General features: G+C 42.0%; 1 protein-coding gene and 2 long non-coding RNA genes across 8 annotated transcripts; 2 read left to right on the top strand and 1 right to left on the bottom strand.

Annotated features, from left to right (window-relative positions):
• The first annotated feature begins 956 nt into the window (after positions 1-956).
• Positions 957-86,929, top strand: TLE1 (TLE family member 1, transcriptional corepressor). Of its 6 annotated transcripts, none has more exons than XM_038527009.1 (20): positions 957-1,208; positions 2,013-2,113; positions 3,571-3,634; positions 3,749-3,793; positions 27,609-27,671; positions 29,249-29,353; positions 42,175-42,379; positions 43,118-43,134; positions 56,114-56,230; positions 59,771-59,824; positions 60,358-60,510; positions 61,616-61,760; positions 62,767-62,957; positions 64,599-64,675; positions 77,981-78,230; positions 80,142-80,389; positions 83,488-83,635; positions 85,055-85,205; positions 86,137-86,213; positions 86,355-86,929. In XM_038527009.1, the coding sequence occupies exons 1-20, from the start codon at positions 1,185-1,187 to the stop codon at positions 86,460-86,462; spliced, it is 2,343 nt and encodes a 780-aa protein (XP_038382937.1). In that variant the 5' UTR covers positions 957-1,184; the 3' UTR covers positions 86,463-86,929. The 6 variants fall into 6 exon arrangements, with proteins under 6 accessions (XP_038382937.1, XP_038382938.1, XP_038382939.1 ...); XM_038527010.1 differs by having other exon boundaries at positions 42,178-42,379; XM_038527011.1 differs by having other exon boundaries at positions 29,249-29,323.
• A 6,996-nt stretch (positions 86,930-93,925) lies between these two features.
• LOC111096585 lies at positions 93,926-100,976 on the top strand. The gene is made up of 2 exons (XR_005354078.1): positions 93,926-97,318; positions 100,273-100,976. It is a non-coding gene; the product is annotated as an uncharacterized LOC111096585 (long non-coding RNA).
• A 22,735-nt stretch (positions 100,977-123,711) lies between these two features.
• LOC111096586 lies at positions 123,712-127,936 on the bottom strand. The gene is made up of 3 exons (XR_005353163.1): positions 127,885-127,936; positions 127,326-127,439; positions 123,712-123,959 (listed from the first exon to the last, which is right to left on the bottom strand). It is a non-coding gene; the product is annotated as an uncharacterized LOC111096586 (long non-coding RNA).
• Between the last annotated feature and the right edge of the window lie 16,243 nt (positions 127,937-144,179).

Below are 144,179 nucleotides of genomic sequence, written 5' to 3' on the forward strand. Positions count from 1 at the left end.
CAGCGGCAGCGGCGAGCACCCTGCGCCCCGCGTCCCCGGGGCGACCGCCGGCGCCACCCCCACCCGCTCACGGCCGGCCCGCGGCGACCAAACCCCCGCCGCGACTACTCCGGACCCGCCCGCGGAGTTTGCCCGCCGGGGAGGGAGGCCGCGCGGCGGAACGCGCTCCTGCTCTTTTCTCCACCGCCTCGCGGATGTCGCCCCCCGGGTCGTGAGAGAACTTTGCGGCGGGCTGGAGCGCCCTGTGCCAAGAGGCGGACGAAGGGAAGGAAAGAAAGAGGGCCCAGGCCGGGGCTCGGAGCGAGAGTCCGGAGCGCCCGGGCCGGCCGGGTGGGGCGAGCGCGCGCGGGGCGCGGCGCCCGGATGCGCCCGGGGCTCGAGGAGCAGCGGGCGGCTGCCGCTCTGCCCGCCGCGGAGTAGCCCCGCCGGGCCCGGAGGGTTCGTGCGACCGCGGAGTCCGCCGAGTGCCGCTGGCTCGGGGCGTGCCGAGCCGCCTCCCGGCGCGCCCTCCGCACTTTCCCCGCCTCGGCGTCCTCCCGCGCTCCTGCTCCTCCGCCGGGGCTGAGGCCGCGGGGCGCCAGGCGCGGACCCTCCGCCGCCCGCCGCCCGCCGCCCGCCGCGGCCCGGGCCGTGCGCCTCGCCGCCTCCCGCAGCCCACGAGCGCCCGGTGACCCGAACGTCGCCAGGTTTGTGGGTGTGGGGTTAGCCGGGGGCGCCGGGCCACCTGCGCCTCGCCCGCGGCCGTGGCCGCGGGGAAAACCCGGAGAGGAGGCGGAGCGGGAGAAGAGCGAAGGAAGGCAGCCCGCCTGGATCTGTTTGCCCGGGACGGGTGCCGCGCACCGGGATCGCCGAGGGGAGCGCGGCCGGAGTCGCCGCCCCCCGCGTCCCCGCCGAGGCAGCGGAGGCCCACGGGCCGGATCGCAGCCCCCGCGCCCTCTTCTCGGGCGCCGGCGTCACCGGCCCGGGTGCCCCGCGATGTGGCCCTGAGCGAGGGAGCCCGCAGCGGCGGGAGCAGGAGCGGCCGGGGCGCCCCGCCGAGCGCGCCTGCGTGCGTGGCCCGCGCGCTCCCCGCGCCCCGGGTTTCGCCCGGCTTCTCGGCTTAATTTTCCTCGGCGGGATTAAAGTTGGAAATTGAGCGGAGAATTGAGTTGCCCGGAAACAGAGCTGCGGCCGCCGCCAGAGCGATGTTCCCGCAGAGCCGGCACCCGGTGAGGCGCGGCGGGGTACGGGGGGGGGGGGGGGGGGGGGCGCGGGGGGGGGGCGGGGCGGGGAGGGGATAGACGCTCGCCCCGCGCGGCAGGGGACGGGTCTCTGTTAAATTCGGGAGGACCACCCTCCCCCCCGCCCCGCGCAAGCCTCTGGGGGTGCAAGGCTGGGGGGGTCTCGGAGCCTCCCTCCTGCGCTGGGGAGGGAGCTGAAACTCCATTTTCTCCTCTGCTCTTGCCCCCCCCCCCCCCGAGTTGATGTCTAGACGGGGCGGGCGGGGGCTCCCGGGGGCGCTGGGGTTCTTTCCCGGAGCGATTTCTCCGTCCACCCCACCCCCTTGCCGAGACGGGTAGGACGCCCCCCCCTTTGTTTCTCGTCTCGCCTATTTACATGTCAATGCGGCCCCCGCTCCGGCGCGCCCGGAGGTGGCCCCGCGTCTCTGGGAACGCGGAGCGTTAGGCTGTTGTTTTTCTTCTCTGGTCCCCGGGGTCATTATCGCCCCCGTGGGGAGGGGGCGGGGGCAACGACGACGATTTGGCCTGGTTTTCCCCGGCCGCCGGGAGCCCCGTCCCTACAGCCTGTGACCCGGGCGCACGCACCGAGCACCGAGGAGGCTCCAGGCCGGGCGAGGGTCCGCTTTCTCCTTCCATCAAGCGCAGAGCAAACTCGAGTTCAGGGCTCGGTTTTCCGCCACTTCTAACTTTATTTTTTGTTTACGTCCCGCCCACTTGTGCTTCCTCTGCCTTCATTGTTTGTCTGTCTCCCCGCATCCCTGTGCCTCGATTCCCCTCGGCGGCCGCCCCCAGACGCCGCACCAGGCTGCAGGCCAGCCCTTCAAGTTCACTATCCCGGAGTCCCTGGACCGGATTAAAGAGGAATTCCAGTTCCTGCAGGCGCAGTACCACAGGTGCGTGTCCGGCCAGGACAGGCGGGCGGGCGAGCGGTAGCCCCGGGGGCAGCCCCGGCACCTCCTCGCCCAGCCGGGGGCGGCGGCGGCTGTACTTAGTCCTCGCGTCCAGGCGGTGGCGTGTGGAGTCGCAGTTAAGACCTGTCATTCATGTTACCCTGTTTCCAGGTTATTCCTGGGCCGTCTCTCCTCTAATCTCCTCCTACTACCATTGTTTCCCTTTTGCCGGTTTGCTGCTGTTACAGGGAGCCTTTTTTTTTTTTTTTTTTTGAGTATTTAGGAGTTGCATGAGAACCGTCAATATTTGCACTTCGTTTATTTATTTTGCAACAGGCTGAGCTGAAACCTTGGTTCAATCGATGCTCCAACCCTGGAGTGCAGGTTTAGGGAGGCAGAGCCAGTGTTGAAATCGCTCTTTGCCATACCAGGGGATTGTGTTGTCTGAGACAAAGTCCATCATGGGAGACCAGGTGCTGTTAGCTGTGCCCATCACTGGTGATGGGGGGGGGAGGGGGGGCGTTAGGTGCAGGAGGAAGCTCCCCTGCCTGGCGTCGTCATTTTGGAGTGGTTTGGGAAGGACAGGGGACCGCAGTCTCATTTATATAAATCCTGGCTTAGTCTCTTCACCTAACTGAGACCTACTTCAAAAGGTTTATAAGTGAAAAGTGATTGTAAAGCGCCCTGTCCATAGTGGATTTTCCAGAACTGTTAGTTTCTTTCCCATGTTCCAGTGAAGTCTTAGCTGATTAGAGCTAAGAAATAACTCTGTAATGACAGCCCTTATTTTGGTCATGCTTGAGAAAAAGTGCACAGATGCTTGGGTGTGAATTTTCTTATTTTGTCAGAGGCTTTTCTGATTGTTGACCTTTTGTCTGCTTGAAGATAATAATCTCTGGAACTTGAGGCATACCTGCTCACACTGTGTTTACCAAGCCGGGAGTAGCTACTTAACATATTTTGGCAGGGATTTAAAAACAAGATTTCAAAAGGGACCAACAATTGTAGAAGTAACTCTAGAGTATAGTTTTTAAATTTGGAGACTGTTTGAGTTGGCATAGATGGGACAGCCTGTGTCTGATGCTGAAAATTGTGCAAAGGCCAGATTTTGGTGGAATCCAGAGGAGCAAACTGGTCCAGGGAAGTAGGAGTGAACAGATGAACAGGAGGAGGATTTGGTCTTCTGAGTAGATCAGGGCTTTTGACAGATTTTTCATTCTTGGCATCTGACCAGGTATGCATCAAGAAGAAAAATAATAGTAGCTGAGTGGAGACGCTGTACTGTTCACCTTATTCCCTTTCCCTATTAAATGCAAGGACAAAGCTTTTGCATGTTTACCTAGATAGTTTATGGCTTTTCCAAATTGGTCTGTGTTTTTACTTGAAGTGCAAATATGTGAGGCAGATGTTAAAACAAGTGACATAATGTTTACATTAAGTTGCCTGTTTTGTTTTTGTAGCCTTAAATTGGAATGTGAGAAACTGGCAAGTGAAAAGACAGAAATGCAGAGGCACTATGTGATGGTAGGTATCAGAGATTAGACTTCTTTCTTTTGCATGTAAGATTAGCAAATACGTGTTCCTAGCATTGCAAAACATGAATTAATGAAATGCTTGATTTTTTTTTTCTTTTTGCAGTATTATGAAATGTCATATGGATTAAACATAGAAATGCATAAACAGGTAAGCTCTATTGAAATCTCGAGTTGAAATGAGAAATCAGTCATTATGATTCTATAAAACTGGCTGTGTCCTCAGTGGTCGGAGGGGGGGGGGGGGGGGGGAATTTGTATGCCCTTAGTTTCTTTCCCTTCCTGTGAATTGGTGGTAGTGTTTTGCAGCAAGAGTTGCTTCTTGACAATTACAGAATCTGTAAGTGACTAGGTGAGAGGTGCTTTGGAAATGTGACCCAACCTGTCTATAGGCTGATAGAAATTGAGTCTCTGAGTTGGCTTTTCTACCTGGATAGATTTATTCTCTGCTTGAAAGATCTGGATATCCCATAGAGTTCTGAAATTCAGAGTAACTTAACGTTTTTTTGCCGGTTGGAACAGCAGTGTGGTCCTGCGGGTGGAGGGGAAAGAAGGATATTCAGGAGTTTCTTAAGCAGGTTAAACATTGTATATGACTAACTGTGGGGTTCTCGTCTTGCTTCGGGGTTGCATAAAGTGACATTCAAGATTAGTGGCTTATTAGCAAACATCTTTTTGAAAACTTTCTCAATTGATGCAGATTTGGAGGTGAAAAAGCATTCTTTTATGGCCACAGCATATGTTGGGAGTCGCTTCAGTCCTAGTGGTTTTAAAAGCATGAAAAGATTAGTGACTGGAAAGCTCTAGCTATGACTATGAGTTTGCAAGTTCCCATAAAATTCACACTTATGGCTACTATAATGGTGTATAAAAAGAGTATTGAGCTGGAACAAGGCACTAAGGACCTCATAAGAGAAGAAAAGCTAAATGATTGCTCAGCCCAAAGGACCCTCGATTGAGTAGTCATTGTCTGCCAAAGAAAGCATTAATGGCAGGGTGTAAGTATTCTGGAGATATGCTGACATTCACTTTTTCATCAAGACGCTGGTACAATAAGTCTTTTAGAAATCGATTGCCTCTTAAAAAATTATCATCAGATGAAGTTGCACAGTTGGACACATTTCAAAGTGCAACAATACAATTCTTACTTGATGTATATGTGCTATTTCATCTCAAACCCTTGTTTCATTAAATTAAAGAGCATGGCTGACCGGCTGGGGCACAGTGGAGAAATTGATTAGTTCAGCCTTCAGATCTTCCTTATATTCAAAGACTTTCATTAAGCAAGTGTGTTTCAGAGTTGAATTCTGCTTTTGTAACTCCACACTCTTTGATTTTTAATTCATCATAGATTTCATAATGTTAAGTCGTGTACATTAGATCTATTCTCAGATATGTGTTTGGAAAGGGATAGTTAGGTTCAGGGCCTTTCTTTAATAATATAATTGGGCCTTTAAAAATGCTGATTTTATTCTGATTTGCAAAATTGGTAGCCTAGATTATGTTGGGCTTGTGCCTTTGTTTTTTGTGTGTTTGAATGGCAAGTGCCTGATTGAGGCGGTTGTAACTTGTTGATAGTAATTGGGCAAGAAGATCTATGGTCATTTAAATGAATTATGCAAATAAGCTGGGTGAAGGAGTTGTAACCTGCCACTTTTTTTTTTTTTTTTTTAAGTTACCCCAAAGGCATACTTTTTCTAATCACAATTCTAGAAAGGGTAAACAGGAGACCAAGCTTTTTCTTAAACTCATAAACTCAAAGGATTTAATAACTTCACCAACTCTTTTACAAGGAAACACTACCTCTGGATGATGCTGTATGCTGATGCAGGATTTATTGGGGAGGTAGAGGAAGTGTGTAATTCTGCCGGTTCCTGAAGGTTACATGGTTACATGACCTCTTTTTTATCGAGTAGGAAAAAGGAAGAAGGGGCGAAGAGGGTCAGGAGCCCCATGGTGTGAAAATAGGTTTCTAATGAGTTTCTATACACTATTGGGCATCTGTGGGTAATATTGTCCATCCGTGAGCCACTATGCATTAATAATATGCTGCGTATAATTGGCTCAGTAATTTGAAAAATGTGAAAAGCTGAGAGATGCCATGTTCTTCATAGTAGGGTATTAAGCCTCTTGAAATTTAGTTTATATTGTAAATGCTGACAGACCCGTAACTAGAGTGGTGTGCAAAGCAGTGCTGTAATTCAGTTTAAAGTGGCCTTACATTTGAAAAACATCCTTCTGAATGTCACACATTAATAATAAGTTCTGAGGAGGCATTTGGTGCAGCTAGTAATCATAATTCTTATTAAAACTGGTGACGTCTGGCCCCCAGGGTGTAGCCAGGCTCAAATTGATGCTTTTTGCCGCCTGATCACCAGCATGGCCTAAGTGCTCATTATATTGTAGAGAGGGCCTTTGGAGCTCTCATTAGATTTGACAGGAATTCTCTCTGGGGGGAAACTGGGCATTAGTGAGACTCCTGACAGGCTGAAATTAGTCCTGCTTTATGGCTTATAACCAAATGCTAGCAAGGCATCATCAGGGGACACAAAAAATTGTCATTTCTGACAACATCTTTGTTACTGAAAAAAATGCAGCGATGGGGAAACTTTCCACGGAGAGAGCTTTAATGTTGTTAAGATTTGTCTGCAGTGTGACGACCGCTCTCTCCACCTTTCAGCGGGTTTGTCTAAGAAGTGAGTTTTAGAGATTTCAGTGTCAAATCTCACCACCAACTTTCCCGTCTGGAAGTTTTAAAGTGGAAGCGTGTCCAAATGGAGAATGGTATAATTGTGGTTTCCTTACTTGGGTTGGTGCCCACAGTCCATGTTTATGTTGTGTCAACACTTCCTGATAAGCCTTTCCCTCACTTTCTCTGCTCCCGTATGTGGCTGGTTACTGAAAAGTCAGTGCACGAGGGATGGTAATGGGCACTTAATTTTTTTGCTGTGGCATTTAGACAGTTGTTTTTTGTTGTCGTTATTTTGAGGAGTGCCTGGGTAGCTCAGTCTGTTAGGAGTCCGACTCTTTGATTTTGGCTCGTGCGGTGATCTCAGGATCCTGGGATCTTAGCTCCTGTCTGGCTCCTTGCTCAGTGGGGAGTCGACTTGAGATCCTCTCTCCCTCTCTGTGTACACACACTCTGTCTCTCTCTCTCTCAAAATAAATAACATCTTAAAAAGAAAAAAAAATACAGGTTTTGTTTTTTGAGTCTTTTATAGATCTCTGCCTACCCATCTCTCTCCAGGTAGATTGTAAACTCTGGGTATTTATCCAGAAGAGGTGGAGACATCTCATAAAACGTTAAGGCAGTTCTATGCCCCCAAAGCATTAGGGTACATTACAAAACAGCGGGTGAACGTGAGTCTAGTTGTTTTGAGGGCTGTGCCTGGTGTGTTTGGCAGTGCGATCTTTCAGGTTTTGTTTTCTGTCCTGTGGTGTGGTATGACCTCATTTGGTGTTTTTGGAACAAGATGCACTGTAAATACATACATAAGCCTTATTTATTCCACTTGTGGATCTTTTTACAGGATGCTGATGAGGCCATGCCATAAGTTGTCTTAGTGGCGTGAATTTGTACAGCACTTAACAGTTTTCAGAAGTGATTTGCCTCATCCTGTGTGGTTGATTGGGTAGGTGTTTTGCCCTGCCTGCAGCTGTGGGCATGTGTTCGGAGTCTGGTATTTGTCAGGGTCAAGTTTCTGTTGAAGCTGGTCACCTGGTTCCCTAGAATTCAGTCCTGCTTTCCTTGATCGACCCCTTCCCCCCGTTGCATTGGAGGATGAGGCCACACCTGTGGCCTGCGTGTGGTGACCCAGTGCCCCTGGCTGCATGTCTCTCCTGTTCTTGCTCTTTGTGCTGAAAACTTCATGTCATGATACACAGTCACATCAGGACCTGGTGCATTCTAAGAGTTCCTGAAAATCAGCAGTAGTGACTGGTCTGCAGAGGTCACAGCCATGGGTAAGGTAGAAAGTTGTAGCCAACCGAGCACTACTGTCTGCAGGTTAAAATATGTCTAAGAACAAAAGAAAATTCGAAACTGTTGTCAGGACTCCTGGTTGAGGCCCAGTGCACAGTGAGTGTGATCACTTTGTCTCTCTGTGCCTCTATTCTTCTGAAGAGCAGGCAGAGTGAGCACTCGGGGCTCTCCAGGGCGGCCAAGAATTTAAAAATAAATGAAAGGACTGGCTCTGGAAGGAAAGAGGGATTCTGCAGTGTGGTTGTGGGGCGGGGAAGGAGAGGAGAAAGAGAAACAGATGAGAGCTTAACATAACCAAGCACCATGTGATGTTTCTGCCAGCGCCGTGTCTCAGACCACGTAAATTTCGGAGTGAAACCGCTTTCACGCTTTTGATGTGTGCTTTAAAGTTTCTCTTAAAAAATAAATTGTCCTCTGGTAGTGTTTTAAAAGTGCTTAGGTGGAACTGTTAGGAGTTCACCTGCAGGTTAATCCCTTAGATGTGACTCTTGCTATTTGTCTGCAAGTGTTACCTTTCTTCCTGCTTTATAACCATGTGTGTTTTCTGTCTACCATTTCTCACTTTGAGATTTTTTTTTTCCTGAGTCTACGTCTCAGAATGGGAAAAGACTCGCTGTAGTACTTGCAGTTACAGCTAAGCTCTACCAGGTGTTAATTACCTTGTAATACAAAGGGAGTCACTGTAATCAAGAGTGGAGTGGTCCCCAACTTCATGTCCTTAGTGAGGCCTGCCCTTCACAAGCTTCAGTGAAGAGAGAGAAAGCTCCCTGTGTATTTGGAACACAGATTCTGAGGCACAAGATTAGCCTTTGGTTTTTATCAGCCAGCAGGGCGAATCCTCCCAACTTTGTGTCACTCTGCCTGACCCCTTCAACAGTTGGCTAGTTCATGGTTTCTATCCAGAGCCTAGACTAGGATGAGGTAAGGGATGCACTTGCCCTGGGGCACAGAATTTAAGGAAGGGGTCAAAAAACATAGTCATTAAGATTTTTAAAAATATTTTTAAATTCAAAATTCATGCCAAAAAACTCTGAGGAATGAAATATGTGATCTTAAGGATGGGCCTTGGTATAAAATACAGTTCCATCGGGATGGGTCCCGATTTAGGGGACTTTGGGGACTGGATGAGTCATTGACTAGTTGTCTGGGCCTCAGTTTCCTTCTCTGCAAAATAAGTGATTAGACTAGGCAAGTTCTCAGAATGACTCCTCTTAGGAGAGGAGAGTTGTCCCTCCAGACCGCACCCCTGCCAGAGTTGAAAACCTGGTGCCCTGTGTCAGTTGAGGAGAGTCTTTGGCCAGAGAGCTTAAGATACTCCTTCAAATAGTGTTTATTAAGAAATGCAGAAAGAATCTGTTCCTTTAGCAAATATTTAAGTAAATCATCTTGTGTGGTAGTTAAACTAACGATATATTCAGTTACTGGCTCATGGAACCATTTTAGGTTTCCATAGATGTGAGTGTTTGCTCTTCTATTATTAAATATTTGTGGTCTTCAGGAGTGGATTACATTGGAGGAAACTAAGAAACTGGGCTTCTCAAAGGCTTTGATTGGCTCAATTGTCAGCTCCCTGCCCCCCCATCCCTGTTGACTTACTGTTAGTTCAGAATTTGAAAAACAGATTTTCAGAACTAGTACTTTCAATGTCGAATATTTGGTCTGATAGTTTTAAATTAAATTTTAGGCAGCTGTTTTCATAAGTAGGCTTATTTGACAAGAGTAGGCATTTATAGATTGAGAACAGTCCTCACCAATGGGATTGGTGAGTTTTGTATTATGAAATGTGCCATAGAAATGTGTCTTTGACTGTGATTTGGTGTTTTAAATTAGAGCACGTGTGTGTGTGTGTGTGTGTGTGTGTATGTATGTATGAGAGAGAGAGAGAGAAGGCATGGGCACTAAGGTGTGGCAGATAGAGGGCAAGGTGAAGGTCATTTTGGGTATAAGATGAAAACTAAGAGGAAAAACCAAACTCCGAGAATTCCATCCATTGAACTTATTTTTCTATCTGCCAGATGGAGAAAAGCTGTAGGGTGTGGTGTGTTTATAGCCCTATGTACGTTGAAGAGGTATAGTCACATATATTATTTCCAGTGTATTGGTAGATACGTACTGGATTTTCACTTGACTAAGTAGAACCAGTTTTTGAGAATGAATCTGTATTTGAACTTGCACGTCCAAATCATGCTGTTTGTGGAACTGCTCAGTTAACTGCAGTACTGTACTGGGTTTGATACTGCGGGTGCCATTCCTGGTCTAACTAGATTGTTAGTTAGCCCCTGGTATTTTGTGCATCCTGTCCTTGAAAAACTTGAAAATATACCACCAGACGCGTTCGCTTACAAATTTATGAGTTATAAAAGCGTATAAAAGTATTAACACATTGTATATGTTTGTCATAAATGGAAATCATAAGCAGAGGGATCAAAATAAAAATTGGTGTGTCCTCTGCGGTCACTTGGGTCCATGTGCTCTACTGTAGAGACCAGCAGCCTCCATCCAGACGCTCCAAACTCCAGCCCCAGAATGGGAGCATCTTTAAAGTGGTGAATGCAAACTTTCAGGGCTGGGTCTTCAGGTATGTTGGTGTGTCTGTTCTTTCTAATTTTGACTTCCCGCTTTTGTCAGGGCGTCTGTGTCCATCACTCACAGCCTCGTGTGTCTGCCCCCAATTACTGTCCCTACTAGTCTTGGTCACTTCTGTCCTCCTTCCACCAGGCCCTTTAATCCAGCCAGTGGGTCTCCTCTTCCTGCCTAAAATATGTTATGTATTTTTCTGTTTTGTTTAGAAAAAGTCCAGGTCGTCTTGTCAAGCTTCACAGGCCTTCCTCAGTATACTTCAAGGTCAAGTTCAAATAACAACACTCCCTGTTTACCTTAGGTCTTCTGTGTCCTCTGCTCCAGGAGCCTGTCACGTCACTGAGTTTTGTTCCGATTTCTGTAATCATGTTTTTTCGCATGTGTCTTGTTACTCTCACTAGGCTATGGTCTGCTCAAAGCTTGCATTTGAGACTTACTCCAACTGCTTCCCAATGAGTTAGCCAAAGTGGGCACTTGTTAGATAGCATTTCATGTGCTGCTTAAGAGAGTGGTGGTTGGGGATGCCTGGGTGGCTCAGCGGTTGAGTGTCTGCCTTTGGCTCAGGGCGTGATTCTGGGGTCCGGGATCGAGTCCCTCATGGGGCACCCTGTGGGGAGCCTGCTTCTCCCTCTCCTCATGTCTCTGCTTCCCTCCGTGTGTCTCTCATGAATAAATAAATAAAATCTTAAAAAAAAATAAAAGAGAGAGAGGGTGGTATTTGTTAATCATTTTGGATCCTGGACCCATCTGAAAATCAGGTGGAAGTTGCTTGGCAAATAAATTCCACACGTCTTTACACGCAAGATAGCCTTACCCAACAGTTTTGGCCATTTATCATAAGATCCTTCAGTAAATCCATGGAATCCAGATTAAAAACTTGAGCTCAGAGTACCAGGCTGGATTCTGAGGCTGACGTGAAGAATGAAATGTTTGATTTTGCTAGATGTTTTACAGGACTTCAGGTCTCATATAACCACTTCTGCTTGGTTTTTCTTTGGGACCAGTGATTTATAGACAATATCCATGGAGGCTTCTTCATGGGGAGTTTAATTACAGTGGTATATTTGGGTTTGTACTGAAGAGAGAGCGAAAACAGAAGTGGTGTGTTGCCAAGGCCTGGATTTCTGTGCAAGCAGCGTGTGTGCATGCATCATTGGCCCTAGGGTCCCTGTTGGTCTCCTTAGGACCACTGCAGCCCCTAAACAGAATTATGGATAAGTAGCTCATAATGTGTTAAGTATAAAGACATTTAACTTGACTTAGTTGCCAGATTTCTTAATGACTAATATCATCCCTCTTGATTATTTACTTTTGGTCTTTACATACCTCTTTGCCCCACCAAACATTTTATCGTGAAGAATTTCAAATACACGGAAAAGGAGAAGGAAATAAACAGTGAACGCCCACACTGTTCTCACCTGTGTGATCCCAGGATTTGCCTGTCACATACCTTACAAAGAGCTTTTGCTGACCTCCCCCCAGTAAATAAGTGAAAGAGTAATTCTGGAAAACTTGGGTTTGTTGGAGGGCCGGACCTTTTCTTAGCTACCAACCCCATTTTAGACTGAGAGGTGAAGGAGGGCTTTTCTCCAAGTACATTTTAAGAATTCCATCTCAACAGGTGTTTACAACATTTTAGCGCACTTTCCTCTTAGACTTGCCCTTTGTGTTGCGACATGGTTGTATTATGTGGTGTTAGGGCGCTTTCTTTTTCAGCTGTCACCTGGAAGCAGAGATTTGTACTTAAACAAAAAAGCCAGACTATCCTCCCCTCACCCCCCAGCCTTTCCTATTTTTTGGTCCTTCAGAAAGGACCTTTAAGATGCCATCAGCATATTCTCTGGGGAGGGAATAGTTTCCATGTTGTTAGGTAGGAAACTGGGAAGAAATGGTGCTAAAGGACTCCGATTTTGAACTTTGGATGGATGGAAACTGTCCTTTTAGGGAGTTTGCATTGGCCTCAGAGCCCATGGATGGTGCAAGGATGTGAAGTGCCAGAAAACAAAACCTCTTTGAGGACCCCAGTGTGAGGAGGAGGCTCTCGAGGCCAGGCCCTCCAGAAGCAACAGCCTTTGTCTCTCCTGGGCGCCCTCTTGATGCCTTGAGCAAACAGCCGGTCAGAGCCTCTTACAAGTAAGGTGACCAGCCAGTGTATTGACACACAGAGACACAATAGAAAACTGCATTAGGAGGTGAGCCGTTGGGATTTGCAGTAAATATATTACAGAACACAAGTGACTTGCCGATACTGCTTGTTTAGCAGTTTGCAAGGGCAATGGCAGTATGGATTTTTGAATTAGAAGGGAAGGGCTGTTCTTTCTCTGTGCGGGAACATCTAGTTGATGGCTGGGGAGAAAATTGATTTAGAGAACAAAATGCAGCCGCCTTTATTTGTGCCATTTGAAAGGCTTCTATGGATTAGTGAGTGAAAATAAAAAGGTCGCATTCGGTTTAGGAAAGGAGGTCTTAACATTGATCTGCATCTTGGTCTGGAATGGAGAGAATAAAGGATGGACCACTGGGATGGAGGAAGGGTACCCTGTCTCCGAGCAGCCTGCAGCTACAAGTCTCCACTGGTTCCCCAGTGTCCCTGTTGTCTTTTTCAAAAGTCAGCTTCTTGGGCTGATTATTGTAGCGTAAGCTGATATGGGGCATCTGAGTGAGCAGTCATGGCTCCCATCCATTGAGTGCCCCTGTGCCCTATAGAACCTGTCTATAAATCCTTCCAGCCTCCTTTTGTGTAGATACTAATTATTTCTCCTTGCTAAAGCGAAAACAGCCTGGTAGGTTAGGATGGCAATAGAGGGTAGTTATCTAGAGTAAGTGAGTTTCTTACGCAGGAGTGTTTACATTGGTGCCTGGCACTTGGGCACCCTGAGGGAAGGATACTTTGTTCTTGAAATTGATTACCTAGATATATTATCGGTCCCTTTAAAACTGTCCCCTGCTCTTGGAATTCTAGGCCATGCTGCCATCTTGTTTTTCCAAGCCCAGCAGCTTCCTTCCTCCTTGCATTATTCACTTCTCGTTATTTCCCTTCAATTACAAAGGTTTGTATTTGTTTCCTTCTAAGCTCTGAAGCATTTGTCTTTAGGCTTCAGAGGAAACTTTTTTTTTTTTTTAAATCACCTATTGGCAGCCTCTGTTGTCCAAGGAATCTAGAAGAATTAAAAATGCTTTATTTAGGCCAAACAGCACAATGTGCCCTTGGAAGGCAACAGCCTTAAGTAGTTAATACGACTACCAGTGGGAACAGAGTTCCGTTGAGTTCTTTCATTTAAGGGGATGGAGAAGCAACAAAGAGGATTTGATTCGTTTTGTGGAAGTGAGTTTGGGAGAATAAAGGATGATAGGTGCGTGCTTGCTTATTTATTTATTTATGCAATGTAGAAAATCCAACTCTTAGTTGGAAGACAGGCTTTGTCATCCTGAAAAAAAGGAGGTGAGAATTATCAAGTGAAGTTGTTGTTTGGTTAGAGAAGGAAAAAGTCCCCAGCCTTGGTAAGGTAGACGTACAGACCGTTTTCTTTTAGCTGTGGAAACTTGTAAGATGTTAGGCAGAAGTTTGAGTAGATACTTGTGTTACGTTCTCCACGGGCTTGAGATCATTGTAGACTGGCACAGTCCACAGCTGCCACTTATGTGCTAGTACATGGGGAAGCAGGAAAAAAAAATGCAAGGGGAGAAAGGCAGGGGCATTGGGATTAGATACAGTGGAAGTCTAGGTTTTCGGCTCTTACTGCCATGCACGATGGCATAGATGCCGTAGAAACTTCTTGGATGTCATTGTAAGTGTTTGGGGTAGAAGAGAGCACAGTTCAGATTGTGCCAGTACCTGCCCTCACACTTGCTTTAAAGGCTCGGCAGCCTGCTGACATCTGTGTGCTGAGAAGCCCTACGTTGCTATCTCTCTGTGTTGAGCTTGAGAAGGGGTCCTGAAGTCCTGAGTATCTATCTGCAGGGGAAGCACGAGGTTCTCGACAACCCACTTAGCCTGCCAGTTGGCCCAGGTTCTGGAGCCTTTTACATTTGTGAGCCGCTGGCTCTTCTACAGTGCCTGGGCTGTGAGCTCCCACTTGCAAAGCCAGTCTCCTTGCACAGCTACCAAGACAACTGGAATTGGACCACTGAAATGTATCCAACTTCTGTACTTTTTAGCTGACCAAAGGCCAGAAGCATACCACTAACTCTAGAGGGAAATTGCTGACTTTTGGATCTCATGAGAAATCTGTATTCCATAACTGACTTACCCTAGATGTGCTATTCGTGCATTAAATAAAGTACAAAGAGGTGTCACACATTTTGGCTATGTGGCTTTCTCTAAGGGTACAGAGATTTTTAAACTAGTTGTTGAATCTGCATCCATTCTTATTTCTTGACTAATGCGTCAGGTATGGCTTCCCCACCTAAAGAGCCCAGACAGATCAATGTCAGTGCTCTAGTATCATCTTGTGTAGCCACTGCTTTGGTCGTTATTTTATCATATGTTTGAATACCCTCAAAAGCTGTGATTTTTAATTTTCTTTTCCTGATTAGTTTGTAGCATCACTCTTGTTGATTTTCCTCAAAGTATTTAAATTGCTCAGGGTTTGTATGGAATGATTACCAATTGTTCCTTCTCAAATTAAAACAGTATAAAAGGGAAGGAGCTTTTGAGTAGACTTTGCACTGTGAGAATATTGGTATTGACACCATTTATAATTTGGAGTACAGTTTGAAGACCAGATTCTACTGTTTGTCGCATACTGGTTAATATGGCTGTAAAGAGGAGATGAATGTGGCTACTTTTCCAAGTCTATTACTCAGGAGGACTGTAAATTTGATTGGCTGTTACAATTCTAGCAGAATCATTCGATTTGAGAGCAATAGAAAGATAAGATATCCAATTACCCAAATGATTTGCAGGGTTAGCCAACGTTGTCATGGAGACACGAGTTGGAACAAATTAAATTTTAAGCAATAAAATAATCTTAAAGCCCGTCTGGGAACAAGAAAATTTGGCAGTGGCACTTACCTGAATTGAATCTTAGCTTGACACGATGTTGTTTGACATTGATATACTGTGGGGGCCTAAACTTATATATGGTGCAGCATTACCTTAAAAAGGTAGCTCGGCCAAACCAGTGAAGGGGAGTATTAGTATAAAGTCAGGATATTAACATTTATTCCATGGCTTAATTGATAATTAGGCTCTGGGTTCCCAGGAATATTTTGTATCTAAGGATTGAAATGCCTTAATAATGATTAAGCAGCATTAATTGGACACTTGGAAAAAAAATTATTTCGTAGCAGCATGCAGTTTCTGGAACCGCCGCTGTTCCCCTGTGTGTGTGTGTGTGTGTGTGTGTGTGTGTGCACGCGCGCTAGCAGATGTAATAGAAATCGTGTGGCTGTCTTTTGGTGGGGGGTGGAGGTGTAAGTATGCATATATTTGCATGTACAAACACGGAGATTTTGGCACATGCCCCTGCACTGCAGATAATTCTCTGTATTCGTTAAAATTTCTGCTTTGCAGTACTGCTTGCAGACTGGAAAATTGCGTTCCAAACTTGAGCCCATGGCCTAAAACCCGAGTAAGTGTCGGTCTGGGGCTTAGAAGGTTATTTCCCCTTATTAATGTATTGTTTAACTGGTTCCTGGCTTGTGCCGCGGATTTGGAAACAGCCGAGTGGCCCAGAAGGAGGGAGGGGAGGGCCTTTTATCCACATGCCTATTAGACAGATGGAGATGAAAATTGGTCTGAGGTCAGGCCATTTGCAGCGTTCTCGAAGCCTTCGATTTTCCTCTCATCCTCACCACAGATCATCTCAAATGATTCAGTAATGACCAAAAGTGCAACATTGACCTTTATTCCCTGGTGGATTACTGTGTTTCACAGTCCAAATGGCAGGAAGTCTATTCTCTTCTTCCAGAAGGAGCTCAGCATTATCGAGCCAGCCCAGCCCTGTGGGAACCAGTATAACAGAATATGGGGTTCAGTTTGGTTTCTGCTGCTCTGGGAAATGAGAATTGACATGTCCCAAACCCACATAATTAATGAAAGGGTATCTGGGATGCTTTCTGAAAACACACAGGAGCACATGAATTGATTTGCCCACTTGTAAAAGAACTGGCGAGTTACAGGAGCAGTAACTTCTGGGGACCCATGGCTTATGACTTGCCCTCACATTCATGGCCCTATTTGTTCCCCCTTTATATAATGTTTCCCCCAGTGTAGCTTAGCACAGTGACCTTGTAACATTGGATCACTTTCAAGTTCTAAGTTGGCATGTCTGGGTAGAAGGAGACTTCGGGCTTTTCTTTGACATGCTTTTAATTATATATATCTTAGGTCAATCCATGGAACCCTGAATAAATGATCTCTTATGCAAGACACTTTTTTTTTTCTTTATCCCCTGAAAGGAGCTTAGTTGTTATCTTGAAAATAGGTAATTATTTTTCTGTCACTTCAATTTCTCTGTGGATTGTATTGTGATGCAATGATCAGGGATTTTTTTTTTTTTTGAGTTTTTTAGTAATTTAATTTGTATTTAAAATGATATTCCTGTTTGCCTCCACCTGCATAGCTGAGTAAATAGTCTGTGAATCTTTAATACACCAGTGAAGTCTGTCATCTAGAATCCTTGTACTTACCGTCTTCTAAATATTTAAAAGCTTTTGCAAAAGGAGGATGCGTTGAAAATTTTCGCCAGCATCCCACATTTCATTTTAATCATGATCTAAGATGCTTTCAAGAAAATAATTTTTTTTCTTGACTGTTGATTTCAGTGTGCACAAGCTCTTTTTCTACCTCAGTGGCTCCCAACCTGTGATGCCCCATGCTTGCTGCATTCTAGAGTTTTGCAGGCTTGTTGGCACACAATGTGAATTGAAAAGAGAATACCTGGGAACGTCTAGGTGGCTCAGCGGTTGGGCAACTGCCGTCGGTTCAGGGCATGATCCTGGAGTCCCGGGATCAAGTCCCACATCAGGCTCCCTGCATGGAGCCTGCTTCTCCCTCTGCCTATGTCTCTGCCTCTCTCTCTGGGTCTCTCATGAATAAATAAATAAAATCTTTAAAAAAGAAAGAAAGAAAAGAGAATCCCAGGTTCCAATGGGGAAGGCCAGAAACTTTGTCTTCCTTTCCAAAGGATCATCTCTCCAGTAGCTCAGCCTGGGAGCAGTAAAGCCCAGAAGTGAGACTTCCCAGTTGAGACTGAGTTTAGGGCTCTGAAGGCTTTGCCTTGGGCCCTCACCATCACAACCACATATCTAACTTGTGGCCACCATGCCATGTGGCACTAATGGCATAGGCCTCCTGATAGAGCAGCTGCTTTGCCTAAGAAGTTGCTTTAGAAGAAGAGTAGCAGATGTCATGTATGTGTGTGGGTGATTACACTGCAGAATGCTTTCAAAATTAGGGAATCCTTGGGGTGCCTGGTGGCTCGGTTGGTTAAGTGTCCCAACTCTTGATTTCAGCTCAGGTCATAATCTCGGGGAGATCAAGCCCCCATGACAGGCTTCATACCTGTCAGCATGGAACCTGCTTAAGATTCTCTCTCCCCCAACCCCCATGTCTGTGTGTGTCTGTGTGTGTGTGCATGTGCGCACATGTGCTTGCTCTCTCTCAAAAATAAAGTAAAATTAAATTAAATTTAAAAATTAGGGAACTGCTGGCTCATAGTCGCTCCAGGCAGGAATTTCCTCTCCCACTGTATGGATTGGCTAAAGGCTCCAATCTTTTAGGGAAATACACCCCACTGTCCAGTGATCTCCAAACAAAATGTGGGGAGCTATGCAATGATTAATGTTAAAGCTAATGAGAACTAGTGCTTTATAGATAGTATGCACTGCTTATTTGCTTTGTCATGATGGAAGATGTGGAGATACTGATTGTAGATGGTTGGAAGTCAGTGCCAACCAAAGACAGGTTATACAGGCCCAAAAGGTAGCTGCATTGAAAAAGAAATGTTATAAATTTTATTGAGAGGAAAATAACATTACAAATTCTGAAAAGCGGGCAGCCCTGGTGTCGCAGTAGTTTAGCGCCGCCTGCAGCCCGGGGTGTGATCCTGGAGTCCCGCCATCGAGTCCCATGTTGGGCTCCCTGTGTGGAGCCCGCTTCTCCCTCTGCCTGTGTCTCTGCCTCTCTCTCTCTCTCTCTCTCTCTCTCTCTCTCTCTGTGCCTCTATGAATAAATAAATAAAATCTTAAAAAAAAAAAAACAAATTCTGAAAAGCAAGAGTCTCACAAAACCTGGTTTTCAGAGGTAACTGGAGTTTTGCATATCCCCATGCAGTCTTTGTCTTTACATAGGCATATTTTATTTTCGTGATTGTAATTTTAGCCTTCGTGCCAGGATGATGTAGTCTGCTTTTCCTCCCACTAATCCTGCTATTGTATGATATTATCTAATTTCTCATGAGCTCCCTAATGACTAAGACCTGTGAAGAGGGTGAAAGGTGTAGGCTTGCTCTGGGTGTGTTCCAGGAGACTTGTTCTCTTTCCATTCTGAGAACAATAGGTGGTGACTTCATGGTTCTGTTCTGTGATTCACCCCACAGAGTGTGTCTTGAAAACCTTCTGTGGCGTCGCAGTGCATTTTCCTTTAAGGCTACCAAAAGCTGTCTTTTTCCATCATGGGACAAGTTGGTACGATTTCATGTGAACAGCACTTGCTGAACTCCATAACAAGGGTTTCTGAATAATGGAAATGTGCTGTTTGGGCCCTGAAACAGCTGCGATGCTTTTGTCAAGGATGCATCTTTACCAAAATGACAAATTAAAGCCCAAATGCTCTGCTTGGCAACAGTTGGGTCAAAACATTTAAGTCATTAATTAGAAGGAACTGAAGGGGGAAAATTTTACACAAATAACACAGCGTTGCAGACTCAACTTCATCTTGGAAAATGCAACTGAATTCTTAAAAAAAAAAAAAAAAATGAGGGCTCCCCTCAAGTGGGGCCTGCCAAGCTTGTCATTTGCAAATAAATCAAAAGACCATCATTGCAGGACAGAGAACCAATGAATAGAGTTGCTTTGTCATTCTTTGATGGGCCCCACACTCAAGCCTGCTATTAAAAATGAATGCATTCAAGAGGCTCTGCATTAAGAACATAAACAATTAAGGGCACTTGAGTTGCTCTGCTGAGAGCTGCCGCGAAGATAGGAGAGCTTTCTCCGGAGATGCAGGCCCCTGCAATCTGCCTCGTGAGGAGCCAGAGAATGGGAGCAATTAGTGTTGCTATCTCCGCCCCGGCAGCCTTTAGCAGGGCTGTTTTTTTTTTTCCTCCCCTACTTCTTCCTTTTAACCCCTCCCTGTTTTCGGAGAAGCTGCGAGTGTGAAAGATGAGCAGGGAAAGGATGGAGTATGCGCCCAGTTGGAAAGGGCTCAGGTTTAGAACACGGTAGGAGCTGCCAAATGAGGGGGAGTTAGGACATAAAAGTTATTATCTGCCAGTAATTGGTGACTTCTGTTCTGATTAATTGAGCCACTAAAGGGTTTCTGTCATCTGGTACTCTTTGTTTTGTTTTAATCATAGGGTTTAAGAAGGGGCGAGACTATGTTGCCAGGGATGGTATCATTTAAATGAATATTGTTTGAGGTTTCCCACAGTAGGCAAATGTGCTCCTTCACCCCTGGGTTGTGTTCCTGCCATGGGCTTGGTTTATAAAAAATGGGCAGAGAAGGGCACCATTGCTCATGGCTAGGCCTTGGAGGAGAGGCGGGTCGGATCTCCTTGCCTGCTTGTTTCTGACCCCAGGCAGGATTTGCTCACCTTTCAGCCCTTTCTCACTGGGCACTTGTGCTGATTGACGGGGTGTAAGAGGACCTGGTATGTGTACTAAGTAGTAGATGCCATCACTGTCTTGGCGGACCGTTGTCTGTGGTTCTCAAAGTGGGGTTCCCAGTTCAAGAACTGCAGATCACCTGGGAACTTGTTAGAAATGCAGATGCTTGTGCTGCAGACCTCCTGACTCAAACTCTGGGAGTGGGGCCCAGCCATCTGTGTTTTAACAAGCCTTTCATGTGATCTCACTGCCCCCTTAAGTCTGAAAACCACTGACAACCTCGTTAAACCATTAAAACCACAGAGAGAGGCCAAGCCCTTTTCATTTGGATTTCCCCAAAATGTGGTTAGTCCTTTATGAACATAATTCTATTTTAAACAGAAGGCTACACTGATGCATTAGAATCTAAGATAAAATTACCTTTGCATGCATGTGCTGGTGAAGCAAGGTGCCATTATGGGAGACAGGCTGGTGAAATGCCAACCTTCTGAAGACAGTCTGTAGGCAGGGAACCTTTCTCCTCCTGTGAAGGGCAGCTGGGAGACTATCGGGAGATTATTTACAGTGTTCCTCATATATCATTTTAGGTATGCAATTTTTGTTCAAACATCTTAAATTTTTCTTAGGTATATCCTGATGTCATCTTTAGGATCTAGAGATGTATTTTTGGATGGGTTTTTGTGGATTTTGCTTTACTGGGGTGCTAGATTGCCTGATGTTAGGGCTGACGCACTAATGAAAGGATGAAAGTGAGGTTATTTGGCTGGCTGCTCTTTGTTTGCCATTTATAACCCAGGTCCCTTATAAGATTCCTCCCCTGCCTTGCTGAGCATTTCTGCCATGCCACCACCGGCAGACGGGGGCTGCTTCTTGTGGTGCTGTTGTTGGCTGAGGGATGACATGCTCTTGACTTTGCGCTGCTGTGGTCCTACTTGGGCGTCTTGCTTTGCAGACAAGGCTGAGTTCATCAGCTTTGTTTCTGGTTTTGAGTGTGTCCCAGTTTCCCACTTCCACTTCCTAGAGAAAGGAGTAGGCAGAGGAAGTGACTTCTAATATTGCTTTATGATCCCAGGCAAATCATTTACTGTAGGCATTGGTTTCTGCACTGTGATAAGAGGATTGTAAGAGAGCTGGGCACCCAAAGGGTTTTAGGGTTTGCCAGCATTGTTGTGAGTCAGCGCCACCGTCAATCACAGGAGTAGTGGGCCTGACTGCCCTTCTCTCCCTTCCCTGGGTAATCACACGTTAAAACAGTCAATCATGGGTGGTGTTTTCAAGGTCACTGGAGGGGGGAAAAGTTACAGATAACCCTGCCACCCCAGCATAATCACTGTTTTTATTTTGGGTATCAAGTTATAGCACTTGGCCACATGCATAAGTTAAAAAAAAAATAGACACATTAACACCACATCTTTGTTCTCTTCCTGCTTCATCTAGTGAACGTGTTGGCCATTTAAGCATCATTATCCATCAAAATCACTTTAATGGTTACTGGCCATGCCTTTGGGTTGATGTAGTGTAGTTAACCATTCTCCTAGTATTAGACAACTGACTTATCAGGAGGGCAAATGTTAACTTTTTCAAAAACTCTGCAGATGGTTGTGATGTGTGGAACTGCTGTTCTATCTTTACCTGGCTTTTTCTCTTTTGCTTTGAAACGAGTGCTGCAGTGAACAGCTTCATGCATGGAATGCTTTTCATCTGAACTATTTCCTTAGGATACATTCTTAGCTGTGGGAAGCCTTACCAAAGGGTTTGAATAATTTCATGCTCTTGAAACACATTGCCCACCTCTTTCCAAGATGACTGTACCAATTTACTCTGTCATCAGTAATATACGATTGTTCCAGCTTCCCAGAGGACTCATCATTGTGGGATTTTTTTAATTTTTTTAAATAAAATAACTTAACTGGTGTGGAATGACCCTCCTTACACACAACAAAATCTGCATTTTATTTGGTTACTGGTGAGGTTGGACTCCCCCCACCCCCACCCCCACCCCCCTGTGTTTCAGGCTGTCATTTCACAGACTCAGAAATCCAGTCAGAAGGGATTTAGAGATTATTTATTTCCTTTTTTTGTATGCTTTGTTTTCATGTTCTTGCCCATTTATCTGTTGCCAGACACTTCTTACCAACACTCCACTGTGTTTTTCTCTTGGCTTCCCGCTTGGTTCAAGGAAACCAGAAGATCGGTTTGCCAGCCCTCAGCACAAGCAGCATTTTTTATGATCCATCAATTTGCAATTTAATGGTGGTGGAGTTTCCCCTCCCTAAGCTGACTTTGGGCAAGGTGCCATTGGATTGCTTTGAGACCCACGGGCAATTACTCTTGAGCAGTCTTCGCCCTGTTTTGAGCTTCAGACAACACTCAATATATATTACTCTCTGCATAGCAGAGAAGGGGACAGACGTTGGGTAGTGGGGTCTTCAGTCTAGTAGACAAGGTGTAAGGAATATGAAAAGGTGGAGAGCTGAGCTCTCAGGAATCATAAAATCCTAAAACTTTAAGTTTAGGAAGAACATTCCATGTTCCATTAAGAGCCTTGCAGAATACACTAGGTTTTGGTTCATTGCAGGCCCTGGAGGGGTTTGTCCATATTGAAGTTAAAATACGCATGTACACCAATCTCATACTTCAAGACAGGATTTTGTCCTGTAAACAAAGCCTTATTCAAACACCATTTATAAACAGTTTATCTGGTTGCATCTTGGCCATTGAGTTGAAGGTGTGCGGGGATTCTATGAAGCATTCTTTTTGTGGGGCAGGTCTGGCAAGGAGCTGTGTCAGGGTTCACTAGGAGTCTTGCTCTCATGCTTCCCGTCTTGCATGGAGAAGACTTTAATGCCAGAAGCTGTTATGAAACTCTATGGAACCTTTAGGTAAACAAGATTTTAAACATAGAAGCTTACTAAGGAGGGCACTTGATGAGACGAGCACTGAGTGTTATATGTTGGCAAATTAAATTTAAATAAAATGTTTTAAAACTAATAAACACAGAGGCCTAGGTTGCTAAATGACAGTAAATGCTGTGGAGGATTATGCATGGCCTGGACAAGTACTTATTGGTGTTACGGGGCAGCTTCGAAGTGGATTTAAGGAAGGCCTCCAAGGGTCAGGGTAGTAGTAGTAGAGCACTTGGCACTAGTGTAGCTATAGCTGACATAGTTGGTCACTTGATTCTGACGAAACACTGGGGTCATTTGGCAGAGATCTGGGGCCCAGCAGTGGGAGTGACTTCCCTGAGGACACCGAGTACTCACTCATTTGCTGAGATGGAAACCCAAGTTTTTGGATTATCAGGGCCCACGCTATTACCATAAGCAAATCAGTGAGGGAAGTTGGCACTGACAAGGAGAATAACAGATAGTTCTGGACAGGTAATTTGGATTCCTGCTTCCTGCTACCTCAGTATGTGGCAGCTATCCATGAAGGAAGGCTTGGTGCTGGGGCCTTTGACCTGCTCGTTAAGTTTCTGGGCATGAAGTTTCCTTGCAGATCTGGTTTGGGGAAAGCTCTTGACAGCCTAAATGTTGTTGCCTTACGTGGTGTCATAAATACAGGAACAGGAAAATTTATATATAAGCATTATGACTTACCGAATATATCTTCAGCTTTGGGCAGAAGAATGATTTCTAGAGGGAAAATACGGTTCTCCTTTGCATTTTTTCCCCCTGGAGCTGTCCAGCCTTCAGAGCACATAGAAGGCAGTCTTAAAAGAGTCATAGAACTTTCTTAATACCTGCTGAAGCCGGGTGAAATGTCCAGTTTAACCTGCTTACAAACTCTGTAGTCAGGAGTAGAAGCACAGGTGGCAAACTGGTACTTGTTATATTGTGCTAAATTAAAGGTCTTATCAGAATATCCTTGCATTGAAGCAAGAGATAATACTAAGGAATTACTGTCTGCTTTTATGCTGCTGTCCACGCTCTTTTAAGAGTTGGGGAAAACGTTTGTGAAACCATCCTCGGGTGGCAGTGATATTTCGGAGCTCACAAAGCCCTGTCTGGGAAACAGGTTGCATCCTCACTCTGCCAGAAGGGTAGGTACTCTTGTTAGGGAGAACCAGGGCAGCTTGAAGAATTTCAGGGTAAACCAGAGGTGAGATCTGAATTTAGCTTTGTAGGCCCAAATCAAGCTCATTTGTCAGAGGCTCCGTTAAGATGAGGGTTTAGAGACCTGGCAGAGGGGGGAAGACAGCTGGGCTAATAGCCTCCTCTGTTGCTCTGATTTCCATTCTTTCTCCGGACCATTGATTGAGAATTCCCAGGACAGATGGCATGGCTTTTGACGTCTCTTCATCGGTTTGAGTTTTGATCTTTCACCTTCTTCTTCTGTTTCAATCTTATGTACTCTTACCTAATTTATATTGTTTATGCCTTAACCTGTACTTCTTGTGTTTTTAGTGACTTTGATAATTATTGAAGGTTTATGAGTTCATTCCATTTAGGGTCTAAACTGTCCCCTGACAGTTAAGTTCAGTTCTACCTTGAAGCCATTCTATGTAATAACACATATAATTATCATTACTAATTAAAGAGATCCATCTTTTCTTAAACCAAAATAAATTCCATTAGCAGTGCTAGAAGAAAATTAAGAATGGCCTCTATGATTTTTGGGTGTTCTAACCCTGACCCTAAAGTCAAGAACACAGGAAAAATATCCCTTAGTAAGTGATCACATAAAAATTTAAAGTTACTCATGGCCAAAAAAATCCGTGGTAAGCAAGGTTGAAAGACTAGTGGCAAGCTGGAAAAACTATGGAAAAAGGGTCAATATTTATTATATGGCAAGAACTATTACAAAAAGACAGTGATGAGTAGTAAATACCCAAGGAAAAATAATGGAAAGAAAATAGAAAGTGGACCAAAAAATATGTGAGAAGATGTTTAGGTACAGGAAGAATCTAAGTAATGCAAATAAAAACGAAGTCATTGTTTTAATCTATTAGATGGATAGAGATTTTAAAAAGGTCAACAAAACCCAATATTGACATTGGGTAGGAGAGCAAGCCCCCTCATAGACTAGTGATACTGTAAATTGGTAACCTTTTCTGCAGGGCAGTTTATCAGCATGCATTACAATGTAAAATATGTATACACTTTGACCTAGCAGTTTCACTTCTTCCTTTTAGAGATCTATGTAGAGGGTTATTCGACACAGAGTTTGTAATTTTGGAAAATTAGATGAAATATAAATACCCACTGATACCGGGAGTGCACCAGTATGCTTGTATGGTGGAATGATGTCTTTATTCATGTTTGTATTTATTGAGTGGGAGGGCACCCATTTATACATTTTTGGGTGGAAATAATGTATTATTGAAAAGCAGTGAATAATATAATGGGACCCCGTGGTATAGGAAGTGTATCTTTCCACCCTGGGCTTGTGCACATGTATGTAATGAGAGCCTGGAATGATCCTTTCCAGAATCACCAAAATGTTGTTAGTCATGGATATTCCGGGATGATAGACTTAAGGTTATTTTAACTTTATTTTATATTTCTGTATATATATCTCAATGTGTGCCTGTGTATGCTCAAAATGAGCCTATGTCCTCTTTAAAAGTGGACCTTAAGTGTGCATTTTGGAGAACGGGAAAGTACGGACTGCTGTTGGACTGTACGGTAGGTATGGAATAGGGAATAAGGACCTACAAGTCCGCAAAGGGCAGCTCTACTCCTACATGGGTACCCTAATATATGGTGCAGAACCCTGTTGTAAAGGAAGGGAAGTCTACCCATACTTTCAAGGAGAGCCATGACCTTGAGTTAGAGTCCGTGGCTCTGATCAAATGAGCTGGGTGGGGCTGACCCAGTTCTGTTTTTGCACCTGGTACAGCTGCATCTTTTTTGCATAGATCTGTTTGCCCCGCTGGTTAAAGCAAGGTCATGGGTTTGCTCTCTACCCTGAGCATTTATTTCCCCCTCTCTTCCAAGGAGAGGTCTGTAACCCTATCTCATTGGTGGTCAGGGAGAATTGAGTTGGTTTGGCCTAAGTCCCATCCCATAAAACCAAAGTCCTTGTTGCTTAGTTAACTGGAATTATCCTGGAGGAGAAAGGCAGCTCTTTTTAATATGCTTGATTATACAGCTTCTGGGCTTTCTACTTTATCTTGCTTACTCCATTCTCTGGGCATAGTCTATATGCTTCATAATTTTCTTCTCATGCTCCTTTTCATCACCTAATTCGGTAATAGAGGTGGCATTAGTAAGCATTGACAGAAAATGATGAAATAAATAAGGTCAAGGCTGGGCCTTTGTAGATGACCTTTTTTTGTTTTGTTTTGTTTGTTTTGTTTTTAAGGCAGAACTGGTTCTTCAGAATTAGAGGAAAGCAGAGCTGCTTTGCATTGCTGGAGGATGTTAGAGGCTGGGTGGGCAGAGTACTATTTATTGCCTCCCTTGGCCAGTTTATCCCTTGCAGCAGAGGGACTGCTGTGGATTTGGAACTGAGCGGGGACTTCTCTTACTTTCTTTATAAAAGCCTGTGCCACAGACCCTCAGGACACATTTTGTGACATCCAGCTGACCCATGGGGCTCTCCCAGCAAGGTGTACATTTGATACCTCACTGTGGTGATACTTGACAGATAAATACCCAGAGCACCTCGACCTGACCCTCATACTGGCCTTGGGTGCTGTTTCAGCTATGTTTCTTTGGCCTGTTTGCAATAGACTCATTGAGGGCTACTAATGTTGAAGTCCTGTTTGAGTTGTATAAAAGTTAGGTTGTATAAGAGTTGGGACAAGCAGGAAGGTCTGTGGGCTCCTCTTGCTCTCACTCTTGACCTTATCTTGAAGGCTAGACCCAGTTTGATGGTGCCCCTGCCCCACTGGCTTACTACACCAGTTGGAATGAACTTGCTATAATGACATAAAAACATGTAGTATGGAGCACCTGGGTGGCTCAGTAGTTGAGCATCTGCCTTTGGCTCAGGGCGTGATCCTGGGGTCCTGGGATAGAGTCCCGCATCAGGCTCCCCATAGGGAGCCTGATTCTCCCTCTGCCTATGTCTCTGCCTCTCTCTGTGTACATCTCATGAATGAATGGATGAAATCTTTATTTTTTGTTTTAAAGATTTTATTTATTTATTCATGAGAGACAGAGAGAGAGAGAGAGAGGCAGAGACACAGGCAGAGGGAGAAGCAGGCTCCATGCAAGGAGCCCGACGTGGTACTTGATCCCGGGTCTCCAGGATCACACCCGGGGCTGCAGGCAGCGCTAAACCGCTGCGCCACTGGGGCTGCCCACGGATGAAATCTTCAAAAAAACAACAACAAAAAAAAAAACAGTTCAATAGTACACCATAATTGAATAAGCATATGAGGGGGTTTGCACTCACCAGGTTAAAGGACCGTATAGCCTTAAACCACGTAGATTTTCCGACTCAATTAAGCTGCCCATTATCTTTTCTTTAAGTGACCAATAAAGTGTGCGATTATGTCTTACTTTGCAAGTGGGATTAATATCTACTGTTTATCTCAAGATAAATATTAGCAACATAGCTTGGGAAAGCAATTTTATGCCCTCCAGAGTGAGGTAGTGGAAGGCTAAAGTGTTGGGTATGAAGTTTTATCTTTCTGAACTGATTATCAAGTATACTAAACATTTATATGGCTTTGTCTTTATAGACTGAAATCGCCAAGAGATTGAATACAATTTGTGCACAAGTCATCCCATTTCTGTCTCAGGAAGTAAGTAAAACTGTTCAGCTGTTAAAGTGCAATTATGTTGCTTCTCTGTTTGCAAATTAGCTAGTTTTAAGATGTTAATTTTATCACAAGGAACAAGTGTGAAGAACATCTGTTACAGCTGAAGTGTGTAAACCCCCTGCTATTCCATCTAACAGATCTGAGGGCACACTGTAAAAGTGGTGACGATAGCTCAACCTCAAATTAATTTTTTTTTTCTGTGAAAGGCTGCAAAATGACAATCAAATGTAAAGCTTTCCTTTGCTTTGAGGAGTAGACTAAGCTTGGTAAGCCCCTGGTGATTCAAGTGTCCTTCTAGAGAGCTTTTCCTTTCCTGCATTTTGAAAATGGTTCCATCACAATTGACTTGACCATGGAAGCAGGTATTCCATTTGTACTTGTACATCAAGTCAGGTTGATGTAATGATGTCCACGGAGGACGAGAATGCTAATACTCCTAAGGATAAAATAAGAGTTTGCGTTACCGTGATGTACAGAGTCACTTACATATGTAAGCCATTTTATGAAGTTACAAAGTCACAGAGGTTGAACTTTTGTACTTTGAGAGGGAAAAGCTCTTCATATGAGTAATCTATGAAACTGATTCAAAACCAATATATTATAGTTTTGCCTGCAAGTTTACTTTACTTTACTTTCAGATACAAGCTAATAAATGATAACTGTGTTTTCAGCCTGGACAGGATGCATGTATCTTGAGACAGTGAAAAGCTTCCTGAACTCACAGCTAGAATACTGTGTCTGTTCTTGTTGGCATCTGCTGCTCCATAGTGGATAGCATAGGCTTCATCTCTGCCTTTCCTGGTGTAACATCTATTTGATGATAAAATTCAGATTTGTTGGCCTTTGGGATGGTGTCCTTAGACTTTAGTAATCCCAGATTCTGCCACAGCCTCATGCCTCTCTAAGCAAAGATGTGGCTTTGTTCTTATTTGTGAGTGGAGTTGGGAGGTATGCAGGGTGTTTCCAACCTGTGAACTAAGAGGGGGGGAGGGTATCCTTTTTTTTCCCCCTCAGGAGGATGAAAAATCTAAAGGCTAAATAAAGGAGAAGAATCCCCAGAGTTTCCACAAACTACTGGCGGGTTGAGATTTGTTGACTTGAGAAATAATGGAAGATTTAATGTTTAAATTTTAAGTATAGAAATGGGGGTTTTAAACCGGCTGTAAACTTTACCCACTCAAACTTACGGTGAACACCTTTCACAAACCTGGGTAATCCTCCAAATCCTCATACCATCGATTTTCTAAGGCTTCAGGTTATCAGTTTTGATGTCTTCGTTGACTTTTTTTTTTATCATTTCAACCCCAAAATTCCCATCAGAAGTTAAGTGGAGACTAGTGTTGGTTAGAAATAAGGAAAGCACCCGTTCTCTGTTTTCCTTTTCCTGCTGTACATGTGTTCTGTGAAATAATCAGTACTTGAGAAACTTCGCATTTAAATCCATATTCTACTTGGATCTGCATTGCATATGCTTTTATATTTTTGTTGTTGTTGTTGGAAGGTACAGTGAAGTTCTTTGGCTGCCTTGCTAACACTTTTTCTTCTTCTTGTTTTCAAAGCATCAGCAACAGGTGGCCCAGGCTGTCGAGCGTGCCAAACAGGTGACCATGGCAGAGTTGAATGCCATCATCGGGGTACGTGGCCTACCAGGTCTACCTCCTACAGTGTGTATAACCAGCTTTCATTTCTTATTAATTTGATGGCTTAATCTGTCTGTATATATCTACGTGTATATAATGTCGTGTAGGCTTATCGTTGGCCTGTCGGTCAGGGTGGGGGAGGAGGGCTCAGGTATGCCAAGGTGTGTTGAGGAAGACAGGTGAGCATAAGGTGATAGAAGCATTGTTAGGAGGGGAAGAAATGGGGAAATAGATGCAGTTTATACCCTGACACTTAAACCATCCTTGTAAAAGCTTCTAGTTAGAGTTTTAAATACTTTCCTGACTTCTGGCATCTAACTTTGGATCACAGTGAGGTCAGGACAGGTCTCAGGATGATCCTTTTATTTAGCCATTTTTGCTTTTTTGCCTTTTGCTTTCTGGGGTGTTAGACCCTGGTATAACTGTTTGCTCTTTCTCTTTCTTGTGCCTCTTGCATGAATTTTTAAGTGGCACCCCAATGAAAAAAGCTCTCTCTTGCCGTTGAAGAAGTGATAATTGTCTGCCCCAGTGCTCTCTAGCCTTTCACCAGGTTTCTGCTCTCCTGTGTTGAGTTCAGTTAGCGCTCCACGCTGGCAACTGGTTGTCAATCACAGGTCATTTGCTCTGCATTAATGAGCCCAGTGAACCGTGGGGTCCATCCCTCCCTTCCCCGCCCCCCCTGAGCTCGTCCTCACCACTGCAGGCCCTGAGACCCAGAGACGGTTTTCATGTTTTCTGCCCTTCCAGACTAAGCCAAAGAAGTAGCTGAAACAAGGGACCATCCTTTCTGATTTTATTCATATGTTAGTGCCTTGAGCGGATTCAAATCACTCATTTATCAATTTATGTTAATTGCTTGTGAGAAGATGCCCTGCTGGTCTTTATAGTTCCCTCAGACACTTTGTAATGATAATTAGACATGCTGCTGTACGGATTAAGAGTGCCATAGTCCAATGACGGCCACAGACAATGGAACCAGTTAATCCATCAGGGTTTAAAATTACATCCCAACTGGAGATGGAGAAAAAACATAAGAGCCAAGGAGGATTAAAGAATGAGCCTCAGCTTGAAAACTCTCCTTTCATCAGTTTCTCAATTGCCGATCTGCAGTCGGGTTGCCTGTGGTAAGCTATTGGCAGTCAATTAGGTGAAATAAAGTGGGAGGGTGACCTTCATTTCCTTTTAATAGCTTTTTCCTCCCTGAAATGGGGAGCTTCAGTGGATTTTCAGCTTAAATTTTATTCAAGCTGCTTTATTACACTTGACAGCTTAGCTCTGCATAAACAATTCTCCCCTCCTCCTCTTTCCCCCCCAGACCCAGGCTCTGCCTTTCTCCCCCCGCTCTTTAGATCACATTTTTGACTGTTACTTAGTGGGCTCTCTAATCACATTCAACAAAAAACACAATTACATCTGCATTTGTCGGCTGCCTTCTGTACCCTTTTCTTGTGTAATGAATTGCTTTATTTCAGAGATCAAATCAAATATTCACTGGTACTTTTGCATGTACCGTGTTTGATTAGCAAAGACTAATAGCAAATTGTACTTGTAGCTTGAGCACAGAAATTTTTTAACCCAAATGAATGAGGATGGAAAAGCCTGTTTTGATTAAAGAGAAACATATGCAAAGCAATGCTCAAGTACCCAGTTACACTTTGTGGAACATGTTTGTTTTCTGAGAGTCTCTAAATTTTTACATACCATTTCTTGATGGCGGCGAACCTCCTACCTGTAAATTCTCAAAGGCCCTGCCCAGTCCCACACATTAGGAAGGAGGAAATTGTATTAACCAGATGTTTATAGGTAATACTCCTTTTGAATTGAATCAGAAACTGAAAATGGCAGGTCGCTTTAGAAGGGCAGATGAATCGCTAATTTTATGAATGGCTTTCATCCAGGAAACATGTTGTTGAGATTATAAAGGCAGATTAGCTCTGATAGCTAGCAACAATAACCCAAATCAGTGAATTGGGCCTCGCACAAGACTTAACGCCAAGTGCATGTCTTCAGCGACTAGCATGTGCGGTTTTTCTAATTGTAATTTTTGGCTCAGTCTATTAATTTATGTCAGAAGGCTCTTTTAAAGTTTGTAGTGATCAATAATTATCCTGCACCGTAAGTTTCATGCTCTGGCATATGCTTGATTTTTGCTTGAAAGGAATTGTGCGCGTCCTGGAAAATTGAAGTAGCATAAAATTGGGTTGACAATTCAGTGGACCTTTGCACCCCTTCATTGAACATGCAGTATGTCAACCTGTCTCCCCAGAGGGGAGGAGGCTCCGGGAGGCTGTCTGCTCCTACAAGCAGCAGCTGCGCACAGAGTAAATGCAGCCCGGTTTGATAGCAGCTGTCAGTATTGTTCAGGGACCGGCTCAGGATGAAGAACAATGGGAGAGGCCACGCTCTTCGTCTGCATCGACTTTCAGGCTAAGAAAAGAAATAGTAATTTAACGGTTTAGACATCTATTACAAGTGTGAAAGATCATGAAAGAGTAGCCTTTAAAATGCAAATGAGCCGAAACATTCTCATTCCCTTTAAGGTACAATCAAGGAGTTTACTGCTTGCTTGGCAGGGCTAAAGACATTTCTCTTTAGCAAACCTGGAAAAAGTGAAATCTTCTCAAGGACACCAGAGCTTCTAAGGTAGGCTCAGCTTGTGTCCTGGGACTGCAGATGGTCTTGGAGGAGGAAGAGATTGGTTCTATTTTTTCCGTTCACGTTGAGTGAATTAGCGATGCCCATTTCTCACCAGCATGGAGAACTTAGTTCTCCTACCTGACAGAAAATACTGGATTTTAAAGCCTTTTCACTACAGATGACACCTGCTTTAATCTCATAGATTACTGGTATTTAAGAAAGATAAGCTTCTTAGATACTTGATATTTGGAGAAACTATTAAAATAGTTACTTTTAATGTGATACTTTTTTAAACAGTTGTGACGGGTAGCAAATTTGATAATTGGCAGAATAATCACTGCAACCCTACTTTTTGAATTTTGCTTTTTATTAGCTCTTTTACTATTAAACGTGTTATGTTCTTATAGCAATAGAAAGAGTATTTAATAATGCAGCGATCTTAAAAGATGTGGGGTTGGTTTGGTTTGACACATGGCTCACTTGTGCTTTAGAAAACAGGTGTGTTGTAGGAAGGGAACTTACTATAGACCTTGATCTTTTTTTTTTTTTTAATTCTTTATGTCAGGACAGTCTCCGTGAAATCCTCAAAGATTTCTTTTCCAATTTGGAATTCTATTAAAAATGGTCAAAACAAAATAACTCTTTAGATGACAAACTTTGTGGAATAGTTAATGCCTTCCTAAAGGCAGGGAAAAGGATTGAAGGACTCTTCAAGGCCACTTTCCCTGGTATTATTTGTGGGGAGTTTGGAACTAAAAACTTTCTTCTACTTGCTATGATAATGATTTTAGTTGAGGTTGGGATTCCAGATAAGTAGTGTTATCTTTTAGTGGGTATATATCACATGTAATTAATATAGATTGTATGGGAGCACCTGGGTGGCTCAGTGGTTGAATGTCTGCCTTTGGCTCAGGTCATGATCCCGGGGTCCTGGGATCGAGTCCCACATTGGGCTTCCCACAGGAAGCCTGCTTCTCCCTCTGCCTATGTCTCTGCCTCTCTCTCTGTGTCTCTCATGAATAAATAAATAAAATATTTTTAAATTTAACAGATCTTATGGTTATACATATGTATAAATTTGTATACACAGGCTTTTTTTTTAATTGAGGTGTAATTGTGAATCACACCAATCTTAAATATACAGTATGATCACTTGGGCATGTGTGCACACCCTGTAACTCATACTACTTTTGGGGTGCAGATTCTCTCCACCCCAGGAAGTTCCGTTGTACATTTTCGCAGCCAGTATTTCTCCATCCTCAAAGGAAGATGATTGCTTTTTGGTTAAAGAGGACAAAATGATTAGCTGAGTGTAATTTGAAAAAAAATTGTGTCATTGTATGTCCACTGGCATCCAAGGACCAGCTGTCCAACCTGATGGTGTTTTGTCCTCATCTTTCTAAGAGCATTTGCCCTGTGTTACCTTGGACAAAGCATGGGTCCCGGATCAGATGAACTTGAGTGGGATGCTTGGTGCTGCCACATTTTTAGCTTTGTGACCTCGTCCAATCAGTTAACCTCCTTGAGTATCCTCATCTGTAATGGATAATACCATCTACCCTGCCTAGCTTTTGTAGGGATAAGACCATGGTTGGCAGCCTTTACCCAGCACGATCCTGACTCCTCTAACTGCAGTTCTGTCTACGTTGTTTCTGTATCTGTAGCCTATCTGTGGGTCCACTTGACCAAGTCTCTGTGAGGGGTGGTGGCTCCTAGTGGCTGGTTACTTCCCCTTTAATCTTTTCCCCTGGTTCTATGGATGTCTGTGTTTGAGTTTAGACCCATCCAGATGCTCTGTTCCTGCCATTCAGGTGCCGTACGTGAATGGTTTTTAGTAAGGTTGCAGCAGGGAAGAAGCATTGACTATTTAATTTTTGATGAACAAACTTAGGATTCAAAACAGAAGGGAGAAGGAGCACCTGGGTGGCTCTGTGGTTGAGTGTCCGCGCCTTTGGCTCAGGTTGTGATCCCGGGGTCCTGGGATTGAGTCCCACATAGGGCTCCCTGCAAGGAGCGTGCTTCTCCCTCTGCCTGTGTCTCTGCCTCTCTGTCTCATGAATAAATAAAAATAAAATCTTAAAAAAACAAAACAGATGGGGAAAAGTTAAATTTTGGGAGCTCCTGGAGAGAAAATCAAGAAGCAGAAATAAGGATAAGACATCATTGGCTTCCTTACCTAAGAGAAAGGGAAACAAGGTTTGTGCTGGCCCTGAGGGGTTGCACAGGTCATTGTGATAGAATTGAAAGGAGAGAGTGAGGAGATGGCCAGATGATGAGTAGGAGTTGTTCTTCCTATACTACAAAATGCCTGATTTTTGACAGCTGCCCCACTGATGGATGTTAAGACAATTTGAGCAGTTTCTCATAGCAGTGTGTGTGAACTTCAGGAGCTCAAAACATTTGGCTTAGTGTAGGCCATCTTGTTTGTCCTTTCTCATTTATTTGGACCTATTCTGACTTAATTTTCCATGAACAGAACTTCTGTCAAGGCCTTTGGGGCTCCAGTTATTGGTCACATGTATATATTCCTGCTTCATAGGCGAACTTAGAATTCTCTACACTTTAAAACAACTTAGTATGAAACAAAAGAAGTCTAGGGGCTTTGTGATGTCTATGTTTGTGTTAGGGGATGGCTATGAATACAAACTCCTGTTGTGTCCTCTAAGGAGGCTTCCTGTCCTTAAGAGATTGAGTTGTAGACCTAAAGGCTCCCCATTGTTGCATGAGATGATTGGTTTAAGGATTAGCAAAATGTTGGATTATTTTTCTCCTCCGGCTGTAGCTGTCAGCTATCTATAGGATTGCAGTGTGTGGAGTTTAAGAGGATGAGGTTAGCCTCTTATTCTTATGAGTATGCAGTTAATCCCTGGAAAGCCCAACAATAACCCAGCTGTAAGTTTCTTTATAAAACAAATTCGCCCTAGGAGAATAATGCCTAGCTGCTACCAAGAGCAGAAAATGACAGGGCTACAACTAGCCTAGATATTCTGGCTCTACTAACATATTTAGTGATCTGCCCTCTACCTAAATTCCGGTAGTCCAGCCCTTTTGTTAATTTTCCAAGGAGAAGGAGCAGTATTGCAAAGTCCGTTATGTATCCTACTTCTTGGGTTCAAGTTAAGTTTTTTACTGAGAGTACAAATGCAAGGCTTGTCTTCAGTGTCTGGGTTCTTCTGAATAGTCAGTGTGATTTTAGTTACTAGAAAACTTGTTGAGGCGTTGTTCATTTTTTAATTCTCCTGCGTATATTCATATGATTTGTACTTGATTCCTTGGAAGAAGGCATTATCACATTTTCTCTTTTCCAGAGTAGAAAGTAGAGCACCCCATTTTAAGAGTTAGACCTATGCATTTTTAAAAAATTGATATAACATTTACATACCATAAAATGTTCAAGGCATACGAATCAGTGGGTTTTAGTATATTCACAAACGTGTACAAACGTGTACAATCATCACCACTAATTCTAGAATATTTTTATCACTCTAGAAAGAAGCCTTGTATCCATTAGTAGTTACCCCCTCCACTCCCCATCCCCCAGTCCCTGCAACCACTGATCTTTCTGTCTCTGTGGTTTGCCTATTCCAAACGTTTTGTATAAAAGGAATCTGATAACGTGGCCTTTTGTGTCTGGGTTCTTTCACTTTGCATATAATTCTCAAGGTTTATTCATGTCGTGTGTACTTCAGCCTTATTGATGAATAATATATCAGTATACCACCTTTATTAATCCAGTCACTGGCTGATGGACATTTAGGTTGTTTCCACCTTTTGGCTGTTTATGAATAACGTTGCAATGAACATTGTGTACATGTCATGTGGATCTCCTTTCTTTTCTCTGGACTGAACCTATGAGTGTTATCACTGGGTCATGTGATAACTGTTTAACTCTTTGAGCAGCTGCCAGACCATTTTCCAAAGTAATGGATGAGAGTTCAGTTTCTCAGCATCTTCTCCAACATTTGTTTTTGCCCATCTTTCTGATTCTAGCCATTCCAGTGGGTGTGATGTTGGAATCTCATCCGTGGTTTAGATTTTCATATTTCCTTGATGGCTAATGATGTTGAGCATCTTTTCATCAAATCCTTACGTGGTTTTAGAAGTGGATCTACCTAAATAAACATGGCTTTTAAAAACTTAATCTAATTTAAGCCATTCACTCCACTGCTCTGATCATTGTCACAAGTGTTACCATCATCCAGGGCAGGTGGAAGGGGCAGGTAAGTCGGCGATGTTGCAGGATGAGTTGGCCTTTGTGGATTTGCTAAAAAGCAGAAAGAATAAAGATGAGTTCAGATCCTTTTCAGAATTGTAGGCCTCCATCCTGGTGCCTGCCTACATACACACCATCAGTTTTGCCTGTGTGTGTCATTTTCTGTGGGCTCCTACGTGGACATGGCGTCTCGGGGTGGTGGTTGTTGGTTTTGTTTTGTTTTTTAAAACTGTTTTCAAGTGGCTTGAGAATTCTTGACCCCCAGGAGGCAGTTTCTGCCGGTTTATCACTCCTGCCCCTCTTCATAAGATAGGCCATTCACATAATGGAAGGTTTTCAGATAACTCCTAGAGTAGTATCCATGATGTTTCTTTTCCTACACGCTCTTTCCCCCTTTCCTGCTTGTTTCCTGCGGCATGCCAATTTTCTTCTTCTGCAGTCTCCCAAGATAACTGCGTGTTTTTAAAGAACAGGGAAATAGCAGAAATCGAGGAAGAGTGATTTGGAGAAAACTGTCAACAAATGCTGCTTTTTCACATTTTTTTTTCTTTTCAAAGTGTTTAAATACCAAATGCTATAAATGCCACTTACTGTCATGCTTTTAGCATTAGAGATGCTATTTTGGGGCATGGTTTTAGCTCTGGTTGGGTTCAGTTTGTGATCTCTGTGGCATGGTTTTCCCTCAGGTTTATAAAGCAGGGTAAATTTCAAAAATTCAAGTTGATTCTGTGGTTGGTGATAAATAGCTTAGCGTCTAGTGAGGTGAAGGTGGGTGTCGGCCTTCGTTTTCATTCCAGTGTCCTTTCCAGTTGTATAGGCAGTTCTATGGTGATAAAGCACGTGCTACAGCTGTTTTAGAAACACAACTGGAGAAACCACTACACCATTACATTAAAGCTTCAAATGTAAACAGCAAAGTCAATTTCATTATAGTAACATAATTGACCCTGGACGCAGTAGGTAAAATGCAAATTAAAATTCTGAATGTGCGGCTGTTGTTTGACATGGATGAGGTGACTTTATTCGTTGTGGGTTTTCATTATCATTAACTCAGGGTTTGGTGTTTGTTTTCCTTGTCTGACTCCCAGCCTGTCCACATTGTTTGGGTAAGAGCAAGTGCATGTCTCTCCTTCTGTCAACAGTGAGAAACCTTTATGCAGCCACCTTTGAGGCACAAAACCCCCAATACATGGAAGTTTCCAGTGTATTTTAAAGCTGTTTGATGAAATATGAACTTTTTTATTGTTTGTTTTATTTTAAAATTGTCAGTGGAGTCGGCTCTGGGAAGCAGATGCTTACTTTTTGAGTTGTGACAAGGTATTTGATGGTGATGAAAGGACAGTGAACAATTGTTGACAAGCATTTTTATTTTTTTAAGTCAGCAATTTGTCAGGTCACTTGCTGTATAAGAACAGGAATTCTAATGTAATGGGACAGAATTCCAGCTTAGATCTAGACTAAAAATGTTCAGCCTTAGCACTGTTGACATTTCGAGCTTGTTAAGTCTCTGTGAATGGGGGTGGGGGTGCTGTCCTAGGCATTGTAGGATGTTTAAGAGCACTTCATCCCTATCCCATCCCCCCTCACCCCCCCCCCCCCCAGGGTGTGATAACCATAAATGTCTCTAGACATTGCCAGATATCCCCAGGGTGGGGAAAGGAGGGTGATAACCACTGGTCATCTGAGAAACCACCTGCATTGCTTAAAGCCACCATTGCTCATCCAGAATGCCTTTTCTGATAGCTTTACAGTTTGCTTGCATGTCCTTTGCTATATAAGTCTGCAAGCATTAACTTAAAAAAAATTTACTAATGAGTGTAAGGTAATGAGATAGAAGGTTGGATTTTCTCACACCTGCTGTCCTGTTGAAAAACATTTCCATTTCCTCATTGGTCTGTGCAAGTTTGGGTCTATGGGGGACCAATGCGTGTAGATTCCCCAGTTAGTAGAGCCTTTGGGTTTGTTTGAGGTCTCACTGGCTGTGTAGTGATGTCAGTATCTCGCTTGTTCTAAAATACATTTTTAAGATAGCATTCATGTTTTTTTCCCCCTTTGGGGAAGGTGCCAGGCACTGGATTGTCTCAGGTAAGCCTTGCCGACAGAAAAATATCCTTCCAAACACATATGGGACAGGTGGGCTGTCTTTTTAGAGTAGTTTACTCTCCTGGATGTGGGCCCTCTATCTGTTCCTGTGTATGTTGTCTGAGACACGACACTTTTTATTTAATCATCTTCTGAGAGAAGCCATGGCTGTAACTGTTTTGGCTTGGTGGTTCTTCACAAGCTTCCTTGGAGCTAAAGAGATCCTTTTTTGGATGTAGGGGCATGGGGTATTGGGAAGTGGGGACTGCAGAAGTAGGACTCATGAGGCACAGATCTAGGAACAAATTTTCATCTGTCACTGCTGTTAAGGCTGCATGGGAAGGTGGATTCATTTCTGGTGAGGGTGGATTGTCTCAAGATGTGTGGCATTATATGCCCTCAAGAGCCTCTCCTTACCTGGGAAGGGAAAGACTTGAGGTCTTCATTGGAGAAGGAGATTGCCCTCTCCCTTCCCCATTCTTGGGACCACTCCGTCTAATTCCTTGTGAATGTGACTGGGCTGCTGTGGGATCTCAGGAGAAATCCTGAAAAGTTTGCAATCCTCATTCTGGCTGTGAGCCCCATGGCAAGCCACTGTCTCCTCTGTGAAATAGGATCTACGATACCCACCCTTCCTGCCTTGGGTATGTTCTGAGCTGTGGGCAGGGGGAGATCTAGGAGCCCAGCATGGCAGCAGAAGTAGAACGTGAGGCTGCAATGTCCATGTTCCTAGACCTACAGTATTTTCAGTAGTTGTGATCCATCCTGTCTCTACTTAGTACTCTTTCCAATTTGGTAGGTGTTTTGCTTTTTTTTTTTTTTTTAAAAAAAAAGAGCAGCACCGTGGGGCACCTGGGTGGCTCAGTTAATTAAGCATCTGACCCTTGATTTTGGCTCAGGTCATGATCTCAGGGTTGTGAGATTGAGCCCCGTGTAGGGATCCCTGCTGGGCATGGATCCTGCTTACGATTCTCCCTCTCCCACCCTATGCTCTCTCTCTAAAAAACTAAATAAAATAAAATATAAAAATAAAAAGAGGAAGAAGCTTTCGAAATGGCCAATAAAGGGAAGGAGGAACTTGGTTGCCTCTAATAAGGAACAGTGAGCCTTCTTCAAGGATCCTGGAGAACTAGAGCTGGGTAGAGTTGGGAATTCCCTGGGGCAGTTAAGGCTGTTGGACATCCCTGTTGATAGTTATTAGCCTAAATGTGGGGTTTAATCACGTGGGTCTACTTCACAGCTGTGGTGAAGTCCCGTTATTACGCGAGCTGGTTTTTCTTTTTAATCATATATCATAGAACGCTTTCTAGTTTATCTTTCTAAAAACCAACTTGGGTTTGGCAGCAAAGCTCTACTTCCTTCTTGTGCATCCATACATTTGCCTGAGTATGCGTTTGTGGTGACATAAAATCATCACACCTCTGCAAAAGATTTTTGGTGGCTCTGTTCTGGATTCTCGGGGGAACAGGGTGTGCAGGGAGGGATGAGAGGATGGTGCCCCCCACCCGGTAGTTAAATCTCTTCCCCTCTTCTTGGCTTCTCTCATCTTGTAATCCATGCCATGCTTAATTACCCCGTTGCACTTGCTTGTGTATGCATCATTGCACTCCCCTCCAGAAGCCGGACATAGCTCTTATTTCTCTAAGTAATGATAGCAATTGCTGGGAGGGCAGACCTGTTCCTCATCCTTCTCCGAGCACATTTCTTATGGCAGGTGTCTAGTTCCTAATTAAGTGCTAATGAGCATGCCTAGTGGACCATGGCGCTGCTGCCAGCTTCTCCAGTTTTATGTCTTGCTATTGCCAAGCTCTTAAAAGGTGACAGAGCAAGAATTAGTGTCTTTGGGATGACAGGAAGGTGATTTTATGTGTAGAGAAATTGTTATTATGATCTCAAATGGTGAATGAGGAGTTTATAAATACTTTCCAAGAATACTATTAATGCTGGCTGCTCTGACCTTTTTCTCTCCCCCTTTCCACCTGTCCCCTGATGAGCACTGTGCTTCCCTCTGGGAAGTAGAGGAGTTTCAAGACCAGGTGGACTCCTAAAGATTTTTTTTAGAAGATGCTAGGAGTGGTTGCAAACTGTAAACTGACTATAGACACCGATCTCTGGCTTTCAGGTGCAGTTTTCTCTTACTCTCAGGGCGGGAAGCATGTTTAGGATTCAATTAAAGATCAGTGGTCTGGGTAGAAATTACTGAAGATCTGGCATGAAGATTTAATATATGCAGTACACGCGAGGGGGTAATAAATAAACGAGTAATTGAGTCCCAGGGAAGTGAGCACAAATCAGAATCTTAAGAATTTTCTAACATTACACCTTAGAAATTGAGCTTTAATCGTTTTTACTGTCTCATCAAAAACGAGTTTTATGTTGGACAGCTGAAATGTGGCCAGATTTATGGCTCAGGGGCCATTTCTTGGATACTTTTTCATTTACTACAACATGCTCTTAAATATAATATATGAGAACAACGGTACTTTTTAGTGTGAACAGATTTCTGACTTCTGGCATATAAGAGAGAGGGGACAAGGCATTTGGGAGTGGGGACTTGGGTCACTGTGGGGAGAGACCCATACAGCGGGGTTCCCAGTCAAGGCCTCCTGGGTCTCAGTATTTTCCTCTGACACTGAAAGGGTAGATTTGGGGGGCGGGGTGCACAAGAGAAAGGAAGCCATAAACAATCTTAGGCTGTAGTTTCTTCCAGCTGTGGTTTCTTCTAGCTGCCACAGCGTGGCCACCAGAGTTCACCCCCGGGGTGACCAGAGTGCAGCCATGAGAGTCATCATATTGGGATCCCACACCCCTCCCTCCTGGCAGGAGAACCTCGGCAGTTTCGTTAACATCCTGTGCCATGGTTCCTTCTGTGAAAGGTGGATGTCAGGGCCTCCTCCTGGTTCTGTGAGGGCTCAGTGAAGTAAGGACACAGGGGTCCTTGAGGGGGTGGAGCAGGGGTGCCTAAGAGATGCTGGGTCTTTTTTCAGACTTCTGTTAATTTAAGGTAGTATTTTGGTTGCGCCTCATTGTACCATGCTGGTACGTTAGCACAAGAATATTGGGGAGACAGAGTCACCTCATAACTGGTGACCAGCAGAGAGTAGAGTTACTGGTTTATAGGTTACATGTCTACGCCCTCCCCCCTACTTTAACCTTCCTGACATCAGGAGGAGTCTCACATTCGGGGACAGACTGGATTACATCCCTGGAGGTGCTTAGAGGTGGATCTAACATGGGAGGTTCACAGACTGGCCTGGCTCCCTGCCCCCAGCCGCCACAGTGTGGGCAGCCATGCCAGGAGGAGGCAGTGGCCCTAGGTCTCGGGCTAGACTGTGGAAAGATGGGGAGAGACAGCTGTGCAGATGGAAGCTTTTGATGAACTGAAAATGCTAATCACATTTTCCCCCCTTTCCTCCCTTTGTCTCTGTGTCCCCTTCGTGTGCTTGTGGAACTTCTTATTGTGTTTCCTCTGTCCTCTTGGGCACCTTGGGGATACTTCCCCCTGGATGCTACTGCTACTTCCACTTTCCTCTGCTCCTTCCTCTTTTCCCTCCTCGTCTTCCTCTCATCCTCTCATCTGTTCCTCCTCCCCCTTCCTCTTTCATCTCCTCCTCTTCCCTTTCCTCCTCCACCCCTTCCTCTCATCTCTTCCTCCCCCTTATCCCTCCTTTTTCCTCCTCCTCTTCCTCTCTCATCTCTTCCTTCTCCCTCACCTCTTCCTCTTCCTCTTCCTCTCACTCTCATCCCTCCTCCTCCCTTACCTCTTCCTCTCCCCCTTTCTCTCATGTCTTCCCTCACTCTCACTTTCTCTCTCACTTTATTCTCTCCCTCTCTCCCTCTTACCAACATCCTCTCTTCACTTCCTCCTCTTCCTGCCCTCCTCTTCCCCTTCCCCTCCCACCACCATCAACAGCAGCAGCAGTTGCAAGCTCAGCATCTTTCTCATGGCCATGGCCCCCCAGTGCCCCTAACACCTCACCCTTCGGGACTTCAGCCTCCTGGAATCCCACCCCTTGGGGGCAGCGCTGGCCTCCTGGCGCTGTCCAGTGCTCTGAGTGGGCAGTCTCACTTGGCAATAAAAGATGACAAGAAGCACCACGATGCAGAGCACCACAGAGGTGAGAGGCCGGGCAAGCCAGATTAGGACTTGGTCCTAATACTCATACAGTGCTGCAAAGTTGTGTGCACCGCTAAAGCAAGCCCCACCCCATACAGAGAGCAAACAATGAGCTAAGAGGAACTGTCGCAAAGCTTGGCCACTGAAACACAGTTCTCCCTGGAAGTTTCCAGGGTTTAACGTGGGCATCTGTAGATTTCTCGATCTCTTTAGATTGCAGGCATCTTGACATCTTGGCAACTGCCTAGTTAATGCCAGTGGCCTGTACCATATTATGGAAAACTGTTAACTGCTTAATTGGGTAATTTTCAAAGAAAGTAATGTTGTTAAATGGGGCGAAATAAGAAGTTAAATTTGAAAGTGAATGTGTTCAAATGAAAGGTTTGATAATTGCATCTGTTACTACTTAGTTTCATAGGCTTTAATTCTAGTATGCATTAAATATTGGGCAAAATTGCACTTGACTAATTTTTTGAAGAAAAGTAATTTATTCTGTCAAGAAATAAAAAAAAAATAGGCTTTGTGTATGGTTAAACTGTAAATCTTATGTTTACAAAAAATACTGTAATTTTCAGGAAATCACTGTATTAGGAATGTGCAATGACTTATATAAATAAAAGCCATTTTTAAACCTGTTTGGGGCTTGTGTTCTAATTATTCCCCCCTTTTTTTTATTTCTGTTCTTGCCTCTGTGTCTGAACGGGCATGTCTGTGCGTTTCTTGGTAACCTCGGGAGCAGAGAGAGAACCGGGCACAGTAAGTACTCAAACGCCTGCTGCACATAAAACACATTCCCCTTCCTGCAACGTACCCCAAGCTGCCTTTCTTTAAACACAGCCACAGACATGCATATGCTGTCTCTCTCAGTGACCTGGTTTCTTTCTTTCTTTTCTTTTTTTTTTTTTTTAATATGACTATCCACTCCCCCTCCCCCGGCCTTTTTTTTTTTTTTTTTTTTTTATAAAACTTTTGTTAGATAAGAGGGACATGATTTGGAGGCCACGCTGTCTGCTATGATTACTCACTTGGAAATACACTTTGATCTGTACATGCCCCAGGCCTACTTTAAAAATATGTTTATCGTTGCATTCCAACTATAGGTTGCTTGTAGTTTAAAAGAATATTCATGTTTATCTTAAATCAGTTTTACAGGCAAGAGGTCACAATCCATATGTGAAATTGGTTAGTAATGTGTTATTTCTACTAAACCATTCATTATCCTCTACAAATGCATCTTAGTTGCTAGGTTTCCATATCTACTTTTCTTTTCATAATTGCCCTTGGAGGGTGAACTTGAACTTCAGATTTATTTTTGACCAAAGAACTGAGCGTCTGAGTAAGCTCTTAAAAACAGGGAAATTCAGTGAACAGAGGCTCTAGGTTTATGGGGTTCATTTTTCTTACCAGCCTAAATCTCACCCATTTTACATACTGCACGTTCAGTCTGTACATGTATCTGTCAGTAAGCTGTGGGGAGATTGGATCTAAAATGCATCTCTGAAATGTTGTGGAGCAAACAAATGGAGTAAGAAAATGGCCCATTGTCAGCGAGGATAACCTTCAATTTTTGCCTCCTTTCCTCCTTTCCTTTCTTTCTGAACATGGCAGGTTAAATATGAATATGGTAACAAAACTGAGATACTGAACTCTTAAATCATTCTGATTTTTTTTTTTTTTTTTTTTTGAGTTTGGGGGAAGATAGTTAAATCATTTGAGTGTGGAAAGTTCTTTTTCCCTCTTCTGTGTAGAACAGTGGCTGCTTTTAAAATTCTCTTTGAGCCTGAACTTGGTATACTTTATTTTGTTTTGCGTTTTCTTTGTTTTGTTTCTTTTGAGGGAGTGAGATGGTGGTGGGGCCAGAGGGCCAAAGGGAGAGGGAGGGAGAGAATCTATAGCAGGCTCAACACTCAATACAGAGGCTGACATGGGCTCGATCTCACAACCCTGAGATCGTGACCCGAGCCAAAATCAAAAGTCGGTTGGTGTACTTTATATTTCAGGATGCCTTGGGGGCAGTGGATAAGGGTGAAAGGATGGGCTAGCTGTTCTGCAATTCTCATACTGTAAGTTTTCTCTGGACAATGTTGGGAGCAGAAGAAAGAAGGGAGAAAAAGAATGCCAGCTATGGAATAAAATATCCTACTCCCAAAGTACAAACCTAAATAAACTGACTGATGGAGGTGACCTTTATGTTTTTTGCTGACTCAGTGTCACTGTAGATTGTCTTCTTTTATGCCATGTTCATTCAATAGAGTGTTAATTATAAAACCCTAATCCCGAAGAACAGAGATGGTGGGAGATATTGAGAAAGCTCCTGTCCCTCAGACCTATAGTCGGCTGCAAGTTTTAATTTATTGAACTTATTCTAGGTTTGGAACTGTATTTCTAACTTTAGCTTCCTGTTCTCGGTACTGTTTCATCCAAAATCACTGTATTTATTGAGTGCTTACTGTGTGTAAAGCAACACAGGAAATGTAGCTCTGGTCAGGGATAGGTAGGTACACCTATTACAAGCCCTTTCTCAAAGCACTGAGGGAAGGTGACAGAAATATTAGATCTAAGATTATAGAAAGTTCCAGCAAGAGTTCTAGATAGTTGTGGGAGGGGTTCTGTAGTATGGATTTCGCTGAGGCTCTGTGGCAGGAGTGATGAACCAGAACCCAGTAGAGGCGTTCTCCACACCTCTGTGTGTGTCTCAGTGTATCAAATACTAATTTGTATTTTTGGCTGACAAATTTAGCAAGAACTTAATTCACTGGGGAAGTGAGGAGGTAGAGTGGAGGAAGGTGAGGAGTTGTACCCTCCAAGTGCAAAACCATCCTTCACTTTCCATTGTTCTTAGGTCCTCATGTTTTCACAATCTGAACTTTCAAGTCAAAATATGGCAGCTACATTGCAGAAACCCAATCGGTACAAAAACAAAATAAATGGTTACTTAATGCGTTATTTGCATGTCTCTTTTGCATCAAATTTTCCACAAGTTTTAATGATAATTTTAATGGGTATTTTCAGAATAAGTATATATACTGTGTTTCCTGCCTAACTTTTATAGACCTCTCTTGGTGGTGTTGGTATAAAATGGGAAAACTATACTGATTTGTAACCTAAACATTTAATTCGGTCTGTAGAGAGAAACAAAGCTGTTCACTGTCCACATAAGTGGGATTTCGCTACAGTTATATAAAATGAAATAGCTCTTCAAACTTTGTGTAAAATTGAATATGAGATGCAGTGGGTAATGAAATGATGTATGTTCGTAGTACATAAAATATTGTAATACTTCTGTATTTCATAAAGTGGTTTGAATTATGAAGTCGAATTTTACTTGGCAGAGAAAGTTGATTATACTCTTCGTGTTTGGGTTTGTTTTGTTTGTTTTTTCAAACTAATGAGTTGCTACAGGGCAGTGGTTTCCAAACCTTGGTCTCAGGATCTCTACATCTTAAAATTATTGATGACCCCAGACAGTTTTTCTCTATGTGGATTATATATTTTGAAATTTCTCTGGATTAAGAAATTTTTAAAAAAAGTGGCAATAACTAGAACAGGTAAAGAGCTTCTTAATTTGTGCTACCATCAATAACATTATTAATGAAAATGAACTATTTTCCGAAACAAAAAATGGTGGAATGAGTGGCTTTGTGTGGCATGTTTCCAGATCTCTTCAGTGCATGACTGAGTAGAGGATAGACGTAGTCTCATCAGCTTCTGCGTCCTGTCTGTTGCAATATGTTGTTTTGATTGAGATATAGGAAGAAGATGTGTCCCCAAAGAGATTTTTAATGGTCTCTGGGAACCTCACGGGTCCTTGGACCAAATGGAGAACCTCTGTCATAAATAAGACCAAGGAGTTTTGAAGCATTCTACGTTGGTACATAGTGTTATTTTTTTTCCTGTTCTCTTTGTATTGAACAAACATGATGATTAAATATATCAAGCTCAGCAGTCAGGGACTTTTGTCAACCCAGGGGGAATGTGAGTGTGTATGGATTTTCATCTATGAGTCTAAAACTGGTTTGTAGATAGTTTGTGTTTGTTTATTTTTAGTGACAAAATTACATTTGCTAGTTTAAGGTAGAAAGACAAATGAGCCTTACTGTAGCCTATTTTACTATAAAACCCAAGGAAAAAATGAAGGTACTAATGGACACTATTTTTTAACTTTCTTCATTTTGAGAAAGATGAATGATAAAAGTAATAACTTTTAGGAGGGTTTATTTTGCTATTTGGCTGTTGGTTTTAAATTAAGATTTGACTACTGTTTTTTACTAATTTGCAAAACGTGTTTGCTTTTCTTTTTTTAACATAAAGCTACTTATGTGAGTGCTATAGTTGAGTGAAGAATTATGACATGACCTAGCAAAAAGGACTTTATTTCTTACGTAGTAATAAAAAGTTTGGCTATCTCAATTAATTTAGAGATGAATTGTATTCAATTTTGGCTGAAGTCAGTCTTTAATAAGTCTGCTTGAAAGACCTTGAATCAGAGAATTGACAAGGCATTGTATGGCTTTTAAAGAATATGCTAGAACGTGTGTTTTGATACTCATTCATTTAACACATATTTCATGAGCACTCACTATGTGCCAAGCACTGTAAGGCACTACATGTAGAGATGACCCTTGAACAACACAACATGGGTTTAAACTGTGCCGGTGCACTTATGTATGGATTTTTGTGATAAACAAAGTACAGTATTATATTTTCTCTTCCTTATGATCTTAACATTCTCTTTTCTCTAGCTTACCTTTGAAAATATAGCATATAATATATGTACCAAATACATGTTATATGTTATCAACTGTGTTATTGGTAAGGCTTCTGGTCAATAGTAGGCTATTAGTACTTAAGTTTTGAGGAGTCAAAAATTAGCCATAGACTTTTGAATGAGACGGGGGTGCACCCCTAACCCCCGAGCTGTTCAAGGGTCAGTTGTACTTGCCACCATTTTACAATAATTATCTTTTAATATCACAGCCACATATTTGTTAAATGAAAACCACTGGAATGCCTAACACATGTCAGCACTATCCATGTCAGGACATTTGGAAGAGGGAGATAATGGGGATAGGTGTCAGGGAGAGATTCCAGAGCAGAGGGTCTGTGGACTTAGGCAGGATACATGGGTGGGCATCAGAAGGTCCTTGAACCCCCTCTAAAATTGTGTGCATAGTGTTCTGGGTTGGTGCTCTTTTCTATAATTGTGAGGAGAGATTATAACTTTCATCAAATTCTCAAAAGGGGTTCCTGGCCCAGAAAAGTGTAAGCACTGTTAATGTATTCAGAGGTCATAATGATGCAAAACCATCATCTTAACCAATAAGACACCGTGCTCAAGGAAGCTAGATACCTCTAATCCTACAATTAATTAATGGAGGTAGAGATTTAGATTATGTCTTTCTGAGGGACCATGTTATCACTTCTGTAACTGACTTTGTAGACTTCTCAACTTCATCTTTAGAGCTTATTTTAAAATAGTGATGACAGCCATCACTTTATTTAATGTGAGGTGGTGTCTTTGTGTTTCTTCTGTGGCTGTTCTGCTTAACTAGTTAATTGGTAGGACCAGATCCTAGTAAGGACCACCCATGATTTTTTTCTCAAATCTCACTCAGCACCATAGAATGCAAGGAAAATGTGAGACGTGAGTTTTTCTTCAGAAAATACTTTACTGAAATTTTGGCCTTTTTCTGAAAAAAATTTTTTTTAAAATATCACATCAGCTCCCAGTAGTAGCTCGTTAGGACCATGGCACCATGGAGCCATGGGTGATAAAAAGAACACTGGTTTTGGACAGAGACTTCTGTGGCATTTGGGCACAGACGAAATGTGTGTGACCAGGTGTGTCAGCCTTTTGAACTTTCCCCTAGCGTCATCTATAAATTGGTGATGGAGGCTGCCTTACCGGGTGAGGGGTTTTAGGGACCACAAGCAGAAAGTTCTCAGACATAGCACATCAAGCCTTTAGGGATTGTCCTCCCCATTCTCTCAACCTACAAAGTAGCAAGACAGCAATAAATGCATTATTAGTCATGCTCAATGTAGTTACTGATGGTTTCTTTGCCTGTTTTTAAATGTGTGAGGCAGTTATGGAGATGTGGGCAATTACTGATGTTTCTCAGTGTGGAGGGGGCATGATACTGACCCTAGCCCATTACGAACTTGATTAGGCTCATGATACTCAAGTTCATGAAGGGACGAAATATTTCTGCCTAAATGTTTGTGAATTGATCTCCTGACATTTCAAGGAATTGCGTGGAAGTGAAGGATAAAACTGAGATGAGTCACCTAAAATTTCAATATTTAGGTACAGTGGAAAACACTAAGTTTTCTTAAGCAGTTGTCGCAGCAGATTTCATTTTTGGCAAAATTTAAAACTCTGTGCTTAAAAAAAAAGAGATCTCTGGGAGAACTGCTCACTGCATCCCTGCTGTGAGAAGGGAAGACAGGAAAGTGACAGTGGTTTCTAGATGGTTGGGCGTGGTCTGTCCTTGTACCAGCGGGGGTGTGGTTTACTGTGGATGCCCTAACTCACCCGGTGGCTATCGGGACCTGCGTGGACCTGCGTGTAACTGGAGAAAGGCTCCAGGTTGTATCTCCTGCTCACTCCGAAGAAGAGACATTGGGCATCTTTACTCTAAAAAACCAGAAAGTCAGATAGACAATATTTCCTCCTTCCTAAACATTTTTCAGATTTGTTTGTGCTCCGTAACTAGAAACAACGTCCACCATTTAGAGCAGGGTTGTTTTTTTGTTTTGTTTTTGTTTTGTTTTTTTAAGATTTTATTTATTCTACAGAGAGTAAGAGAGAGAGCAGGGGGAGGAGCCAAGGGAGAGGGAGAAGCATATTCCTCAGTGAATGTGGAGCTCAATGTGGGGCTTGATCTCAGGGCCCTGAGATCATGATCTGAGCTAAAACCAAGAGTCGGACATTTTATCAACTGAGCCACCCCAGCGTCCCGAAAGCAGGTTTTTAAAAATTTTATTTTCCTTTTGGCCCCATGATCATTTTTATCATTCCCTCTGAAACGCAGTAAACAAGAAATGAGGTCTGTCTTTCAGATGAGGAGAGGTAGATGTGAGTACCATGAGACATCCAGGTTACCTTGCAGGCAAGTCCTGACCTGGAGCTTTCCGGTTTCTTGTATTAGAAAGTATCTCATCAGGGATTGGAGAACGAAGAGGGACCATGACAGCTAAATAGCTCTATGAAAATGGCTCTTGAAAACTGTGAAATACAGATTTGATTTTTGCTGTCACCAAGGTCCTGATTAGGGGAATGAAGTTGTCATGAGGGCATTTAAAAGTTATATTGAAATAATATTTATTGTCAGCTCTAAAGTGTGTGTGTGTGTGTGTGTGTGTGTGTGTGTGTGTGTGTGTGTGCTATTTTCCTTAACCTAGAGTAGGTGGAATGTCCTAGGAACATTTTTGTTTGTCAACTGGGAGCTTAACAGGTGACACCAGGGTTATCTATCTCGTGCTCGAGTGCCTCTTCCAGCCCATGTATTTACTGGGTCTGTACCTTCTGCATGGCCACCTTCCTTCCTGAGCGGTGTCTGGACTAAACCACTCAGCTGCAATCTGACAGTGCTGAGTTCCTAGATTGAGGTACGAGAACTCACGGGTTCTTTCCCATATTTTGCATTCAAACTGTATGAAAAATCATTGTGTACCCTTCAGACCTGCTTCACAGCCAGGGCTCCTGAGATGTGATGCAGTTGCCAAGTGGACGCATTTCCACCCATCTTTACTTTCGTACACTTCTCACAGTCGATGCATGGGGATCCCTTTGGTTTTAGGGGTTAAAAATGCATTTGTTGAAATGTCAGGCAGAATCTGTGAATGACCCATCGGACTGCAGCAAAGAGTACAGCGCAGGGTGATGGCTTAATTGGTACCAGGTGTAGATGGAGAAGGCACACAGATGTTATGGGGGTGCGTCACTACCTAATTGTTTTAATGTTCACCGAGAAGTTAATTGTCAGTGTAGAGTGTGCTAGCAAATTAGGTTCCCACTGCCTTAGTGTAACTGAGGATAAATGAGGTGTCATGAGTTTCCAATCTGTACCTCTGACACAAACACTTTTCCTGCGGGAGGAGAAAGTTCCCAAGGGGAATCAGCATGGCAGCTAAAGAAATCCATTTGAATAATGTGCATTATTTTCACATTAGGGAAACCTGTCTAGCTTTTGCTGTCTCCATGAGTGGGGTTTCCTTTCAGATTTGCTGCTGGTGGCTTCAGGGTTTAGACACAGTTGGCAGAAGAGTTGCTTTGAGGTCTCAGAATCAATGAAAGCTACATGAAGGCTCTGTAATGAGTGTTGTGGTAACACTGACAGTGTAACATTCCATTAAACTTGCTCTCTTTCATATTTTCTGGAGTTTACCTTCCAGAATACCTCCGTTTACATGAACAGCCATTACTGTTAAATTGCTAAAAAAAAGTGAAAGTCTTGGAGCAAGGGCATTAAGACGGGGTTTTATCCATATTGAAGTATCTGAGTCTCACTGCCTCAGTCTTGAGTGGGTGTTCAGAGCATGAACTAGAAACATCATTATCCAGATGGTGAGAATAAAGGTAATATGAAGTCCAGATCGTCATGATTTCATTTGATTCAACGAATCTTCTCTGAAGTTCAACAGGCTCTTAACGCTTACGATCGGACATTCTTATATGAAGGTATGGTTTAATTATTGCGTTTGGATGTTTATTTTGGCATTAAGAGAATGACCGTGCGTCTCTACCCACGAGGTTCAAACCCTCTGCCAGGTCTCTAGTTACCTTGTACCCAGAAAACTGCAGCAGAGGATAGTGCTGGTATGTGTTTTTATAAAACATGGTTCACCCATTTAGAATACTGTGATCTGGATTTGGCAGCTCGAGGTAGTGGACACCAGTCGTAATAGGAGAAGATCTGCTACTCTCTTTTCTTTGAATAACTCTTTCAGTCTTGGAACTTGCCTTAACCATCACGCCACTGTGAGTGGGAGAAAATATGACCCTCAGGAAGTATATGTTAATCGTAGCCAACAGTTTGCTTCTTGTCAGTGAGGGTGCACACTGAGATTTTATGTTCTCCAGATTTGGGGCACCTGGGTGGCTCAGTCTGTTAAGCATTTGCCTTTGGCTCGGATCATGATCCTGGGGTCCTGAGATCAAGCCCCACATTGGGCTCCCTACTCTGTGGGGAGTCTGCTTCTCCCTCTTCCTCTGTTCTTTTTCTCTCTCATATAAATAAAATCTTTTTTAAAAGTAAGTTCTCCAGGTTTTTTTGAAGAGAGAGTGTTCCCTTGGGGTACATGTTTTCTGTCCTTGTGCCTCATCTATTCATTTCATGTGTAGTTAACCTACAAATGGAGAGACAGTCATACCAGTGAGGCTAACAGGTCTTATGGACCCTCTTTCTGACTCTGGTATTCAGCGTTCCACAGGGATCCTTTTTCTCCAGAGACTTGTCAGATATACCTCTCCCTTTATCATTTTACTTGGCTCTGTTCCCCTAAGTGTGCAACACATAAGGTATGGAAAACCATTATGGTTGTAGAATTTTCGTTTGTTTTGAAGTCAATGTGTTTTCAGACCTTGATTTGCTCAGAGTTGTAATCTCCCCTGAGGGCGGTATAAATGTCCAATTTTGAGCTCTTGTGGAAGACACAAAGTAAATAAAATGATTTTGTTTAGTTAAAACAATTTTAAAACAAAGGGAGACTTACATACACAGTCTCAAAAATCCCAGACCTCGGGACATTTGTAATAGAAATCTGCCCAGTAATTATCGTTTTTGAAAAATTCTGGCAGACACTAAAATTTCACCAGCTGCAAGGTGAATAAAACATTGAGTTTCTTGGCTAGAATTAGAGTGTATCAGTCAGTGTGGTAACATGAGATCTCATGCTGATCAAAAAAAAACCCCTCTGATTCACAATTAAATATTTATTTGGCAGATTAAATGTTTGAAAATGAACTTTATTTGATGAATGCTGTTTGGTAGATTAAAATCTTTCAAAATACGGACTCTGGGAGAAGTCTGGTGGCAGCTATGTCTGCAGAACAGCCATCGGCCATGACTGCCATCACGTGGACTGGTGCCGTGGGTCTCTGGATGACTTGTTCCTCACTACTGAGGCCTGTTCTGCTGTGCATCTTGGATTATAAATGGCAGGCTTCAGGAATGGAAAGGCAGGCATTTGGGACTTTTCAGGTCATTTTAATGTAGAATGTAATTTCTTTGTTCTAGGTTTATGGTCTTTGTTTGGTGTCATAAAACCAAGGGTATGTGTGTCTTCGTTTGGTGTCATAAAACCAAGTGTGTGTGTGTGTGTGTGTGTGTGTGTGTGTGTGTGTGAGAGAGAGAGAGAGAGAGAGAGAGAGAGAGACTGTGGTTTTTGGGGAGCTTGGAAGGCAGTCAGAGAAAAAGCCTGCAGCATGCATTAGGCATTATTATGTCCAATGAGAATGTTAAATGGTTAAAGAGCCAGTGTGACTTTTAAGTGATAAATATGTGGGGGGCCAGTATTTTATGTTTATAAATTGAGTTTAAGAATCGCTCCTCTGGGAGTAGAGATGCCTTGACTTAATGTGAAGAGCTTGGTGACTTTAGGTAAATCGCCTCCCCTCTCTGGGCAGCCTCCAGATAAAAGGAGGGGAGTGAAGAGGATGAACAGGGAAGTCTTTTAGGGCTGCTTTGGCCTCTTCAGACGTGTGACCCTAATTACCTTCTGTGTTTCTGATGTACAAGTTAAAAAAAAAAAAAATACTTGAAGCAACCCCAGTTTCATTCTTGTGCAAATGGCTTCCTCCATTTAGGAAGATGTTGATTAAATGCTAACATTCAATGTGAAGCTATCTTATTCTAGTCCAGATCTAACAAATCAAGATAGAATCCAGATAAATTCTGAAAGATCCAAATGATAATCAGTACCCAGGTATAATCTCTTTATTCTTAAAATGCATATAAAATGGCTCATAATGGCCATCAGTATGACTGATGGGTCATGGGGAACACAAACTGGTGTGTGAGGGAAAACACAGAACATGAGGGAAAAACAAACTTCTGGTATCATGAGATATCCAGTAATAATACCTGTGAAGTCACTTTTGGGTTTCTGGGGAGTGCATGAGAGAATCATAAAGATTAGGGTCACCTAGGCAGTAGTTAACCAAAGCAGCTGTTATTGCCAACAGTGAAGTTCATTAGGCTGGAACTATTTGCTTAAATCAGGAACAACAATGAAAGCAGCGTCAGGGCTGGAAGATGTTGGGGACATTCCACGAAGACTGGGTTCATGGGAACAAGGGTAAAAGGAAGTGGTCCACTTTTGGCAGTGCTATCCCATGCACCAGCTACCCCTGGCTCCTGACTGTCGCTCCTCTGTGCCTTCCCTGCCTGCAGTCTTTGCTGCCTTGTTTTGAATCCATTTTACTGCATCAAAGGTATGATGAGACTTGTGTTTTGTAACTTGTCTGAGTCTGCCATTTTGAATGAAGCCAATTTTCACATAAGTAGCAGTGCTAATTACTAGCCCTATCCGAATTTATAGGAACTTCCAGAGCTTTTCAAAACCTATTCAGATGATAGGCCTCATTTAAGCCGTTCAAGCGAGAATTACAGCCGTAACTTCTAACATGCAGAAGCAGAGGCCTCAAAGCTTGTCAGACTTACAGGTCCAACTATAGAAATGTTACTGTTTCTAACAGAAATTGCATTGTTGCTAACAGAAGCTTAGTTTACCTTTATGTTTACAGTACCACTTGACATAATAAATAAATAAATAAATAAATAAATAAATAAATAAATAAATAAATAAATAAATAAAATCGTTAAAAAGCTGTCTTTGAATAACTGAGTGGTTTGGATGCCGGGTGCTGGTTACAGCAGGAAGGCTCTGAAGGTGACCCTGCAGAGAGATCCTTAACTTTAGAGTTGCCAATGGACACCAAGGCTGTGCCACATTCTTCTGGGCACTGGTTTAAATGTAAAGTTGAGTGTTCTCTGGTGCTGCCCTCAGCGCATCTGATCAGTCTGGACAAGGAGATTTTGAATGCTGATAAAATCTAGGACCCAGGCAGGTGTATTTGGACACTGTTTACAGACGAGCACAAGCTGCTATTCCACTCTGTGACTGACCTTTTTGGAGTGCACATTAGCACTTTGAGGAGTTTTGTGAAGTCTCCTGTGTCCTATCAGCCAGTGGGTCTGGGTCGGAGGGGTTAGTTTTTAGCAGACATTTACCACGGTAATTAGTAGAGGGATCCAGCCAGCTCACCTTTCAGCCCCACACACTGTGCTAAAGACATTACTCTAAGCCACCCCGTATTGAATTGCATGAGTCCCTCCCTCTGCTTTTATGTAAACCTCCTGCATTTGTGTAGCTTGAATGGTCATGAATCAAAGCTCAGCTCACTTCAGTGTCAGCCCCTGCAGTGGGCAAAGAGGCTGATTCAGATTGCCTCCTGGCTCCCAGTTTTGGTTTCTTCCTGTGTGTAGTTGAGCTGGGAATGCTCCCATGGTGGGGTCCACAGTTTCCATGAGGGAGCTCTGACACCTAGCCACCTGGCTGATTACCTTGGGCTGGTTAAGAGCAAAGATACTCCTTCCCCCTACCCTTTTCCCCCACTGGCTTTTAAATTTTTGCTTCCTGTATATGCCATTGCATTAGAGGTGGTCTAACTTAAAAGTTTCCCCCAGCCCCTTCTCTTTTAAATTGTGGCAGAGAAAGGTAACAATTGTCTGTTGACCCTGGACATCACCCTGGTAGTTTTCCAACATCTTCGAGAAATTGAAGTTATCTGCTTTGTATGGGAGATTTTTGCATGGCTCCTTCAGCATCCTTCAAGGCACTAACACATCACTGAACAAATTGCCCCCTTGCATATGCTAATCTTGTACTTAAAAGGACTCATTGTAACATGTTCTGATGCCTTAGCCTGAGGGGAGATGGGAATTGAAGGGATGTCAGATCATGTGACCCCCCCCCCCCCAAATATCTAAAAATGCCTGTTTTCTTTGGGTCAACAGTTCTTACTTAGCACATGGGAATGAAAGTATCATGTGTGGCTGGTAGAAAAGATTAGTGCTTGTTTCTGCTTTTGTGCAGCGGAGCTGGCCTTGCTGTTGAAGATTCACTGGCTGAAATACTCGCTTTGGGTCTTAAATTTCAGTGCTGTTGGTGAGGAACACCAAATCTTATTTTCAACAGTAAATTAAAAGAATTCAAAGGAGTTCCTTCATTGTTGCTGTGGAAAATGTGATTTGCCTTTTAGGAAGCCCTGCTGTTAATCCCACCTGCTCTCTGTGTGTCTTTTTCGAGGGGCACACATTGACTGTTAGTCACAGAGTGCATCTGATAGAATAATCTCAGGTTCTGCTCACGGGCCATGTATATTCCTGACCAGGAAATCACAATAGGAGAGAATAAAAACACATCCACATGTAAACAGCAAGCTCCCGATTCTCTAACAGAAAAAAGGATGCAAGAGCATTTAAAGTGAGTAGGGCCTGAAGGATCCACCAGGCTCTGGATGGTTTAATTGCATAGACAGGGTCTCCCTTTTAAGTGCTTGAACCTCTATAAATGTTTGCCATCAAAGTCCTCAGCCGAGATGAATTACATGGAATGAAAGGCTGTGTAGGTATCACCTTTCTAAAACCGCGGTCACATCCAGTTTGGGTTTTTATGTGTACAAAGAGACCTGGCAAGGAATCTTTGATTAATTTTTTTTTTCTTGCAGAGTAATTCTCTCTTGGTCCCAGACAGTCTAAGGGGCACAGATAAACGCAGAAATGGGCCTGAATTTCCCAATGACATCAAAAAAAGAAAGGTGGATGATAAGGACTCCAGCCACTATGTAAGTAAATAAAGAACTTGAAACAGTATTTGTTTGCTTACTCACCTTCTAAGGGAGCCTACAAGCTCTAAGATCTTAGTGATAATCCCACACCCTTTAAAGTAAGACTGTAAAGAGGATAGATTCTTAAAAGGGTACTGTTTTCCTCTAGAGCTATAAACTATGTTCCGCCAGACTCACTGGTACATTTTAGGCTTTCTGTCTAAGTTCCTCACAAGAGGGGATACTAGTGTTCGGGGCCTGTTTCGTGGACATACAGCCAATGCATTTGCACAGGGTCTGCTCTTAAAGAGTCTTTGCCCTTGGTTTAATGCTCTGCTTTCACCATCTTCAAATCCTGCATTTTCATCTGTCCTGGGCCCTGCAATTTTGGTAGCCTGTCCTGCTAAAATAATCAGGGTAAAAACAATTAGTGTCACAAAAATACTTCTTTGGATGCTATTCTGTTGACTTCTTCAGACTCATATTCAATCTTGAAGTAGAGTTCGTCCTCTTGAACAGCTAGCACTTTGGTCATGTTAAGTCCATGATAACAATGGAAAAAACCTTGGAGAGTCAGACCCGGCAGATTGAGAACGCGTGACTGTGGAGGAAGGGCTCTTGACTCATATCTAGCTGGAAGGAACCACATTTCTTGAGGAGAGCAAACCAAGCCAAATGGCAATTGGCTCAAGTCTGAGGGTCATAAACATTGCAGCTGGTAGATGACTTGGGGGTTTTCTTGTGTATCTCTGAGTGTGTCTATTCCAAGATGGACACATTCTCAGGAATGCTATGAGAGTAGAATGCTGGACTAGTCCACTTCCCATTGCTTATAGAAGATGTGTCCATCTCTGGTGGAGATGGGGCTAGATGGGGGTTTACATATTGGGCCTCTCTGCCTCCTGCTGGCTGGTTCAGGCCAATAGCTAACAGTGGGAAGTAGTTTCTGAGCAACAGCTTGTTAATGTTGGGTACTCTGTGGTTTTTACATGGATTGTTTCATCTGACTCTTAAAATGACTCAGGGAGTTCAGTACCATCACCTCTATTTTAGATAAAGGAATTGAAGCACAGAACTTAGAAGTGATTTGCCCAAGGTCAGAGTTAGTGGTGGAGCCTTGGGGGCAGTCTAACTCAGAATCCATGCTCTTCATCACTGTGGCTAGGATCCCCATACTGAGGGCCTAGGAGTGGATATTTTGCCAGAGGCCCTTATATTGGTCCATCCTTTGCACTATGATAACATTACAAGAACTTTGAGTGTAGGTTATCCCCATCCCAGTCCCAACTTTTTTTGTGGCACACGTTTGCCCCTCACCTTTGCCTACAGCCAGTGTCCTAGCAGGTACTTTTATATATGGCATCAACTGTTAATAAGCTATTCAGAAGGTCCATGACATGTAGAAATTTGGAAGTTGCCAGTAATATAATTTTGAGTTGTTGTGCATGAGGCCCAGGTAGATATTTAGTAGTAAGTGATCTAGAATCCATAGCTCTACATTATTGTTTTATAACCTGCTCATATAAAGTATGTCCAAATGTATAGGTAGTTGAGGGTGATGTATTGACCAGTGTACACTGTATTGTGAAGGTTCACATTTGCAGGATTTGAAACACAGCTAAGATTGAAATTATAGGCTACTTAAGGACTCAATTTCATAGTCCCATTATAATAAATGAGTTCTTTGCTACTTTTTGCCAATTTGTACAGTATGTGAAATATTTTTGTAAGTTTTTTTCTAAAAGGGAAAACATTTTGTTTATTTTTTTTTACCACCATCTTTGGGTTCTTTTTTTTTTTTTTTAAGATTTTATTTATTTTTGAGAGAGAGACAGAGATAGCAAGACAACACAAGTGGGGAGAAGAGGGAGAAGCAGGCTCTGCACTGGGCAGGGAGCCCAACACAGAGCTGGATCCCAGGACCCTGGGATCATGACCTGAGCAGAAGGCAGATGCTTAACCAGCTGAGCCACCGAGGCATCCCCATTTTTGTGTTCTTAACACCTGAAAATATTTGTACTTTTCTGTGGTCTTTACTAACAGAAAAAGCAAATTTTCTTTAGTTTTATTTTTTTTCTTAGATGAAAATAGTTCTTTCAAGAAACTGAGTTACTCAGTCTTCCTCATCGGTTATAATTTTATGTGTTCTAGTGAATTGCATGGTTCCTTAACAACAATGATCAAAATAAATCTAGTAACATACTGTTGAAGAAAGTAAATTGGGTCTTCCACATGTAAAACCCTAGATACAGTTAGAAAAAAAAAACATGTAAAAGATATGAATTTAAAGTTGAGTGTAACTTTCTCACTAGAGTTGAAGGCCCCACCAAAAGCCAACATGGCTAGTTGCACTTGTACTTATTATTACAAATTTTCAAACATTCATGTATTTGTAATTGATAGTGACATCAGTAAAAGGATTGTTTGGGTTAAAAATTAATGACCTACTCCTTTTTGAGAGTTATGTCCCATTATGAGATCCTACTTCTTTCATAAACTCATTGTATTATTCTGTACTAAAGGACAGGAGGTCTTTTGGCTAAGAAAGACTTTTTCAGTCTTGCCCTTAGGTTGATTGATTTAGTGATCACATAATTAAATTGAATAGCTTTGGGGCACCTGGGTGGCTCAGTGGGTTAAGCGTCTGCCTTTAGCTCAAGTGATGATCCCAAGGTCCTGGGATTAAGTCCCATGTTAGGCTCCTTGCTCAACGGGAGAGCCTGCTTCTCCCACCCCCCTGCTTGTGCTCTCTATCTCTCTCTCAAATAAATAAATAAAATCTTTAAAAAATAATCAATTTAATAGCTTTTCTGAAGCTTTCTCAAACTTAGTACAACCTTGGAGTTTCCTTGATTAGCAAATTTTACAGTTTTATGGAGAATCAAAGCCCTACTGCAAGGTATTAGTGCCCTCCAGACTTTGCCATCCTCTCTTCCTTCCATCTCTCCAAAAATATTCCATGCTGATTGCTAAAGAGGTTTATTCTTAACATGAGGTTAGATCTTGGTATGTTATCCCAGCCAAGTAGATAGCTTCATTGTTTATAGGTTTTTTGCTTTTTTTTCTTAAGTAGTTAGCAACCTCATGGGAACATGGTTGAAGTTTGTCCTTATAATTACAAATTGTCTGTGAACACAAGATTTGTTGGCTATCTTCAGGATAATATACCTAAAGCAATGACATGAAATTATGTTCTTAATTTGACATCCCATGGGAAAAGAGCCCTGATGGAAGGACATGCATGGATTTCAGATTATAAGAGAGATTCAGCTGTTGCAAACATTTATTGAGCTCTTACTATGCACCCCATGTTTGCAACTTGCCCTCACCAGTATGATCTATAGCAGGCATGCCACTGCAATAATTTCTGCTTGGGGCTTTGGGTAGACCACATCAGATGACAGGGGAAGGAAATATTAGTGACTCTGCCTCGCAGTCTGGAAGGGAACCTATAGGCATGTCCTGGGCCATTTTTCAGTCTGTCTGCTACCAAGAACTATAGAAATTTAACTGGGCCTCTAACCCTTTAATAAATGGCATTACAATTTCTTTTTCCAGGACAGCGATGGTGACAAAAGCGATGACAACTTAGTTGTGGATGTGTCTAATGAGGTAGCCACTCATTTTCTCAAACTTTATTTTCAGAGTGACTTATGAGAAACAGAAAGTAGAGCCATGGTATTTTAGTTTCTCACAACTTTACACCTTAGAAACTTCATGGTGGTTCACAGATGGAGCAATAGTGATCTGACACGAACTTTTGTTAAAAAAATCTGTTTTCCCAGTCATTTAGGATTCGTAAGTTGGGTGCTTAGTGCCCCTTTCATTCCTGTGCCCTGGGAAAAAGGCTTGGTACCTTTTTCATTCCTGAGAAAAGTATCTGAACATGAGGAAGGGTAGAATTGTTCTTGGATGTTTTCTCCCTCTGTGCTGTCTTCATGGATGTGTTTGCAAATGCCATCCTGTTAATTCCGTTAATTATAACAACATTGCTAGTCAGGGTGCACACTCCCAAGTGCTCCAGATCTAAAGGACTTAAAGGGTCCTCCTTTAATATAGAGAATTAGTGTGGAAATAGAATCTGTGAAGCGCAAGGTCCATCCATTATAAGTGAAATCACACAAGCTTTGCTTATGCTTGTTGAGGACCCTTCTTCTCCACGAGCAAGCCCTGCCCATTCACCCAGGGAAAACGGGATCGACAAAAACCGCCTGCTGAAGAAAGATGCTTCCAGCAGCCCGGCGTCCACAGCCTCTTCAGGAAGCTCCACTTCTTTGAAATCCAAAGAAATGAGCTTGGTAGGTCCCATGAGCTGTCCTCTGCCTGTTTAGCAGTTTATTTTCCTTTGTGGTTCAGAGGACCCTTAGTACCTTATTTTCAACTGACCCATTGTGTTGGGGCATGTTGGCATTGGGTTGGGGGTCAGAATGGGAATGTACTCAAGTGGTCACGCCCCAAGAGGCCTGAAACTGATTCAGGGAGGGCAGAGCCTCCTTGTCTGTTCCTACTTTCAACCATTCAACAAATAACGTGGAGCATGTCATCTCTTAACCCACAAAAGCTGAGACATAACAGCTCTACGTGTGATGCTTATACAGTCTTCCTGGGCATTATCCCTGTCACCTATGGGGAAGAAAGTCTGAGGAGCCTGCCAAGTTTATACAGCCCATCAGATCCAAGGCCAGAGGGAGCTAGGGTCTCTCTCCCTATCCCATGCATGCTCTTGGCTTCTCCACAGTGTTCCTCAGACTGGGATTTAAAGGAATGGATGAGATGCAGAGGATGATGCCCCATGACCCTGTTACTGCCACACCCCTGATGGCCTCTGCGCTAGAGGTCAACATCTGTCATGTAGGCAAATGGGCAGTGGTGCTTAACACCTCACACAGCTCTCAAAGGGACAGGACTCCTCGGGCTTTTGCCTTTGAGATGCTGGTTTGTTTCTCATCAAATCCATGGCCCTGCTGCCTCTCACTAATAGTCTCAATCCTACTGCCACTGACAGGCAAGATTAGAAGAGGGATCCTCCCTCTGACATTCTCAGTGACCCAGCCATTTGTTTCTGAAGTGCCTGGGGATTTTTCTCTGGGTGGTCATCGTTCTGACTTGGCCCACATCCAAAGTCCACATGCCTGATGGAAAAATACTTTTTAAAATAAAATCTGCGGAGGAAGAAGTGTGATCATGTTCTGTGTCTCTAGCTAGAGTTTTAATTCTGGCAGGAAGAGGAAAGGTCAACATTTCTCGCTCACAAGTTAATGCTGTCAACATTGTGTGGATTTATGAAAATTGGCTGAGGGAGTAGCTAGAAGGTGCCCAAGTGTCCCAGCTGCTGTTGTGATAAATTGTGTAATATGGCTTGGATTAAAAATAATACTCATTTAATTTGTTTAATGATACCAGCATGAAAAAGCCAGCACGCCTGTTCTGAAATCCAGCACACCGACGCCTCGGAGCGATATGCCAACGCCGGGCACCAGTGCCACTCCAGGACTCCGTCCAGGCCTCGGCAAGCCTCCAGCCATGGACCCCCTCGTTAACCAAGCGGGTAGAGCAACATTGCCTCTTGTTGTGCTTTGTTTTGCGTTTCCCCTTCCTGGCTTGGGTCGTTGTGTGTGCACTCCTGACGCCATTTCCCCATGAATATGAAACACACTCAATGCCCGCCTCCTTCCCATCCCTGAAAAGCCATGATAAGAAACAGATGTTTGTCCTTAGGTTTCAGCAGCTGCACCCTGTTCGGTCTCCGACTGTTTATATTTGGCTCCACCACTACCACCACCCCCTCCCCACAAATAATCCAAATTCCAGGGACTTCAATAAAGTTTCCGATAATTATTTGCACATAAGCTCCTGACCAAACTATCACTTGCATTAATGAGTTCACTAATACTAACCAAAACTGCCCTCCCAAGTGTGCTTCTTGCTTACTTTTTAGTTGGCCATTTTTTTTTCCTGGTATATCCCTCAGGAATCAGTGGTCTGTCATTAGAAATTGGGGGGGTTTCACGGAGTCTCCAGCCCATGAATAAATTAGTAACTTTTAACTTAATCTTCTTTAACACCTTGGCCCCAGACGAAAATAGGCCCTAGAAGATTCCTTCTAAACCCATGCTTTGGTTTCAGTCATGAATCCAGAGTCAGGTCTTCATTTGGAATAGGTAACAGGGAATGAAAATTTAGACTCTAGGAGGAATCTTGGATTTTACCAAAACCTTATTTTGAGATTAAGTCAGATAAACAGGTAGTGCCCTGTGCCTTGGTTTACCTTCTGTGAATCGGGCACAATAGTGCAGTTTATTAATTTTAATTGCCTGGTTTCCCAGTGCTGGAGAGCCAAGGACAAAGTGCATGGACAGTGCTTCCCCTGGGGTTCATTCTTCCCTGGAGATGAATTCAGCTGAGTGGGTGGTGATGACCGCCCCCTATGTCACCCAGGCCATCCTTGTCCTCACCCCTTGTGAATGGCACTAGAGGTGACTCTGGAGTTGACGGTCAGGCTGGACCACAGCGCTGGCTGAGTGACATCCTGCACATCTTGTGCTTCCTTGCAGCGGCCGGCCTGAGGACGCCGCTGGCGGTGCCTGGCCCATACCCCGCCCCGTTCGGGATGGTACCCCACGCCGGCATGAACGGCGAGCTGACCAGCCCCGGCGCCGCCTACGCCAGCCTGCATAACATGTCCCCGCAGATGAGCGCTGCCGCCGCTGCCGCCGCCGTAGTAGCCTACGGGCGCTCCCCAATGGTAGGTGCCACGGACAGGCATGCAGGTGGGCAGGCAGGTGGGTGCACAGGTGGGCAGGAGGGCAGGTGAGCTAGGGCCAGGGCCCCCGCCGCCACCACCGTGGTGGCCTACGGGCGCTCCCTGATGGTAGGTGCCACAGATGGGCACTCAGGTGGGTAGGCAGGTGGGTGCATAGTGGGCAGGTGAGCCAGGGCCAGGACCCCTGCCGCCGTTGCTGTGGTGGCCTACGGGCACTCCTCAATCGTAGATGCCACGGGTGGGCGGGCAGGTGGGAGGGCAGGTGGGTGCACTGGCAGGCAGGTGATCCAGGATCTGGACCTTCACCTGCGCCTGCCCACCAAACAGAGCCCCAGTGTCCCCACTGCGCCCCGCCTGCCACCATCACTATGCTGCTTCATTAAGTTAGGGCTCGGCGCTTCTTGGTTTACTGTTTTTGTGGATGAAACAAGGCAGTGTTTAGGAGCTACTTTTGCGATTCAGGGGACATCTGGTTTTCTCCCCCCAAGTAGATTTTTTTTTTTTTTTGGAAGGCAATGAAATGACTCAAGTAGCTCACAGAAAGAAGCCTTTTCATTCATTTTCTTGAAGTTTTTTTTACCTTCTTTAATTCTTAGGAAAAAATATTTGAGAAGGTGTAACTTTTTCTTTCCGTGCCTATATTATTCTTTAAACCCAACAGTGTGACTCAGGTGTAAGCAGTGATCTCAGGGCAGCAGAGAGAAAGCAGAAGTGGCTGAACTCTGGGCCAGCTTGCCCATCTTCTTGTCCAGTCTTTAACCACTATGTGAATAGCCTCATTTTTTACCGCAAAGGGCCAAAGTGATTATAATCCTCAATTGGATCAGGGAAAGTGAATAGATTATAACCTGTAGCAAATAGAAGTCCCTATATATTTTCTTTTGGCTGTTTAGGATATGTCATGTTCAGGGGCACATGGGTGGCTCAATTGGTGAAGCGTCTGCCTTCCCCTCAGGCCATGATCCCAGACTCCCTGCTCCTGGAGGAGTCTGCTGCTCCCTCTTCCTCTGTCTGCCACTCCCCCTGCTTGTGCTCTCTCTGTCAAATAAAATCTTAAAAAAAAAAAAAAAAAAAAAAAAACTAGAGAATCCATGAATGTTTATGCAGTAAATTAGACCAGTGGTATGAAACTGGGGGTGATTTTGCCCCTCCCCCCAACCACCACCATGGATCAGAAGTGGGGAATGCTATTGGTACGCAGAGTCTAGAAGCCAAGGGTGGTGCTAAAACATCTGCCATGCCCAGGACAGCCCCAAACAACCATCTGGCTCAAAACATTGATAGTGCCAAGGCCAAGAAATCCTGACTCAGACAAACATACTGTTCTCTGTACCTTTTGGGGAAGGCAGGATATCCCAGGTCCACAGGAAGTCTTTACTATGGGAAGCTGGTTCTCGATGTACAGATAGACCACACTCCAACCAACCCAAAAAGAAGTATGGCCTGTTGTATTTACAGGTGGTTCTATTACTAATTTTTCTTTTGAAAAGCATTAGCACATGTTACCGTTCCTGTTTATGTGGCTTTGGAGGTCTATGAGTTTCTAGTGAGAAGTCTATAGATGTTCACAAAGTGCCTACTCTGTATGAACTGAGTCTTTAATGTCTTCTTTCTTGTTTCCAGGTTGGGTTTGATCCTCCCCCTCACATGCGAGTACCTACAATCCCTCCCAACCTGGCAGGAATCCCTGGGGGGAAACCGTAAGTACCTCCAACTCTCCTCAGTTTTGTTTTAAAGGCAATTACTTAGTCATGGCTATTAGCAGACTAGAATTCCAAAGGGAGCACAGGCTTGGACGTTTCCAAGGAGATTTCTAGTGTCTTTTCCTGAGGAGTGTTAACACTTTCTATAAATAGGCATCTTGTAGGTGTCATGCCTCTGTTTTCTCACTATGGGTGATCTCATGCATTTAGTTATTTCTGGAGAGAAGCTGTTGTCGCTGGGACCTAGAGGGAGGCAAGAACTGGGGGTGGTTGGCCCTCCTTGCTTGACCCTTCTTCGGAAAGCTGCTCTGCTTTAACTTTGGTCAGCTGCTGGAGATTTTCAACAGGACTGTGTTGTGGGCAGTAATAAGCTGTCATGAACTCCTGAAATCTCAGAAATTTGAAACATGTTGTCCCTGTCCCTGGCTCAGTGCTATACTTTTTCTTATTTGAGTGGAAACTAGGGGTGTATGAAGGGTAGTTGTGACATCTATTGGATGCCAGCATTTGAAGTTGGAACCTCCCTGCCCACCTGCGCCCCCGCCCTGCACCCCATAAAGTTTGGTGCGTGCTTCACTCTGAGAGGTCCTAGACTATAAAATGCAGAGTGGCTTTGTGGGAAAGCAAGATAAATAAATTGAAGGGGCAAAACAGCATTCAGAATTTGAAAAACCCCATTGGCTATTTTTTCGGTGTCCTTTCAAATCACTTGGCTTTCCATATGTTAGTCATTAGAAATGTGATTTTGAAGAATTCCTAAAGTTCTTAGTTTTCATAACAAAGCAAAATTGAAATATTGAGGGGGGTGGAATATCTGTCTTACCTCCCAGCACATACTCTGCTTTTCTGTAGGGCCCTTACAATTTGGATTTTTTCCAAATTGGGGTACATGTTACAGACCTTCGGTTTATTTTTCTTATACTGTTCTACCTTTGTGTGGTTGCTTTCTGCTTTTATTTATGCGTTTGATGCATGTTGTGTATTACATTAATTTGAGTGGTCCATTCAACTACCTGGTCATCTTTGTGTGATTTTGACTGGAGCCTTTTCTTCAAATAAACCAGCGGCATGAGGAAAAACGGAATTCCTTACCTCCATCACCTGCATTTTGGAAAACAGATTCCCATGGCTCGATTTTACATGTATTATAATATCTATTTCATGGTAATTTGATTCATGATGAAATGAGACTTTGTCTACACTAAGAACCGGAAGAGATGTTAAGAATTTATGGTGACACGCTAGACCCAGGGAAGAGCAGGATTAGGGACAGTGTTGCAAATCATTCTTGAAAATTCATGAACTGCTAGGTAGTGTATTATCTTGGGTATGCCCCTCTGCTTCCAGCCTGGGATGCCCCTGGGCATGTAATGGGTATTTCTTGTCTGTTGTTGGTGGCAGTGTAGCTGTGGTGTGTCCTGCAGACTGGCGAGTGAATAAAGGGCACATGAGTAATGTGATAAGAAGCAATAATTAATAGTAACTGATGAATCTTCAGGGGAAAATAATGGCAAGTTCAGCTGACAATTAGGGAAAGCCAGTTTCAAGAGTCAGAGGTGTGAGGGTGTATCTGGCTGCCAAGACCCCACCCTGAGTGGGGTGTGAGGTATGAGGCACATGGGGTGGGCTGGGAAGAGCTCTAGGCTATGGTGATGGTCTTGGAGGTTAGCATGTAGAGGACCATTAATTCAGACCTAGCTCCTTATAGTTGGGGTGTGTGTGTGTTAATAATGCAATTAGACACAAACTTTAAACCTTCTATGATAATACTGGTGTCATGCTTCTTAGAGCCAAAATATTCATGTCCTTGGCTTGTAAGCACCTTGGGCTTCTTTGTGTTCCCAGCTGTATTAAGCTAGGATATGACATGCTCAGGGACAGTGACAGTGGATGTGACAGCAAAGTCCTGAGAGTCACAGGTGAGAGTGACTGCATCAGAGTGGTTTTTGCTCTCCAAAACAGTGAAAATATATTTTTTTGGCTTTTCTTTAAAGTTTGAGGGAAGCTGTATTCTGTGAGGAAGATCAAGTGAATATCAGAGGGGAATATGGAACTCACCATTATCTCTGGGATCTGGGCTATATTACATCTTACTCTCTTTGTTTTAATCCATTAGCTACTATGAGAGGGTTCCTGTCCTCATTGTTGAGTAAAGGTGCACTCCCCCAGGCAGTGCTTCTCAAAACATCTATGATGACCAGTCTTTTCCCAACATGAGGAACAGACAAATAGGGATGAATAAAGGAAGAAAAATACACAAGTCCTGGTTTTTTAGTTACAAGAGTCAGCTGTCGTGAACCGATTCTGTCAAGTTGCTGTATAACCATTTTCAACACTTCCTGTCCCCGAGTGAGCAGGTCTATGTGCGGACAGTAGCAAACATTTGCAGACCACACTCTGAACAGCTTTGGTCTGAGGCACTTAAGAGAAACGGTGACAAACCAGCATGGCCAGGGTTAGGGTAAGAAAGGGGGGATCCCTGGGTGGCGCAGCAGTTTAGCGCCTGCCTTTGGCCCAGGACAAGATCCTGGAGACCCGGGATCGAATCCCACGTCGGACTCCCGGTGCATGGAGCCTGCTTCTCCCTCTGCCTATGTCTCTGCCTCTCTCTCTCTCTCTATCTTTCTCTCTCTCTCTCTCTGTGACTGTCATCAGTTTGTGAATGTCATCCTCTGACAAATACCAAGAAATAATATTTGGGTAGGGCGACAGATGGTTACTCATGGACATTTGAGAGAGAACTGTGTGCCAGGCTTTGTGCTCCGTGCTGGGCAGGCTCCAGGAAGGAGAATGTTCATCTTCCCCGCCCTTGGGGCCCCTCTGATGGGGAAACACTAAAGAGACAAAGGCTGCAGTATGTTTGTGTGGCCCTGCGAAGGCAGAGCAGTGGGTGCTAGGCAAACAAGTCAAGAGTGACCGTGGTGAGGATGGGAAGGACTTCTTGGGGTAAGGAGGAGATACTAAAAACTGAGCGTGAGCAGGAAAAACAAGCCCGCAGAGCAAAGGGGGCAGAAAATGTGGACCCTTGCAGGGACAAGGGGCAGCCCGCAACATGCTCCCAGTGCAGACAGAGCTTGAGGGATTCCTCTGCAAATGGGTGAGTTCCTCTGGGTTAGCACAGCTGGGGGACTTCCCAGTGGGACTTTGAAAGTGCTTCTAGGGTAAATGCTCATTTGGCTCACATCTCCTATGACTGCCTCACCACGTGGCTGTGTGCCTCTGACCTAGCAGGTCTAGTGTGGTGACTTCTGGTACCTGGAGCAAGCCATTTTCCCTGGCTGTGTGAAAACCATTGCAGCCCTCGAGCTGAGATCTGTCTCTCTGGAACTTTTATCCATCGAACCTGGTTCTTTCCTACGCCTTGAGACCACATGGTGCACCATTAATCTGTCATCCCTGTGACAGCTCTTCAGATATTTGGAGACCACCGTCTGGCCAAAGGCTTCTCTCCTGGCAGAATGTGTCCATTGCTTCAGCCCTATCTTGTGGGATGTGATTTCAGGTTCCTACACCATCTGCTCACTAAAATCTAACAGTCACTTCCCTCTTGTCCTTTCCCACAGATTTCATGGAAACCTGCTGCATAGGTATAAGGGACCCTATTAGAAGCTCACAGCCCAGGGATGGAGAGATAATATTAATCAAATAATCACAGAAATGAATCCATGATTATAATTGAGAGAAGAGCTATGACTCAGAAGGACATTATTCTATTAAAGTTTGTGGCAGGCTGATTCTGTCTGAGAGGGTCAAGGAAGAAGTGTTTTCTGAGCTGCTTTAACCTCATAGGGGAGGTATAAAAGAGCATATGCAAAGGCCCCATGGCCTTACCTTTTTTTTTTTTTTTTTTTTTAATCAAAGTGGAATAGAGCAAGATGACTCCTATTGCCACTATTTTGTACTTAGTGTTGGTGTTAAAGTGATATAAGATCTCAGTAGGGTTTTCTAACCAACCTGGTCAGTTTCCCTGTCTCCCTTCACCCCTATACCAGCCTCTTCTAACTTCTCTATCTTTGTTAACAGCACAGTCCTCATTCTCTGGCATCTGGGCACAAACATTAGCCTGTGATTCTTCCTTGTGTAAATCACATTTTGCTCTTCTTCCTCTTCCTCTTCTTCCTCTTCCTCCTCCCCCTCCTCTTCTTCCTCCTCCTCCTCCTCCTCCTTCTCCTCCTCGTCGTCATCTTCTTCTTCTTCTTCTTCTTCAGATTTTACTTATTTATTTGAGAGAGAGAGTGTGTGTGTAAGCATGAACAGGAGGAGGGGCAGAGGAAGAGGGAGAAGCAGACTCCCTGCTGAGCCCAGAGTCCCATGTGGGGCTCAATTCCAGGACCTGAGATCATGACCTGAGCCAAAAACAGACACTTAACTGACCGAACCATCCAGGTGCCCCACCAATCTTAATTGTTAAGATCCTCACTTGATTCCTACTTGCTTTTGTCATTAAGATCCTAGGTCTGTTTTCTCCCTTATAAAGTGCTTACCTGATTAGGCTCTTTTCTTACCCAGAGATCTTCAGAAGTTGCACATAAACTGGTGACAGGGCATTCCAGGTCCCTCTGGTGCTATGACCCCCACCTGCTTTTCTAGCCTCGTGTCGTTTGTTCTTTGTCTCTTGCACCTGGGCTGAAAGAAGTAACCTTCCACTCCCTGACAGCCTTTCCTCCTCTCTGGAACAATGTCCATTCTCACCAGTCTTCTTTCTGTGGGAATACTCCCTGTCCTTCAAAGACTGCTTCTGCTGCTGCCTTCATAGCACGAAGCCTTCACTGATGGCTTGCCAAATGTGATCCCTCTCCAGGAGTACCTTGTAATGTCTGTGACACCGTGCACACTTGGAGCTTAAGTACCATGATGAGCACATGTCCTATTTCTGCCTGCTTCTTCCCTACTAAAATGGAAGCTTCCAAAGTCCCTCTGTCCCCTTGAGCACCTACTACCCAGTAAGCAAATATTTGGTGCATTGAGTAGGTGGGAGATGAGGCCAGGATTGTGTAAGACCCTGTGATTCATCCCTTCCAGAGGAGATTCACATTTTGCATTGTAGACTTAAGCATTGCTAAGTTACCAGAGGTAACCCGACTGTGTTTTCAAACCCTCAAAGCAAGATTTAATTGGTATTGTTTGATCAGCTTAACTTGAACTCGCTTTTAGGTTGAGGAAATGTGTTCCCCTGAGCTTTGTGGAAATCCCTGATAAGAGAAATTCTGAAGTTGAGTTAGATCAACATCTCTTTGTTGATCTGCCCTCCCCATCCAGGACATCATTTTGGCCCAGAAATACTGCTTTCCTCCCCATACACAACTTGTTCTCCCTGCCTCGTGTAGTAGCACCTAGAGGTCAGTAACAGCTCAGAATAATAATGGTTTGGCTGAAGATTCCAGCTTAGTTCCAGGTTCCTTCACCCTGTGTTTTAATGCTAGACATGTCATTGAGAAATCTTACACCCACTCATTTCATGTTTAAATAAATCTTGAAAGTACCTTTTAGGAGTTGGAGCCTAAAGAGAAAAGAAAATCTTAACCACATATGGGGTAAAATTGCCTCTCAGGAAACCATGCTTTGCAGCAGTGACCAGAGGCCATCCCAGCCTCAGCCAAGGACACGTTTCTGTGGCCAGTCCCCCTCCCGCCTCCCACCTTATGTCCCAGTCCTGATCTTGCTTCTGGTTTATCTGTTGACCATGTCTAGAATCCATAGCTGGTGTATGTAGTAGATTTGAAAATTAATTCAGCCCTCTTTTCACATGTTATGATATTTGGGTGTTTTTTGATCTATGAAATGCTCAAAGTAACATGCTTGTTCTGTGCCTCATTATCACATTTGGGGTTGGTTTAATTTCTGTTTTTCTACTCTTTGATCTTTTGGGAATGTGTAGCTAATTTCTTGAGATTATATTGAAATGTGAGGCCCTTTCTTTTGATGTGAGTTATGTTTAGCTACCAGGTACCTGTCCTCTCTGCACCTCCTCAGAAATTCCTTTCAGTTTATCAGATATAAGTATAGTCTGTTTGTTTCTTGTTCATATAATGCTTGTAGGCCTGTAGTAGTTGGTTCCTTCGCTAGAATTTTGTAAGTGAGCTTTGAAAGGGCTGTATCTTAAACATTTCTTCATATTACTTTTCTTTAAAAAAAAATATTTATTTATTCATGAGAGACACACACAGAGAGGCAGAGACATAGGCTGAGAGAGAAGCAGGCTCCATGCTGGGAGCCCGACATGGAGTTCGATCCCAGGACTGAAAGCAGACGCTCAACCACTGAGCCACCCAGGTGTCCCTTGCCTTACTTTTCATCCAGGAATCTCTCGGTTTGAATCTTTGTCCTGCATGGGAGTCCTGCCACTGCCCAGCACATTTATAAGTTTTGAAACTTTTAGTTGGTGGAGGAGGTAGGACCTGGAATCCAGAATCATAAATGCTAACTTCGCTAGAGAACCTCTGAGATTGTCAGCTAGACCATCACCTGTTTTTTTCTGGAGTAATTTTCTTTCTTCATGTCCATTTTAAGAAGTTCTACATTTGCCTTTACACAACATGAGAGTAGTCGTATGTTAAAATAAATAAGGAAGCAAACATGGAGTCTCCCATCTTAATGCTTTAATTTCTTACCTTGTAGTATAAGTTACTACATTCATGTAGATATGCTATCTTCAAAATAAGGTAGGAATTGTACCCTGATCTGTATATTTGCTGTTTGGGAGGGTGCTGGGATGCCAAACTGGAAAAATCCTGTGTTTTATAACCGTTACGGGTTAGATATGTAGACCTTAAGAATTGTGAAAGGTAAAGCTTGTTATATTGGCAGTGAAGGAGATTTTACCATAAATAGATGAATTGTATTCCCAAGGACCTATTTTCTTTTCCTGAAATCTTAGAATAATATGGCTCTGATTTTCTTATGACCTCACATCACAATCCTGCAGCCACCACCTTCATTATACTAGTTCTTGAGGCTAAGAGTGTCCTCCACAGTCATAAATTACATTATTCTCATCTACCTTAGAGTGACCCAGGTGCCCCTGCCTTCATAGCCTCCTGGGCCAGGACTCGGTAATGAAGTGCTCCGATGACATTGACAAGAAGGTTTCTTTTGTGTATATTACATGTCTCCATCCTAATGGGCACATGTTATCCCTCTTTAGGGGATAATGTCCAAGGTAGTGCCAGTGTGAAGCTAAGCTGAAGAGTTAGAGCTCTACCTTTGGGGTGGGCCTGCCCTAGCTGCCCTGAACGTGAGTCATGGCCCGTCCACTTACTAGCCGAATGGGCCAGTGACCCTCTCCTGTACTGCTGCTTCTCTCCAAATAATAAGGGACAGTGAGCTACATCCTGTGACACTAGAAACAGAGGTTGAATCTATATTATGCTTCATGCTTTTCTGGAAGTATCTTCTCATGCAACTTCCATTTCTACCACACCTCATCAGTCATGTTTATTGGATGTTTTGTCAGGGCATATTGTAAATATAGGGAAATGAGGCACAAATAAGTTACATATGGCCCCCGCATCTTTTATAAGTGACTAGCTGAAATTCTAATCGTGTCTCTTCAAATTTTTTTTTTTTAAGATTTTTAAAATTTATTCCTGAGACAGAGAAAGAGAGGCAGAGCCACAGGCAGAGAGAGAAGCAGGCTCCCTACAAGGATCCCAATGTGGGACTCGATCCCAGGACCCAGGGGCCACACCCTGAACTGAAGGCAGGTGCTCAACCACTGAGCCACCCAGGCATCCTGACTCCTTCCTGTTTTTTTTGTTGTTGTTGTTGTTTTTTTGTTTTTTTTTTTTTTTTTTTTTACTTTATGGTATGCTTTTCAGCCGCCAGACACAGGATCGCGCTTTTTGTGTGTGGCCTGTGGTGGCTTCTGCTGCAGCTTGCTTCGAACAGGTCCTGCGTCCCTGGGCTCTGCTGACTTGGGAGAGGGCTGTGAATTTCACTTCTGTTACTGTGGTTGCTTTCACTGCCTTTTGCTTCAGTCCACATTGGCTCTCTAGGGACCGCTTTTCCCCCTCAAGAATGTTGATACTCTCTCTTAGCGACATGTGGTAGGACTGCTGGAAATCCCTTGGGGAAAGTTGGCTGGCTTAAGCCAGGTGGTTAGAGGACCCTCCACTCTCTTTAGCCTCTCCTCCTTGCCAAAGAGACCGTTCCTGCCTCAATCTATAAGTAATTACGGTAGCGATGAGTGAGTGACCTGGGGTATTGAGATTCACATACTGAGTGCCAGCTATGTGGTCAGCCCACCTGTCCCCGAAGAACTCTGGAGTGGGGAAACAACAAATGAGAAATGTAAACACATGCAATGGTACACAGTGTGAGATGTGCTATGGTCAAGATTTACAAGCAGAGCCAGGACCCCAGAAAAGAATCCTCCTGCCTGGGGGGGGGTTGTGGCAGACTGAAGAGCAGAGCAAGTGACGTGCACTGAGGAGGGAGGCGGTGCTATTCTAGGCCAGAGGGAACAGTTTGTGCACAACTTGGAGACGTGACAGCATGCGATATTTTAGGGGACTGGCCCGTTGTTCTGCGTGGCAAGGAGTTTCAGCTCCAGGATGCTCACATGAACTGAGGCCCAGCCGCTGTAAATCGTGAGGGGCTTGTTGAGCCCCGAAGAGCACTTGAGGGCTTCTGACGTGATTGGATTTTTTGATACCTGTTAAGGCAGCAAGAGATTACCCATGGAGGGTGCCAAGGCCAAGGTGGCTGCACCCAGTCTCCAGAGGCCCAGGTTCTTCATCCCCGTTTACCAGATCCACCACTGCTGGTCCTGCCTGTTAACAGCAAACCAGTGACTATGTCAACACCTGTTTTCCTTTGGCCACAGAAAACAGCATCGTTTTATTAGCAGCCGTCAGTGTGCTAGGACAAAACAACCTGCATCTCCAAAACGCATTCTTGTTTTCCAGCTTCCCGCTGTGTCCCCAGGAGGCTTCTCAGTGGGGACTCTTTCCTTCAAGTCCCTTTACCTCTGTTCTGTGCCTAATACAGGATGTGTCTTCAGCATGGAAGGAGTTTGATTTCATCCAGTTTTTACATCTGTGCTGTCCAGAGGGCTTTATTCTTTTCAGTTCTCCAACCAGATTTCGGAATTAGATCCTAATCACCAAGTGCTTGTTCAGAAAGCTGGGTTGGGGCAGGGTCTCAGTTCCCTGAGGCTTTCTTGGGTGTAGGTGGGTGGCGCTGAGAACTCATTCTTTCTGCCCCACATTCCTACCTAAACGTCCTCCTCTCCTCTTTGCCAAGGGCTGTCTCTCCACTTTTGCCCTTCAGGATCTTTGGATTTCCTGATTTTCTTTGCCTAGTCATTGCCATGTGTTTTTCTGACCCCCCATCCCACACCTTCCTCCGTTTCTGCAATTCTGGCCCTCACACTTGTCCGCTGGTTGATGAAAGAGCCCTTGATTGAGCATGCCCTCACTTTTCCTCATGGGTGTTTTAATACTGATGCAGGTGTGGGACGGCGTTCAGTGTTTTATGGTTTTGCCGCTCTTTTCAGCCTACAGCAACCCCTGCAAGCTCTATACCTTGTTATATTTCTGCCTTGTGTATCCGGAATGGACATGTTATAGGCTACAGGTAGTTAGGCCAGTAAGGATGGCCACAGTTAGGCCAGCGAGTTGGGCATCTCCTATACATTTAACTCCAGCCCAACACCAACAGTTGGGCTCTTGACTTGGCTGTAGACCTAGTCTACTTCATCATCAGTCAGAAGCCCTCTTGACTTTTTCTTGAACCAACAAATAAATTTCAGTATTTAACACTGAGATACACATACAGAAAAGTGCATATAACTAAGTGACTTCTCACCAAGAACACTGAAGAAGCCCCTCTTGTGTCTTCTCCAGTAGCCGAGGGGAGCCACCACTCTGGCTCAACATCACAGATAAATTCTGCCTGTGTTTGAAATTGCATAAATCCAATCATTCCATATGCATTCTTTGGTGGCTGGCCTCTTTCTGAATTCAGGCTTGGGAGATATTTATAAATCCTCACTATCTGTTTATAAATTCCCCTTCCTGGTTGATTTTTACTTTCCTTTCCCTAGTTTCCCCTTCAATAAGTAGAGATCTCAGTTTCCTTCTGGGACGTCTTAATGTTGACATGATAGGCCATCTATGTGGCCTTTGCTCAACGATATGCTTGTTCTTCCTGTGGGTGAGTAACTAATTCCAGACTCTCGTATGCTCCCCTGGTTTTTCCTTCCAGTTGATCCCTCTTTGAGACCCGTCAGCCCTTTGTGTCATTCTGGTTTGTTCATTTGATTAGGCTCTCCAGCACAGCGGGCAGCACCAGCTTCCTGCCAGGCCCCCTGTGACTGATGTATTAACATCCATGTGGGTTTCCCTTGGGACCCAGAAATATTCACAGCTTCTGGCAACAGTTCACTGCATTGTGAATCAATTTGAAATTGCCTCAGTATGATGATCACAGACCTCATGTGTGGTTTAAAGAAGAAGACACCTGGGAGAGAGGTGGGTGTCTTCCAAAACTCAGTGTACAGCTCTCTGTCTACACTTTGTGCATCTGTTTTAGTCTGGAACATTCAACTCCCTTAACAAGTGGGGTTCCAATTGAAGCAAAATAGAATTTTCTTCCCCTAAAACTCCAGAATTGCTAAAAGGGTGCCTAATGGAAAGTTTGCCAACCTGGAGGCGCCCACCGTGATTTACATCAGTGAAATGAACCTTCACTTGTGCCATCACCAGCACAGAAAGCTGTCAAGGGCAAGTTCTCTCCCCATGTCAACCACTGTTCTAACCAGATACATTGCGTTTGATCGTTTCATGGAAACACCCCGGTCCTCTCTCTACCTCGTCATTTGTTTGTCATTTTCAGTCCCAATTCATTTCTCTGGATTATGCAAAAGAGAGTCCCAATTCATAGTGCCCGATAGCTGGGTCACATAACTTGCTACTGGACCTTAAAGAATTCTTCTAGAACATGATGGAGTTAAACTCCAGTTCTTGTGGTTCCATCTTCAAAGGCAATCCAATGCTATTTGATTCCAACTCCAAATATCCCATAATAAATGGCGTAGAGTCCGTTAACATTGGCATTGGCTCATGTATTAGAGTATCATCGTGTGGGCTTGATGTGTTACCACGGACACCAAAGGATACTGTTGCATAAAACAGGGGATTTAATGGCTTGTTTTGATGTAAAGGCTTGAAGCTATAGTAGTTTTGTATGCATATTTATTTTCTAGGACATTCTGTGGGGTTCCCATTCTGAATGCTTGATTATTCAAATTAAGAGTAATGTTAAGGATTTGGTCCAGCTAGCCATGTAATATTAGTTATGGAACCAGTCTGTCAGGAAATCACATATATCTAAGATCGTATCGTTTGCTTGGGGGAAGGGTAAGTTCTTTTTCTAACCTTCATGTATTTGATATTTTGCTCTCATAGAGAGAAAACAATACGTATATTTTCTTCTCAAGCTTAGGAAGTATGTCGGTTTTATGTGTAAGCAGGTTGGAAACCTAATATCCTATATCAGTTTTCAATTTTGTGCATGCTAGCTTATTTCACAAAATTTGAGTTAGCATTAAAATGAAAATTTGAGTTCTCTGTTAATACCCATGGTCTGTTAGATCTGTAAAGAGACTGCAAGGTGCCAATGACAAGTTCCAGAAAGGGCCCAGACTTATCCCAGAGGGTCACGGAAAGGAGAAAACTCTACGTACCTCATTTGTTATGTATGCAGACCTATAGAAAAGGCTTAATGTTGAACCTCTAAAACGCCTAGTGATGCTTCAGATAAGAAGTAAATGAAAGCAGGGACGCCTGGGTGGCTCAGTGGTCAAGTGATTGCCTTTAGCTCAAGATCCTTGGGTCCTGGGATCAAGTCCTTCTCCCTCTGCCTATGCCCCTCTTTCTGTGTCTCTCATGAATAAATAAATAAAATCTTAAAAAAAAAAAAAAAAAAAAGAAGTGAGAGCAGTGGTCTTCAAAGTGCCATGTGCATCATTCCATCAGTTTGGATGTTGGGGGTGTATCCTCCGCCCTCTATCTTTTTTGTGTGCATGTTATAATGTCTGTAATATACTAGTGCTTAAATCATTAGATCATAATGCATAAAATATGCTTTAAGATTTTGGGGTGGAAACAAGAATGTACTAGAATTAAGTTTGTTTGTTTGTAACAAGGGGGATGGGAAACAGCTTAAAGTAACATAAAAGTTTATTTCTCTCTCTCATAAGAGATACTGGCTGTCAGCAGCCCAGGGCAGGTCACATCCTCTTAGTGTCACCAAGGCCTCTGCATCCTATCCATGTGTTCTACGCCCTTCCACAATTGATTTCCATCTTCAGAGTCCCCTTGTGGCTCTGAGGGGCTGGTGGAGGTCTGGTCTCCTTGACTCATAGTCTAGACAGTAGGAAGGAGTAAGAAAAGAGCAGGAACCCCGATCTTACCCCTACCTTTAAAATTATTTTTCTTTTAATTAACAAACTTTATTTTTTAGAGCAGTTTTAGGTTCATAGCAAAATTGAGCCAAAGGTACAGAGAGCTTCTGTAAACCCCAGGGTTCCCTTCTTTGAAGTGATGAGCTGACTGCCACCCTCCCCTGCATGTATGTTGAGCCGTGTACATCTCCATGGTGAGAATGGGGCAAACCTGGCCACGGGGAAGCTTGGAAAATAGTAGAGAGCAGCTTTGCTGCCTTAGATAAAACTGGGGGTCATGGCCAAGGTAGATGGGGAGATGTTGAGAACACTTGAAATCGTCATAAAGCTACTTGATGCAAAAGTCTTTTACTGTTTTCTCTGGATTATGCAAAAGAGAGTAAATTCAAGCCTGAAACCGGTGCCTTTAGAAAACTTTTTGTGGTGTTAATGTTGAAATACACCGTTTGTTGTGCAAAATTATTATGAGTTCTTACGGACTTCATCTGAAGCATAAGAAATAGTCATTTAAAATTACGCTAAGAAATCCTACAATTATACAAAGTACATGGAAGGAGGTATTTTATGTTAATTTGGAAGCATAGTTAGCATTTGATATGGGATCGGAAGGAACGCTCTATGGAATGGCTAGGCAACAATCGAAAGACCGGTAAATACTGAAAAAAATACATAGTTCAACACACCTGTCCTTTGGTGCACCCTAGACTTCCGTTGGCCTGTGCTTTCAGTTTGTTCCTTCAGTAAATACTTCAGCTCCTACTGATTTCAAGAGACTCCTGAGGAGCACCGGTCCTTCCCTGTCGTCCCTGTAGACCTGCTGAGGTAACGACTAGCTGCTCTGTGCTAAACGTTCTGTCTCCTCTCCCCTCTCTCCCTGGCCTCCCCCTCTCCAAAAGCGCGTACTCCTTCCACGTGACCGCAGACGGTCAGATGCAGCCTGTCCCCTTCCCCCCCGACGCCCTCATCGGACCCGGCATCCCCCGCCACGCACGCCAGATCAACACCCTGAACCACGGGGAGGTGGTGTGCGCCGTGACCATCAGCAACCCCACGAGGCACGTGTACACGGGCGGGAAGGGCTGCGTCAAGGTCTGGGACATCAGCCACCCCGGCAACAAGAGCCCCGTCTCTCAGCTCGACTGTCTGGTGAGTGAACAGGAACTGGCCTCCGGGTAATGTCTCCCTGGAGACTCAATAAGGAAATGGCTGTTTGGGCCTGGGTTTTATTCCCATTATGAGGAAATGGAAACCCTTTCTGTTTCCTGCCGTTTGTTTAGCTCCCCCACCCCTCACCCTGCAATGAAACCTTGAAGGTTTCATTTGCTGCTGTTTCAGTGGTTCAGTCTCCGCACTGATGGATTTCTTTTAAAAGATATTTTCCAGGAGTTTACAGAAGCTGTCCTTGTTTCAATGTGTATTCAAAAGGGGGTTTCCCATTTAATGGATGAAAGCACAGCGAGGCCTGGACTCTGAGCCCTGCAATCCACTCAACTTTTAATTTCCCTGCAGCCTTCGGATAAATATTGAATAGTAAACATTTGATAACGTGGCATAAAAAAGTATTCTGAACGGGGTCTGTGTTTTCAGGGAGACCTGGAAGGGCTGGCCGGGTTTTATTACTTTAACTTCAGGAAAGGTTAATGGATCACACTGCCGAGAAAATGGGGTGGCCGCAGGCAAAAGGGGAATGGGGAGAATGCTTTCCCAGAGCACCTGAATCCGCCTTCTCCCCTGAGTGAGGGAATACCGTTTTTGCATTTCTCGGGATCGAAGAACCTGTCGGGACAGGTCTCGATCTCTAAACCGTGACCCCAGACTTTACAGACCACATATCACGGCCCCCCTGGCCCCGATAGGGTGCCTGCCTGCGCTTTCCCATGGTCGGTGGTGCGGTTTACCCACACCGCCTGCCCAGCGACTGCTGAGGATTCTGGAGACAGAGGTTTCCAGAAGAAGAACAGCAGTGTTTTAGAGATGCAAAAGCCTTTTTTTGGAGTTGTGATTGATTTACTTTTTAATCAAACAGCTTTAAAAGATCTCAATTAATGAGATTTCAACATGCTTACACATAGGCCCACATTCTATAAAGTAGGGATGTTTTGTGATACTCATCACCATTTTTTTTTTTTTTTTTTTTTTTTAATTTACGTGCTTAGAGCCTTTCTCATCTTTGAATAATAGGCCATGGTCAAAGCACAGGGAAAACTTCAGTTCTGTTTGGTTTGAAGGTTAGCAGTTATTTCTTTCAGGGAAGGGAGGGACATTTTTAGGTTCCACCTTCCTTTTTTTTTTTTTTTTTTTTTTTTCAAGAGGTAGGGACTGAGGCAGAGGGAGAACTTTCTGCAGGCTCCACGCCCATCATGGATCCTATGACCCTGAGATCATGACCTCAGCTGAAATCAAGGGTCCGACGCTTAACCAACCGAGCCACTCAGCACCCCTCTCACCTTCCTTAATATGTGTTGGTTTTGATAGAGAGATGCCCTCTTTTATCAATTTCTTTGAGCTGAGAGGCTTGAATATGGCAGCAGCTGTGTTACCTCTTGAGAAAGCAGGTCTGTTAAAGTCTTAATAAGGATCCACATGGCTAATGAAGGCACAGTGCTAATGAAGACGTCTTAAGTAAAGATTTAAGAGTAATGAAAACCAGAACATAGGCAGTAGGTCTGTAGTTTCCAAGTAGTAAATAAGGGAAGGTGATGAGGTCAGAGATTTATAACCCAGCTTTGAAAAGTGGTTTCTTCACAGAGAAGTACGTACACACCTACCTTGCAACCACTGATCATTTCAGTTCTTTTTACTCAGCAGGAAACTGGGTGTCAGGAATAGTTCCATCTAAGAGTTTGCACGTGCCTGAGCAAGCCTCGGAGTTTTTTTATTTACTGTTTCAAAGGGGACAGTTACACCTGGATCCTGATCTTTGCTACTGAACTCTTGCTTTATTAGTGTCCACAAAATACCACTTTTCAAGTCAAAAACCAAGATAGCAGTTGGAGAGCATGGTATTGTTACTGCTTGGTCATGCATCATAGCAATTGAATTATGTTTATTTCACAGAACAGGGATAACTACATCCGTTCCTGCAAATTGCTCCCTGATGGTTGTACCCTCATAGTGGGAGGGGAAGCCAGTACTCTGTCCATCTGGGACCTGGCAGCTCCCACCCCGCGCATCAAGGCAGAGCTGACGTCCTCAGCCCCTGCCTGCTACGCCCTGGCCATCAGCCCCGACTCCAAGGTCTGCTTCTCATGCTGCAGTGACGGTAACATCGCGGTCTGGGACCTGCACAACCAGACACTGGTGAGGTGAGCAGATGTGGTTTTCTAGGGTGGGGGTTCCCTCTTTGGGTCCCTGGGCCTTCAAGCCTCCTGTCCCCTCTGCCTCTCTGGCTGCACCCAGGCTCTCAGCCCATGTTAGGAGCCTCCTTTTTGCCAGGCGTAGACCTCTAGGTATTGGGAGTGTGAAGACAAAACTTGGACACTGTCGTCTGGGGGGCTTACAGCCTTGCTGCAGTGCTTGCTGTCCCCCACACTTTACCTTCCCAACATCCCCATTCTTCAGCCACTTAGAGATGCCAGGCTTATTCAAAAAATATTCCTGACTTCCGCCAAGTGGAGGCATACATACCATGGGATTACATGGCAGTACGGAGGGTTGTTAATACTAGATGTTTTTGGCTTTGACTAGAACCTTGTTTGTGCAAGTAGAAGCCAAGTGACAGAGGATAACAGAAAATCAACAGAAGGACATTAGAGGAAGACACACACAAAACAGTTTTAAAGTATCCTTGTTTCTCAAAAACTAAATCAGCACTGTCCAAGGGTCATTCTCCCCAGGAATGAGCCCAACTTCCTGGAATCTGTCCTCTTAACTGTGGTGACAGCTGCAGTCCTGCCAGCCCAGTGTCTCTTCTCAGCCCTGGCCAGCTCCTTCCCTCTGCTGGAGTCAGAGTCCACACCAGAGATGTTACAGAAAAGTTTCCAAAGGGAAGCACCAGTTAAACATCCCAGGTAAAACTGGTGTGTGTTCTGGTTTATTCCCTATTTCAACTTTGCTCAGAAGTGCTCTTCATTTATGGTGTGTTTTAGGCTCATGAATTACTTAACAGGTCCCCTAATGCTTTGGGTCCATGTGCCAGAGCAAAGGGATGGACTTTAGATGTCATTATAGCAGCTTAGTCTCTGTCCAGATGTCCTCTGTAGAAATCCAGTCAGTGTCACAGAGCCAGGCTCTGTCCCTGTGTGTGGGTGACACCATGGCCATTATTTTTCTCTTGTCACCTGCTGAGCAGCTCAGAATGTGCAGAATGGACACATGCAGCTGGAGCTGACACCCCCTTCAAACTTTTAGCCCAACAGGTGTTTGTTGTTTTTTTTCTTTTCTTTTTTTTTTTTTTAATCTCAATAAATAGCACTTTCAACATTTTAATTCTAAGGCCTTTTCAAATACTAATCCGTTTAATCCTCAGAACATCTGCACTGCTATTATTTTGATTTTATAGGTAAGGAACCTGAGGTACACAGAGAGGTTAAGTCTGTTTGCCTGGCTCACACAATTGGGTGTGGGGGAGATGTGATGGGGCACAGGCATGCTGTTCTTATGTCTGTGCTCTGAACTCCTGCTCTGTGCTGGCGCCCTGCTGAATATAACAGGGTAATGTTTTACAAATGTCTTGCTCAGTTTGGGTTGGCTGCAGGTGGCTGGTGGCTTCTCTGTATGAGAAGGTGACATGGAATCTGCTGAGCATCTCAGTATCTCCCGAGACCCAGCACGGTCTGAGCCTGTCTTCCAGGAGCCTGAGATTAGTACCGAGATTTGTGGGTGGGAGGGGTGGAGGAACACCCACCAGGCACCTGACGTCAGCAGAGAAAGGCATTCATGACTCCTAGAGAATGCAGAGAGGTCACTGGGTTTCTCGAGTAGAAACCAGGATGGAATAGCAGAACTTTCACAAGATGAGTCTGAGACTGCAGTCGTCCTGGGTGACCTGTGGGGAAGTCTTGGAGGAAAGGGCAGCTGGCTGGGGTACGTGTGCATGGGACATGGTGGGGAGGGTTGCGTGCATGCGGGGAAGAGGACGAAGATGGATATTCAGAATAGCTTTTAGAGGAACGATTTTTGAAGCTCTCATCTTAGAATTCACATCAAGTGGTGCTTTGTCTTGTCTTCCACACTCCTTAAACTCTTTTTTTTTTAAATGATTTTATTTATTTAGTCGAGAGAGAGGCAGAGACACAGACAGAGGGAGAAGCAGGCTCCCTGCGGGGAGCCCAATGTGGGACTCAATCCCAGGACCCCAGGCTCATGCCCTGAGCCAAGGGCAGATGCTCAACTGAGCTACCCAGGCATCCCCACACTCCACTCATTAAATTCTAAGCTCAGTTTCAAAGTTTGGAGCTCTGTGAGAATAATAAGGTGAGGGGACCTAGAGGAAGGACAGACATAGAGACTCCTCTCTGGGTGTTGAAACTCCCCAGCCCCTCTAACGTATCCCGCCTGGTTCCCCGTAGCAATGGGGTCTGTTCTGGTCACTTCCTTGCTGGCTCCCTCCTGCCCTGCAGAACCAGGTCCAGAATCCACAAACCACCAACCCTGCGGTGGCTCAGTGTGGCCTCTCCCTCAGCAGACCCCACCTCGGGCCTAGCAGAGCCTCTTTGTGCCACAAACCCCTGTCACTTGATTGTTTCTGGTCTTGTTTTTTTGACTGAACCACAGGAGTTCTCTCTAAGAGAGAACCTTGAGCTGACCTTCAAGGCAGGGTCCTGCGGAGTGCCCATGGGTCAGCCTCAGAAGTTAGTGGTCTCTGCTCAGTGCCCCCGAATCAGGAGGATGGTATGATCCTTCATCTCTGGGAGTCCAGATTTCCTAACGCAGGGCTCTTTCTAACACAGAAAGCGAGGTTGAGTAAATATGTGAGCTCATGCTGTGTTGGCATGGAGGGCATTGCCTTGTGGACTCCCTCATGGAAAAGGGAGTGTTTCTGGGACCCTGAGCTGGTAATGTACTGATGCAGGCCGACGTCTTTCTTTACAGAATACGCTTGGGATTCTGTGTGTTTGTCCTTCTTTTTTTTTTCTTTTAACACTCAAACACTTTTCCAGACCCGGGAGGAATTTTACCTTCCAGACGGATTTGTAAGAAGAGCTACAAGAGCGCATTTAACTTCTCCTGTGTGATGACCTAAAATGGCATTCCATTTCTTTAGCACTTGGATCGTGAAAAAAGAAAAGGGAAAAAAATCTGCAGGTGCTGTTTCCTCCTCGGGGGAAGGTTAGTTTGATCTTGCACATCAGCAGACACTGAAGAGATGACACACACACCCCGCGTCCAAAACTAACAACACAACAGTGTTTACCTTGAGCTCTGGCAGGAAATCATTATTCAATCTCGTTTGTTTTATCAGGCAATTCCAGGGCCACACAGATGGGGCCAGCTGTATTGACATTTCTAACGATGGCACCAAGCTCTGGACGGGTGGCCTGGACAACACGGTCAGGTCCTGGGACCTACGCGAGGGGCGCCAGCTGCAGCAGCACGACTTCACCTCACAGGTGATGTGCTTTTCCCCACAGGAATCTCTGAAGTGGCCTGTGTGTGATGTCTTCCTCCCTTCATACCCCGTGGCAGTAATTATGAGGCAGACAGACTAGCCTTAAATTTGAGATACCCATTTAAAACAAACAATAAAAAAACCCCACAAACAAAGCCTCTGAAATGCTTAGCGTGGTTTCTAAAACTTTGTCAGTAAGACCTGTGAGTTTTACTTATATGTGAGTTCACCGCAGGAACTTGTTCAGCAAAGGACATACAGTTTGACCTGCTGTACATATTCCCATCATCTAGTGTGGGGGGTGAGAGGTCATTATTGGATCCACATATAAACAGAGCTTGAAAAATGTGCCGGGTTATCATGAGGAGTCAAGAAAAATCACAACACTCTGAAAGTTAATTCATTTCCCTTGCATAGGGGAGCTTAAAAAATGCAGCAGCATCTCAGTGGTTGCCCATTTTCTTATTCATCCCTCGGAAACTGGACTCGTGGCTGGCTAGATTTATGGAGGTTTGAAATTACAGGAAATGGCAACTTTGTGGGTCATGGAGATGAGTTAGATATCGAGTATCTGAATCTAGACTTGTTCTGGGAACAACGGTGCCATTCTAGGTGTCTTCTGACGGTGGGATTGATCTTTTGATCATTACTCGTGTATAGCTGTGCATAATTCTAAATTTTGTGTCCCTGTTAATCTTGTGGGGAGTCTCTTAGAGTCTTCTCATTCCAGCCCTTTTCTCGGCATGAGTTAGGCTACTGTTTTTGGTCTGCCTTTTAAAAAAAAATAACTTCTTATGGAAAATTTCAGATATATACAAGTGGAGAGAATGTCCTAGCATATGGAAGTAAGAGAAGTATCCGATAAACCCCATTTGCTCATTACTCAGCTTTACAGCTGCAAACCCATAACTGGTCTCATGTATCATCCCTGCCCCCCAAACACTGGATTGTTTTAATGTAAATCCCAGACCTCGTGTCATTTCATCCATAAGCATTTCAGGGAGTATCTGCAAAGGATAAGCACCACGTGAAAACATACACACAGATGTCATTATTAGTAAGACTCATTTCTTGGGGCACCTGGCCAGAAGAGCATGTGGCTCTTGATCTCGGGGTCGTGAGTTTGAGCCCCACATTGGGGGTAGAGATTATTTAAGTATGTAAACTTAAAAAAATACTTTTTAAAAAATAATTTCATTCCGTGTGATGTATGTATTCCAAGTTTTCTGATTGTTTTCATAAAGGTTTTTAACACATAGTGTGTCTGTGTTGGGTCTCTTGTCCCATGGACTGTACTACAGACTGGAGTTTGCTGAATTGCATCTCCTCTTCTTTGCTAATTTACCCCCATTTCTTGTTGCCATTTTACTTCTCAGTTTATTGGGCAAAATCACTAGTGAGCCTGTTCTGCTTCCTACAGATCTTCTCCCTTGGATACTGCCCAACTGGGGAGTGGCTGGCCGTGGGCATGGAGAGTAGCAATGTGGAAGTTCTTCATGTAAATAAGCCTGACAAGTACCAGCTGCATCTCCATGAGAGCTGCGTGCTGTCCCTAAAATTTGCTTATTGTGGTGAGTGGAGCTGAAAGGAAACTGGAGGATGCCAGTGGCCTCAATAGAAAATACTTCTAAAAAAATACAGTGGAGATCATGTCTGGAAAAAATGTTCTCTGAGCAGCTGGATGCAATAATTCTATTGTCTTAATATGTCCCTCAGAGCATAGTGATGTCCGTTTCAACCCATTTTCCTAATATGAGAAAAGTCAGTAGGTAATGCTTGCAAGGTTTTGACAGATTTTTTTATTATTATTGTTATCATTATTATTATTATCATCATTATCATTATTATTTAGCGGGGGAGTCTGGGGCCGAGGTGGAGGGCAGTTAGTTACCACTCTAACGCGGGGAGGAACTTACAGAAGCCTGGGGCAGGCACACTGGAAGTCACTTTGGATTGAGCAGGATAGGGAATGAGGATCAGAGAAGGGATTATTTAGCTTCCCCCACACGGTTATATGCTGCAATGAAGAAGAGGGAAGAAGTTCATGTGGAGTCGGATTATTTGTTCTTGGAGCGGACTGAGGGATGAGTGGCCATTATCACTGAGCACATTCCATGTGCCATATATTCGTGTCTGGCATTTTACTCAAGTTCATCATTTAATCCTTCCTAGACCCATTTCATCATGAGGGAAGTGATGAAAAGGACAGTAGCTTCATCATCTCACTATTTGAGGACCCACTGTGTGCTGAGTGTTCCGAAGTGTATCTGGTGGCTCATGGGGCTGACACAGTCCCTGCCGCTTTGATAAAACCCAAGACCACAGGTGGTTCACGGTGGAGCCCAGATTTAAAACCTGATCTCTCCCCTCACGTCCCAGCCAAAGCCATTGCACATGATAGTTCATGATTAGAAATGCTCTGAGTTTGTTTTAGTCTGGGTTGCTAATAGTATAGTAGGTATTTTAATCTTGCTAAACCCCATATTCCTTTGCTGACTCTAGGTAAATGGTTTGTGAGTACTGGCAAGGACAACCTTCTCAATGCTTGGCGGACCCCCTACGGAGCTAGTATATTCCAGGTGGGTCAGTGCCCCTTCCAGGAATGGCAGTTTGATGAGGGCATTCTCCATGACTCCAGAAGTGAAGGTGCCTGGGGGAGGAGCAGGGTCTCTGAGCATCGCCATTCACAGAAAATCTTTGCCCCTTGTTTTCTCTTCCAGTCCAAAGAGTCCTCATCTGTGCTTAGCTGTGACATCTCAGTGGATGATAAGTACATAGTCACTGGCTCAGGAGACAAGAAGGCTACAGTCTACGAAGTCATCTACTGAAAACATGGGTTTAACGTTTATAGTTGAATCGGGCCAAAATGTTTTGAATTTGTAGAAATAGAAAAGTTGTAACTTTAAAAGGAAAAAAAAAAACCACCATGAAAACCTGTTTCCAAACCTTGACACAAAACTATTTTGAGTCTACAAAGAGGAGGCAACGAGTCCCATCAACTGAAGGTCACCGATCTACCTAGACCAAACGGACACCGAGGCAGAGTGGACAGAGGGGCCAAGGGCTGTAGGCAGAGCCTGTACTTTCCTTTCTGTGTGATCTGCCTAGATTACCTTTCTGTTCCTTGCAGTTCCCCTCACGTTCTGTGCTTGGTAGAGCAGTGGTGTCTCCAATGAACTTGTTTCCTGGTTTTGCATCTTGTGAAATGTTTTTTTGTATTTTTGTTGAAGGTTAAACATTTGTATAAATTGTAAATATATTTGGTTTATTACAGTAAAGGCTTTAGTACCAATAAGTGGTTTTCCCTTTCCTTCTTTTCTGTTTCTATCAAAGCTTTGGGATCATTAATGTAGATTTTATCAGCAAAGTCCACACATTTGCAGAGGATGTTTAAAAATGCACTTTTGAATTTGCCAATATATTTGCCATGGCACCTGATCAACACTTCTGAGTTCCTGGGAACTCAAGACTAGGAATAGTCAGTCCTTGAAGGTTTGCTAGTGACACTTTTATTTGGGAAGCTAAAATAACTTCATCAGGATTCATGTTTCCTTTTTTAAGATACGCTTGTGATTGGAGGTCACAAATTAAAACTCTGCTTTTTCCTGGTGATTCATAGGGAGACAGAATATTCTCTAGGAAAGGCCATCTTCAAATCTTTCTTGGCACATCTCGAGGCTTGTGGGGTGACTTGTGTCTAGTGTTATGATCAATGATGTTCACAAAGCTGTGGAATTCGTTAACCTGTAAAAGAAAGATGGGATGCCAACTGGTTTTGTCTCTTTAATATTTATTTAATCTATTATATGGATTGACTTAAGCCAGTCACACCCAGCACTCAGCCCCATTCTTCTCATTAAGGCTTTCCCCTCAGCTTCTAGCCATTGTGATCTCTCATTAGTCTGGTCTTGCTCTTGGTGGACAAGCTTTTATTAATTTGATTAGATGAAACCTTAACGTTGGCCATGCATGTTTCCTCCTGAAAAGGCTACGTGGCTCACTTCTTCGTATACCTATTATTTGCTGTTATATTTTAGAAAAGAACGGTTAATATTTTTAAGCCAAGTTTCCTGGCTATTTAAAAATAGCACCTAAGGAATTTTTAATGTTCTTGTTTTCTTAGGATCCAGCAAGTTGTTGGCAGTTTGTCTTAATATTTTTCATTTGTTATCCAGACCTTCTTGTTTTTATACATTTAACAACGTTATTTTGTTTGCCTTTTGCCAAAATAATATTTGTGTATGCTGAGAGTTTGTTAAATATTTTCTCTTCTCATTAAGAGAATGGCAAAGCCCTAATTACGGAAGCTGATTTCTCTCATCCCTCCCCTGTATAATGAAGCATGTTTCTGTACTACATATGCTGATGGCTTATTAATGTAGTATTTATCTTTTCTGTTGTCTCTTCTTACCTGACTTCCCTATTTTCTATAATAGGAGGGAAGCACTTAAGTTGCTAGAACAGAGACCCCCAATGCAGTGGCTTAGAGACCACGGGAGTTTGTGACTTCCCCTAGAGACCTGAGCCAGTGGTGCAGCGCTGTGCTTTCATGCTGGCTTCTGTTGCCCCCACTCCCAGCCAGCAGTGGGGAAAGTTAAAGTCCAGGGGACAGATAACCTTTCAAGCAGATGACTTAAGAGTCTGTTCATTATTCCTAATTGGCTAGAACTCAGTCACGTGGGAGACTGGGAAAAGGGATGTCTTGCTTGCTGTGCAGCTAGCTGTGTGCCCATTAAGAAGATGGGGTTTTGAAAGGACTCTAGGTTAAAGAAATAGCCCTGTTTTCTCTTGGTGCATTTTTTTCCTTCCATGCTTTCTTGTTTCTCAAGCTTCGGATATTCTTTCTCTAGTTATATTTTCTGAGGGTGTAGACCTTACAACTCCTCAATTACCGTGAATCTAATGAAACCGTCTCCATTTGCTAGTGTGGTGCTGAAAGAGGCATCTTAGCGCAAGTCCTGCTCCTCTGCTCAGGGTGTTTGGAATCTTGGGGAATTGCCAAGACAATTGTTTCCCTCCTTGTAAAATGGGAATGATACAATAGTTGTGCCTGCCCCTCTGAGTCTAGGGGATCAAAAGCAGGACTGAGTGGCAGCTCTCTCACAATTGGAGGATGTGAGTGGGAAAGCAATTTTTTCCTAAACTGAAATTAGGAGTCATGCTGCTGTCCCCAAGGAGTCTGGAATCATGGGATTGTTGAAACCCTGGTAAGCCAAAAGTTAGTATACTCCATGCTTTGAATATGGATTACAAATTCAGGTTTAATAAATTCAAATTCAACTAGATATTGGTCACCTCTATGTGCCAAAAATGGTACTAGGCAGTTTCACCCATAAACACATTCGGAGATGATTGTCATTATCCCTAAATGTATTTAATTCTGTTTTTTTTTTTAAGCACTTGCAGTCTTTGCACCTTGAATGTAGGTTTCTGCCATCTGGCTCTTCCATGGAATTGAAGTTTACTGGGTAAAAATTGAAATCCTAGTGAGATTAGATTTGGAATGTCTTTTTGTAAAACTAGATGTTTCTAGCACTCCTAATAAGGATAAAATATTTCATCAATATGATAATTAGCATTTTTTTAAGGTTGTGCTATTTGCCAGGTGATAGGGAAGTGTTTGACATAAATTATAATCTTCACAGCATTTGAGAGATGGGATTTTTTGATGGCCTAATTTTTTTTTTTTTTTTTAAGATTTCATGACTGGTAAGTAGCTTCTGGCTTTAAAGCCATCGAGCATTCATACAGAGATTTTTTTAAAATGGCACTTTTGCTGTTGGCACACAGAGGTTGTGACTTTCCCCAATGAGTTTTCCAACAAATCAGAGAGAGATCAAATTCTTAACTTCAGCATGCTGTTTCATGCCATCAGGAGACTGCTGCCTCTGTCATCAGCTTGAAATTGAGTGATGACATTTCAAACTCCATTCTGCTGTAGATCCATGGATTTTTTTCTTCTCGGACATCTCTTCACTCCTCGCTCAGCAATGAAAGTGTCAGATTACCACAGTTTCGGGCTTCCCTGAGCAAACTGTAGTTTGAGTGAGGGTTATTTTCTGCTCTGGGGAATTTACTCTCCAGACACCCAAAGCTTTGTTTGGCTTCATATTTTGTCCTGGCACTTAAACAGTTAAATGCTTATGAGTTGGGTTCATATTTCTAGAAAAGTTGTTCTCAAACTTTAATGGGCATCAGAATCACCAGGAGGAACAGATTCAGATTTTGGGGTCCCCAACTCTTGAGTTTTTGAGTCAGTAGATCGGGGTGGGACCTGAGAATTTGTAACTGTCCACGTTTCCAGTTGGTCTTGAGGCTTCTGGTCTGGAGACTACACTTTGTTCATTGTTCATCTAGAGCAATAGTCTTTATAATGGAGCTATCGGTGTTTTAAAAACCTTTTAGAGTGGATTCGTAGTCTCTTGCCTGGATCTCTCCCATCTTTTAATCTTCAGGGGTAAGGAGTAGAACTAAAATGACAATAAAACATAAGACCTACTCTTTGGAGGTGGCTGTTGCATTAGTTTTTGGTCCCCAAACTAACTTTTGAAGCTGAATATTATAATACAAATGCAAATTGAGTACTTTAAACAGTTGCTTTTGCACTTAATCTTTTTTTTTTTTTAAGATTTTATTTATTCATGAGAGACATAGGCAGAGGGAGAAGCAGGCTCCCTGTGGGGAGCCCAATGTGGGACTAGATCCTAGGACTCCAGGATCACGACCAGAACCAAAGGCATCAGACGCTCAACCACTGAGCCACCCAGGTGCCTCACTTAGTCCTAATTTAATCTGAGTTATAGGAGTCTTCTATCAGGATTAGAAAACCTGCCACAAGGACCTAAAGTAGTGGAAGACTTGTGAATGCTTAATTGGAGTAGTGATGTATAATTAAAAGTTAGAACTTGTTCTTTGAAAATTGGAATACTTACGGGATGCCTGGGTGGCTTAGTGGTTGAACATCTGCCTTCAGCTCAGGGCATGATCCTGGTCCCGAGATCGAGTCCCATATTGGGCTCACTACAAGGAGCCTGTTTCTCCCTCTGCCTATGTCCCTGCTTCTCTGTGTGTGTGTTTCATGAATAAGTAAATAAAATCTTTAAAAAAAAAAAAAAGAAAATTGGAATATTTACTGTGTGTAAAATAACAAGCTGCTGTCTTTATAGAATGTTTTTATTCTTCAGATTATCATATTAGATTCAGTCAATCCACCAGTATTTATCGAGGATGTGACCTCGGCCCTTGGTGAAATTATTCCACTGAGAGAGGTCTGGGGAAGATCTGCTGATAATAACAGAGGGCAATATGGGTGAGCCACAGCCCTAAGGAAACCCAACAGTAAAGGACTGGACAGGCAGCTGTCAACAGTCTTGGATGTAAATTATTCATTTGACATTAGCTATCTAGGTCATTAGCTGTCTGTTGCCATTTTAGCAACAGTTTGGAAGAACTGTTGTGTGCCAGGCACTGGGCCAAGGGCTTCCAGATGTTCCCACATGATAGTATTTTTTTACTCATAAAACTATCATATACCTCTGATTTTAACTTGGAAAATATAACAAGGTATGAAGAAAATAAACTCCATAATGATGCCTCTAAGAAACAATGTTGTATTCTCATATCAAATATGTTCAATATAATATATATAATTAATAATAATGAACTTTTGTTGAGTACCAAATACCAAATACTCAAGGACATTTGTACACTGTATTATCTCACTTAATGTTCCAAGAAGCCCAATGAGGTGGTTTATTGGGTTCATGCTCATTTAACAGATAAAGAAATAAGCACAGAGAGGCAGTAACTAACTAGCTGGAGATCACACAGCTAATTATTGGTGGAGTCAGTTTTTAACCCAAGTGGTCAGACTCCAAAACCTAACACCTTAATTCTGTTCTACCTCCTTGTCCATACGGTTTTATAATGTGTTTCTTGCCTTCTTTTGCTTTTCTTGTTTTCAGCTTGAAGTATAATTGACAAAAATAATTATTAGATATTTAAAGTGTGCAACGCAATAATTTGATAGAAGCATATATTATGAAATGATTCCCCCATCAAGCTAATTAACATATCTATCGCCTTGAATATTTATTTTGGGGGAATAGTGAGAACACTTCAGTTCTACTCTCCCAGCAAATTTCAGTTAATACACTACAGTGTTTTTATCCTTGGACCTTGTTCATCTTAAAATGGAAAGTTTGTACCCTTTTACCAACCTCTCCTTATTTTCCTTACTTTCCAGCCCCTGGCAATCATCATTCTGTTTCTATGAGTTCATTCTTCTTTTTTTTTTTTTTTTTAACTGCACATGTAGGTGATACCATACAGTGTTTGTCTTTCTCTGATTTGTTTCATTCTAGGTTCATCCATGTTGTTGCAAATGGCAACATTTCCTTCTTTTTAAAGGCTCAATAATTGTGTGTGTGTGTGTGTGTGTGTGTGTGTGTGTGTGTCACATTTCCTTTATCCAGTCATCCACTGATGGACTCATAGGTTGTTTCTATACCTTGGCTATTGTGAACAATGCTGCATTGATCATGGGAGTGCAGATATCTCTTTGAGATAATCATTTCATTTCCTTTGGATATAAATCCAGAATTGGGATGGCTGGATAGATCACATGATAATTCTATTTTTAATTTTTTGAGGAACCTCCATGCTGTTTTCCATTGTGGCTGCAGCAGTGAACATTCCTACCAACAATGCACCAAGGGTTCTCTTTTCTCCACTCACTTGCTAGCATTTGTTATCGCTTGTCTTTTTGATGATAGGTATCCGAACAGGTATGAGGTGATATCACCTTGTATTTGATTTCTATTTCTCTTAGTGATTAGTGATGCTAAGCACCTTTTCATGTATCTGTTGGCCATTTGTATGTCTTCTCTGGAAAAACATGTATTCACATCCTTGCCCATTTTTTAATTGGGTTATTTGGAGGATTTTTTGCTAGTCAGTTGACTTTATTTTTCTTTATTAAAATTTGCACACAACTCACAATGTTGGATTTACTATAATTTGCTCATTTCTCATTTGTTAGGTAAGTGGGCTATTTCAAATATTGAGATATTGTTATATCCTTGTAAAGAAAATGTTCATATATAATTTTCTCTCCTTATTTCTCTTCCTTTCCTTAGAATTAATCCCAAGAAATGGAATTACTGTATCAAAAGATAAAATGTTACTGCAGATCTTTGATATACACTGCCAAATTGCTTTCTAGAAGACTTTCAAATAGTCTTGGGACTATTTATACTACTCCCAGCAGAGCATGGTAATGCTAGCTTGCCTCAGGTCAACCACATGGTTCTTACCCTAAGACATATTTGCTAATGGTAGGCAATAAGTGATATCCCATTTTCCCATTTAGTTTTGCTCAAGCTTAGATTTATCCTTTGAAAGGATCCAGACGAGGTCAGCTCGTTGACCATGTGATCCCTATACTTAAGATCTCTGTCCCATTAGCAGTCCTAGGAAATCTTTCATAGAGCCTTGATAGCTTCTTTTAAACACCTAAAGTGAGTGTCTAATTTTCTCAAGATGGGTTTCTGCTATATAAACTTGTATGATCTCTTTTCAATATGTTCATTATTTTCTACAGTTATCTGCCGCTTGCTTCAAAGAGGTAATTTACAAACCCCAATGATGGTAAACCCTAGTAATGAGTTAAAAGCAAGGAATGATAACCTACTTCTGTATTGTTTTTGTTGTTTAAAACAAAAGGTTCTTCTGTAGCTGCAGGTGTGATATCCTACTTGTAATGAGAATGTGAGCCGGAAATAGCCCACTGGGCACTGTGATGTGTTGGAAGGACACCAAGTTTGGAATTAGGCACAGATCCCAGGTGTGATATGGGTTTATTATCATTTGGGTATGGCCTTGGGCAACTTCCTTAGTGCCTCTCAGGATTTTTCTCCAACTACAAATTGAAATAAAAATGTCTACCTTACAGGGCTATTGAAGGAATTAAACAAGACGCCATGGGGAATCTCTGGGTGGCTCAGCGGTTTAGCGCCTGCCTTCTGCCCAGGGCATGATCCTGGAGTCCCAGGATCAAGTCCGCATCAGGCTCCCAGCATGGAACCTGCTTCTCCCTCTGCCTATGTCACTGCCTCTCTCTCTGTGTCTCTCATGAATAAATAATAAAATAAAAATCTTAAAAAAAAAACAAGATGCTATTTTCTGAGAATATAACAATTTTAACACATATGAGAGTTTCTACAGTCTTAAAGAATTTTTTTTTTTGAGACTTTGTTTTAAGAATTTAACATGGCACTTGTCATGCCTTTATTTCCTATTTTAGGTCCAGTTTAGGTAACCATTGAACTCATCAGCTAGCTTTTATAATATTGTGAGTGCCTTGCACAATGAGTTAATGGTCTCAGAGCAGACTTAAACAAAAGCTGGCGCATTAATAACTGGTACCTGACCTGGTGACTCCAGTTCAGTCTGCTCAGGCACATCCGTTATCTTGTAAAGTGTCAAGCTTCTGTGTCCAGGACCCTCTGAACTGGCATCCTTTCCTAGAAATAACCAAACTCAAGCATCACCTTCTGAAAAGGCAGTTAGTAAAGAAACACGGAATTGTTTTGCAGCATGTTCGGATGGGAGGGGTGCTGCATTCCTGGCACCCTCTGCTGAAAACTGGTGTCTGTTCACTCTGTGCTCTGGAAAAATGCACATGGTGCCAGTGAATGGACTTGAACTTAATAGGTTAGTTTGGGAGGGTTCCCCTTCATTTTGTACAACACTAATCATTCAGACCATTCTCTCCAAGAGGAAAATACGTGTTTCAGTATCCTTTAGGGTTTGGGTGGTGTGCATACTCTTGCCATTTAAAAGGCTATAATGATGCATTTCACCCAAGAGGAGTGAGCTAAATAAGGCTTGTACAATTTCTACCTAGTCCACTAATTGTCAGGGTGTCAGCAATATTTTTAAAAGATTTATTTATTTGAGAGAGAGCACAAGTGGGAGGGGCAGGGAGAAGTACAGAGAACCTTAAGCAGATTCCATGCTAAGCACAGAGCTCAACACAGGGCTTGATCTCAGGACCCTGGGATCATGACTGAGCCAAAACCAAGAGTCAGACACTTAACATCTGTGCCACCCAGGGGCCCTAGGGTGTCAGCAATTTTTGATGCATGTGGCCATTGCCCTTGCTGTGAGCAGGGCATGCTGTTATTTCTCTGTTTCTGTCACTCTGTCTAGTTAGTGAAGTAACCAGTGTAACAACCCAGCTTTACTGTATACTCTGCAATAAGCAACAGCCAACGTGCAAAAGCCACTTGTAAAAGTGAGGTGGGAAGATTCCAAAAATCAAATCATTACTTCTATATATTTATATATATAGTTATTTATATATATATATATATATATAATTGAAGAAAGGGTCTACAAAGCATTTTTTAAAAGACCTCAAAACCTCTCCATCATAATATTTCTGTTTTTGATGTATTTCCCATACCATTCATATGCGAATGCACAGCACTCCATTTTGCATTCTGCTCTTCTCATTAAGCTATCACAAGTCCTTTCCTTCCCCATATATCTGGATAATCTTCAGTTCTTTTTATTGGCTCCATCAAATGATACACCACCCTGTACCAGACTACTTCTACAATATTGCATGACTATTTTAACCACGTCTTAATTCTAATAACTACTGCAGTATTAAGCATCTTCACATATAGTACTGCTTTCTTCTTCCTTTGAATTATTTTCTTGGAATAATCTCAGGAATATTGCTAGATCATAGGTTGTGAATGTCTTATGAGCTTATTTTTCATTTCTGTAGTTGGCTTTCTTGTTTGCACAAAAGTAAAATCTGTCACTTCCACCCAACACAAGCATCTCAATCAAGAGTTTTATTTTTACCAAACATTTTGGGTTTATTATTTCATGGGCATGTTTTATATGGCAGAATTAAAGAAAGAAACACAGTTTCCCTTTCCATTATGCAAACCATCAGCACACGAATAAGGTGTATGTGCTGAAACCTATGCCCTTCTGGTTTTCTTTCTGATATTGTATGAAGTGACCCATATCCTACTTATGCATCAAAGACAGTTAATGAGAAAGACAAAGCTCTTGTTCTTTGGGTGAGTGATTCATTGGTTGATTGCCTAGAGTTTTCCACTTGGGAGCAAATTCCTTCTGTGGTTTCCAGAGCTTGAAGAGACATTAGTTTGCTTTTCAATTTACATGGCCATTCTACTGAATCCACTGCACAGCACTCTGCAGTTGTAATAGCCCCGATACATAACTTCACATTTGGAATGTAAAGTGCAACCATTCTTAATAGTTCAGTTTAATGGCCACTCTTTCCTTTCCCCTATGGTTTCTTGTGTATTATTATTTTTTTAAAGCAGACCAACCATTTTAGTGCTACCACATTCTCCACTGAACATACCCCTCTGCAGTGAAAATCCTTTTAAAAACAACTTATAGTCCCTTGGAAAGCAAACCATTTAGGATGAGAAAACATTGATCTATGGGGAAAGATGACCCAATGAGCCCTTGTCTGAAATTTTCCATTTTTTTCCCCTTTAGGAAAACTGAGCATAATCTATATGAAAATGCATGAGCAGGCTCTCTGAGCTATGGAGAGAGGAGTTGTGTAGACCAGTGGGGTTTAAGTAGTTACCTCGAGTGGTGGCAGATTTTAAAGTTGGTGGCAGACTCCCACTTGTATATTTGTTTACTTGAATGACTAGAGCCTGAATTAAAGAAAACCTTGTATTTTTTTTTTTTTTTTTTTAACCTTAGAAGTTTCAGGTGACTTCCAATTCCTTTTCTTCCTTACATCCCCTCGGCTGATCCTGGGAATCACAGCCTTACTGGCTCTCGCCTTCAGTGCTGCCTTCAGAGATCAGCAAAGAAAGAGTTCCTGCTCTCAGCTCTTAAGGGGTGGCATCCGTCATTCTGTTACCAGGGTAACCAATTTCAGATGGGTGCAAAGAAGGCAAAAGGTTCAAACATCTTATTTGAAATAATGAAATAAGAATGCAACCTATAACTCCCCTTCTTCCCACCTGTCTAATGTCAATTTCCATGGCAACAAGATCAGAAAGGCCGCTGACAGCCAGCAACTGACAGTAAACTCACATGTCTCTCTAGGTGGCAGGCATCTTTTTGATAACCGCAAATGCCAATTTGTTCAATCCCAAGACATATCATTGGGCTGGAAAGACTCTTATTTGAAGAGTGAATAAAATGGAATCTACCAAGGCACAACATCTGTCCTTCTAACTTCTATCAAACAAATAATTCAGAAATATGGTTCAGTTGATTACTATTGCTTCCCATAATAGCCACTTTGTCAATGTGCAAACCTCCTTGTCTACCATGTTTGTCTTTCTGATTTCTGGACTGATACTTCACAGCATGACAACCATCTCCTCTGGGCTGTAATTTAATATATCATATATTTTGACACTGAAATAGTTGGATTTTCTGAACTTTCAGTATACAGAATGTAAATGTTAGTGTTGATTTTAATCTCTGCAGTAGTGCCTAAACATTTGGTCGCATCGTCTTACTAATTTGTATCCATTTTAGATGTTTGGCCTTCTAGAAGATGTAGACTCCCAGGATGAAATACTTGGAAATCTCAATGTATATGTCTTAGTAGTTAAAAAGCTCTAGGAAGTCCCTGGCATGTGAGGAGCTGAATCCCTCACAGGTAAGCTATATGCTGTTAAAGACTGCATTGTTGTGGCCATAATCCAACTGAACACTTCAACACAGAATGGCTATTTCTTACTAATGTGGGCAAATTAGTAGCAGAAGGGACTCTTCAAAAGGAACAGAGGGCTTCAAAAGAGTTTCAACCCTTACCATTGTGTAGAGATGCTGGATCACTTACATTATGAATTTTAGCCTTTTCAGCTGGCTTTTGTTAAAATAAAAATACAATGGATATTTCTCTGGACTCCTCTACTAATATTAGACTTATTCAGATTAAATCGACTAGATGTTCACCAAGTTTTAAATCAATGGATTATTTGTACTTAGTAAATATCAATTGCTACCTGTTAATGGTGGTATTATATATATAAACTCTGATTTTTTAGCACATACCTGCCTGTCTGATGAAACACATCTATAGAGCAGTACTCAAGTATGACAAGCTCAGCCCCCAGTCCATGCTGCCCTTGTTAGCTACATTCCTCTTAGCATTCATAGCTGAGGGAAACTTTCCCATTAGTCACAACTCAACATGTATTCTGGGGGCGAGGTGATGGAGAGTTAGTTGAGTTGGTTCAATGAGTCATACTGAAAAAGTGCTGACATGGATTTTGGTACTGGCCTTTTCCCTCTCCTGGGGGCAGAAAAACGTTAAGATAAGACACCAGTAAGCTGATTTTTCCACAAGCTAAAAGACATTAAACTTGCCACTTTCCTCTGTTCCTCCTTCTCTTTCTTCACATTGACGGTACAGTTGGGGAGGCTGGCATCCCAACTGGGCTAAAAGCCCTTGATGCACACATGATTTCTTTGAGTTAGCTTGAGAGATATATAAATGTATAAACAAACGAAAATGTGTGTTTGATTTGAACAGAAATTTCATTGTATGTAATGTGTGATTCCTTAGGTTGGCAATTGACAGCTGTTTAAAGCAAGTTGTTAAATAGCGTGTCTTGTGCAATTGTGAGAACTTTTGAAGTTACTTCTTGTCATAGTCACAAAAATATCAGTGACTATCCTGTTCAAATGGACAGTGTTTTTTTCTGGCATTTCCATAGACTATTTCACAAGGTTCTCTCGTCATCATTATTTATACTCTGAGCTACTTTGGTTTATGGGTATTTTGATGTTAGGAATTGTAATCCTGTAATTTGCCAGTAATTGAAATCTTCCAAGTCATTCAGATCAGCATTTCAATGATTCTAGAATGTGAGGAAAATTATAGAAGAAATAAATGCTGATTAAGTAAAACTAGAGTTGATAAAAATATTAGAGCAAACCCTTTAGTCAATACTGAATTATACTTTAGTTTTTGAACTTCAAATAGAAAATAACTACAGGGACATGTAGCCATGTGTAAGTGACACTGCCTGGTGCACTCTTTATTGAATCATAATGTTATTTTAATCACCAACAGAATCCCAGAGCAAATGCATATCCGTACTGCACTCCATAACAATGAAGGTAAAGGAAACCAGGTTTTTTCCAGCCTGAATAGAAAATATTTTCTTTTTTTCATCCAGGATTCAATGGAAGCATTTACTCCATACAAGCAGTAGATTTGATTTCCAACTTTTGAAATGTTAGAGGTAAATGTAAAAATATGGACAGGCCCCAACACCAAGTCTGCTCAGCCTAACAAAACAGATAATAGCATGCTTTTAGAATACACTAAAGTTTAGAGGATACTTCAATTGTATAAAAGGCTATACTTCATTCAACAAACATTCACTATGTTCAGATAACTCTGGAAGGTGCTATTTGAGGGACATAATAATACTATGATTAATATTTATTGAGTATGTCAGGTACTTTACTAACTACTCTATTTGCCAAATTTCACTTAAATATAATAATAATAATAATAATAATAATAATAATAATAATAATAATGGACGCCTGGTGGCTGAGTGGTTGAGCCTCTGCCTTTGGCTCACGTCCTGATCCTGGGGTCATGGGATTGAGTCCCGCATCGGGCTCCTAGGGAGCCTGCTTCTCTCTCTGCCTATGTCTCTGCCTCTTTCTCTCTCTGTGTCTCTCATGAATAAATAAAAAATTAAAAGAAAATAAAAATAATAATAGTAAAACATGGTTTCTGCCCTAAAGGTTTCTGCCCTAAAGGAGCCAAATCCAGGACGAGGACTAGGGTGGAAAAGGAGGGACCATTCTTGGGCTCCATGTTTAAGATGCCACCAAAAAAACTCAGTGATCAAGATAAATAATTTTTTACTTTTTACGATTTTATTTATTTACTCATGAGAGACACACAGAGAGAGGCACAGGCACAGGCAGAGGGATAAGCAAGCTTCATGCAGGGAGCCTGACATAAGACTCGATCCCAGGTCTCCAGGACCACACCCTGGGCCGAAGGTGGCACTAAATCGCTGAGCCACCTGGGCTGCCCCTGAAATTCTTAAAGTATCAAAATTAGTGCAAATATCTGTGATGATATGAAGCAGCAAGAAGTCTCATTCATTGCTGGTGGGAATACAAAATAGTACAGTCACTTCAGAAGACAGTTTGGCAGTTTCTTAGAAAACTAAATATACTCTCTCCATGCAATCCAGCAGTCAATCTCCTCGGTATTTATTCAAAGAAGTTAAAAACGTATGTCCACACAAAAACTCCCACATAGAAGTTTATAGCAGCTTCCTTCAGAATTATCAAAACTTGGAAGCAATGGTGATGTCCTTCAGTAGGTGAGTGGATATGGTGGTTAATTTTATGTGTCAACTTGACAGGTCCCCAGTGTGACCAGATATTTGCTAGAACATTATTCTGGTGTGTGTGAGGGTCTTTTTGGATGTGAATCAGTAGACTGAATAAAGCAGATTGTCCTCGCCTGTATGTGTAGGCCTCATTCAATAGTCGAATGAACAAAAAGATTGAATAAGAAGAAATTTACTTTTTGTCTGTCTTCAAACTGAGATAGTCTTTGTCTGCTTTCAGCCTCTGACCTGGATTGGCACTATACCCTTGGCTCCCTGGGTTCTCCAGCTTACTGACTGCAGATCCTGGGACTTCTCAGTCTCCATAATCACGTGAACCAATTCTATAAAATAAATTTCTTTCTCTCTCTGTACATATATACATAGATATATATATTGTCTGCTTTTGTTTACTTGAAAAACCTAGGCCAATATAGTGGATACATAAACTGTGGCATATCTAGGCAAAGGAATATTACTCAGCACTCAAAAGAGATGAACTGTCAAGCCATGAAAAGTCATGGAAGAAGCTTGAATGCATATCACTAAGTAAAAGAAGCCAATCTGAAAAGGCTGCCTACTGTATGATTCCAATTCTATGACATTTTGGAAAAGACAAAACTATGAAGACAGCCTGGAGTGGTAGTGGGGAGGGAGGGATTTTTAAGGCAGTGAAAATTCTGCCAGGAACTAATATGGTAGATACACATCGTTATAGGTTTCTCAAAACTCGTAGAATGTATGCCACTAAGAGTGAACCCTAATGTAAACTTTGAGTGATAATGATGTGCCAGCATATCAGTTGTAAGAAATGTACTAATTGGGGTGGGATAGTGATAGTGGGGAGGCTATGTTTGCATGGGGGCAATGAGTATATGGGAACCATGTACTTCAGTTGAATCTCACTGTGAACTCTAAAAAAATAAAAACTATTTATTTTTTAAATATTTTATTTATTTATCCATGGGAGACACAGAGAGAGAGTAAGAGACATAAGAAGAGGGAGAAGAAGTCTGATGTGGGACTTGATCCCAGGACCCCATGATCATGCCCCGAGTTGAGGGCAGATGCTCAACCACTGAGCCACCCACACTTCCCAAAATAAAGTCTACTTAAATCTATAATGAACACAATATGAATATTCTAAATAAAGGCCTAACCTTTAATCTTTGTGCCTTTGCCCATTGTTGACTCACTCACTTTACCCTAATTTTGATCCTCTTTGATCCTAGCTTTATGTAAAATTTTGACGCTGTGTTCATCATGAATTTTTTGCTTCAGTTTTGGTTTTTAAAAGTATTTGATTACAGTGTTTTCTGGCACCCCTTTAAATTAAATTTTGTGCCCACAGTGAGCGCCTCTCACCCTAGTTTCAGCCTTGAGTATGACAGATGTTGTACACACAGCTAATTATAAAATAAGGTATCAAATGATACGTTCCATTAAGGTAATTGTGAGAGCTGCCAAAGAGAGGTGTGAAAGATGTTCCACTAGAGGCATGGGAAGAAAATATAACTTTAATTGATTAACATAGATTTACTATTTATATGCTTACATGTGTGTATATATAAATATTATGACTTCCATAGATAATCTTTATAGATTTATATATAGATATAAATTGATACAGTATTTATAAGATAATAAAATAAGGCTTAGTAATATTTAAAAGCAGGTTTAACGTTATAATCCCTACTGAGTCCATATGTCAGCAGGCCCCATGTCCCATTCAGTTCATGAGGTGCCTCAAGGAATGGCAGGGACAGTGGAGTGGAGGTTGACAGTGCTGTCCTCATACCAAGTTGTGATACATTGCAGATTCCATGTGCAGAGGAAGTAGATTTCTGTATCTATCTAATTTTAACTAACTAACTTGACACTTGGAAAGGTGACTTAAAAGCCTTCCAGCAGTGGAACTGGAGGTTGAAATTAATGCGAAGGATACAAACATACACAGCCCAAAGTGCTGGGGCTGACCCTTTTTCTACTTAGAATATTTGGAACTCTTCATCAGATAAATGATGAGATAAAAAAGAGGGATGAAGAGGGCTTCATTAGATCTAACAAGTAGTCTGTTGAGAAGAAAAATTCAAAATGATCAAGAAGACTATTTGAAAAACGAAGCTTACATCTACCCTGGTTGAGAATGCACTTTAACCTCATGTGCTGAGTTCTTGTGTTAAATGATGGGAGGCAGGGAGTACATGGGAGTTCTTTGTAATCTGCAGCCCCCTCAATCTCTCCCTGACCTCACTACTGATGGGGAAGTAGATCATGGTGATAATGGCCCCACACATTATTCCTCCCTGTGGCCACACCTCTTTGCACTGTAATGTCGCTGCTAGTCCCATCAAGTGTCAGGGTCTATTTTTCTGCCTCCTTGAATTTGAGGTCATCTTGAGACTCTTTGACCAATAGCACATGACGGAAGTGATATTGAGTTTCTCTAAAGGCCTTTGAGCTTCCACTCACACTCTGAGAAGGCTGAAAGCATCATCTATGAAGAATTCTAGTCTAGGCTCCTGGGACCTGACTGTTCAAGCAGTGGACGAGGGGCCCTGCTGACAGCCAGCACCTATAGCCTCAGGCAAACCACCGGATGACTATACCTGCATGGGACCAGCAGAACAATGACCCAGACTGCCAACCAATAGAATCTGGAAAGTTAATAAATCATAGCTGCCAATCAATAAGCTTGGGGTGGTAACTGAACAGCAACAAGTAACTGAAGCTGGTGGTCTGTTAAAAATGGAAGCTGGTCTCTAATAGAATGTTCCAACTTTTGTAGGAAAACAGGTTCAAAAACATCACACAACCTTTCTTTTAGGCTTGTGCAGTCCCTGTTCTCTGTCCTTATAGGTGTTCTGAACAGCACCTTGCGTGAAAGGGTCAGCAATTCTTCTAGTTGGATCAGACAATGAGGCCTTTCAGGACCACAGGGCATTCTGGAAGTGAGGAAGGTTCTAAATTGCTGTTCTGAGGGTTTATTGCCTTGTTCCTGCAGGATGGTGGTACATGTGAGTAATTATAGGGTTGAACACATTTATTTTCCCAATGAAAAACTTAAACCTAACATCCCCATACTAATTAAGGAAACTTGGTGCTATTTTAGATAGTATCTGAAGCATTTGCAGAATCTGGAATATGGACTCTTTTTTTTTTTTTTCTTTTTAAAGATTTTTTTCTTATTAGAGAGAGACAGAGAGAGAGGGAGAGAACATGAGCAGGGAGAAGGGGTCGCGGGAGAAGCAGAGAAGGGAGCAGGGAGCCCAATGCAGGACTTGATACCAGGACCCTGGGATCATGACCTGAGCTAAAGGGAGATGCTTCACTGATTAAGCCACCCAGATGCCCTGGAGTATGGACTCTTGATTAGGGTTCTTCATTTCTGGGTTAACTGCCCCTGGAGTAGGGATTCCTAAGTAGGGTTCATGCTAACTCACAGCAACCAGGGAGATTGCCATTAACCTGCGTGCATGTATGGATCACTGATTTTATCAGTCTCTTCCCTCACCTCTTTCTCCAGGTAGCAACCCCAAACTTGAGTATACTGTCCTATACAAGGCTGCTGACTGAAAGAGGATAGAACTCTCCAAGGGAGAAGGGCAAGGTAGACAATGAAAGTTTCCAGGGGCAAGGGGACACCCAGCAACCCATCCAAGAGGAGTTAGGAAAAAAGCAAGAAGGCCTGGTCTGACTTTGGACTCCCACTCAGTGTTTTAAGTATTTCCTAACCTTCTTCAGGTTATGGCACATACAGAACAAGAAAATATTAATAAGATACAGTGGAGGAACATAGAATCTGCTTGTGCTGAGTATCACAACACTGGGGACTGTGGTTCCCCCAGTGTGCCTCAGAGCAACCAATAGGAAGATCTGGCTATTTGTTAAAAACCAAAAAACACCCCTCCTTTATGGCATGTGTATGTAAATAAAGTAACAAAAGTTGACTATTTCAACAATCAGTAGGAAAATATCTCACTACCCCTTGAGATCACTGAAGATTCCCTAGGCTGAGCACGCCTGGGGCGGTGAGTCTGCACCCAGTCACATTTAGTCACGAGAACTCAGTAAGAATAAGCCAAAGAGTGTAAGAAAAGAGACTAGTCTAAATTTAAAACTGCATACTGTAGAAAAAAGATTCTTTTATTATTTCCCTAAACTCAGCAAATTAGACACTGAAATCTCAATAGCTACTCATGGGTTAAATGAGAAGAGCTACCAGAAGAACAACCATTCTCAATTAAATTAGGAACAAAAATGTCCCGAGTTGCCAAATTAGCTGTCTCAAATTAGTTGTGTCTAAATAAAATCCAGTCACAAGGGTAAGGATGGAAAGTGCATATACTGAGTGACTGCTATGTTCCAGAGGCTTCTATATCTTACCTTCAGCTCATATAGGGGTTCTATCTCCCATCTTGAAACCAAAAACCAAACTCAAAGCCTGAAATCAAAAAAGCTCGCTGAACTCCATGCCCTTGAGGGACTGCCATACTTGTCCTCTCTGTGTCACATCACTTCTTCTCGGAGTAATCCCATACCAGTTCCCTCCCTTTCTTCACGTCCAACCCTGGTTTAACACACTCAGGTTTCTAATCCCAATCACACCATGGAAACTGCTTTTGACAAGGTCTCCAGTGCTCTTACTGCCAAACCCATTGACCGATGTTTTATGTTTTTCTTGTTTAAATTCTCACCAAGCTTTTAAAACAATTGATGACACAGTCCTTTTAGAAACTTTTCTTGGCTTTGGAGACACCAAAGTCTTCCAGGTTCCCTCCTGCCTTCTGGATTCTAGCCTCTTTTCATTGGCACTCCCTGTTTCTTTACTACCCTCTAGATGCATTTGCCTTTCTTTCTGTTTCTGAAACATGCCAAGCTTGTTCAGGTTTGTCCAGTGTCTTCGTACAAACTGTTCCTTCTGTCTTGTTGCCACACGGAGGTTCCTTCTCGTCATTCAGCCCAACTATCATTACCTCAGGGTGTCCCCTGACTTCATTACCTACAGTCACTCTCTCACCTCTTTCTGTTATTTTTTTTAATGCACATATTTGCTTTAAATCCTTATTTGCAAACTTACTGTTTTTCTTCCTCCCTAAGACTGTGAACTCTTGAGAGCAAACTTATTATCTGTAGCAACCAGAAGATATACACTATAATAGCTAGCCTCCAAGATGGCCCCCAGTTATCCTATTCAGGCTTTGTGTAATCCCTTCCTACATTGAATTGGAAATGTATGACTGAGAGAATACTTGGTCTTTTGGGTGACTACCTTTAAGGAAACCAGCTGCCATGTTGTGACGTCATCAAGCATCCCCGTGGAGAGGAACTGAAGGCTCTGCTAACAACCAGCACAATTTGCGAACCATTGGAATGTGAGTGAGCTTTTTGGAGGAAATTCTTAAGGCCCAGTTAAGACTTTGGTTGACTTCAGCCCACCTATATCTGACTGCAACCTCATTAGAGACCCCAAGCAAGCTAGAACTGCCCAGCCAAGCCTACCCTAAATTCCTGATTCACAGAAACCGTAAGAGATAGTAAATCAGTATTATTATGTTAAACCATATGGTTCTTTTTTGTTTACTATGTAATGTTAGGTAATTAATACAAATACCTTACTTTATCCATTTGAAGAGAATGCTCAAACTAACAACTGACTTCCTGCCCCTGAGTCATATTTGACTTCAATGTGAATCCCACATTATATCATCAGCCTGTCAGCAAGTATTTATTGATCAGATGGTGTGTGGGAAACACTGCTGAGCTGGAGATACAGAGCTGAACAAGGTATGGTCCCTGTTCTCACGTGGCTCCTGATATAGCTTGGAAGACAAGACAATAGCTATTGATATAATTTAGGAGACAAATAAGGGCATGTAAAAAGTTAATGACATAAAATAGAAGTGTGATGATTTCATAAAATAGAAGTGATGATGATTTCAGAGGACAGGAAGAGATCTTAGAGTTTGCGTACCAATAGAAGTTTTCATGGTAGAGATGGGTATGAATGTACATGAAAAAGTGGTCCAGATCTAGAATATTCGTGGTTATCAAACTTTAGAGTGCATTGGAATCACCTGGAGAGCTTGTTAAAACTCAGATTTCTGTACCCTATATCCAGAGTTTCTGATTCAGTCTGTCTGGAGTGTGGTCCAAGAATTTGCATTTCTAACAAGTTCCCAGATGATGCTCTCCAAGGAGAACACACCACTAAACAGCAACTCAAGTGTGATCTATATACCTGCAGAGTCAGTACGTCCTGGAAGTATGTTAAAAGTGTAGATTCTTAGGCCCCACTCCAAACCTACTGATTCAGAATCCACATGTTAACAAGATCCCCAGGTAACTTGTGGGCACGATAAAGTTCGAGAAGAACTGCTACAGAGGAGAGAGGTCATGCTCTCTTTAGTAAGCTGGGCAAGTGCTGGATTTGCTGAGCATGTCTGAGGTCAGGCATGGCCTGTGTATATGAGAGAATTCTTCTCTATGGTCAGCTCATTTTGGTTTCATTGATTTTCTCAGGCAGATCATTTTTTTTTACTCATTGATGTTTGCTACAGCTTGCTCCCTCATCAGCTTTCTGCAGGTTATTTCAATTCATTTTGATTCATTTCCTCACCAGCTTGGCATTTCTGCCCTGGCACTAGATGATGCAACTAATTGTGCTTTCCTGTGAGTGTCTAAATATGACACAATCGTGGAAAACTGCAAAAGGTCAAGGGGATACTGCCCTGTGCAAAAGCAGAGAGGCCTGGAGGGCTTCTGGAAAGCCAGAGAATTTGAACCAGGGCCAGGCTTTGGGGGCCCAGTGATGTTCATGCTGTTTGCTAAGTGAGAAGTAGGCGACAAAATGAACATTTCTGTGGCAGAGCTTTGAAGACAATGGAAAAATTCTATGCTAACTCGAGGAGGAATGGGCTATTTTCCACTGGTGATTATGAGATGGATGTGGTGACATCAGCTTCTCTAATGTTCAGCCCAGGAAATCTTATCTTGAGCCTTTTGTGCTCACATGGAGGCCAAACCACTCCCATGAACAGAAGGGGCTGTTGTGTCTGTGTTGTCATGTCAAGACACAGGGAAACAAAAGCCTGCCACTCAGATCTGCTGGTCTCAAATTTTCCTTATTTCCTGTCTTCTCTTTTTTGTGGGTTTTCATATTTTATCCCATTGACTGAAATCATGCCTTAGCTAATTTCTTCTGGGGCTAATAAGCTCCCTTTTCCAAAAAACATGTTATTGGTGGTGATGGTTTCACAGATATATACTTATCTCTAAACTCATCAAGTTGTGCACATTAAATACCTATATTTTTTGATATGTCAATCATACCTTGATAAAAGTGGTTTTAAAAATAAGTAAATGAAAAGGCATTCTGCCCCCCACCCTTCTTTCAAAAGTCATTTAGCAAACATTCCTTGTCTTTGGGCCAAGATAAGACAATCCCTTTCCTTAAGGAAAAAGACATTTATTTTCAAAAACTGCAAAATAGTGTGGTATGTTATATAAATACTGTTGAATTTATATAATTACTCAGTTGTCTTAGGCAGATGTTCCCAAACTTTCTTTGTTCGTGACATCCTGTAATGTTTTCATGGCACTCCAGGCCATAAGAAATATCTAACTGTTCTGCTCATTAAGTAGTTATGTCCAAACAACTTAATAATACTTGTGTCCTATAAACTTAGTAGCTGTTTAAATACACATAAATTGGATGAGAAAACTCTGTTTTTGTTTTTTTTTTTAGATGACCACACTTAACTCTGGATATGTACACTGGTTGGGAACTAAACAACTTTAGAGGCAGATTGAACCACTACCCCTCATTTCCTGACCCATATTAATTTTTTGTGATATAATGTTAAAACCATAAACTAGTCAAGCTAATCATTCATACAATTTGTTCGTCTGGCAATTGTTAAGTACATCTGTGTTTCCCTTGGAAACGTAAAATATTAGGGCACTTGGGTGGCCCAATTGGCTAAGTGTTGGACTCTTGATTTCTGCTCAGATCTTGATCTCAGCGTCATGAGTTCAAGCCCTGAGGTATCTCATGATGTCCCTGTGAGTTTGTTGGGGTGCCCCAGGGGGCCATGGCTATGAAGTCTTACTGAAATGTTGAAGAAATCTGCAGCTCACAAAATCCTGGAGCTTCATATTGCCCACTCTCGTCATGCACTCTAATTTAAGGAAGCACATTCCAGTTAACAAATATAATTAAAAATAAGAGTTCATTTTTTTTCCCGAATGTGTTCTTGAGATGCTTTATTCCAAATAATTCAAATGTTTACACATTTTAAAGCCTCTAATATTGCAGACTAATTAATTTTGTTGGCTCAAAATTTTTTTTGGTCATCGATCACTCTTTGTCTTATACAAACAGTAAAAAGGACCTATCGAATGTCAGCTGCTGAACTTGTACGTAGATGAACACTACCGACATTTGGGTTGAAAATTTTGTTGTGGCAGCTGCTCTGTGCAACATAGGGTATTCAGCAGCATCCTCAGCCTCTCCTCTCTAGGTGTCAGTAGCAGGTTCCCGCCAGTTATGACAACCAAAGATGCCTCCAGATGTTGGCGAACGTCCACTGGGGCAAAATCACCCCGAATTGAGAAGCATCCTCCGTTTGCCAGATTTAGCAAATACAAGAAACCCAGTTAAATTTGGATTTCAGATAAACCGTAATAAAAAAAAAAAAGTGTCCTTGACTGTATTCGGCAAGCCTAGGCCACCCAGATGACCCTACAGAGAAGGTTCTGGAAGCACGGGAAGCGCCTCTGCGCCCGGTGGGTCAGGAACCGCAGGGCGGACCTCGCGCGGGGCCGAGGGGTCTCCAGCTCTCGCAGACCTGCAGCAGCGGCCCTCGTCGCAAGGACTGCGCCCCCCGGGGCTCTGAAAGCCTCTCAGGGCCGCGTGCTCGCTCGAAGACTCCCCTAGACCCCAGGCCAGTGGCTTTCCCGCCCTGGGTACCCCTGGAGCTTGCAGGAGTTGAGGGGATGTTGCGGGAGTGGCGGTCACGGGGAGCCAGGACTTTTGACCCGCGGGTGAGTGAGGCGCGCGACCTTCGCCGGGTGGATGCGGGGCAGGGAAGCCTCCAGAGAGGGGGAGACCGGCCCTGAGGTTTTGGACTCGGATTTTGCTCACGGTCGTGCCTGAGGACGTGTGTTCTGAATCGAGATGTGAAAGTTGGGAGGAAAGGTGGGTATTTCAGTATGGTTCTGGGATGGGGAGAGGGAGGAGCAAGGTTGGAGTCCGGGGCAGAATGGTGCGTGTTTGGGTAGGGCAGGGACGCAGAGGGAGCGATGTGGGGCCTTAAATATTTTCCGTGGGTCACAGGGAGCCCACCTCAGAACCTGGTCAGTTTTTCACTTTGGACACATCACTCAGCTCTGTAAAGGTGGGACTAGAGGGAAGGGTCAGTTAGGAGACTTGCAATTTAGGCCAGCGTGCTCAGTCATTCACCTCTTTTATGAATTTACATTTAGCCATTGTTTTCCTCCAGAACCCTCGCTGACATTAGCAGTAACGACATGGCCGGTTTACTGAGGCAGTAAGATGACCTTTTGAGGCCGCGGATACCGCTAGGGAGTTCAGGCTTGGTGGAGGGGTACACCTCAACTGCACCCGGTTGGCCTCCGGTAGCTTTTGGCCGTTGAACACATGAAGTTGGAACATGGAGGCAAGCATGGAATTAAAGGGAGTGGAAGGGACAAAGATGAACCGTATCAGGAGTCGGCCTGCGGTTGTTATAAGCCGCGTTGATGGGTATACAAGTATGGGATTGTTGAGTGCTCTGAGAATCTGGCGTTGCAAAGGTGTGACAGCTCCTGAACATTTGTTGTCATATTTATCAATATGTTCAGGAATGAGTCCAACATTAAGAGGACAAATAGTTTGGAGATTAAGTAATCAAGCATTCAGCTGTGGCAATCCCCATGGTGCCTTGTTTGATCAGTTTAGTAGAAGCTAGAGACAGTAGTTTACAATCACAGAGCACAAAACTGCTCTCCCAGAAAGGACTGAGATCTGGGGAGGGGAAGTACGAGCTAGCAGGCTGGAAAGGTCAGGAAGGGAAGTTAACCCATAGCATGGAAAACTGAAAAATGACTTGTTACATCCCTTGTCATGGGTCTAATTTGTTTAAAATCAAATCCTCCTGCTCATTTCACACCCTTTGTTCCACTTCCTTGCTGCAATCCACAGTGGATTACTCCATTACTTTAGAAACTGGCTGCACTTACAATAAGCTAATAACTTATTTTGTGGTTAACGGTGTCAAGATATTCTGGAACATGACCAACATTTATTCTCCCTCCTCTCTCCCTCTCTTTCCCTCTCTCTCAAGAATGAATTTTTTGGTGCAGCACATTGACAGGGAAAATCCTTTCAGTCTCCTTCACAAAACATACTGTTTGCAGGCTCTGAAGTGACACAGGTAGGGGAAAAGGTTTCTCTCATCCCACTAGGCCTTCCTTTGACTCCCTGCACAACCTGCAAATGCTCATTTCCCTCCCATGCACCATACATTACAAAAGACGGCTTGGCTCAATTGATTCTGTTTATGATCTCCAAATCTTAATTTCAAATGAAGCTTGCCTCCTTTTCAGGAAAGAATTATCTTCTATGCAGTGAACCAGAGTCCCCTGAGGCATTCATTTGAGATGCATCAATTCCCTTAAGGTCTCTAACCCATTAAAATATGTACAGTATTTCTGGTTAACTAATGGATCATTGGAAAAATGGAATTGCATACGAGATATAATTCAGAGAAATGCATGTGGGGTTGTTGGCCAGTCCATTCATAGGAACATTTGCTGATTGGGAAAATATTTTATTTTCTTGGCTTATCCTTTGCCAGATCACACAAACGAGTAAAGGTTGTCATTTTTGATTCGTTGGACCTAATTCTGAAGACAGAGCAGCAGTGGAATTTGTGATTTTTGTCACTGTGCTTGATTAAGAAATGAGTGGCTGGAATTTAACTCAGTTGGATCCATACAATCTCTGGATATTACCATTTTTTCCCCTTGTTGAGTACACGTTATTGCTAGATGTTATATTCACTCCTGTCTTTTGAAGGGCCAAACATTTTGAAAATATAATATTTATGAAATTAGATATTCAAATGACAAGTGATTTAAAGCTGAGGAATGGGTGTTGAAAGATCCCAGGACATGCACTAATAGTAATTTTACATTTTTCATTACTGAGGTAATTAAAGAATTTCTTAGGGCTGAATTATAGCAAAAATTTTATGTATCTTTCTACTAAGCATAAACTAATTTTCTTTCCCACTGGACAGTGTTAATTTAAGTAGGAAATATTTTTAATTCTGTCTCATTTATTCATATTATGAAAAATTGCAAGCTTTACTAATTTCATTCAACATTATAAGTGTTCTTAGATTCAGTAACTGGTGGGCATTTAGTCTTAAAGGTTAAGCATATATGAAAGATGTGATTTTTTTTTTTTTGTCTCAGCCGTGACCTTTCCTAGTTCATTCCTAATTCCTAGATGCCCCCATGAAAGTCATAGAGTCTGAACCTTTATATCTAAGTCCACGAAGGTCATGAAAATATGCCTGTCAGTTTTTCTTTTAATTTTGACATTGAGGATTATATGAGATACTGTGTGATTTGGGATAGGTCCTTAACTTATCTTTATCTATGGAGGAAATATAATGAGCTAAATTCTCTCCCTCTACCTAATTTTTCAAGTAGCAAGTAAAACGCTTAATGAAGCCCTTTGCCTCTTTCAAGCCACAGGGTGCCATTTTGTGTCATATGGTTTCAGTAGTATTAAGTTTAGGGTTCACTTTTCTGATACTTATAGAAAGAGAGAAAGGAACGTAGCATACAAGAAGTGGTACAGAATCTGATTAAAAACCATTATGTCTGGAAATGGCAAGAAGGAACTGAATTATTACATCCATTCGGGTGTAATAATATTCTATAGTGGCTCACCCATTTGGAAGTTATGCCCAAGAGAATGCAGTGACAGAGAAGGTGAAAGAGGGAGGGTGGAGAGAGAACACTGTACCCGTGTTTGGATTGGATCCATGTGGATCCTTGAGAAACTGTGGAGGGGCTCTGTACTTCATTTGTCAGGGATGGCTTGGGCAGGAGAGGCTAGAACATCCACTGTCAACCTGGGGGAAGGAGAAGGATGATAAGGAGGAGGAGAAGGAAGAAGAGGGGGAGGATGATGAAGAAAGGATAGGAAGAGAGAAGAGCTGCCATTTTTTCTAAGCCTCCCCTGTGCAAGGTGTGCTTTACCAGTCCTGGCCATAATGGGATGAGCTTCACAAGCATCACCTCCTGTGACCCTTATGACCACCCATACTATAATAGATAAGGAAATAAAATATTCTGACTAGGTCATTTGGCTGCGTTCCCATAGTTTGTAGGATTTAAAGTACGACTTTGAATGGAGGACCCATTCACATACTTTTTCCATGGTGTGTTATTATGTCCTTAGATATTCTTTCTGGGTATACTTTGGTGTCTGTTCCACCCCTGGTAACCCATACCTGTCTCAGTGGTTTTCTAAATCAGCAAGACAGGAGGGTCAGACAGGCAGGTGCCAGGCCTTTGCCCAGGTCTGGTCAACTAGAGTCTCTTCCTGTAGGGATACTTGGATAATAAGTGGTTTATATCAGAGGGTATTTGCATTTTAATTGAGGGACTCTTGATTCTATTCAGTTCAGCCAGCCATTGTATACTAAGGATTATTATGGGCCTGGCTCTGGACACCTTGAGATTAAAACACATTCTGTCTTTAAGGCTGACTCATCTAAAAAAAGCCTTCAGGTTAGGAACAAATATGGATGATGGAGTTTCAGATTTCAGAAGTAGCAAGTGGAACAGATCATATAGAACAAAAAATCTTGCTGGAATTCTTCACATTTCTACCACTTGGGTAGACCTGTCCTGCCTGCCTTCAAAACCAGTGAGCTGGGATGATCTGCTGAAATCAATGCCGCAAATCCTAAGGTTTAAAAATTTCCACACCAAAACTTTTCTTTTTCCCCCTTTGAGGTGATCCTTTATGTTTACCTCTACACGTACCTGGTGTGATAGCTGAAAAAGACAGCATCATAACACTACTTTTTATGGAGGTATCAACAAATATAGCAGAGACTAAATGGTTCTGCCAGTGGCAGCCTAATGTAACCCAGAGAAATGAGAGGTGTTTCTGCTGCTGTTTTACTCATCTGTAAAGATCAGGTACTTCTTAATCCTTAGGAAACGATTCACCTTCCTGGAGTCTTTTTTGGTCTCTTTTAAACATTCAAGGCTTCTCTGAGTTCTGGAGTTAGATATTATTTAGAAATGAAGTTCATAAGATTAGGTAGGAATTCTGCATTTCTCTCTGACACATACTCTGCGAAGCACTCTTTCCTGCGCAGACCCTTGTAATCCTGAGGCTCCTTCCAGCCTTCTTATGGCAGGGTGAGGGTAGAATTACTGTAATATTACCCTAATATTAGTGCAGTCATTACAGCATAGATTATGTTGTCCGAAACAGTACTGTTTATATGCTTTTCAAGTCATGGTCTCTAGAAGCAAATAATGAGAGTGTTTGGTTACTATTTCCACATCGATCCTCTCAAATAGAACCACTTTAAGGAAAGCAGAGCAGACTCTGAATCTCTGCTGTTTATTTACCTGCACTGTTTAACTCCATCTGAGCTGTTCTGCTTCTTCCCTCAATTTACTTTTGCAGACAGTCTGTTTCCTCCTTTCTTCACAATTGGCATTCAGATACTGAGGCACAATGTCTTATGACTTATTTGTTTGCATGCCTGTCTCCTCCACTAGACTGCAGTCCCTAGCAGCAGGAGCCTGTCATATTCAATTTTGTGCAGTACCTGGCACAGAGTAGTGTTCTTATAAATTAATTTTAAATAATGCTTGAGTTGATACAATGGCTAGGTGCTCCCCTTTTTCTTTTTTAAAAGATTTTATTTATTTATTCATGAGAGACACACAGAGAGAGATGCAGAGACAGAGGCAGAGGGAGAAGCAGGCTCCATGCAGGGAGCCCGAAGTGGGACTCGACCCCTGGACAGTGGGATCATGCCCTGAGCCAAAGGCAGATGCTCAACCGCTGAGCCACCCAGGTATCCCTGGCTAGGTGTTTACTTAATCAGATTTTTCCTTCTCTTTTCTAAACCTTTCATGTTGAATGTGTATTATATAATAAGGCAAAATATTTCAGTAAAATAAGGGTGTTTCTTTTTAATCCTGTGCAAGCATTTCCACTGTTGTATTAAACTATTAACTTTTAAAAAATATTTTATTCATTCATGAGAGAGAGAGAGAGAGAGAGAGAGGCAGAGACTTAAGCAGACACATAGGCAGAGAGAGGCAGAGACATAGGCAGGCTCCCTGTGGGGAATCTGATGTGGGAACTCTATCCCAGGACCTTGGGATCACGACCTGAGCCAAAAGCAGGTGCTCAACCACTGAGCCACCCAGGTGCCCTAAACTGTTAACTTTAAAAAAAAAAAAATCTAGGCAAAGCATAAATCAGTGCGTGAGCATGTTTTGCAAATGTTTATACTATTTTTTGAAATGCATTTGACCGTTCACAAGCACATGGACCTGTGTAGAAGAAATAATTTCTCCTGTGTTGGCCAAAGGGCTACAACCTGTTGCATATCATTGTCTTCATTCCTTTTTGAGTCATCTTTCCAACCTTCCTATCCCATCACTTAAAAAATCAGCAGCTTAGCCCTAACTCCATAAACAGAAATTATTGAATGCTAATCATTTCTGGTAAGCAATTTAGAAGACATTTAAGTCACTAATATATATGTGATCCCCCTTTTTACTGCAATTTCCAGGGAAAGTGCTACAAAGTGATATGTGGCAATAACAAAGTCGGAAGGAAGGGAATATGAAATTCAGCGAGCAGCGTGAATGATTTGCTGTTAGCATGGGGCCCAATAACACTACAAAGCTATAAACTCTGTCGATCTAGATTGCCCAGTTAGGTGGCAGAGATGCAATTTGTCTTTTCTGAAGCCGCCTGCTGCTTGCTAGCTCCATCTCCTGTCACAGCCTATTAGCTCCCCAAGAAAATTGGTAGGAAATTGCCTGCAGATTGTAGGAAATTGCATCTCCAGGCCCTGGAAAAAATGTAGGATAGCACAACACTGACCCTCCCAGAGCAGCTATTAATACAGCAAAAAGTGACCTTTGACTTGCTGGGAAACGACTTTGCTATTTGCTGAATAAAGACTGTATTATATGTGGCTGAAGGAAGGTGCAAATGATTATCCTAGCGAGGCTCAAAGCCAACCTGCTTTTGAAAGCCTAAATATTAGTTAGATTTTTTTTTTTTTTTTTGGTTTATTTTTTTGTTTTAGGTGCAGAGGGTTGAGTGTTGTGGCTCTGCAGGGAGAAAACGGTCCAGTTGACTTGTTTTTGAAAGCAGTCTTTCCCGAAGGTAAAAAGAAAAAAGTAAATTGTCCCAAGGAAATGTTCACAAATTTCTCAGGCAAAAATTCAGGAAGTAAATCTTTCAAAGAGGAGATTAAAAAACAAAGATGAGCACATCAGAGCATTGTTTTGTTTCCCCGTCAGTTCTGCTACATGTACATCTGGGGCTTCCCCGCCCCCTCCCTAATTGCATTTTACAATACCGCCTATGTCTACTCACTTCTGAATTATTTTCTTTATAGACCATCCCCGAAGTTCAGACATCAAGATAATTCAGTGTTCCACAGGGGTACATATTGTGCATATTTTAAGCATCATTAACTTTATGTTACAAAAAAAATCAAGATCCTGACATGGTATTTACAGGCTTGCATTTCTACCTAGAAGGATCTCAGCTCCCATTTACAAGTGATTTTTTTGGAGAGAGAGAATAGCATTTTAGCTGCTCCTGAATAAGATGCCTTCATTGCCTTCGATTCCTAAACACTGTCCCCTAATCCTCCCTTCCTTCCCACAGTACTGGGTCATTCACTTTCAGTGCCCTGGGAAGCAAATCTAAAATGAGGTAGTGGGATGCAGATAGACGAGCTTCTTTGTGAAGGACAGTGTTACCTCATTTATTATTGCACAAATTAAAAAATAGCTAGATGAGACTCCTTTCAGCTTTCCCAGAGATGAAAGATTTTCTTTAGATTTGCTGCTTTCTTATATTTGGTGCTTCTTTCTAGAGAGAAAAGTACTGGACACCATGTCATATCTGAGAACACTGAGTTTAGCCCATGAATTTCTGAGCTTTTTATATAAGCTCTGTTAATTTGCCTATGTGATATTTTTTAAGCTTGTAGTATCTCAGTTTCATTATGTAAAAAAAAAAAAAAGGATGTTCTCTAAGAATGCTCTGAGGTGTTAAATTTTGTGATAAAGGGTAAAAAGGTTGGGGGGAGGATAGGATTCAAGACTGAGCTGCCACCCTGCTTTCTGCCTACTTCTTGGGCTTTCCTTGACTGACTGTCATTGGAGAAGAAGTTCTGTTTGGCCAAAGAATCCGTTTTGGAGTCTGCCAGTACCCAATATGCAACCAGCAATTTACCAATCATTATTCATCAAGACTTGCTTATGTCTACAGAAGAGCCCAAAGAACTTCTTAAGACATGACCCCTGGGGACATACTGATTACTGCAGTGAGGGACATTATGTGGTAGAAAGTTCCTTTCAGGAGTGCTGCTAGGCAGTAGAATTTGGTTGATATATATAGCCCCATATTATAGACTAAGGGAAGGAGTATCAAAAGAGGTCCAATTTTATTTATTTATTCATGAGAGACATGCAGAGAGAGCCAGAGACACAGGCAGAGAGAGAAGTAGGCTCCCTGAGGGGAGCCCAATGTAGGACTTGATCCCAGGACCCTAGGATCATGCCTTGAGCCAAAGGCAGATGCTCAACCACTGAGCCACGCAGTCGTCCCTAAATTTGAAAATATTATATTACGTAAAAAAGCCAGACATGAAAAGTCACATATTATATGATTCCATTTACATGAAGTATTCAGAAACAGGGAACTCCATAGAGACGGAGAACAGATGAGTGGTTGCCAGAAGCTAGGGGATGTGGGGGATGGGGTGATGGGGAGTGACTGTTCAATGGGTTTTCCTTTTAAAGAGATGAGAATATTTTGGAACTAGATATAGGTAATGATTGGATAACCTTGTGAATATACTAAATGCCACTGAAGTGTTCACTTTAAAATGCTTAATTTTATGTTGTGTGAACTTTACCTCAATAAAAGAAAGACATCTAGTTAAATTGATGAATAAAAGGACAAATGCAAGAACATATAATTACTTAAAATTTAAAATGGAGATTTTAGCCCAGGCAGTATAACTCTGGCCACAATACAAACCACCCTGTACCTTTCTTATGTGCCTTTGTTTCCATTCTAATCTTTGACCATGATGTTGATTTGAGAAATGACTGGAAGTTCTGATGTCCACAGTTCCAAAAGCTAATGCTAGTGCTGATTCTGAGATGATTTATGAATACCATTTTTCCTACTGGCTCCTGCAAAATCAAATTCAGGTGCCAAGTCTTTTCTGAAAGGTTTCTAGTCTTTCCAGAAGAAAGAGATCTCTTCCTTCTCTGAATGATATTTATCTACCTTTTTAGGGCTTTACTCACTTCCTATCTTGGATTATGGTTGTTTATTTTTCAGACATGCCTTACCTCCTGTACTTGAGGCCAGAATCACATCCTTCTCACCCCTCTGTTCTCACAGACACTAGGGAAGTGTGTACTCAGTAAACATTGGAGCTTTTGCTCTTATTTTCTTCTCTACCTGAAATGTCCTTTCTAGGAGAATTCCACAGCAGTTCTTTTCCTCTTTCTATTGAAGATGCTGGATTTCTTTAGGGATCTACCCATTCCCTATTCTCAGTGTCCAAAATTCAGGTTGGGTGGAATGCCTCCCTGCAGGTATGCCAACCCTCCAACCATCTTCAGCCTGTTCCACATTTTAGACTCTTGCCACAGAGATTCCAGATTTGGGCCTATGTAAACAAACCTGGAGCTGAAGATGACCACTGGCCATGGCATGGGAAGAGCTTGCCTGGGAGTAAAGTCAACATGACGAAAAGCAAAGCTGAGCAGAGGAGAGAGTCTGGTTCGGAGCATATTGTTTGGATACCAATGTTGTTCCAGTCTGGGGCCAGATTTGCCCCTGGTCTCAGTTTCATGAGCCAACTATTACTTCTTTTTTGATGAGGCCAGTTTGAGTTTGACATTTGTCATTGAAAGATTCCTGTGATGCATTCTTGTTATCTCTTCTCTTTGTTCAAAACATCCTTCCAGGCTTGGGTAAGATCAGATATTCCCTGGGAAGTCCTCACATCTCTTCTTATATTTTTATTTCATTCGCTCTGTTATTTACTATTCTACTTTCAACAGAGATTTATTGAGCATTAGAACAAAAGCAGATATATAAAAGAATGAGACTGCCTTTGTTTCGAGGGAGTGATATTTACAGAAAACCTTACATTTAGGCAATTTTGTATAATTTTATTTATCTCCTTTAATCCTTACATTAGTCTTGTGAGATGACTATTACTACCTGCATTTTACATATGGGGAAACTGAGGATCAGAGAGGATCAGAGGTTATAAAATTATTCAGATGAATGATCTCACAGTTTGACCATTTGGACTCTAATTTGAACATCTACTTACTTTGTTCTTCCACTGCAGTCTGCCTTGCGTTATGTATTTTTTGTCTTCTCCACTAGATTCTAGATCCCTTAAGGGCAGGAACTATGGCTTATTTATTTTTCCATCAACAACAACCTTTAGCATAGTCTCTTGATGATAGAATTTAATAAGGTTTTTTTTGTTTTTGTTTTTGTTTGTGTGTGTGTGTGTGTGACTTGATAGGTGAGTGAACCACAGTTGAGGGAATCATTTGTGTCCTTGGAATCCAAACAAGAATTCACATCTCCAGGTTCAAATGAGCTAGAGATGCCAAAATGCTATTTCTGAAACTCAGAGTATTATACACCTGTATAGTCATTTACTTCCTCTGAGGCATCACCCCTGTCATGGGAGCATGTGTGTGTGGAGCCCTCAGGATTCAGAATCAGTAAAGACTTACCATTAAATGAATGATGTTTTCCCTTCAGCGCAACTCACTTGCAAGGTCATATGTATAAAATTTGTAAAAGTAAAAAAGTAAAACATTTGAAACATCTAGTTTAAGACCATGATCTCTTTCCATTCCAAATTTCCTTCCACTATGCTATCTCTTGCATAGGGTGGTATTGGAATGGCCATGTGTGATGAGAATCTAGCTAAGAGGAAATTGGGTTAGGGATACAGGTAGTTTGGGTTTGGTGAGATGTATTTACATGCTTCATAGTCATTTTCAGAAGTACATAGAGAATATTTACTTAGAATGAGAATTATGCTAGGTGTCCTGCTATGGGAATGGCTCCTGGAAGGTTCCTAGTGCCCATTGTGCTAGCTGACCTGGTGTTATGGCATGGAGGGTGTGAGGAATGAGTGGTCTTGCACTATGAATGTGTCTCATAGCTTAGCAGTAGAAGAGTGTGAGTAGTGGAGGAAAAACAAAATTTGAAACTAGAGTCAGGAACTAATAGGGAAAATTTGTCCAATCCTTGGTTCTTAGTAGAAAATTTGGTTTTCATCGAAGCCTAGTAAATGAAAGTTCTTTCCTCTCAGGAATATAGTCTGATAATGTAACATACACAGTTATAAAAACACCATAATTTTTTTCCTTTGTGATGGGAATTGAAGAAAATACAAAATTGGTATAGGGCCTTGCAAGGTACCCATGGGAGTGAGGGGCCCTGAAGCTTCAACTGCTTCATGGTAAATCTGCCTCTGAAAATGCTTTTCAAAATTGTTGTTGTGTGAAGAGATGGTCAAGGATGCAGACAAAAAATTCTAGGGAAAAATATTAGGGCAGTGCATCAGGAAGTTACAAATGTCAGTTTTTTCAGACATCTTGTGATTTTTGTGATATTTTCCATTAAAATTATTATGTGTTGTGATTTTTTTTTTCATTCTAAAGAAATATTCAGTAAGTATTCCTTTTCCTAAAGAGCTCCTCCCTCTCTCTGACAAAAATATAAATGCTCCAAGCCTGCAAAGTCTGGATTTGCCCCTGCTGAGAGTAACTATCAAATGACTTTGGTTTGGTCATTTCCCTAAACACTTGTGAAATTCATCTCACAGTATATCACATCCTTCTGGAGAAGTATTACCTTCCAATTTTCTTCAGGACAGGGACATGACATGTTTGTGATTTCTGTGCTTACAAATTCCAAGGTGATAAGATTCCTCTTGCTTTCTAACTATGCAGTAATTTCTTTGGATTCTGTGTAATAACAGCCTCGGAATCTGGGAAAGTTTTTTTTGTTTTTGTGTTTGTTTTGTTTGTTTGTTTGTTTTGCCAATGAGTAGTACACAAGACAAGACTTTTTGGCTTAACATTAAAATATTGAAATTGTGTATTGTAGTGGAGTACTACTAGCTACAATTTATGCACAAATAGGCCAAGGCCCAGGGAAAAAATTGCTTTGCCCAAGTTCACAGCATAATGAGTATCAGAGCTGCAATTACAATTTTCCAACTCCCCAACTGTACGTGCAATTTGCAGGTTTATAATCCTGTACAAAAAACTGACAGAGAACACAGATGGGCTTCTAACCCCTGCTAATGAGAGCATCACTCTTCATTGCTGGGATAATTAAGCAAATATTTAGTGGTCAGAAACCCACCCAGACTTTAAATAAAATCAATCAAACCCCAGTCCCTTGGGAGATGTTGATTTTGGAATTTTTTTTGACTCTGAAATGTAACTTCGTGGTGTGTGTGTGTGTGTGTGTGTGTGTTGTGTGTGCGCGCGTGCGCGCGCAGTTCTTATTTTTATGATTTAGAGCAAAAGATAGTTCATTTGTACTATGCCCACTGAAAAGCCACATTCCCCAGAAAGACCATGCTTCTGATACTGAAAAGGCACCAGGTCAGGAGAGCATTTTCTCTTTGTTGATTGCTCTTTTTTTCCTCAGAATTTTCCTTTTTCCTTATGGAATTAGACCCTTTAAGTAAATTGCAAACAGTTCCCCCTGTGTGAAGCAATGTCTAGCCTAACACACTACCTGACACAGTCATTGACATTTCTTGTGTAAATAACAGCAGCTAGATTCAGCACTTTGAAGAATGAGTTGAAAAAATAATGAATTTTTTTTTCTGAGATAAAACACACTATATGTTCAGAAATTAGAAGGGTCTGAGGTAAAAAGAAGAGCAAATTAATACACGATTATTGTTTATTTTTGTTATAACCCATCCATTCAACCTTCCACTCCAAATTCTCCTTACTCAGCTATACCTTTTTTCCATAGAATTTATCACCTATGAATAAACTATAGAATGTATTTATTTATTGAGACTATGGTTTATTATTTGTCTCTGCCTGCTAGAATGTAAGATCTCAGGGGACAAGAATTTTTATCTGAGGGTATCCCAAGCACCTAAGGTAGCACCTGGCATATAATAGGAACTCAAGAAATAGTTACTGAATGACTATGTACCATGTTTCAGCACTTGGAGAGCAAAAAAGTAAATATAATATTGCACTTTCCTCTGAGAAGCTTTATTACTTTTTCCACGGATTGAAATTCCAGAATTTTGGCATTTAATATTTATACTATTTTTTCATATCTTTCCTATTTAGAACCTTGATTTGTTTGAGGTGGCAATATGTTTGGTGAAAATAGCCAGCCCATTAGTCTAGCCTTTCTTGCAGCTTTTCCTTCAATTCTGGCCAGCAAGACCTGAGTTGAATTCTATAAGGGATATGTAGGAAAGTTTTGCTGTCTTGAGATAGACATTTCATTTTCCTTTGTCACTGATTTCTTCTGTGTGTCTGAATTGTGACTGCAGGTATAGCTGCCATATTGGGACCATGAAGATGAAAGCAAAGTGCTAAAGATGGCCAAGTGAAAAGATAGAAATAGAGCAGGATTGTCTACTCTTCCACTTGCCACAAGAGAAAAATAAAGCCCGATTTGGTTAAGCTTTTTTTATGTGGATCTACCTTATGTTGAACCCCAGAACAATCCTACAAAATGCACTCATATCAAATTGCAACTTAACTAAATATCTTTAATATTATTCATGATCCCAGTCTTCCAGAGAGTTAAGGCCATTGGGTAAATTCTACATTTTGGTGTCTTCCTATCCTGGACCCCGGGGGTTCCAGAAATAGAGGAAGGAAGGAAGAAGACAAGTGAAAAGGATTGTTGTAAGCCCTGTTATAAGAAAAACACTTAATAGATCTAAATTCATTAAAAAGCTAGATGACAAAATATCTGCTCTTAGCAGTAGTCACTTTTTTGCAGAGGCATTTTGTTTGTTTTCCTCCTGTCCGTAGATTTATTGCTATCCATGTGCAGGGACTATGTAGAGGTACTAAAAAATCAGATTGTAGAACTGAATCATTTGAAGATCTTTTGTGCTGATACAAGTGGTTGTTTCAACTCAACAGAAGTATATGATATAGGTATATGTTTGAATGTGTAAGAGTGTGTGAGACTGTCCTCTTTGTATCCTGAAACTAGCCTGTAAGTTTTCTCTTTAACTTAGCCAGAATAATCATTCCCAGTAGTCACTGCTATTTTGATATTTGCACAACAGTTAAGTGTTATTTATTTATTTATTTATTTATTTATTTAATTTTGGTTGATTAGTTGGAGGCACCACACAAAAAGTAAAATATTCCCCTTATATCTGGGAAATTGTGTGTGCCTCTATTGTAGGTTTCCAGATTTGGTGCTGTGGTTTTTGTTGGTTTATTTTGGATATAAAGGCAATCCTATAGAGAGAAACTTATACTTCCATTCTGCAAAAAACATTTAGTTATATTAGCTGTAGATTTGTGGCTTTTTAAAAAAAGATCCTATCTTAATATAAAAAACCTCTCTTTTTAAAACCTTTTCAAAAAAATTTTTTTAAAGATTCTATTATTTATTCATGAGAGACACAGAGAAAGAGGCAGAGACACAGGCAGAGGGAGAAGTAGGCTCCATGCAGGGAGCCTGATGATCCCAGGACTTGGAGATAACTCCCTGAGCAGACGCTCAGCCCAACCGCTAAGCCACCCAGGCATCCCAAACCTTTTTAAAATTTAAGGTGGCAGTTTCCTATGCTTCATTCATTCATAAAAAAAAAAAAAAAAAAAAAAAAAATCAGTTACTTCCCAGTTCTTTTTTTTTAAACCTCTGCAGGAGTGCTTTGCCACTATGTTCTTTTGAGGAAATTTGTATTATGAGGAGAAAAATGAAAGAGGTAAAGAATAAGGCTGCTCCAATTCTGATCAGTTTTATCTATCCTAGAAAATTCCAAGATCCCCCGCCCCGAGAAAGAATTCTAATTGTAGTTTATATGACTTGTTGTTTTTGGATTCTTCTTCCCCTTTTATTATTTAAGAAACTGATTCCTAATTTCAAATATATTTTTTATCTCCTTACATTTGTTTTTAATGAAAATGTGAAGACAAAATTGATTTATTCCACAATAAAACTCAAACATTCTGTCATTAACTGAAACGGTCTGAGGAACAAGTATTACCTTAATTCTGTCTTGGAGGTCTTCTCAGTATTTGGAAATAAAGACAGAGCTTACTACCCCCCCAACCGCCGCCCCCCCCCCCCCCCACACACAGTATTCATTCTTCCATTTCTCTTTATCAGTAGAATTCTGGAATCCAGAATAAGGATGCCATATGTAGCTAGGTGAAGTCACATGAGTAAATTGTGGCCAGAATTGGTGTGTACAACTTCTGGGAAGTGGAAGTCTTTCTCCTTTTCTTCTCTTTCATTCATGGTTTGTGAATGTGATGACTGGACCACTTAAAGGAATTTTTTTTCCATGTGTATTGTCTTAGGAGTCAGAAGGAATACTTCTCTCATACCTAAATAAATGGGGTTTGTGGTTAGAAATTCTCATGGTATAATTTTTTTCTACGTCATTTAAATCCAAAGCCAAAGCTCAGTGAAACATGTATGCCCAGCATATCCCTCTATAATGTATATGGATGTTTTTTTCCTCTGCCGTCAGAGTGTGTATTTGGGCAGGCAAGGGAGGGTGTGTGTGGAGGGGTACTTTATGACAAAGCTTTTCAATATAACTGTTCTCATGCGAGAGCTGGATACAGCCCAGGGAAATATGAATTATAAGCCTGGCTTCCTTTTTTTTTTTTTTTTTTTTTTTTTTTTAGGATTTACTTATTTTGGAGAGAGAGAACACATGAGTGGTGGGGAAGGGCAGAGGGAGAGGGAGAGAATCCTAAGCAGACTCCGTGCTGAGCATGGAGCCTGATGTAGGGCTTGATTTCATGGCCCTGAAATGATAACCTGAGCCACAATCAAGAGCTGGATGCTTAATTGACTGCACTACCAAGGTGCCCCTGAGTTGTAGGCCTCATGAGGATTTTTAGATAGTCCTAAGATAAGTTCTTTCTTTACTGCTTGCCTACTTTTCTAGATTCACACTTTTCATCTCTGGCCTCTAATCCACCCTTATATTTTCCTGCTAGCCAAGCCATGCATTCAAATGACATTTTAAATATTTTACTTAACATTTTAGCTCTGCTGGGAGGGATGAGTCTGCCATGTTGCTGAAAAAGAATTCTAAATTCTATTTGTTTCATTTTCAAAAAATAATGCTTACTTAATTTCTTTATATTCATCTACATTACTTCTTTTATTATCCCCTCATTCCTTAAGTTAGACACCAAGGTGGGATTTCCCTTCATTTCCTTCTTTCTTTTATTCCTTCCTTTTACTCTTTTATTTTGTTTTCTTTCCTCCTCTCTCATTCTTTCCTCCTTCCCTCTCCCTCTTTCTCTTTTTTTCTTTCTTAATCCTTCTCCTTTTTAAAAAGAATCCATGAATCTAAAGCCCAAGGTAGCAATGCTTTTAAGGAAGAAGTAAAAGAATCACTGTTTACTTACACATTTATTGAGTGCCTCCTGTGTGTCAGGTACTGTGCTTGGAACTGATACATATGAATGAATAAAGTTCTTCCCTCAAATAGGCAGTTATATGGGGTGATGGTACAGTGTGGGGTGCTATTGTGGGGGAAGTACACCATGCTAAGTGATCACAGAGTATGTGGAAGGTTTTCAAAGAGGAGGCCATCATTAAGGGTAATCTGTATATGAGAGTTCCTCTTTGAGAGACGACCCACCTGCCCCACGAGCTAATATAGTAGGTCAGGAGTGAGTGACCAAAGTAGTCCAGTCCCTGAAATTGGAGTTCTATGTGGAAAACAAGCACTATATTATTATCGCTGTGTTAACATATGTATGGGCCTTTTTTTAGTCTGGAAATAATCACAGAACATTTTTCCTGTAGCAGCAGAGTTAAGCAATCACATCCAGGAAGAACAGGAGGAATCTTCTGCTTCAGAATGGCTGGATAAAATGGTCAGGGAGCTCTGAATTCAAGAAACAGACCCCCAGCGAGTCAGCACACAGACATCTATCAAAGGATAAAAGAACTGCCCATAGGTTCTTTATAATCACAGCTTGGTGACCTCACATAATCCTTTGCAAAAGAGTTGGCGTAGGCCATTACAAAAAGTATTATGTTGCACTCCAGTACTGAACGTATCCTAATTGAGATGGGTGAAATAATGACCTAGAGATAGGATTGTTTTTGGAGGCTTATTTTGCAGTTAACCTAATGTATAGTGGAAATAATCACTTTCTTAAAATCCAATCTGTTTGGATCATGCTTTATGCTAGTATCCCAAGACCCGTAAATTTTTGTTAGTACAAAAGTACAAAATGAGAAAGCAGAGAACTCCAAGAACTGCAGGCTGATAGACGTTTCTGGATCCATAATGCCTCTTTCTTGGTTGGCTCGTCCAGGGCCCCACAGATGACAAACTGCATGTGCTCCTGGTTGTAGATCACAGCTGAACAAACTGCTCCAGAGTGTGAAAGGTCAGCACAGTGTAAACAGAAATCAGCAGTGACCTATGGAGTCTTCTCAAGACATAATAAATACCGTCTTCACGGTACTCCCCACCTTCTGCTGACTCAGGTATTCTCTAGCACCATGTGGCTTGTTTCTGGAGCAATATTTCAAATCCAGCAGACCATTGTATTTGGAGCAGAATTTTCTAACTATGCTTTTAATTTTCGCAAAATAACTTTCAGCCCCTTCTGAAAATGTAATCATACACAGGGAGCTTCATTGGGGAAGAATAAAATACTTTTTACAATACTCCTTTAGCTTTGGCTGCTACCATTAGCTTTACTATTCTATAAGAATTTCTTCTAGGTTTAGAGGATAAAAGCAGAATTTTTTTTTCAATCCAGATAGAATTTTGTGGCAGAATCATTAACTTTTACTCTCCTTGAAATCTCCCAATGACATTTTTTTTTTCTTTTCTGTACTCCTTTATTGAGAAGCATCCAGGCCAGTGTTACCTCTTGCTAGAGCAGAGTTGGGCTCACAGTCATCCTGCTCCCTTCCCGAGGATAGCCACAAATCAATCAGGAGAGCCTGCACTAGTCCTTGTCCATGTTAGATGAAAAGATTCTCAGATTGCACTTTGCCTTCAGCTAGCTCATACTACCCTGGGGAGGTAATTTAAGACAGAGTTGCACACCTGAACCTGAGGTGCCTGGATCTAGTGAAAGTAGACCATACACTATGTTCCCTGTGCACTCCAGGGCAAAGTTTAGGAAGCTGTGTGAGTATATGTGGGAAAGCTTTCCAATTCCCATCATGTGCAAGATCACATAGATTTGCTTGTCTAATGGGATAGCCTTGCAGAAGACCTAAAGCTCCTCACAGAATAATACTGACACTGTGCCTCTAGACATAAGTGTAGACGGGTGATAGGAGGGAAAACTTCCCTCCTCTCCAAGCCAAACTAAACAGAAAGCCCAATCCATAACCTACAATAACTTAACCCAGATGGTCATATTTTCTTTAGACTGCTAACCATTTCCAGTGAATTCATTAGTTTCAGTGTTTCTTCTTTTCAATTCTTATAGTTAACATTTGGCTTGCCAAATTCTAGGCATCCAAGAACAGGAGAGATCAGATGCTTCAGATTAAACAGTTCAAAGTCAGTGACATTTAGTTAAAATAAACAAATGGAATAAAATGGACTGCAGACTCATAGGTCCAAAAGTTAAAACTCGTTGACTGAGACTTAGTGCTATTACTCAGAAGTGAAGAGTTCATGAACAATAAAGCCAGTAATAATGGCACCAAAGATAAAATGGGACTGTTATGTTGAAGGAATGGTCCAAACTTACCTGTTGTGTGGCATCATTTTAAATCCCAGCAAAATTTCAAAATGAAATAAAACAACTGGAACAATGAGAAACTAAAACAGTGGGTAAGAATATGTTGGTCATTAACATCTTCAGCTTGGCGGGTTGTGATGATTCAGGGTAGGAAATCATACGGGAAGGAACAAAATTAAAAGTTAGAACAAGAACCCAAAAAAGTCTGACTTAGAGAATTATGTGCATACATTTATATTTTAGCAATTCTTCATCCCTTACTAAATGCATTTGAAAGTGAAAAATAAGGGCTCATGACTGGCTAAAAATAACTTCAAGACCTCTCACCAGTCATTTTTACCCAATACCCTTTTGCTTTCCAAACTTATCACTTTGCTTGGCAGATAAAGCTGTTCTTAGCCTACTTTGAATACTATTTCTTCTTTGGCCTTTATGTTTGCCCTGTATATTTGAAATTGTCCATGGTCATCTCCCTTTACTTCTTCACAGCACTTCTTAAATCTAGCACCTGCCTGATTTTCCCAATTTAGAAGATTCAACTTATTCTTCAATACAAAAGGAAACATACCTCTCTCTCTGGACATCTAGGTACCATTCTCCACACGTCCTCATGGTCTTTGTTGGTATATGTACTTTGTAAGGACAGGAGTCAGGTGTTTTGTAAGCTTGTATGGTTCCTCCTCCAATGCCACAACCCATATGGGTACTCAGTAAACATTGAAATGAAGTGAATTGCTTTCCAGTGCATTTATTGGCACATGTACTTCAGTAGGTCAGGATACATCTGTTTTTTTGCAACACTTAGTGATTTTCTTTTTCTTTTTTTTTTTTTAAGATTTTATTTATTTATTCATGAAAGACACACACATATTCGATTAGGGTCAGAGGCAGAAACATAGGCAGAGGGAAAAGCAGGCTCCATGCAGGAAGCCTGATGTGGGACCCGATCCCCGGAATTCGGGATCACGCCTTGGGCGGAAGACAGATGCTCAACCACTGAGCCAACCAGGCATCCCTAGTGGTTTTCTTTTTGAATGATTTTCTGACCAGGTCGGAGTTGTTAGATGTCTCTGAAAGTTGTTCATGGCTTGCTAAACAAGGAAGCAGTATGATTATATTACTGTACTGTAGACATGTCCCAGGTTTTAACATCAAGGATATTCTACTTATGTTTTTTACAAATGGTGTCCTTTCAAATGGTGTCCTTTCTCTTTTGTTCTTGTTTCTTCTTCTGCCCTCCTTCTATTCCTTCCCTCTTTCTTTCTTTTTTAAAATTCTTTTAAAGATTTTATTTATTCATAGAGACACGGAGAGAGAGAGAGAGGCAGAGACACAGCCAGAGGGAGAAGCGGGCTCCATGCAGAAAGCCTGACATGGGACTCCATCCAGGGTCTCCAGGATCACGCCCTGGGCTGCAGGCGGTGCTAAACCGCTGCGCCACCAGCGTGCCCTCCTTCCCTCCTCTTTCTTTCCTTCCTTCTTCCTCTCTCCCTTCCCCTTCCTCTCTCTTTTACTTTCTTTTTAAACAAAGCTCTCTTACGAAACTGAGACATTTATAACAGGATCAACAGCCATGAAGGACTGCATTTTTCAGCCTGGCACAGCTGGACAAATACAACTCTAGAAGCCTGGCCTCATACCTCAATTGAGGATGGTGTCAACAAGTATGAGCTGAATCAAGGCTGGCCGAGATCTCTGCTTGGGGATGGCATTGGTTCCAACAGCGGGAACGCTGAGTTTCTAGCTTCAGGCTTTCAGTTCTCTCTATATCTTAATGGCTCACAGCCCTTTTATGAGACAGCTGTATAACAATGTGCTTTTATGACAGCCTGATTCTTTTTCCCCTTTTAAATCTCAAACTGTACTGTATAAGACATTCTGTCTCCTATCATTCCATCAACAAGGCCTGAATAGCCAAGGCAAGTGCTCCTGAAGCACTTGTTTATTTCTTTGGATTTTTTACCCCCATAATAAAAGAATAAGGGGAAAGGAAGGTCCCGGATGTGAAAGATGGCTGGTAAAGGCCTCTGTGTGAGGTCCTTGGTGAGATAATCTCATTCTAAAGATCTGGGTGACTGGAATTTCCTTTCCTCCCATCCCCCGCAGACATCCCCCTCCCCAACAACCTTCTAATACAAATCCTTAAGCATTAAGTCAGGCGGAAAATGAGTCTACTCTACATTTATCTTCCTGAATGGCAGTCAACTCCCGCTTAATCTTTCAACATATATTTGTTCAATGGATCAACAGATTGTGTAAGCAGCATGACGGTTGGGTTTAGAAATGTGTCTGCTCATGTTTGGTTTGTACTGAACCATTGACCATTTTGTTTGTGAATCCATCATAAATTATATCTCCGAGTTACCCAGCACTAGGAATGGGGACAGAGGACAGTGCTCATACAGGCGGAAAGACTTTTAGTCACTGTCATTTTCCAGTATTGAGAATGCTGACTTGTTTTATTTTGGAATGCTTTTTAATATTTTCAAACTAGAAAACCTCAATTTTAACTTTTTTCCTCTTTTCCCAAAGGTGTCTCTTATATATTATTCTGCTGTCCTTGCCCCATTAAAATTAAGTAGGCTTTGAAGGCACAGAGTAATTAGTAAAATAGTGTAACATATTAATAAGAAAGTTAAGAATTAAAAACCTGTGACTCTGGACATATTGGTTTGAATCACTCCTTAAAAACAAAAAGAGTTTGTGTGTTAAAAGATTGAGGCATTGATCAGTGAACTCATCACACAACTGATTTGACCTTTTTTAAAAAAAATGAATTGTCAGTTTCATTAAATTTTCAAGTTATTATTCAACCAATCAACAAGTACTTACTGTGTTCCTACTGTATTAAAGGCAGTGGAAAAAAATAGAAAAAGACAAAGACAGATTTCTGACCTCAACAATTTAAATCAAGTTGGAGGAGTAATAATATGTGTTTTTAAAAATGTATTATGAGGGGTATCCCTGGGTGACTCAGTGGTTTAGCGCCTGCCTTTGGCCCAGGGCATGATCCTGGAGTCCCAGGATTGAGTCCCACATTGGGCTCCCTGCGTGGAGCCTGCTTCTCCCTCTGCCTGTATCTCTGCCTCTCTGTCTCTCTGTGTCTCTCATGAATAAATAAATAAAATCTTTAAAAAAATAAAATGTATTATGAGGATTCCTAAATAAAAATGAAGAGATGAGAAAATCTGTGTTGTAGTAATTTAGTTTCTTTATAAGAAGGAATAGTTTGCAGGGACATTTTATTTATTTGTAAACTGTTCAGCAGTATTTACTAAACGCAGTATTTTTTGGGCACTGAGTGCATAATGCAAAGTAAGATTTACTTGCTGTCTTCATTATGTGCTTAAGATTAAAATAGGAAGAATGAAAGTAGAGGTGTGGATGAGGAAGGAAAATTGATGTCAGCCCATCACACCCATGTCATGTCCAATTCATGTCCAAGTCAGGCCTGCGTTGGGGAGCTACAAGAATATCTGCTGGTTCTCATAAGTAGATTTTGAATGTCATAGTGGAAACTTGTTAGATAGATAAGGGGACATTTCCATATATTTTAAATCTTGTATTCTTATATTTCAAAATGGAAGCATAAATCATACTTTGAAATAATCAAGGCAGGATTTTACTTATATGAGTAAATGATATATTATTTTTTTTAAAATCTACTATTGATGTTACATTTTAACTATTCAGTTACCCCTGTGCTTCTATTGCCTTACTGACTTCCTATAACAATTCTGTCAGCTTGTAAAAGTGTTATTGTCATCAGAAAGGGAAGGAACCTTCAAGTTCTGGTGGGCAAGTACCCAAGGTCATGGAGCCTAGTTAGAGGAAGATTTTTTTCTTTTTTAAAGATCTTATTTATTTATTCATGAGAAACAGAGAGAGAAAGAGGCAGAGACACAGGCAGAGAGAGAAGCAGGCTCTCCGCAGGAGCCCTATGTGGGACTCGATCCCGGGACTCCAGGATCACACCCTGAGTCAAAGGCAGATGCTCAACCGCTAAGCCACCCAGGCGTCCCTAGAGGAAGATTTGATACCAGTTGTCTAGGCCTCTTGATTCCTAGCTCTGGGCTTTATTCTCTTTACATTCAGCATCCCTTAAGTTTCACAATGAAGGGTAACAACCTCTATTTGAAAACTCATCTGTTGATTCTCTTTTTCTGCTGGGAAACATTAACCAGTGCTTTTCTTTAGCTCAAGATATATTTTAGTATTTGTAGGTGAATTCATCTGCAGATACCAAGACAAATTCTTTGCCAATGGAAATGACCTGTTATGGTGATTCAGTACTGACTGTCACTACACACATTGAATGTTGAGTAGCAGTAATAGAATCAGATACATAATATCCAATAAACAAAATGCCAATAAAAAGTCCTTTAGGAAACCTGGATCAGGAGACATTCAGGCTTTGGAGTGTTTTCCCAGGTTTGATGGCATTGAAAGTCACGGAGAAGCTGTAGTCCTAGACTCAAAATTGATAGTGATGGTTTCCTTGATTGCAGAAAGAGAAACTCACTGAAGGCAGTCCAAGAAGGAAAACAGGTTCTTATGAGATTTCATGGGGTCTGTCAGGAAATAGAGCTAGGAGAGGAGCCTTACAAGCCCTGTTGCTTGGAAGACATGGAAACCATGTAGGGTTAGGCAAACTTTGGGTTAGGGAACTGTTCTGGGTCCAGTCACCTGAGAGACTCAGGATGTTGCATGTCATTATGTCTGAGGCTATGGGCAGAGCTAGCAAGGGTCTATGTCTTTCGTTAAGAGTATTGTATTTATTCTGTTTATCTTGCCCCACAGCTAATGGACTTAGTAGACTCTAAATGTTTCCCCCAATTCGATTAGGGTTGATCTGGTTATTTATAATTGTTGAGAAGCATAACAACATTTTGTTTGCACTGCAGTTTATTATGCAATATTTGATTTCCTCTAAAAACAGAGGGAAATTGTAATATTCAAAATGACTGTATCAGTCAATGACAGGAACAGAAATTAGAATTCTGTATATTCTGGCCACTGGGGTTTTGGTTATGCCAATGTTTCCTAATAGAGAGGAGGGAAAAAATAATTAATTATTTAGGTATAGCTGATAAATATAGACTCTTTGCTAATAAGGGCCAGAGAAAATATGTGAGCTAAGTTTCATCCTTCTTCCTCATGGACATGTTGCTGAAAGAATGCTGCTTTGATTTGGCCTTCTCTATCCTCTCTCACCCTCTGTGTACATTTCAGGACAGGAGTTTCTATCACTTAGGATGAAAACTTTGGGAATCCTTGAGATCTTTTGAGGTCAGGTGTTATGGGGGACAGAATTGTATTTCCCCCAAATCCATATGTGGAATCACTAACTCTCAAGGTAAGTATTTTTGGAGATGGGACCTCTACAGAGGTAATTAAGGTTATGTGATATCATAAACATAGGGCCTTAACCTAATAGGACTAATGTCCTTATTAAAGATTTATTCATTTATTTATTTTGAGAGAGAGAGAAAGAGAGAGAGAATGAATGTGCCTGAGTGGGAGGAATACAGAGGAAGGAGAAGAGGGAGAGAAGCAGACTCCTTGCTGTACATGGAGCCTGACTCAGGGCTCAATCCCATGACTCTGAGATCATAACATGAGCCAAAATCAAGAGTTGGACACTTAACTGACTGAACTACTCAGGTACCCCAGGACTGATATCCTTAAAAAAAGAGAAGAGTCACTAGGGGACTCTGTGTACACACAGAGGAAAGGCCATCTACAAGCCAGGAAGAGAGCTTTCAATAGAAATCCACCCTGCCAGCACCTTGCTCTGGCAATTCCAGTCTAAAGAATTGTGAGGAGATAAATTTTTGTTGTTTAGGCCGCCCAGTCTGTGTTATTCTGCTAATGGCAGTCTGAGCAGTCTAATACAGATATTTTTATATATGAGGAAGCTGAAATGTGGAGAGATGAAGTAACATAAAGTATTAAGTGGAGAAAATTTGAATCTGAAAACAAAATTTTAAACTGAATTTTTAATTTGAAAATAGAATTTGAAAGCAGCCCCTCCTGAATGTGTAATAATGGTCTTTCTCCTACTTGTTCTGCCTATTTAAGTCCCTCGAAGACTTAGAGTTGAAAACTCTTACTGGTGTCAAATTTACAGGTGGGTCAGAAAGTTTGGACATAATGAAATGCTGAGTGAAGGTAGAGGCAGACCCTGACCATTGCCTGGCTGTGATGAGGGAGCTAAGGTAACACCTTGAAGTCCGTGCTGCAGTCCATGAGGTGGAGTCATGGTGTTGTCATATTAAGGTACTTCCAAAGGAAGTAGAGAAATGGGGCCATTGTAATTATCAGCTGAAAATGGAATTGGGGAAGATAATGGGAAGCTAGCAAATCCACAGGCTATCTTCTCTTTGTATTCAGGCTGGGCATAACCATACCACTTGGAGCAGTCCAAGAAAGTAGACGTCATGTAGAGGGGGTTAATATTTGAGTAGAAGTGGTTTCAACATTCACCGTTAAGGAGATTTTGAAATGCTGCCAGTTAATTTAACAACAGTCTGCCTTAAAAAATAATCACATGGGTTTACTTAGCCTTCATTTGTATTTGCTAAGCAAAGCTTATCAGGACATTTCCTCTTAATTTTTTATCTTCCTTGTACAATGTTCAATGTTGAATTTCATTGTATTTTCTTTTTATCCTTGAATGATGGAAACCTCTGATTTTTTCCCTTTTCCTCTTTAGAGAAAAGAGGAACATTTAGAATTTGCCCTGGAGATACAATGTCTTCCAAATATTAGCTCAGGGAATAGAAAGGCTCTGAGTTGCCATGTGCTGTTGTTTGCTGGAATAAATAATCATATAAAGGCCTTGCTCTTTTCGCTCTTTTCTCTTTCAGCAGAGTTCAAACCAGGGTTATTTGCAGGTATCTTCTTGAATCCAGTTGAAAGACTCTGAATATCTTGGCTTTTCAATCTTGCTTTCTTCTTTTTCTTTTCCATCACCACATTCCTTTTTATTTCTTTCTAGGTTCTTGACCTTATTTCTTTATTTCTTTCAAATAATAGGAGCTCTATTGTGTGTGTGTGTGTGTGTGTGTGTGTGTGTTGTCAACCAAGAAGAAGAGGCTGTAAAGCAACTACAACCTTTATTTGGGGTCTTAGGGATTGCAATCCAGAAGACATAGTGTGGACTGAAATTAGAAATTGAAATTGTGCCCCAGATTACAAGCAGGAAGTTCAGATTTATAAAGGCAAAAACCACAGGGTTACATAACTTGTTCTGAAGGAATTATGATTGGTGCTGACAAAGTTAAATTGACTAATATAAGATTGTCTATTTAGCTAACAGGTGTTACATTATCTCTATTTCAGCACAGAATAGAATGATATCTTCCAGAAGGTGTGGCTGGGTGCAATGGACAAAAGTCAAAGTCTGTGATACTCCAGAAATTGAAACAGAATATGTGCACAGGACTTTCTTCCTCAATATCCTTCAGAGCCTGTTTTGATTGACTCCCTTAGCATTTCTTACTTTACTTTTAAATATTTTTCCACAGTATTTATGTGTATGTATGTAGATGTGTGTATCTGTGTCTGTGTGCATGCGTGTGGGGAGTGGGTATGTGGTGTTTCTTTTCTTTAAAAGTGACACCGATTGTACCATTGTTAAATTCCCAAGGCTCTGCCATCCGTAATTATAATTGCTAAGTATTGATAGACTAAAAGTCAAATGAATGAATGAACTACTAGATGCATATCGAGTACAAATAAAGATCTTAAATATCAATTCCCCACATCTATTGCTGTTTGGAAAGTAAAGTGTATAAAATGCATTTAGATGCCTCGAGGAATAAGGGTTATGACACTCTGGGCTGTTCTCTCCAGTGTTCACTAACACACCTGCTTTTAAAAACAGTTTTTTTTTTTTCTGTTTTGAAAGAGTAAACACCTTGCAAGCTGAAAGTCATCAAAATTCTGCCTTTCCCTATTCATCACACATTACATTTGCCAAACACAGATTAAGGCAGATTATTAACCTACTCAATTACAATGGAACTCCTATGGAAATGTCTATTACAACCACATTAATATCTCATTAGTTCATCATGTTAATGTTATTATAGTGGTTACCAAAGGAATTGGTACTGATTGGTACCTAATTTTGAAGGGTTGTTGCCCCGAGCATCATTTAAGAGGGAGGCTCAAGAGTAGAGGTAGAAATTTGCTTTCTGTCTTCTTCCCTAAGAAAAGAAAAGAAAAGGAAAAAGAACAAATGAATATTCCTGGCAAAACATGCTGCAGAGGCTGCGTTAGACTCAAGATATAAATCTATTTTGACAGGTGTAGTCATTATTCTTATCATCTAGGATAGCATTATTCTTTTGTTTTAATGGCAGAGATAGCAGGATGACAAAATTTGCCTTCATGTGAATGCATCAAAATGTAATAACAATTAGCTATAAAATTAAATTATTACTAATGATGATAATAGCATGTTTGTGTCTTTACAATGAATGTGTAGTTCTACTTATTTACATCTTTTCCCAGAGGAGTTCAAGTAGATTTACAGAAGTTAAACCACTCCCACTTCTCCATTCATTTGCATATATTAAAAGAAAGCATAGAAGCTAATTGTACCATTTTATAAGGAAAATTACGTCTCTGCAGTTTCATGTCTTTGATTTAGTTGGAAATTCTCCATATTTGGAAGGTAAGTGGCACCAAGACTGCAGTCTAGACTCCATGACTTTGGGAGAGTATTAATCACTGTATACCAGGGTTTCTGGTTCTGGTGGAGAACAAATGGCAGTGAGAGTATCCTACACAGCAAACCAGAGCTGGCAGATATAAAGAAGAAAAATTCTGTTGCTGATGCTCTCTTATTTTCTATAATTTTCCCACCTGTTTCTCTACTTTTTTGCTAAGACTCCAGGGCTCTCATGGTCTTTTCAGTGAAATTTTATGGTGGTCTGTCATAGCAGTTAACCTTTTGCTTTGTTTCTATTTTCTTAGTAAAAACAACAACAACAACAAATTGTTGAAGGTTTGCAGAGAAAGGAGAAATTATGAGATGGACCTCCTGAAGAGTGGGTGCATTAATTGTGTCAGAAAATGTTGAATAAGGCTCAACTGGCAGTGTCGAAGCCCCACTTGTACAGATTTGTACACACATTGAGTGGTGAGCCATTAGAGTTGTTGTGGGGCTTTCTCCTGCCATGTTCAGTTTGCTTAGATACCGGCATCTGGTCAGATTGGGATCTTGCTGAGTGTGTAAGACAGAGGAGAGAGATACAGAGACATAGCAGGCATATGCGAGGGAAACATTATAAATAACAGATTGTGGAAACCGGAGTGAGGAGGCAAATAAGAGTGTGTAGCAGACACTGAAGTGTAGGGGCACTCAATGAGGAGGGGGGCCCAATATGGTTGAAGAATTATTGGATCAGGATCATTGGAGGAATGAGCAAGAACAATAGGAGATGGTGATATAAAAGAGATTCTTGAAATTGAGATTTTTGGAGGCAGTATGGTTGGTAATGACAAGGTCTAGGACATCAATATGGGAGGTAGTGAAAGATAGATAACTGCCACAAAGGCAGGTTAACTTGGTAATCTAATCTGTTAACACATGTTTCCATGTCACTAGGGGAATTTTAGAGATTGGAGGAAAGCAATTGTTTGGAAATCGAGATAAGAAGTAAAGGCAGGAGAGGGGTGGAACCTGGCCTATCTTTAAGCCTCTTTGAATATTGGGTATCAGAATAAGAACAGCCACTGCTTGAAAAGGCTACTCTTTAAGTGGTGCCTGAAAACTTCAACTGCAGCAAGAAGATGAAGGCAGCTTCCAGAAAGGAGGTTACCAGCATAGGGTACTTTGCGTTCCAGAGGGCACGGTGCAAGGTGCTAAGGAGTCATGGAGGAGTCAGAGATTGAGTCAGAATAGAGGAGGTTCAAGTGTACATGGGGACTGAATCTGAGTGGTAAGAGATGAATTGGGAATAGAGAGAGTGTGAAAAAAATATTGTGAGCCCCTGATATTTTGGAGTTTGTAGGCATAGCACAATCTAGCATAAATTAATCAATGCAGTCCTTTAAAGAAAAGGGCACATTCTTCTGTTTCCCTTTCTCTTCTGTGCTACTTGGAATATGGATAAGAGAGTTGACACTCTTAATTAGTTTGGACTGTGAGGTATATGCTAAAGATTGCTGGGCTGTAAGAAAAAGAAACCCAAGTCCTTGATGACTTTTAAGCTGCTACACCTACCATGGGCTGACTACCTCTGGACTTCCTTTTTGGAATAAAGAGACTTGTATCAAATTTAACACAGAAGAGAAAATGATAAAATCCTTCCTTAATTAAAATTGTGGCCAAAGGGGAAGAGAGAGCCAAAATGGGAAAAAAAGATTGTAAAGAGAGTGGAGCACCCCCTTGCTATAAATGCATGTTTTTCTTTAAATTCTATTTCAAGACATTTAAGAAAAACCTGTAAATGAGATCGTTGAGTAATCCTGGCAACCATGAGGTATGCTGGAAAATCAGATATGGGAGAATGCCATTTTGCCATTCTAGTTTTCAAAATGAGGAAGAGAGATCTACAAACTATTGAATCATGAGCTTTGTTTTATTTCCTGAAGTTCCAAGAAGAGGAAGTGGTTGGGTCATCATTATAGTAACCTCATTTCCTTCTTTGACAGATATATTGGACTATGGTGCCAGGGGAAATGTGGCAAAGTGTACTTTTGAACTAAAGCAAGGCATTTGAAGGGGCTTTCAGAATGTCTTCATAGATCAATTAGAGGAATATTGGTTGCATAGAAGATGGAAAGAGTGTATGAGGGTAGTTCCTATGGGATAACCTGCAAGTTGTTTCTATTTTTGCTCCCCACCTTGGTGCCAGCTTCATCATAAGGGTTGGCTCCCCCTTGTGGTTAAAAGATGACTTCATTAATACTTGCCAGAACAGGGAGAGCGTTCCTTCAGAATCCTTCCTCTGAGTCAGGAAGCTTCTTTACTGGATTGTGACAACAGACCTTTCTCATGTTTTATTGACTCCAGTTGAATCAGGAGTCCATCCCTGAACCAATTATTCTCTCCACGGAAAAAGATACTCTACTTGGCTTAGGGCTGATTGGCTTAGGGGTGGAGTTGGCTTCCTTCAAGCACAATGGCTTCATGGGGCAGGAAGGGAATTGGTTATGTATCTATATTTATGTCTATATCTGTATCTATACCTATGTCTATATCATCTATATCTATATCTATATCTATCTATATCTCTGTATTTAGAGAGCTGAGTAGTCAACAAAAAATGAGAGAGTGGATTATTGTGTAGGCAAACATAATATTCACTATTCTTGAAAGATTTTGAAGGTAAGAATATTGAATTCTGAAAGTAAAAGTTTAAATTTTGATTAGACAGGCATTCTGGTAGCACTGTCAGGATTACCTTACCAACAGAATACACTCCAATTAACCAAACAAGTGAACCCGAGGAGCAGAAATTGTTTATCATTACCCATCTTACAGCAGATATATGTTGGCCATAAACCATGATTTTGGTTTAATTATAATCAAGGTTAACACTTCTACCTGATTATAACTGACCAATATGTTTACATTCTTTAAAATATTAGAGGAGGCTTATACTCTCTGGATAAGAATGACAACCAATTTTTTTTTTTTAATCGCAGGATGGCATGTATTAAAAATTGCAACAAATTGCTCAGGTGTAAATTAAAAAGCAAGTGGCTATCCTCCTTTTTTGGTGCTGCTTAAATAGTTATTTGTAATACTTAAACTTTAGTGTAATTTTTAAGATGATATTACAAAAAAAATCTCTCAAAGGATACTTAACATGTCTTGGATCATTTTATTGAGATCGTAGAGACATATCTTATTAAAAATGCTTAGAATTGTCCAGTATTTTCTGCTGTTTTTAACCAGTTTCTTTGTTATGTGAGGCAAAATATATTAATGGTCACTGGCAGAAAGTTCGTCTTGAAAATAGCTTATTCCATATGCTTACTTTATATTTAATTGAGTAATCAATGTGTTGAAAAAGAGACCACAGAATTTTGGTAGATATTTTGTAAAACAATAGGTCTGTAGTTTTAGAAAGTTAAGAGAAGCCTTTTTGTAGATAAATCATCCTTTAATGTTTGTTCTAAAAGATATAAATCTAAGGACGTAAAAAAATAATTTTGTAATAGGAGATCCTGTGATTCAAAATATAATTTAATGATTTCTCTTAGCAGAAGATTGTCCCTGGAGGCCATCTTTACCTGAAAATAGTTAAATATTCTATAATACCTTGTTACTCAAACTCTGGTCCATGGACCACCAAGATCATTATCATGGGGAGCTTATTAGAGCTACACAATCTCATCTCCATCCTTTACCTGGTGAATCTGAATCTGCCTTTTAACAAGGTCCCCAGGGATTCACGGGTTCATTAAATTTTGATTGTTGATTACTCAATCTCAGGGAGATTTCCGAAGTCCACAGAATACGGGGGGCAGGGGCTCATCAGCCAAAGAATTCATGTTTCTTACCAGATTCTCTTGTGAAATCTCTTCAGGTATATCACAGAATTTTCATTTTCATTTACAGTGGTGGCTACATATAATGTTTCCTACTAAAATCCATATTACTTTATCTTATTATTTTATTTTATTTTATTTTTTAATTTATTTATGATAAATGATAAATGATAAATTTATTATATTATAAATTTAATTTATAATATAATAAATTTATAAATATATTATAAATATATAAATTTATAAATATATTATAAATATATAATTTATAAATATATTATATTTATTATTTATGATAAATTTATTATGATAAATAAAGTCACACAGAGAGAGAGAGAGAGGCAGAGACATAGGCAGAGGGAGAAGCAGGCTCCATGCACCGGGAGCCTGACGTGGGATTCGATCCCGGGTCTCCAGGATCGCGCCCTGGGCCAAAGGCAGGCGCCAAACCGCTGTGCCACCCAGGGATCCCCTCATTATTATTTCAAATGAGCTGTCTCTAGAAGAAAGTCTTTGAAGTTTGGATCTGCTGCTTCCCAAACATCTGAACTTAAGCAGATTACTTCAACAGTCGAATCCTAAATTTTTCATCTCTAGAAACTTGAGATTCTAGAATAAATCTTCAAGAAAGACAGCATCTCTAGATGCTAGTGATCTTATACTATTGTGAGGATGAACTGAGTTAAGGTGGCTAAAACACTGTAGCCCTAGGCCCAGTAGAGGTAAGGAACTTACTGAGTATTAGTTCCCTTCTTCCTTGCTGGAACACGCAGTCCAGTGAAACCTTAGAGTTATCTATTGTAAATGATGGAAAGACTACTGAGTCTTCCTCTGTGTAGCAAAACTGTAATGTGGTTCCTATAAAACATTAGATTTTAAACAGTTCTACTTGCAGAGTAAGTGATTTGCAAAATGATATTTAAATAATTAAATGGAATTGAACTGTTTAGTGTGGCCCATCTGGATGCCAAATTGCACTTGCCAAAATGATAATTTGGATTTTAACATAATTGATACTTTACTCTTCTTCCTGAGTCTGATTTATCAACAAGCTTTGCTGTTTTTCTGCTACTTAGCTTTTACTTAGTGACTGCTTCTGGGGTCTGCTAACAAGTTTTCATCTTGCTAAGTTTCCTTGTCTTCCCTGAAATGCTTGTCTAATGAAGAGTCAGAGTGGTCCATTCCCTGGTGTTCAGAAGTGTGGCTGGATGGGTTCTGATGAATTGTTGAGTGGTTGGCTGAGAAGCTGCTCCTGAGACAGCTTGGCCCAAGAGCTGTAAAATCCTTGGACCACCAGTAGTTCTTTACAGTTAAACTCTTACTCAGTTGTGAACTCCCTGACCACATCATCCCAGGATAAGTGAATTGTGAAATGATTGCCAGACTGCATGGCAGTAGTCAAGGTGCAGAGAGACTTAGGGTCAATGCACAGGCAAATCCATGTGACAGATGATGTGGCGGTGGCCACTCATGGACACTCCTTATATGGGCTGCAGGTCTCCACAATTCCTTCCTACCCAGAGAACTTCATGATGTAGCTTCTTCAGTATGTTATCATTTTATTTAAAAATGGTTTTAAAAATTAAACCAAATGGGGCACCTGGGTGGCTCAGGAGGTTAAGCATCTATCTTTGGCTCAGGTTATGATCTCAGGGTTCTGGGATTGAGTCCCAAGTTGGGCTCCCTGCTCATTGGGGGTCTGCCTCTCCCTTTCCTTCTACCCCTCCTCACTGCTTGTGCACCCATGGTCTCTCTCTCTCTCTCAAATAAATAAAATCTTCTAAAAGATAAATAAAATTAAAACAAATATAGTAAAATATAAAAGAGCATAACAAATACCCATATTCCTAGAATCACCTAGAATTAACTGTTAATATCCCATTTAACCATCGTTTCCTGTCCCATTTCCCTTTCCAGCCCCTCCAGAGGCAAACACCGTCAGTAGTGTAACATGGAGCATTATATGACTCTATGAAAACTCTCTCTCTCTCTCTCTCTTTCTCTCTCTGTGTATCTCCAATATGGAATATTATTTTGTGAGTGTTTTTTTAAAATGGACATAAATGGCATCAAATTATGTCAGTGTTTCAGAGCATTGCTCCTCTCTCTTTGGCATTTATGCTTCTGAGATCCAGCCGTGCTCATGGGCCTAGTCCACTCCTCAGTTTCACTTAACAGTAGTCGAGCTTTCAGTCTTAGAAATAGACTACATTTTGCTAATCTCTTTTCAGGATTTGTAGGTCGTGGCTAATATCTAGCAGCCATCTGTAGATCTGTGAGTGTACTGGCATTTCTGTTCCAACCCTAATGGTTTGCTTGTTTAACTAATGGCTGCTGTCTTCATTAGAGATTAGCACATTAATTGAAAGAGTACTTATCCCTTTTGGTAAAGTGATGAATTGTATGTTTTATTCTTTTTCCTCAAGGCTGAAAGGCAATGTATGCACCCTTTGGGGAGCTCAGAAACCCTAAATAAAGGACAGCACATTAAATAGGCCATTTGGTAAGAACAGGAGAGTCTCACTCTGCATCCTCTTCGATGTTGCTGGCTCTTGTTAGACACAGACCAATGAATAGATAACTTCTGTGTGAGGCGGGTCCAAGCTGACTCCAGCCTTCACAGCTCGTTTCTCTCTTTGGGGGCTAGAGAAGGGAGTTTCTGTGGCTTCTGCTTGTCCAAAAAATTTTTGTTTATTCTTATTAGCAAAGTCAACAGAGTAATGACACTAAGGTCTTTGAGGGCATCTTCGTGCCACCCTGAATGGAGCAGTTATTTTAATGGGAACATTATCTTCCATATAAACTATTACTTCCTAGTTGCCTCAGGTCTCTTTTTCTTCTGACACCCTTTATTAAGAATATATTCAAAATTGTCAAATAAAAAATGTAGCTGTATAAAGTTGTCCACTGAAGTGAGATATAGTACAAAGCAGTTAATGACCCTAGGTGTTGGATTAGGTTCTAACATCAGAGGGATGTAAGCAGGACAGGAGTGTGTGTCAGTGTGTGTGTGCCTGTGGGTTCAGATCAGGTTTTCCTCCCCATTGTTTTACTGTCACCCTTCAGGTTAAGTCACCTGCAAACTGTTTTGCCAAGTTCAGTAGTTAATTCTCAATCTTCATCTCACTCTCCTCTTAGAGTATTTGATACAGTTCCCTTCCTCCCTGAAGCAATTTGTTCATTTGATTTTCAGGGACAGCACTTTCCTTTCTCTTGATGATTCCCTATTTTCCAGTATCTCATGTGAGATACCTTCACCTTCCAGACCTTCTACATGTCAGTGTGTCCAAGGGTTCAGTGTTTCCATTCCTCTTCTCTCTATACAATTTGCTATGATTACATCAAGTCCATTCCTGCAAGTACCATTTATAAGGTAACCATTCTCAAATTTATATCTGTAGTCCAGATTTCCTCCTTGACTTTCCAACTCATGAATGTCTGTTTCTGTGGCAACTTCTCTTGGACAGTGAATTGCAACGGTTCCTTCAAAAGTGTAAAACTTAAATCTTGCGTTCCATACCCCAATCTTTTTTGACTCCAGTATTCCCATTTCAGTAAGTGGTACTTCTGCTTACCTAATTGCTCACTCCACAAACCTTAAAGGGCCATTCCTGGCTCTTTTTCCCACCTTTGTACATACTAAAGTTTACCAAGTAAGGGTTCTCTTGGATCTGTTTTAGTGATTATATATGTAACATTTATAATTAGAATATTATCTCTATGCAGATTAGCATAAAAATGATTTTAAAAATCATTGAAAACAGATGAATTTCTTTTATAAGTGATACTTTATTTTTCTTCTACTTGGTATGTAATAAAGGGGGCAAACATTTAGTCTTGTGTATTTAAATCGTTATGGATGTTGAATTAAAATTTTCCAAATTGAGAAGGAGTTCTTGTAATTTGAACAGTTAAAAGGAGGAACGAAGACTCTGATTTTCTTGGTTCAGATGTGAGAAACTCTTTAGGTGACTTCATCTTGACCCTTGAAAGGATTTTAGTTTCCTCAAAGAAGCCACAGAAGCCAGTGTAATTTTCTAAATTCGAAAGATTACTTACATTTGGTACTAAAGGGAATTCCAGAGTAACCCATTTCCTTGCTTATCCTCATTGGCTCTAGAACCTGTGGGAGAGATGGTTGGGCTACTTTGAAGTTGAAAAAGACATCCCTTTCTGATTGAGATCCCCTGGCTTACCTAAATTACTCCCTAGGGGCAAAGGAAGAATGGTAAAATGTTAAATACCACAATTATGCAAGAAAAATATTAGTCGTGTATCAAATCAGATGCACTCTGATGGTACATATTGCAAGAGTGCTCCAGGAGACTAGGACAGTAGTTTCTTTGCATG

Source organism: Canis lupus, chromosome 1 (genome assembly GCF_011100685.1).
Source record: "Canis lupus familiaris isolate Mischka breed German Shepherd chromosome 1, alternate assembly UU_Cfam_GSD_1.0, whole genome shotgun sequence".
In the NCBI taxonomy this organism is placed as follows: Eukaryota; Metazoa; Chordata; class Mammalia; order Carnivora; family Canidae; genus Canis; species Canis lupus.

What these genes read in the sequence shown, in the direction of transcription:
- TLE1 (XM_038527009.1), top strand. Translation starts at nt 1,185, where the DNA reads ATGTTCCCGCAGAGCCGGCACCCG. An exon ending in ATAAGGACTCCAGCCACTAT is followed by an intron (nt 56,231 to 59,770) that starts GTAAGTAAATAA and finishes TTCTTTTTCCAG; the next exon opens with GACAGCGATGGTGACAAAAG. An exon ending in GGAATCCCTGGGGGGAAACC is followed by an intron (nt 64,676 to 77,980) that starts GTAAGTACCTCC and finishes CCTCTCCAAAAG; the next exon opens with CGCGTACTCCTTCCACGTGA.